Below are 144,179 nucleotides of genomic sequence, written 5' to 3' on the forward strand. Positions count from 1 at the left end.
CACTTTAGCAAGTAATTGTCCATATAAAAAAATGGCTTATTAAATTATCCATGTGGTCTATATTAAAGGGCCTTTCAATTAATATAAAATTCAATATTGGTGCACAATTTTCACCCTACTTAAAATATCAAACGGAAGCAAATGGCACTCACTTCGTGGAATGACCCAACTGCTGGAAGAAGTAAATCGTCAACCTTGGCTTTATACCTGTTCAGATAATACACTCCAGGTGGCAGTGTGCACCCTTTCAGTTTGTTTACCAACTCAAAGTAGTAGTAGAAGAAGAAAATGGGCTACTTCAAAATGGAGATGAGATAGCCTCAATGGTGCCACAATGTTGTGTCACAGAGGGAACAAAGAGCCAGATGTTTCACCATAAAATCTTAAGCATCTGGTTGGAATTTCCGCTTGGTGGGGAGAGGAGGCCAAGTGGCCGGCAGTGGGAGCGAGATGGAACTGGGCCGACATTTGGCTGATTTTCTCATCAAATAAAAGCCCGATCTCAATACAGTTTTCTGTTCCCAAAACGATGATCTGTTATGAACAGAGTACACTACGTTTTGTAGATGTGACCCTTTGCCAAAGTTTTAAAAAATTACATTGTTTACATTGAATTTAGTTATCGCACACTTCACAGAGTGGGCGCATTCTTCTTCTTTGTCTTCTTCGGTGGGGTTTGTTATCCAATATGTTGCATTACCGCCCCCAACTGGCGGTAGAAGAAAAATAATATATAGAAATAGTGGCATGAGGTATAAATGCACAGTGAATAACAATAACGAGTAAAAATAACATGAGTTTATACAGGGAGTACCAGTACCTAATCGATGTGCAGGGGTACGAGGTATGTACAGTTGAAGTCAGAAGTTTACAAATACCTTAGCCAAATACATTTAAACTCGGTTTCTCACAAATTCCTGACATTTAATCCTTGTAAAAATGCCATGTTAAGTCAGTCAGGAACAACACTTAATTTTAAGAATGTGAAATATAAGAATAATAGCAGAGAGAATGATTCATTTCAGATTTGATTTCTTTCATCACATTCCCAGTGGGTCAGAAGTTTACATACAGAAGTTTTTTCCTCCAAACGTAACCATGGTCATTATGGACAAACAGTTCTGTTTTTGTTTCATCAGACCAGAGGACATTTCTCCAAAAAGTACGATCTTTGTCCCCATGTGCAGTTGCAAACCGTAGTCTGTCTTTTTTTATGGCAGTTTTGGAGCAGTGGCTTCTTCCTTGCTGTCGATATAGGACTTGTTTTTACTGTGGATATAGGTAATTTTGTACCCGTTTCCTCCAGCATCTTCACAGGGTCCTTTTCTGTTGTTCTGTGATTGATTTGCACTTTTCGCACCAAAGTACATTCATCTCTAGGAGACAACGCGTCTCCTTCCTGAGCGGTGTGACGGCTATGTGGTCCCATGGTGTTTATACTTGCGTACTATTGTTTGTACCTTCAGGTGTTTGGAAATTGCTCCCAAGGATGAATCAGACTTGTGGAGGTCTACAGTTTTCTTCTGAGGTCTTGGATGATTTCTTTTGATTTTCCCATGATGTCAAGCAAAGAGGCACTGAGTTTGAAGGTAGGCCTCCAATTGACTCAAATGATGACAATTAGCCTATCAGAAGCTTCTAAAGCCATGACATCATTTTCTGGAATTGTCCATTCTTTTTAAAGGCACAGTCAACTTAGTATATGTAAACTTCTGACCCACTGGAATTGTGACACAATGAAATTATAAGTGAAATAATCTGTCTCTAAACAATTGTTTAAAAAATTACTTGTGTCAAGAACAAAGTAGATATCCTAACCGACTTTCCAAAACTATAGTTTCTTAACAAGAAATGTGTGGAGTGGTTGAAAAATGAGTTTTAATGACTCCAACCTAAGTGTATGTAAACTTCCGACTTCAACTGTATATATAGATAGGGGTAAAGTGACTAGGCAACATAATAGATAATAGACAGCAGCAGCATATGTGGTTGTGTAAAAGTGTGTGTGTGTGTGTGTGTGTGTGTGTGTGTGTGTGTGTGTGTGTGTGTGTGTGTGTGTGTGTGTGTGTGTGTGTGTGCGTGCGTGCGTGCGTGCGTGCGTGCGTGCGTGCGTGCGTGTGTGTAGCGTCAATATGCATTTGTGTATGTGTTTTGTGTGTGTGTCCGGTTAGCCAATTGATTAGCTATTTAGCCGTCTTGATTAGCAGTTTTATGGCTTGGGGTAGAAGCTGTTCAGGGTCCTGTTGGTTCCAGACTTGGCACCCTGGTACCGCTTGTCGTGCAGTAGCAGAGAGAACAGTCTATGGCTTTGTCAAGCGGTGATGCAGGAGTGAAGTCGGCGGAGGTGCATCTGCAACAGTTTCTGAAGTTCAGTTGCACCCCCTTTGCCCTCAGAACAGCCTCAATTGTCGGGGCGTGGACTCTACGAGGTGTCAAAAGCGTTTCACAAGGATGCTGGCCCATGTTGACTCCAATGCTTCCCATAGTTGTGTCAAGTTGGCTGGATGTTTTCGTGACCTGATTTGTATTGCAATGGTGATCAATGGCACGGCTAAAGTGGAGGGAATGTCCAGGAGGATGGACATTATTGTGGATGCTGGGACTAAAACATTTCTCAGGGAAGGCCGGAGCAGGGCCGGATTAATGAGGGGTTTACTGGGGCTGAATTACCAACATTTAACATTTTTGTAATTTAGCAGATGCTCTTTTCCAGAGCGACTTACAGTTAGTGCATTCATCTTGTTAACATACAGTGACAAGAAAAAGTATGTGAACCCTTTGGAATTACCTGGATTTCTGCATAAATTGATCATCAAATTTGAAGTGACCTTAATCACTTCTCTAAATCACAACAATAGACAAACATAGTTTGCAAACACAGTTTGCTTAAACTAATAACACATATCTATATTGAATACATAATTTAAACATTCACAGTGTAGGTTGGAAAAAGTATGTGAACCCCATAGGTTAATGGCTTCTCTAAAAGCTATTTCGGGTCAGGAGTCAGCTAACCTGGAGTCCAATCAATGAGATGAGATTGGAGATGTTGGTTAGAGCTGCCTTGCCCTAGAAAAAAACACTCATAAAAAGTGAGTTTGCTATTCACAAGAAGCATGGCCTGATGTGAGCCATGCCTCGAACAAAATAGATCTCAGACGACCTAAGATTAAGAATAGTTGACTTGCATAAATCTGGAAAGGTTTAACCTTGATGTTCATCAGTCCACTGTAAGACAAATCGTCTATAAATGGAGAATGTTCAGCACTGTTGCTACTCTCCCTAGGAATGGCCGTCCTGCAAAGATGACTGCAAGAGCACAGTGCAGAATGCTCAATGAGGTTAAGAAGAATCGTAGAGTGTCAGCTAAAGACTTACAGAAATCTCTGGAACATACTAATATCAGTCTAAACCTTTGCACATACACTGCTGCCATCTTGTGGCCAAAACCGAAATAGCAACTTAACTGGAATAATACATTATGGCCTTTTTTTTGCATTTCAAAGATGACGGTACAAAAAAAATACAAAAGAATGGTTGTTTTATTCTTTGTATTATCTTTTACCAGATCTATTGCGTTGTATTCTCCTACATTCATCTCACATTTCCACAAACTTCAAAGTGTTTCCTTTCAAATGGTATCAAGAATATGCATATCCTTGCTTCAGGACCTGAGCTACAGGCAGTTAGATTTGGGTATGTCATTTTAGGTGAACGTTTTTAAAAAAGGGGTGGATCCTTTTAAGATACTGTTTGAAGAGGTAGGGTTTCAGATGTTTTCAGGAGATGGGTAGGGACTCTGCTGTCCGAGCTTTAGTTGGTTCCACTATTCGGGGGTCAGGAAAAAAAGAGCTTGGACTGGTCTGAGCGTATACAGTGTATTCAGAAAGTATTCAGACCCCTTCACTTTTTCCACATTTTGTTACGTTACAGCCTTATTCTAAAATTGATTAAATTGTATTTTTGTCCTCATCAATCTACACACAATACCCCATAATAACAATTTTTGCTAATTTATGAAAATGTTTAAAACTGAAATATCACATTTACAGTAGTATTCAGACCCTTTATTCAGTACTTTATTGAAGCACCTTTGGCAGTGATTACAGCCTTCAATTTTCTTGGGTATGACGTTATAAGCTTGGCACACCTGTATTTGGGGAGTTTCTCCTATTCTTCTCTGCAGATCCTCTCAAGCTCTGTCAGGTTGGATGGGGAGCGTTGCTGCACAGCTATTTTCAGGTCTCTCCAGAGAGTTTCGATCGGGTTCAAGTCCGGGCACTGGCTGGGCCACTCAAGGACATTCAGAGACTTGTCCTGAAGCCACTCCTGTATTGTCTTGGCTGTGTGCTTAGGGACATTGTCCTGTTGGAAGCTAAACCTTTGCCCCAGTCTGAGGTCCTGAGCGCTCTGGAGCAGGTTTTCATCAAGGTTCTCTGTATTTTGCTCCATTCATCTTTCCCTCTATCCTGACTAGTCTCCCAGTCCTTGCCACTGAAAAACATCCCCACAGCATGATGCTGCCACCACCATGCTTCACCATAAGGATGGTCCAGATGTGACGCTTGGCACTCATGCCAAATAGTTAAATCTTGATTTCATCTGACCAGAGAATCTTGTTTCTCGTGGTCAGAGTCTTTAGGTGCCTTTTGGCAAACTCCAAGCGGGTTTTGTGCCTTTTACTGAGGAGTGGCTTCTGTCTGGCTACTCTACCATAAAGGCCTGATTGGTGGAGAGCTGCAGAGATGATTGTCCTTCTGGAAGGTTCTCCCATCTCCACAGAGGAACTCTGGAGCTATATCCTTCCCCAGATCTGTGCCTCAACACGATCCTGTCTCGGAGCTCTATGGACAACTCCTTCGACCTTATGGCTTAGTTTTTGCTATGACATGCACTGTCAACTATGGGACCTTATATCGACAGGTGTGTGCCTTTCCAAATCATGTCCAATCAACTGAGTTTACCACAGGTGGACTCCAATCAAGTTGTAGAAACATCTCAAGAATGATCAATGGAAACAGGATGCAACTGAGCTCAATTTCGAGTCTCATAGCAAAGGGTCTGAATACTTATGTAAATAAGGTATTTCAGTTTTTAAATGTTTTATAAATTGGCAAAAATGGCAAAAAAAAAAGTTTTTGCTTTATAATTATGGGGTATTGTGTGTAAATTGTTGAGGGGGGGAAATAATTTGATCAATTTTAGAATAAGACTGTAACGTAACAAAATGTGGAAAAAGTCAAGGGGTCTGAAAACTTTCAGAATGCACTGTATACGGCTTGTTGCATCGGGGCTATAGACATATAATCCATAGAAGGGTTATGGAACCTCTTACCCTGGCAACTTGACTATTCATCTCATGGGTACACTAGCAATGGCTGCCAGTCCTGACTTGAATGGGAACTACCATCTGGATTATATTTCTATGGTTGGGTATAGCTGTTTGCCTTTTGCAAATTTAAAAATAGAAAATACGTACTGTTTGGAAAGCAAATTCCTACTTTTGACAAGAGAAGACTAACCTGTCTGTAGAACCAATAGTAAAACATGTTTCTCAACAACTCCCATTGTTTTGCAAACAGCAGCACTGGTTTTCAAAGTAGGTGACCTCATCTTAAGACAGGCTATTGCTAAGACTCGTGCATCTGCTATCACCGTGAGTAGTAGCATATGGCTTCATCTTCATTATTACGTGAGTCAGTGTGCCATTGGAAATGTTATTTAGTAGCCTACTGTAGCCTATAATGTTCCTCATGTGTGAAAATCCTAAAAACACCTCAGCTCAACTGTAGCCTACGCCACATCGCAAATGTTGTTATAGTTTTATTATAAAGGGGATATTTCTTCAACAGTAATTGTACTGCGCATCGAAATGCATCTTGGTGCATGGATTTGTATACAGTACGAGAAGAAGAAGAAGTCTTAGCCAAAGCATCCATGGAATTGTTGCATGAATTTGAAAGTGCGGCAAGTGAAGTGTGTGACAATGAGTGGAACATGGTGAAATCAAAGAATGGAAACAAAACTAGCTATTCAAATAAACGTGTATCTGTCGCATACACATATTTAGCAGTTGTTATTGTGGGTGTAGCGAAATGATTGTGTTCCTAGCTCCAACAGTGCAGTAATATCTTACAATACAAATACACGACAATAAACACAAATCTAAAAAGTTAAAGAATGGAATTAAGAAATATATAAATATTAGGACTGCCAATAAATATATGATGGGATGTATAAATATTATGGACAGTATATGAATAGAATATGTAGTATACCTGGGATAGAATAGTATATGTACAATAGTTGAATAGGATAGAAAAACAGGGTGATTTTGTTTAGTAAAAAAAAAAAAAGATTGTTTGTATGTTTTTTTTCACCCCACTTTGTTTCCTTTTAAGGGATCCTTATTATCCACCCGCACAGAATGTAGCTTTATGCAAATCAAATAGTTGCGAACGCCATTATACCAGAGAAGAAGAAGGGAAAAAAAGAAAAAGAAGAAGAAGAAAACCGGCAAACTGGATGTAAGGATATATAAGTTATCCTGTAGGAACTTTTGTGCCGAATACATTACATTGTTACAGGTGTCAAGCATATGTGCATGTGGCAGCAGTGTGTAGGAGGGAGGTTCCTAGGTGTGAGAAGTGACCAGAAGGGCATGAGACAAAGGAATGTGTAGCATTGGAGAATGTAGTGGTACACTTGAAGTAGGAAGTTGACATACACTTAGGTTGGAGTAATTAAAACTTGTTTTTCAACCACTCCACAAATTTCTTGTTAACAAACTATAATTTTGGAAAGTCGGTTAGGACATCTACTTTGTGCATGACATAAGTCTTTTTTCCAACAATTATTTACCAACAATTGTTTACAGTTATTTCAAAACTCACTGTATCACAATTCCAGTGGGTCAGAAGTTTACATACACTAAATTGACTGTGCCTTTAAACAACTTGGAAAATTCCAGAAAATTATGTCATGGCTTTAGAAGCTTCTGATTGGCGAATTGACATAATTTTATTCAATAGGAGGTGTACCTGTGGATGAATTTCAAGGCCTACCTTCAAAACCAACATATTGTGGGAAGCTCCTGGAAGGCAACCCGAAACATTTGACCCAAATTAAACAATTTAAAGGCAATGCTACCAAATTCTAATTGAGTGTATGTAAACTTCTGACCCACTGGAATTGTGATGAAATAAATAAACACTGAAATAAATAATTCTCTCAACTCTTATTCTGACATTTCACATTCTTAAAATAAAGTGGTGATCCTAACTGACCTATGGATTTTTTTCCAAGGATTAAATGTCAGCAATTGTGAGAAACTGAGTTTAAATGTATTTGGCTAAGTTGTATGTAAACTTCCGACTTCAAATGTATGTGTTAATTGTAGGGGTGCCCATGGGGCTGGGGAGTTGTCATATGCTGAGCTAGTGAAGAAAGTAGAGGAAGATGGGTCAAGAGGAAGGGATCCTGAGAGGAGTGCTGAGAGCAGTAGATCTGTACCAGTACAGAGGGATAGGCCAACAAGTGATATATGTTTCAGTAAGATTGGATCTTTATCATTTATAGCAATGGTTATCAACTGTTCTGCAGGGATGGAACGTAAAGTCGCAGAAACATTTGGTTGTTGTGGCAGCTACAGAGAAGTATTTGGGTGTGCGAGACTTGACATCTGAAGAGTTACAGAGTGTGTTAAGTGGTGGTGTCCCATCCTTTCAGGTTGTTGGCCTGAGGTAGGACTAAATATATTTAAATAGTGGAGTAGGGTGGTGTCATGGCTAGGGCCATTCGCCCCAGAAATGTCTGGGAACTTGCAGGTGCCTTGGTGGAAGAGTGGGGTAACATCTCACAGCAACAACTGGCAAATCTGGTGCAGTCCATGAGGAGGAGATGCGCTGCAGTACTTAATGTAGCTGGTGGCCACACCAGATACTGACTGTTACTTTTGATTTTTACCCTCCCTTTGTTCAAGGACACATTATTCCATTAATGTTAGTCACATGTCTGTGGAACTTGTTCGGTTTATGTCTCAGTTGTTGAATATTGTTATGTTCATACAAATATTTATTAAGTTTGCTGAAAATAAACGCAGTTGACAGTGAGAGGATGCTTCTTTTTTTGCTGGAGTTGAATTCAGGTGGCGGTAATGCAACATATATTGGATGCCAACCGCTATTAAACTCATCGAAGAAGAAGAGGCACCGGCAAACCGGATGTTGATGCTGGCAAAAGCAAAATCTTGCGTGATGTTATTTGCATTGCTTAGCTACTGACGCGCACACGAAGGCAACTAATTGTTATTTATGGACTCTTAAATTAAGTACAATTTTCGTTTTGAATTAACATTTCAAAAACAATGTTTTACCTCGTAGAGGACATTTGGTTTTGGAGGCAGAATGGCCCAGATTAATTGATGTTTTCGTAACCAAGTTTAGGTAGCTAACGTTAGCATGGGGTATTTTTCTTTCACATAAGTTACTAACGTTAGGTAATAGATTTTCAAAGAAAACATGATGGAATTGGAGCTCAACGCTCATTGTATATTTTGTAGCTAGTTGTGTGCGACACTGCTAGTTTAGTAACCTTCATTTCTCTGTGGCTAACAGTATCTTTAGCTAGTAAACAACGTCGTTCGCCCTTAAGTATTCGACAAGGCATTCCACACACAACTTCTCCCACCCGCAGTCGAGGATCTCCAAAACTCGGTCTTAACTTGATACCAATGCGTGGGATGATGGCTACACAGGGCAGCCCTGTCAAGAGTTACGACTACCTCCTGAAATTCTTGCTGGTTGGAGACAGTGATGTGGGGAAAGGAGAGATCCTAGACAGTCTGCAGGACGGATCAGGAGAGTCTCCCTATCCCTACAGCAGTGGTGAGTGTATGTAACTAGTTAGAATACATCAATTGTTTACATTATATGAAGTATAAACATACTAGTCAGTGTTTATTTTTACTCTGGAATCAAACTGACCATTTGCCATTGTACTCTCCATCCTAAGCTATCAATCTTGTTGATGAAAAATCAATCCCATGTAGTTTGAGGTTAAGGTTGGGCTGGCTGTCTGCTATAATCATGTTTGTTTTCTCAGGGATTGACTACAAGACTACCACAATCCTGTTGGATGGGAGAAGAGTCAAGTTAGAGTTGTGGTACATGTAGAAAATACTTGTCTAATACTTGTAGAAAACTCATTGACAGAAAGCTAAATGGAATCTAACAGGGTCATTCTTTGTTCAACAGGGATACGTCTGGACAGGGACGATTCTGCACAATCTTCCGGTCATATTCACGTGGGGCACAGGTGGGTTAGACCCCTTAATTCCAAATGCTTCAGGTTCTAGGCTATATCATCTGTGTATTCAGGGATAAGCGGACTGTTTACTGATTAAAGATGTATTGCTTGTTCATGTCCCCCCACTCCCCCAACCCACAGGGAATCCTGCTAGTTTATGATATCACAAATGGCTGGTCATTTGATGGCATTGACCGCTGGATCCGGGAGATCGATGAGGTAAGCTAGTTTGCTGACTGATCATTTAACACTGCACGTCTGACGATGTGACTCAAGTCTTCATTCTAAACAGCATATCTGCCTCATCATGCTGCAGTAATAGCTCAACTGAAATCCACCATACCGGTTTGTAGATGGTAGAAACACTAGCCATGTAGAGCTATTGCCAAGCAGGCAGGCTGTAGTCTGAGGATCTGCTGTTGTTATCAAAAGACCCCCCTCTGGTAAACGGTTTAGGTCAGTCACGACCACAACCTCCCACAACCTGAATAGCTTTTCCCTCTGTGCTGTGGCCTTCACCAACTGGCCACTGGTACACATTTTATCTTCCCGCTCATCGACTTTACACTCTGCACTATTGTGGCAGCAGGTAGCCTAGTGGTTGGAGCGTTAGGCCAGTAACTGAAAGGTTGCCAGATCGAACCCCCGAGCTGACAAGGTAAAAATCTGTCGTTCTGCTCCTTAACAAGGCAGTTAACCCACTGTTCCTAGGCCGTCATTGTAAATAAGAATTTGTTCTTAACTGACTTGCCTAGTTAAATAAAGGATAAATACAAAAAAACTAAAAAAATCTGCAAGGATGCAAACTCATCACTTTTTGGAGATATTCGCCATTTTCACTTCAAAATAGGTTGTCCACGTGAATCGTGTAGATCCGGGGAAAAAATGGAGGAGAGGCCGAAAATATCTTCTCCCTGTGTGATCAGTAAATGATGGTGCGTTTCTCATTTAGAAATGAATGACTGAGCACAGAATGCTTCCCTACGCCTCCTACAAATAGAATATTAAACAGAGTTAAGAGTGTGATGTCATATCAGAATGACTACTTCACCCATAGTCACGTGTGACAGCTGTGAGCAGTTAGCCACATCCCCTAACCAGCCATTAGCCTACCTCAGCTGCTCCTCTCCATCTGTTCTCCATCAGTTTATAAATGTTATTAAGCTGTGATAGCGAGCTGGGGTGTGCAGACAGTGATGAGGTTTGTTGTTACATTTGTTTAGTTATTGGAGCGGCATGGTTTCATTTCTCCAGTAAGAACAAGCAGGGCCAGTCTGACTAGGCTTCTCTGTCACGCAGCCTCTTGAGTGCCACTGCCAGAGAGGAAAAACAGAGCAAAGTGACAGTCATGCTTGCGTCTTTACAACACTGAAAGCCACTCAAAAGTTATGCCCCATGTTACCGGAGCTACCTTCTCCCCTCTCTCCCGTGAATTGGTGCACATTTTTATGTAATATTTTCAACCATTGTAGCCGGCCGTTTTAAACTACTCGCGGCCGCAAGTTTTTGGTTTGATAACAAACAACCTTGTTTAGCCATGCTACCTGGCTGGCTAGCTAGCATCATGGTACTTTGTATGTGCACACATTTGGATGGCACCGGAAAAAGGGATAGATAGTCCTCTCAAAGAGATGTTTCAAAGGTAGGATGCATATGCCTGATAAATGTATTCTAAGCTAAATCAGAATCTAAAATCTATTTTTTCTTCTTCTGGTTTTTCTGTTCCTTAAATTCTGTTTGGTGCCTAACTTTTGGTGTGTGTGTGTGTGTGTGTGTGTGTGTGTGTGTGTGTGTGTGTGTGAAGATTAGTCTAAAGATGGTTTCATATAGGCCTAGTAGCTGCACCATTTCACCAAGAGAAATTCCTGGACAGGCAAATGTATTGACAGAATACATGCAGAATACAATACAGAATTCTGCTCTTCCTGTTTCCTTTCCTGCTTTGAGAAGGCCGGTGTGTTTCCCCTTCTCTCAATATCCTCCTCCTATTGCTTTCTCTCCTTTCCCCCAGCATGCCCCGGGGGTGCCCCGCATCCTAGTAGGCAACCGGCTCCACCTGGCCTATAAGAGGCAGGTGCCCACGGAGCAGGCCCGCGCCTACGCCGAGAAGAACGGCATGACCTTCTTTGAGGTCAGCCCTCTGTGCAACTTCAACGTCATCGAGTCGTTCACGGAGCTGTCGCGCATCGTGCTGATGAGGCACGGCATGGAGAAGTTCTGGAGACCAAACCGAGGTGAGGAGACCAGGGAAGACTAAAGTTACAACCACTGTAGGGTCTTGGGTTGGGAAGTCTTAGGGTGCATTAAAACAATGGGAAAGGTCAAAGGTTATTGTTGGTGTGAGGAAACTTGGGCTTGTTTGTTATTTTATGTTGCTACCCTTCAATTCTTTGATTTGATTGATATATGGAATATATCTAAACTCAGCAAAAAAAGAAACATCCCTTTTTCAGGACCCTGTCTTTCAAAGATAATTTGTAAAAATCAAAATAACTTCACAGATATTCATTGTAAAGGGTTTAAACACTGTTTCCCATGCTTGTTCAATGAACCATAAACAATTAATGGTTCAACATCACACCTGCGGGACAGGTACAGGATGGCAACAACTGCCCGAGGTACACCAGGAGCACACAATCCCTCCATCAGGGCTCAGACTGTCCGTAGTAGCGTGAGAGAGGTAGGACTGAGGGCTTGTAGGCCTGTTGTAAGGCAGTTCCTCACCAGACATCACCGACAACAACGTCGCTTATGGACACACCCGTCGTCACTGGACCAGACAGGACTGGCAAAAAGTGCTCTTCACTGAGGAATCGCGGTTTTGTCTCACCAGGGGTGATGATCAGATTCGCGTTTAGTCGAAGGAATGAGCATTACACCGAAACCTGTACTCTGGAGTGGGATCAATTTGGAGGTGGAGGGTCCGTCATGGACTGGGGTGGTGTGTCACAGCATCATCGGACTGAGCTTGTGCGTTTCAGGGAAACATCCTCCTCCCTCATGTCGTACCCTTCCTGCAGGCTCATCCTGACATGACCCTCCAGCATGACAATGTCACCAGCCATACTGCTCGTTCTGTGCGTGAATCCTTGCAAGACAGGAATGTCAGTGTTCTGCCATTGCCAGCGAAGAGCCCGGATCTCAATCTCATTGAGCATGTCTGGGACCTGTTGGATCAGAGGGTGAGGGCTAGGGCCATTCCCCCCAGAAATGTCAGGGAACTGGCAGGTGCCTTGGTGGAAGAGTTGGGTAACATCTCACAGCAAGAAGCACATCTGGTGCAGTCCATGAGGAGGAGATGCACTGCAGTACTTAATGCAGTTGGTGGCCACACCAGATACTGACTGTTACTTTTGATTTTGACCCCCCCCCCCCCTTTGTTCAGGGACACATTATTCAATTTCTGTTAGTCACATATCTGTGGAACTTGTTCAGTTTGCATGTCAGCTCTTGAATCTTATGTTCATACAAATATTTACACATGTTAACTTTGCTGAAAATAAACGCAGTTGACAGTGAGAGGACGTTTCTTTTTTTGCTGAGTTTATTTGGAATAATGAAAGGGGGTTGTCTCTTGCTTGCTGGGTTCTCATTTGATGGGTCAAAGCCAACTGGGCTCTCCTCGTCATTGATGCAACAGCAGCTGTCCCACCTGCAAAATAAACCAGCAACACAACTACATTGTTGTCATGTCCTCTACTATACAGTTATAGCATGTAATACAACATGACTATGTCCTTCCCTGTCCATCCCCCTCCCCACCAGTGTTCAGCCTCCAGGACCTGTGTTGCCGCTCCATCGTCTCATGCACCCCCGTCCACCTCATTGACAAGCTGCCTCTCCCCGTGGCCATCAAGTCCCACCTCAAGTCCTTCTCCATGGCCAACGGAATGAATGCTGTCATGATGCATGGACGCTCCTACTCCGTGGCCACCAATGCGGCGGGCGGCAGCGTGAGCGGCAACAACAACAGCAGCAGCAGCAGCAAGGGAAACAGTCTCAAACGCTCCAAGTCCTTTAAACCGCCGTCGAGCCCCCCCAAGACTAGTAGCAGCAAAAGTAACTGTAACATCACCTAGTGAGGGAGGAACTTCTGAGGCCTCCCATTGGGCCTAATGCTACCGCTGTATGGGGCGCTCAGGGTTCCCAATTTGGAGATGCATAAACGCACAACAGGAACTGTAAGAGCTGTGAGGGAGTCCAATATGGCTTTCACTCTTTCATAGCCCCCTATCGCCATCTTGTGGGTCGCCGTTAAAACCCACAGCTACCACCCACTGTGACCAGTAGAGCTCGCTAGCTTGTAGTCCTAAAACCCGGAAGTGAGTTACCTCTGGTTCGTTTCAGCGTAAACACTGAAAATAAGGTCAGAGGTTAGGTGATCTTATACAGTACACTTTGTTCTATGAGATAATATCAGTCAGTTAACATGACCTTTATTCATGTGCTTTTTTTATTACATAAATGCTTCAAAATTCACAAAGTGACGTTAACTGATGAACATTATCTCCTAGAACAAAACATACAAGATCTCCTAACCCTGTGTTTACCACAGACCTTATTTTCAGTGTTTATCTAAAAACGACAGTCATTTTCCCCATAGGCTTTGTTCATCGAACTGTGGCGGAGTTAGTGCCTACAAAAAGACATGACTATTTCTCTCCATACAGCCTGTTGGACTTCAAGCTGTGACTTCATCACTCACCTTCCTGTCAACACTACAAGAGAGTATGAGGACTCTGAACAGATTCACTGGGTATATTTAAGTCAAGACTTATTGTACATACGTGGTAATCGGTCGGCTTGTTTTCCAGCGGATTTGTTTTGCACTGACCTCTTACGTGATTTGTCTTTAATGTTTTGGGAGTTTGGGATTGTGTTATGCCTGTCCGTTGACTTTGTCGCTCTTCAATACTTATAGCCGATGTCTGGGTTGTGTTCATTAGGGCATGCGATGGAAAACGTTTTGCAGCGGAAACTGAAAATGTGAGTTTTTTTTCTTGAACAAGCTCATGTTGTCCTTTCTTGTTTCTTTTTTCTTTTTTTTTTGCTGCTTACTGAACATGACCCTGGTTTGATATGGCTCAGAAACACATTGAGTGATTATTCTTTCCAGATCTCACACAGATTTGCCAACAAATAGATCATGTAAAATATTGAAACTGCAGCTAATTTTTTACATTTTATTATTAGCTCTCTGCACTCTGGCAAAGTATTTGTGTGTCTGTTTTTAATGTTTTTTATTAGGAAGGTTAGTTAAGAACAAATTCTTATTTTCAATGACAGCCTAGGAACAGTGGGTTAACTGCCTTGTTCAGGGGTCGAACGACAGATTTGAACTTGTCAGCTCGGGGATTCGATCTTGCAACCTTTCGGTTACTAGTCCAACGCTCTAACCACTAGGCTACCTGCCGATCATCCATCTGTTGGTCTTCTTCTGTGTGTTGCTCTGTCTGACTTGGGTCCTTGTCCTGTTTGGCACCAGAATGTACAACACCAGTCTGGTCAGTGCTCATATGATTGATTTAAAAGCAAATGGGGTCAAGCTGTTATAGCAAAGAGTCATTGTAGATTTCACTGGTTTCATTTCAGAATAATGGGTGCAATATCAGACTGCTCTCCCTCACTTTGCAGTTTAAATGTATACTCAGCAATATGACGTAGATGCAGAAAGTAAACCGCATGGGGGGGGGACTTCCATAACAACGAAGCGTGAGGCTCTACTTCTATGCTGTTATTGTCCCGTGGCTACCAGGCTGTGGACAGTGTGAAGTGAACACAGATACTGTGTGAGAGTGAAGTCTTGCATCTTGATCATCTCCATATCTGCCGTGCTGCTCGTGGCAATGTCATTGAGCTGAGTCTACCTTTTAATGCTGATCAGAGAGCCAATGGTGTGTTGATCCAAGTCTGTTTGCTCATTCATGGCCCTTTGCCCTGAGTGACCCTGTGAGTAACCAATATGTGCCTGGCTTTTTACCGGTATCATGATTTATCTTGAAGTATCAGTAGGATTTTGGGGGGAATGCCGCAAAGGGCTAAAATATCTTTCATCTGAATCACTTTGAGGAGTGGTTGTTAACTTGTGACTTACTAACTTTGGACTCCAGTAAACTTAAATGTATCCACATAAAGCAAATTCCATACAGGCTTAATAAAAAAATAGTTCATATTCACAATTTTATTTATACCAATTTGTTTGTAAATAATATTCTGTTTTTTTGTTGTCTTATATTTTTGTAAAGGACAAAATTCTTAGAATGTATTTACACTGAGACATTCCCTATGCTCACTGCAAGAGAGATGAAAACCAATGCATGACATTTCTCTCTGTTTCTACGCCCTTTTATGAAATAAAAGGTCAAGGAAAATAATCATTATTCAGGGTATTATAAGCACTACCTGTATGTGGTATAAGCTGCTGAGTTGATTGTAAGGAGGATGAACGGTTTTGCAAATAAATGTGGCTGCATAGTTGCCATGGAAATTAATCTGGTGTACCTTTTTATTCAAAATGATTTATTACTGAATAACTGTATTGTATACTTTTGATTAGTTGATTAAGTTGTGTATATTTAGTACTTACCCTACCTACTCTTCCTGGGAACCAAACAGGAAACAAACACAAAACACAACTAATAATATACACTGCTCAAAAAAATAAAGGGAACACTAAAATAACACATCCTAGTTCTGAATGAATGACATTCTTATTAAATACTTTTCTTTACATAGTTGAATGTGCTGACAACAAAATCACACAAATTATCAATGGAAATCAAATTTATCAACCCATGGAGGTCTGGATTTGGAGTCGCACTCAAAATGAAAGTGGAAAACCACACTACAGGCTGATCCAACTTTGATGTAATGTCCTTAAAACAAGTCAAAATGAGGCTCAGTAGTGTGTGTGTGGCCTCCACGTGCCTGTATGACCTCCCTACAATGCCTGGGCATTGATGAGGTGGCGGGTGGTCTCCTGAGGGATCTCCTCCCAGACCTGGACTAAAGCATCCGCCAACTCCTGGACAGTCTGTGGTGCAACGTGGCATTGGTGGATGGAGCGAGACATGATGTCCCAGATGTGCTCAATTGGATTCAGTTCTGGGGAATGGGCGGGCCAGTCCGTAGCATCAATGCCTTCCTCTTGCAGGAACTGCTGACACACTCCAGCCACATAAGGTCTAGCATTGTCTTGCATTAGGAGGAACCCAGGGCCAACCGCACCAGCATATGGTCTCACAAGGGGTCTGAGGATCTCATCTCGGTACCTAATGGCAGTCAGGCTACCTCTGGCGAGCACATGGAGGGCTGTGCGGCCCCCCAAAGAAATGCCACTCCACACCATGACTGACCCACCGCCAAACCAGTCATGCTGGAGGATGTTGCAGGCAGCAGAATGTTCTCCACGGCGTCTCCAGACTGTCACGTCTGTCACGTGCTCAGTGTGAACCTACTTTCATCTGTGAAGAGCACAGGGCGCCAGTGGCAAATTTGTCAATCTTGGTGTTCTCTGGCAAATGCCAAACGTCCTGCACTGTGTTGGGCTGTAAGCACAACCCCCACCTGTGGACGTCGGGCCCTCATACCACCCTCATGGAGTCTGTTTCTGACCGTTTGAGCAGACACATGCACATTTGTGGCCTGCTGGAGGTCATTTTGCAGGGCTCTGGCAGTGCTCCTCCTGTTCCTCCTTGCATGCACAAAGGCGGAGGTAGCGGTCCTGCTGCTGGGTTGTTGCCCTCCTACGGCATCCTCCACGTCTCCTGATGTACTGGCCTGTCTACTGGTAGCGCCTCCATGCTCTGGGCACTACGCTAACAGACACAGCAAATCTTCTTGCCACAGCTCGCATTGATGTCCCATCCTCTATAAGCTGCACTACCTGAGCCACTTGTGTGGGTTGTATACTCCGTCTCATGCTACCACTAGAGTGAAAGCACCGCCAGCATTCAAAAGTGACCAAAATATCAGCCAGGAAGCATAGGAACTGAGAAGTGGTCTGTGGTCACCACCTGCAGAACCACTCCTTTACTGGGGGTGTCTTGCTAAATGCATATCATTTCCACCTGTTGTCTAATCAATTTGCACAATAGCATGTGAAATTTGTCAATCAGTGTTGCTTCCTAAGTGGACAGTTTGATTTCACAGAAGTGTGACTTGGAGTTACATTGTGTTGTTTAAGTGTTCCCTTTATTTTTTTGAGCAATGTACATAATACCATGTCACCTGTTTCTGCCTCATGCTTCAGTAAACAGGAGATGGCTCCTGCCCTATGAGCGGTTCTGGCTCCTGCCCCATGAGCGGTTCTGGCTCCTGCCCCATGAGCGGTTCTGGCTCCTGCCCCATGAGCGGTTCTGGCTCCTGCCCCATGAGCGGTTCTGGCTCCTGCCCCATGAGCGGTTCTGGCTCCTGCCCCATGAGCGGTTCTGGCTCCTGCCCCATGAGCGGTTCTGGCTCCTGCCCCATGAGCGGTTCTGGCTCCTGCCCCATGAGCGGTTCTGGCTCCTGCCCCATGAGCGGTTCTGGCTCCTGCCCCATGAGCGGTTCTGACTCCTGCCCCATGAGCCGTTCTGGCTCCTGCCCCATGAGCCGTTCTGGCTCCTGCACCATGAGCCGTTCTGGCTCCTGCCCCATGAGCCGTTCTGGCTCCTGCCCCGTGAGCCGTTCTGACTCCTGCCCCGTGAGCCGTTCTGGCTCCTGCCCCATGAGCCGTTCTGGCTCGCGCCTACATAATACCTACATAATACTGTGCAAATTACAATACAAAATATATTAAAAATATGTCTCTCTTCACAGTCCCCGTTGTGCCATTATCTGGTTTTATTGCTAGCTTGAGTTTTGTGGTGATATTATTGGCTATTCAAAGCTTTGGCAATGTCAGTGCACGAGCGGTGGGAATTTTTTGTTTGTCTTTGTCCTCTCCAACCCCTTGGCTGTCGGTATCAAGCTCAAGTGAAGTAAAACGGTGGGGGGTCTGAATTGATTAGTCGCCCCGGGGTTATTGGCTCCGCAGGCCCTGGCTCGCGGCCTCTCGGCAGCGGCTCTGAATGCCTGCGGTCAAAAGTCACGCGAAGGTTGAAGGGTCACGTTCAATGAAAGCGAAGGGAGTTTGCTTCTCATAGCCCTTTGAGCCGTGTGGAGACAAAGATGAGTCACACACCATTGAAAATGTGTCGCTTTACGTCTTGCCACCTGACCGTGGCATCTCTGAGCTTTGTGTGAATTATGGGTGTAAACTGACCGACGCGTCTAGACTTCGACTTGAACACAACCAAACGTAAACAACATGTTTCTATGCATGCACAATCAGTGTCAAGTTGCGCATATTTATTGCCAGTTCTGCTGTGCGCGCCTCCTCAAAATGTTTGATTATTTCTCATTCAAATAGCCTATCTAGTCTTATTAATCCCACATTTAAAAAGTTGTCTATGTTCATGACATATTCAATATTTAATATCAACATTTTACATGTTCTAGATAAACTAGAATTACACCATAGTCTAATAATTGCGTAAAAAACGGAATTAGACACTTATGTCAACTTATGTATCCGTGTGCATTTATTTTATTTGTTTTATTTCACCTTTATTTAACCAGGTAGGCCAGTTGAGAACAAGTTCTGATTTACAACTGCGACCTGGCCAAGATAAAGCCAGTGCATGGGTTCACTAGCAAACAAAAAGTACCTCCTGTTAGGAAATGCCCATCTATTTGAGCATTATGAGCAACACTTCTAGAGTTTTTGCCAGGACGCATGAAACGTTGATGAATTTCTCACCGGAATGTTTGGCCCAGTGCGTACTGTTGTTGGTACAGCTTGACAACACCGCCCTATCAAGATTCCTTTGATGTCTTTACAATGTTTGTCCAGTTGCTTTGCGCATGGTGCTGCTTCATAAAAGTTTCAGACACTGGACAAGCATGGGGGCGGTCAGAGGCGCTGCCCTTCCTACCTCTAGTCACACCAAAACCGATATTGCGACTCTCTCTCTATCTCTTTGTGTAGTGAGTTGACTCCGCAGGCATTGGAAGTCAGCGTAGATATAGCCTGATTTTTTTGTTGTTGCAGTTTTCTGTTTTAGTCTAACGGTTTTGCGATTTTTATCAAACCAGAGTGGATTCACAGATGTTATTTTTGTCCTCTTATTCGAGGCTACTTGTTGAATCAATGTACAGCGCAGAGGGAGATCTTTTTGTTGGAAAATGGTTTATTCATCTGAAATTTGAGAACCGTTTCTCTTGCGTGGCGAGCGACAAATTGGCACTTGTACCCAGATTGGTTACGCACAAACTGGATGGTTGCATTTGAACAAAATGGACGTATTTTCCTGAGGGGCTGCACGGAAGCTATGGAACTTGTTGATGGATGACTTTCATGAAAGTTCCTTTTAAAATGAATATATCTTCCCTCAGCTGTCGAGGGGTTGGAGGTGGAAAGAACGTGGACACAAACCAGCCAAAAGTACTTATATACCCAAAAGGACTCTTATCAGGACGCGTTGGTTGGTCCTCTCTTGTGTTTTTGGTTTGCCTCTGCGTCTTCCCACAACAGACCCGGAGTGCAAGTCTAGCTGGTTCCAAAGTGGAACATCCAGGAGTTTGTCCCAACAAGCTGAATGCTAACCTTTGGGTTGATGCACAAAGCACCTGCGAACGGGAATGTGAAGTTGACGAGGTGAGGCATTTATATGTATTCAATATTTAATTTCACAATCCATTGTCATTTGTTTATGACAAACTTAAACAGTTGTAAGGAAATGCATTATACTGTATGACTACACATCCATTACATTTTCCTACCACTTGATGTTTGTTGTTTTTAAATATACTATGTATTTTTACCTCAGTAAATGCCTGTTGTTATTCTCCAGGACTGTGCTGGCTTTGAGAAATGCTGCACCAATGTGTGTGGACTCTTCAGCTGTGTGGCCGCCCGTTTCTCTGATGGCACCCCTGCTCAGCCGGATGGCCAGGGCGGAGGAGAGAAGGGCTCTGGGGGCCAGGGCTCCATCGCCACCTGCCAGGGCTTCATCTGCAGCCAACAGGGGGCCACCTGCGACATCTGGGAGGGCCAGCCCATCTGCAAGTGCCAGGACCACTGCGAGAAGGACCCCAGCTTCACCTGTGCCTCCGACGGACTCACCTACTTCAACAAGTGTTACATGGATGCTGAGGCGTGTACACAGGGTGTGACGCTAACTGTGGTGACCTGCCGGTTTCATCTATCTGGGCCTCAAACAAGTCCACTCCCTCAGGACACAACAGCCAATCCAACGCTGACGTCCTTCCTGGAAGACCCCATTCCCCCAACGCTCTTCTCCAACCCCAGCCACCAGTCGGTCTACATAGGCGGCACGGTGAGCTTCCACTGCGATGTAATGGGTGTTCCGCGGCCCGTCGTGACCTGGGAGAAGCAGAGCGAGCGCCATGAGAGCCTGGTAATGCGGCCCGACCGGATGTACGGCAACGTGGTCATCACCAACATCGGCCAGCTAGTCGTCTACAACGCCCAGGTGTGGGACACAGGCATCTACACTTGCGTCGCCCGAAATGCAGCTGGTGTCCTCCGCGCCGACTACCCTCTCTCTGTCATCCGTCGGACCGAGGACGACATCTTCTCAGAGGACCCCGAGATGGCGGGAATGCCCATGGGGCCCCCGTTTTCACCCGCCGACTGCCTGGCGGAGCTGGACCGGCGGGAGTGCTCTGCCGAGCGCTACGTTGACTGGTACTTCGACGCCGAGCAAGGTACCTGCCTGGCCTTCTCCAATGGGGGCTGCGATGACAGCCGCAACCGCTTCGAGACCTACGAGGAGTGCCAGGCATCCTGCCAGAGGGAGGGGATGGGGATCTGTTCCTTACCTGCGGTCCAGGGCCCCTGCAAGAGCTGGGAGGCCCACTGGGCCTGGAACTCCCTCTTGAAACAATGCCAGGCCTTTGCTTATGGCGGTTGCCAGGGCAACAGCAATCGCTTTCGATCCAAGAAGGAGTGCGAGGCAAACTGTCCGCAGTCCAAACGACGAGCCTGCAAAACATGCCGGGTCAAAGGTAAAATCGTCCCGAGCCTGTGCCGGAGCGATTTTGCCATTGTCGGTCGATTGACGGAACTGATCGAGGACCTCGATTCTGGGATCGCCCGTTTCAGACTAGAGAAGATCCTCCGCGACGAGAAGATGGGCTTGGCATTCTTTAACACCCGCCACCTGGAGGTGACCCTGGCTAAGATGGACTGGAGCTGCCCCTGCCCCAACATCACCATGGAGGAGGGCCCCCTATTGGTCATGGGGGACGTACAGGACGGCATGGCCGTGATACACCCCGACAGCTACGTCAGACCCATCTCCGATAAGAGGCTGAAGAGGATTCATGAAGTCTTGGAGAAGAGGACCTGTGAGATGCTGCAGAGGTTCCGGGACTAGGGGCTCTATTCAATTCGTATCTCGGAAGCTCAGCGTTGCAGTGCGATTTAAAGGCAATTCTCCCGCATTAGAGGAGACTGCATTCACGGTAAACACTGCAAATGTCGGCTCAATAGGAAATGACCTTCACATTTCTATCACGCAATCTAACGCTTCAGCGAGACAGATTGAATAGAGCCCTAGAACTGATCACCTCAACTTGGGCTGTCATAGCAAGACTAAGATACAATGGCATAGCCCTACAATGACATTTTCTGAAATGGAACGCACCCTACAGGTTGTGAGTAACTCTTCGGTGGAGTTTGTGCCATGATGTCCTGTATCAAATTACAGTGCCTTTTTTTCATTGCCCAGAAAAATCAAGCGCTGACTTTTCAAACAATGCCAATGTTGTACATAAACACAATCAAATCGAGATGTGTAAATACCATTATTCAAATAGGTTTATTCAAATGTAATGTTTCAAGTGTAAGATCATTTGTATTCAGTGTAACGTGCCGTACTGTTTTCTAGTGATAATTCTATGCTGAAGTGGTGTAATGTTTCTCCTTTTTTTGAAATCCCATAACTTCAATGCATACTTTTCAAAGGTAAATTAATACTCCAAGTTGATTGAAAAAAATGTAATACTTTTTTCCTACACTTTTCTGATGTGGGTGTCATGCAAAAGCACCTTCCTGCAACAATCCTATTCATTTTAATCAATAAAAGCGAGTGCCATACATTTTGAAGTTACCAAACAAATCACATATGAGGAAATGACTTGTGTAGATCAGAGTTGGAAGGTGAGGGAATTATTGGATTTGGCATCGATTCAAATAAGGTATCAGTTCAGGTTCATTTTCAACCAAGTGTTAAATATCCATTACTGGTCATGTTATACCCTGTACAGACAGGAGCGCAATGGTGCATTTGTGATGTTGGAATGGAACCCCAGAGAGGGCAGTAGACTTCACACCAGACTCTCCTTCCGGAACAGAAGGCACTTGTTGTTAGCTGGCATGTCAACCTAACGTTACAATGACAAGAGAAAGTGGTTATAAGCCAACATCAAAGTATTTCACACATTTTGAAGTAAGAAATGGGTCATGGCTGTTTCAATGTGGCATCTTTTGCTATTAGAATATATTTGGTCTGACAGTTAATTTAACATGTTTGTGTTACTTACGCAGATCATTGGGTTTCATTCACATCGTTACGAAAATCCTAAATGACTGATATTTGGAGTATCGCTTCTTACCATTTTCTCCAGGAACAAGCCACTCCTCTCTGCCACAGACCTGAGCAGGGTGACGTCCCTTAGGCCCCACTCTGGATTTCTATAAGACATCAACAGTTTGAGTTATTTGCTTTGATAATGTGTGGTCAAATTGCAGATATATTCAGATTCTGGCATTATTGTAGTTCTCACTTACCTCGACCTTAGACTGAGGTCAAAGTCGATGTTGCTTTGTGGAGTGATCTGTCCATTTAACGCATAGGGCTAGAGAGACAATATTCGAAGACGTAAGACAAGTTCATGAGGGCAATTTTTCACAGTGAGTTCGAAATTGGACTCCCTAAAAACACAGCACTTTGATACAAGTGGCTTTTAGTAGCAGTTTAGGAGAACATTTTCCCTAATCCTTTCCCTAACCTTAACCTAATTCTCCTCACTTGCTACGTACATGTTTGAAACCTGCTGCGTAAGTTCTGCTAACCTGCAATGAAAAGGTATATCAAAGTTGCATATTTTTAGGGAGTCCCAGTTCTAAATATGGGAAATACACAAATATTGCTTCCAATATCCTTTCTTCTACATGCTTATTTACTGCCAACATCAGGTTGAGGATATAGTCAACACTGTCCTTGTAACACCATTATAAAATACCCCGTATGTCAGCAGTACTCCTTGTGGTTTCAGGATGGTTCCCGCTCCTTTGAACAAACCCTGTGGGCAAAAACATAACATCACACGATAATGAGTAGTGTAATAATGACTAGTTTGCAATAAAAGTATCATGTATCATTGGTTAGTGGACCATTAACTGTGTATTTATAAGAGCATCTCTATAGACAATATGTAGGCCAAGACAGTATTCACCTCAGTGCAGGCCATTGGGGAGATATGGATCATGTTGATGTTGAGTACCAGGTCCAAGGACTCGGGCTGGATCCCACCCCAGTTTTCACAGGGTAGAGAGGCGTCGAGGTGGATGGCAGGCTTCACGTTCGGCAAGTTGTGATGCGCTCTGTATGCGTCTATACTGGTGGCGGGGACAAAATAGATCATTCTCATTGTAAGCATCAACAACAAATATTAGCTGCTGATATAGGCCTAAAGAAAGAGTTAGGCCTACTATTATTATCAACGTGAATTCCTAGTAACCTATTTTGAATAACAGTCAGCTTTGGATTTTGGGAAAAACAACTCAGATCTGGACTCACTGAACCGTTATGCCTAACGTTACCACATAATGTATTCATTTGCAAGCTAAAAAAAAACTCTTTAAACTCACCTGGCTAAAGATTGTCGGTCAAATTCTGACGGCTGCCAGGTAATATTTCGTAAACCCTGTGCGAAGTGGGTGACATGTTGCCCCGTACCAGACGATATCTCCAGTGCATTCAACGGTTTCGCCGTATCCACACTCTCACGGAGCACCGCAAGTATGGGTTCCTTATTTCTCTCGGCGGCAGGTGCATTGAGCATTTGGGCAACTCCTGGATACACTCTCTGCGCTAAAAGATGCAATTGTTTCCACCACTCCAGTTGAACCAGTAGGCTGTGCAAGTTTGTCACAACAGAGCTCTGAACAATATCGCCTCAGGACTATAACAATAGAAATCGACTTCCGCGTTGTGTCACGTGATTAACACGTCACCCGGCTTAGTGTAATAACTGCAACGTTATAAAAAGCTGCACAATGTGCATTTTTCCTGAGATTGCAGTTCCTTAGGATGGAGTAGCAGAGTGATTCTTCAACTACAGGGCACTTCTATGTCCTCTTGGTACATTTTGTGAATTTTATTTAAAAAAATATACATATATATATTGTTGTTCTTTAAGTATTATATTAAGTTCACACTACAATCACTCCAGATTTTTTAAACACCTCTCTGTCAAGTATTTTAGCTTCTTTTCATATGCAATTTATACCTCAATTTCACTGTTTTGCCCTTGTCCCTGACGCAGATTTTTGTGCTTCTACTATGTTTTGCTATTAGAAATCATTAATAATTACACATTATAAGGTTATCTAATCGAGAAAGAGTAAATAAAATAAAATATATATCAATATTTATTGTGAGTATGCCTTTATATTGTTTTTTTTACACAAAAATGTCCACCACTGGGGGCAAATTCCTCATTAATAATGTTTTTTCAAGAGAATGTTAATTTAGTTACCATGGAAGGCTGCAGCAGACAGTTGTTCCTGATGTGATGTCCAGAAGTTGAAGAAAATCTAGGTAAATATTGCTTGTGTAGAGAATATTATTTATTGTCAGCTATTTCCAAACAAGCTATAATTTATTTAATTTGGGGTAGAATTTAGATGTTTTTTGTATATTTGATGTATTTAGTGTAAACTATATGTTAGCTGTAATACTAGCCAAAGCATGCTGAGCAGCCTGTCATTTTTCTCCAATAACTGTAGAAGCTCATTTCCATCACAGTCATTTCGATCACAAACTTAACTGTGGTGGAAATGACTAAAGTCCATTGTTATTAATTGTATTTTTTTTTAAACTTTAGGCTTATTTAATAATGTTATAAATGAGTTTATTCTAGACAAACCTCTAAGGTGTGCACAAGTTGAGAACTTAAGTAGTTAGCCATTAAAATAATAGATATATGAATTGTTTTTAGAAGATGCCACATAAAACAGCACAGAGGTCACAGACATAGAAACAAAATAAAACATGATCCTATACGATACCAGTAACACCTACAAAAAGACAGGGAGAGATACTGGAAGAAAAAAGAGAAGGGAGAAGTGAAATCTCTCTCTGAGCTTACAAAGTGACAACAAAGAAGTAAGAGATGACAATGGAAATGCAACCAATGGAATAGAAGACAGACTTTAAAGAGAACAGTTAAATGGAGAACAGCCAACACACCACCTCAGTCACCAGATGACCTGCAGCAGAACATGGAGACCTACCTATCAGCCAACACACCACCTCAGTCACCAGATGACCTGCAGCCAGAACATGAGACCTACCTATCAGCCAACACACCACCTCAGTCACCAGATGACCTGCAGCCAGAACATGAGACCTACCTATCAGCCAACACACCACCTCAGTCACCAGATGACCTGCAGCCAGAACATGAGACCAACCTATCAGCCACCACCTCAGTCACCAGATGACCTCAGAACATGAGACCACCCAGCCAACACACCACCTCAGTGACTTGCAGCCAGAACATGAGACCTACCTATCAGCCAACACACCACCTCAGTCACCAGATGACTTGCAGCCAGAACATGAGACCTACCTATCAGCCAACACACCACCTCAGTCACCAGATGACCTGCAGCCAGAACATGAGACCTACCTATCAGCCAACACACCACCTCAGTCACCAGATGACTTGCAGCCAGAACATGAGACCTACCTATCAGCCAACACACCACCTCAGTCACCAGATGACTTGCAGCCAGAACATGAGACCTACCCAGCCAACACACCACCTCAACAGATGAGACAGAACATGAGAACCTATCAGCCAACACACCACCTCAGTCACCAGATCACCAGATGACCTATCAGCCAACACACCACCTCAGTCACCAGATGACTTGCAGCCAGAACATGAGACCTACCTATCAGCCAACACACCACCTCAGTCACCAGATGACTTGCAGCCAGAACATGAGACCAACCTATCAGCCAACACACCACCTCAGTCACCAGATGACTTGCAGCCAGAACATGAGACCAACCTATCAGCCAACACACCACCTCAGTCACCAGATGACTTGCAGCCAGAACATGAGACCAACCTATCAGCCAACACACCACCTCAGTCACCAGATGACTTGCAGCCAGAACATGAGACCAACCTATCAGCCAACACACCACCTCAGTCACCAGATGACTTGCAGCCAGAACATGAGACCAACTTATCAGCCAACACACCACCTCAGTCACCAGATGACTTGCAGTCAGAACATGAAGCCAACATACCTGCCCTTGCCTTATCTGCCCCTGATGCATGCCCTGATACCCCTTCCTCATTGTCTGCAACAGGAATGAGAAGTCGAACAATTGCTGCAAGGAAAAAGGTTGGAAAAGGTTGCTCAAAAACATACAAAGATCTTTGCATGGCAAATGTCAAACTTGATAAAGCTTTAAGGAAAGCTGAGAAATAGCAAAAAGGGAATGATCAACTGATGAAGAAAATGGAGAGACAAGATTCCCCAAAGACAAAGACAAAACAGCTAATGGCGGGAACTCCGAAGAACTTGAGAAGGATTTTATTGTTTCAAAATGCCATCATTGCAGAGTTAAAACAAAAGTATAAAAAAACATGCAGTGCCAAGGACAAACAAGTGGCTTCAAAAATGCTCAGAGGCAACATCCTGCGACAGTATGGCCTGGTCAAAGCCTCAAACAGACAATTTTGATTTTCAGCAAAAGCAATGAGGCCAAATGAAAATAGGCCAACAAGTCTTCAAAACTCCAAGAAAAAGTAGTGGAACAGAATTAACACAGCCACAGAAGAGAAAACCACTCGATTCTATCAATGGGATGACAACAGCAGAGCAACAACAGGGGAGAAGGACACACTAACGAGGAACAAGTTAAAAAAGCAGATGCGCTTCTTTGCAGACATTTAAGAGGGAATATTCAGAGATTAAAATGTCCTACTATGAATTCTGCAAAATATGTCCTCTTTTGGGTTGTCAAGCCAACAGTCCAAGATGGGGACACATGCCTCTGCAAAACCACACTCCAACCTCCAGTTCATGTCAGACAAACTACAGCATCACAAAGGGATCAGCTGCAGCAACATTGAGAATGTTATTGAGTCTTTGTGCTGTGAGAACCTGAAGAAAGAGCGCATGTACACAGAGTGCTCCCTTTGTCAAGCCAAAGAGCGTAAAACATCTGACTTTGATGCTGTTGAGCAGACAATGGTGGCTTGGTTGGGAAAACAAAGCTGAAGAGAGAAGAAGAACAACAACTAGGGGAAACATGGAGAAGTTCACAGTACATTTGACAGTAAAAGAAAGGGAGTGTGGCACTGCAGATTCTACTGGAGGACTTCTTCAAAGGATTGAAAGAGAAGTTGGGGAAACAGGTGTACAACATTCGACACCAATACTCCAAGCTGAGAGAATTAAAAGAGAATCTGCAGAAAGAGGGGATTATCGTGCAGATTGATTTGGCAGAGAACTACCTGTGTAAATACACCAGTGAAATCCAGGCAGTTCACTTTGGTGATTCTCACAATCAGGTGACCCTCCACACCTGTGTTGGATATACTACAAATGATTACAGTTCCCCTTTGCTCACTGAGCTGTTCACTGAGCTTTTCTAACCCTCTGCTATCTAGGGCCATCTCATAAAAACACAAGCCTACTTCCTTCAGCTATGCCCATCGGCTACTTTTGGAATCTTACTTTTCTCTTATATTAAATAAATGTTTAACAACGGTGGTTGTTTGCAATAAAAAATATATATTTTCATGCTTTTTTTGGACATAGATGTCATTTGTTTTAGATAGGGAAATCATATATGGTTGTTATCATAATCTCACAAAAATGTTGAGTGGAAATATCTTATTTTTCATATAAATATATGTTTCATGATAAATATATGTTTGTAGCTGTCACAAAGGAAAGTTTATACATTCAGGCGTTGCATTGCGTTATTAATATTAGGATAATCTACATAAAATCACTTAAATAATATTCCATACAAGTTCATGTACAAATGTATAATAAATGTGTTATAAATGCATTGTAATGACATTTAATTTATTGACATTTCAACTAAAATGGATGTTTAATGATGGAAATGGCTGTCTGAGAAAAATGTCAAAAATATATAAATTCCTGAATAGTAGGATCGCAGCCATGATCAAATATGGTTTCTAGACAAATCAAAGACAATTATAATACTGGTAAAATGGTGTTTCATGAAGTTTTCATTTCTGAAAGCTTGCAGGGACAAAATGCCCGAAGTCGCAGAATCATCCAGCATGCACAGTTAGGAGCACTTATGATAATTATTTTATTTTCAGCTGTTGAATTCGAATCCCTGTATGAATTCCTACCCCATTTCATGAATAATCATTTGATATTTCATGTGTAGGCGTCTACGGCAAAGTAGGTCTACCATCTAATTTAAATTACTTACTTGGCGCTAGGAGCACAAGCATTTCGCACAAGCATTTCGCTACACCCACAGTAACATCTGCTAAATATGTGTATGTGAACAATACAATTGGATTTGATTTAAATGTGGGTTATGAAATAGTGAGATGGTGATTATTGTACTTGCCTTTGAGTCATGGTATTGAAATTAAGACTTGAAAACGTCAAAAGCACCTACAAGTAGAAGAACAGTTATTGCATTAACAAAATAGGAAATCATTCTGATGTTTGCTTCACTTTTAAACAATGTTGGTACTACGTTGGTAATGGTTAGTTCTACGTTGGTAATGGTTGGTACTACGTTGGTATTGAAATTCACAACTCCCTGTTTATATTGCAGAACTCAATACAGGACTCTATACATGTAACTACAAACTGCTTGTCATCAGCACTGAGTGATTTCCACAGTATTACTCTCACAGTCTTCATGTCCTCCGTTTTGGCTCTCTACATTGTCCATGTGTCCCAGTGCCGTGCCGTTAGTGGACCCCTGCCTCAGTGGCGGGAAACTGACGTTACGCTCCAGTTCTGGGTTCAGACAGAGGAAAGTCTGGTTCTTATCGTTATTATTGCTGCTGTTACTAGTAGTGGTGGTGACTACCGACTCGCTAAAGATAGCGTCTGAGAAGACAGAGTCTAGGTTGAACGGGGTGCCACCGAAGAGGGATTCCTGGCAGGTGGATTTGGGTCGATCGGTGGCTACCGCTGGGTCTCTGGGGGGTTTGCTCGGTGGTGGTGGTTGATTATCAGTGTCTGGTTCTTCTGTATTGTTCTGCTTGTTCTGCTGGCTCATTGCGGTGATCTCCTTTGAGACATGACTGAGTCATGGTATTGAAATTGAAACCTGAAACCTGAAATGTTGTGCTGGCTACATCATGTAGATGCTCTGTTACATCATCAGCAGTGAGTGGACAACTCGGGAAAAACGACTGGCTCCACACTGCAGCCTCTCTAATGTTCATATATATCACAGTTCAATGTTACCTGAACAAATACTCTACTACATGTGTGTGGAGCCTCAGTCATATACCATTGAATTGGCAGAAACTATTGAGCCTTCGTCAAAAATACTAGTATTTTCTGATTGTTCTTGGTGAATGTCAGTTTTGTTTGATAAATAACAGACAATAGGACTCAAGCGTATATCAAATTGTCCTTCTGTTTGTCTAACCAACATATAATGCCGAAAGCCAGAGCCGTGTATTGTAATAGAAGACTGCCTGTACAGTTCTTTAAATTCTCTATTCGTAGCATCCTTTTCTGAGAGCTCTATTTCACTCAATAGTCGAATATGGTGATTTAAAAAAATGTATTGTTTTCTGAATGCTTTGTACACATGTTATGTGCAAGTGTGTGTACAAGGCACTGAACTGGAGAGATAGGGCAAAATGACTATAGGCGCGGGTACGCCGACACTGCCCAGGTGAGGAAAAGTGCAGGGCTGAGGACACTCATTTCTGTGACAGTGCGCACGTTCCGCGCTTTTACGTACGCACGGTCTCTTTGCAGTAATGCATAAACGTTGTGATGGTGTTATGACACTAGCTTACTCTATATTTTCTAATCAATTAAAAATAAGAAATGAAACCTGTTTACATTTTGTTTATGGCTATAGCTTGTGGTAAAGCGAATTAGAATTCCATTCTGATTCGAAACAATGTGCAATGACGTGTCCCATCTCTATGCGACCGAGAGGGTCACAATGCCGACGCTTCACATGGAACTCCAGAACCCAAGAGATATGTCCAGAACTCTCAATAAATCGTCAGTTCTTGATCGACAGACAACGAGAGAGACAGCATTATTATGGCAAGCTTTTCATTAATCTTCCCTGAAGACAGACGTTGTTCCATTAAGGACAACGAAGTCAATTCAGGTATGAACAATAACATACATTTCCGTCTTTAAATACAAATATTAATTGAAGGTGTAATTCCTACTGGAAAGGAAATAAAAACAACATAGAAGATACGGCTTTAGGGGTTTGTTGTTAGTTACCAAACAATGTAACCATGCGAAATTTACATTACATTTCATTTAATGAAGTTTTCCAGCTGACAATGGTTTTATTTTGGCCAATGAAAATACTTTATGTCCCAATTATCTCTCCTTCCACCCAAAATGTGCACTTGTTCACCTCCCTTTACTGATTTGAAAGGAAATGACTGGTATATTAAATATGGCTAAAACTCTACCTAGCCCCTACTAGCCGAATGTTTTTAGATTTGTGGGAAGTGGTGAATGAGTGCACACTTCAGCATGTGTGAGATGTTATTGGGATGCATGAAGAATATGAAGAATGCAAATGAAGAATATCCCTTGCTTGTAATGCTGAAATCAGTTTAGTTAACCCTGTGTTGGTGTTTCTTTCAGGGTGGATGTCAACGGTGACCCAACTCAACACCCTTGGTGGTCCAGAGTCAGAGAGTCAGAACATTGTTCAGAGCTTTGCAGAGGTACTTGGTGACAAATACCACTACGAGAATGCAATCGACAGCTCTCTGCACTGGACTGTTGGGTACACCCCCTACATTCCCCCAGCTCTGAAAGGAAGAAGCTTCCCTTCTGCCGAGAGCTTCTTCCTGGATGAGTGGGAGCCACTGACACTCCTGCAGACTCCTCAGGTTCTGTCCACCAGTGTTTCCATCGAGGAAGGAAGACAACCTAGTGTGTTATCCAGTCTGATGCAGTCTGCTGGCCTAGTGTCTCAGGTTCTGTCCACCAGTGTTTCCATTGTGGAGAATGACTTGATCCAGTCTGCTGCAGGCCTAGTGTCTCAGGTTCTGTCCACCAGTGTTGTCATCGTAGAGAATGACCTGATCCAGTCTGCTGCAGGCCTAGTGTCTCAGGTTCTGTCCACCAGTGTTGTCATCGTGGAGAATGACCTGATCCAGTCTGCTGCAGGCCTAGTATCTCAGGTTCTGTCCACCAATGTTACCATCGTGGATAATTACCTGATCCAGTCTGCTGCAGGCCTAGTGTCTCAGGTTCTGTCCACCAGTGTTACCATCGTGGAGAATTACCTGATCCAGTCTGCTGCAGGCCTAGTGTCTCAGGTTCTGTCCAGCAGTGATGCGAGAGTGAAGGATCATGATGATTCCACACTGAGAGACTCCAACCAACCTGAGGTCCATGTGGCTGATGTCTCAACCAAGAGAAGTAGACTAGTCATCACTATTTCTATGTTTTCAACCGTGAGTTGCAATGCTTCGGTCCATGAAGTTGATGCTATTGCTACCAGCCTGGAGCACTCTGCTGAGAAAATGTCTACCTCTACCGCTGATGGCCACATTGTTTCATCCACTACTGTAGCCAATCAGAAGAAAACAAGGGGTGGATTCGTCTCATCTCTACGGACACTGTTCACAAGAAAGAACAGGATGCCTGTCAGTAATACTTATATAGTCTTTTGTACTGTAATATGTTATCATTTATTAACTATTGTTATACTAATATCCTTTGTTAATGGTTGTCTTTAAAATATGTTTCTCTATTGTCTACTTGTCTGTTTTTCAGGCTAAAGTGGCTTCCAAGAAGGAGTACATTCACTTGGTTGACCGCCTCAATGCTGAAGTCACCCACTGAGGACACTCACTCACTGCTGAAAGCATCCAGAATGATGCTTGTGTTTCTCCTCAACGCCACCTACACCCCTGCCCCTCTCCCCCACACCAAACCCTACCAGGGTTGAGGTGAATTCCATATCAATTCAGTCCATTCAGCAAGTCAACTGAAATACCAATTCCAATTGTTTCTCATAGGAGGCAATGAGGTACATTTGAATTGCTATCGGAATTTCAGTTTACTTACTGAATTGACTGAATTTAAAATGAATTGACCCCAACCCTGATCCCTAAGCCCCCACCCCATCCATTTATATCTTCAGTAAATTTTGTAGAATTTTATTTGAAGTTGTTTTGGATCTTCATTAAAACCACAATACATCTCTAATGAGGGTCACTCGTGTTACACATCTAGATTTATCATCAAATATCGTAGAATTCAACAACAAATGCAGTGGTTTAGCAGTTCAACTTCAGTACTTGTCAATGAGTCACTGCACTGTGACCTTCAGAAACATGTAACATTGTGGAAAAACTGTAAACTTTTGCTGACATTCGGTTACAATGTAACTACACTGAACAAAAATATTAGCGCAACATGTAAAGTGTTGGTGCCATGTTTCATGAGCTGAAATAAAATCCCAGAAGTGTTCCATATGTACAAAAAGGTTATTTCTCTCAAATGTTGTGTTTACATCCCTTTTAGTGAGCATTTCTCCTTTGCCAAGATAATCCATAATAATCCATGGCATATCAAGAAGCCGATTAAACTGCATGATCATTACACAGGTGCATCTTGTACTGGGGAAAAGAAGAGGCCACTTTAAAATGAGCAGTTTTGTCGCACAACACAATGCCACAGATGTCGGAAGTTTTGAGGGAGCAATTGGCATGCTGACTGCGGAAATGTTCACCAGAGCCGTTGCTAGAGAATTCAATGTTCATTTCTTTACCATAAACTGTTTCCAATGTCGTTTTAGCGAATTTGGCAGACCACACTAGGGGCTGAGGAGTATTTCTGTCTGTAATAAAGCCCATTTGTAGGGGAAAACTCATTCTGATTGGCTGGACCTAGCTCCCCAGTGGGTGGGTCTGGCTGCCAGGTGGGTGGGCCTATGCCATCCAAGGCCCTCCCATGGCAGCACCCCTGCCCAGGACCTAATTAATTGATTTCAATTGTTTGATTTCCTTATGTGAACTGCACCTCAGTAAAATCTTTCAAATGGTTGCATGTTGCGTTTATATTTTTGTCTGCACATTTTCTTGAGAATGACATGCATTCTCACTCATTACTTCTGGAATCAGAAATGAAAACAGACTCAACGTAATATATTAAAGGAATGAAAAGGGCTTTATTCAACGGTGGCTCCTGAAGTCCCTGCACACATTTACAAGGTTCCATCTTCACTGAGGACAATCTCAGTATCTGATTTTAGCAGAGACAATGAAGCAGAGACAATGAAGCAGAGACAATGAAGCAGAGACAATGAAGCAGAGACAATGAAGCAGAGACAATGAAAAGCACACAAATAAACAAACTGAACAAACCAAACAAAAACTCAAGTCTCCACATGACACTGATGACACATGACACTGATGACACATGACACTGATGACACGTGATATGATATGTGACATGACACACGACCGAAGAACCATATTGGTGCGTTTTTCCTAATCAGGTGATTACTGATTGTGTTTGTTCACTGTAATGTCCAACATTCTGAACTAACAAGGTAATGTAATGTACATGCTGTCTACTAGTCTGTATGTGATATCAACACTCTGGACAGAGAGCTATGGGTTTTCGGTTGAAGGATTTATGTGTATAACTAGATCTACTGTATGGGACAACAAAAAGTACATATGAATAGGGAGTTTAAGCATTTGTAGATTGACACGGCCTATTAACACAAATGAAAACACAAATATCAACACAGGCTTATAAATACTAATAAAAACATAATACTGAAAACTTTTGTCAAACAACAAAGGAAGATTGTCAATGTGCTTTTTTGAAAACAACAACTTATTCCCTAAAAGTACATTCTATTTACATCTTCATTTGGACTAAATATAAAAAATCTGTACATTAGAGAAACAAGTATAGTATGTGAATGTGTCTTTGTATGTTTTCAGTTCATCTTATCATTATATACAGTCTATAATCTCAGCCCAAAAACAGAGATCTTATAATACTGTATAACACAGAGTTATAATGACTTGTGAAAAGTGCCTAAAACCAAAACATCACTACTTCAAAAACACCTATAAGGAGAAGAACAGTTATTGCATCAACACAATAGGAAATAATTATGTTTGCATCTCTTTTAAACAATGTTGGTACTACATTGGTAATGATTAGTTTCACGTTGGTAATGGTTGGTACTATGTTGGTACTGACATCCACAACTCCCTGTTTCTATTGCAGAACTCAATACAGGACCGTATACATGCAACTACAAACTGCTTGTCATCAGCAATCAGCACTGAGTGATTTCCACAGTATTACTCTCACAGTCTTCATGTCCTCCATTTTGGCTCTGTACATTGTCCATGTGTCCCAGTGCCGTGCCGTTAGTGGACCCCTGCCTCAGGGGCGGGAAACTGACGTTACGCTCCAGTTCTGGGTTCAGACAGAGGAAAGTCTGGTTCTTATCGTTATTATTGCTGCTGTTACTAGTAGTGGTGGTGACTACCGACTCGCTAAAGATAGTGTCTGAGAAGACAGAGTCTAGATTGAACGGGGTGCCACCGAAGAGGGATTCCTGGCAGGTGGATTTGGGTCGATCGGTGGCTACCGCTGGGTATCTGGGGGGTTTGCTCGGTGGTGGTGGTTGATTATCAGTGTCTGGTTCTTCTGGATTGTTCTGCTTGTTCTGATTCTGATTAACCGTGTCTGTCTCCTGATTCGGGCTCCCATCAGATTCCATGATAGGTAAGGGATCTACCTTCGCCATCACCCTAGAGTCACTGTTGACACTGGATCGTCGCGAGGAACCCTCGGCTGTTGAGATGACGCTACTGGCCCGGGGTAGAGAGGCAGGAGACCATGGTTCTCTCAGACGCGCCTCCTTCCCCAACGGGGTGGAGAAACAGTTGAGACACCCAGACACAGAGGAAGATTCAACCTGGACGTAGAGCACCGTGGTCGGGGACATGGCTGAGGCTCGGGTGGTGGTGGTCTCCGGAGCTTTGTTCAGACCTAATCCAGATCGACGTAGTACGGCTGTTTTGGGGACATTCCCATCGGAAGGGCGCTGGGGGGCTCTGCTGCCGCTGGCGCACCTCCTGAGGAGACTCTTTCTGGGCCAGGGGTCCTGGGTGCTACCCACCTCCCTCCCCCTACAGGGAACTGAACCCTGGGTGTTTGCTATGGCAATAGGTGAGGAGTTCTTTACTCCTACCCTCTCTCTGTGTTTGTTGCTGCTGGTGTGTGTTAAGGAAGTGGATCGCTGCTGTGTGTGTGTGGTCGGCGAGGGGTTCTGCCGTGTGTGTCGGGGGGTGGAGGTATCGCTAGGCGGAAGGCAGGAGGAAGAGGAGCGGCGGGATGATGGAGGCGGCTGGACCGGGCTACTGCCGTTGGACCAGGGTTCGTTGTCTAGGCTGAGGCTGAACTCTCCACTGCTCTGGCTCTGGGCACGGCTCGGCACACCATTCAGACCTGGGGGAACCGCAGATGGAGCTTTAGGTTACACCAATAGCAGGCTACACTCTTGATTACAACTGTCTGGAAAATGTATGCATTTTCATGTCAAATAAACATAGCATAAGTGACAATACAAGCTAGTAAATGCATGTATCATTATTTCTGCCTATAGAGGGCAGTATTATCAAGCTGTTCAGACTAATGCCTACTTTGAGCAAAATAAGAGATTCACTTGAAAAAAGGCCATGGTAACAGATATTGATTTATTCTTCATGTGAACTCCTTATACACCTGCATACATTAGTCTGCATCCCAAATGGCACCCTATTCTCTTTATAGGGCTCTGGTCAAAAGTAGTGCACTGTGTATTGAACAGGGTGCCATTTGGGAACCCTCAAATAATGAGTTAGCGGGATGTTGTTTACCGCGGTTTTGTAGTTCGTCCCCGTCGTCAAAGTCAGCCGCCACAGCACTGTCATTACAATCCTTGTCTGTGCAACACAAAATGGCAGGGGACAGAAAACGAGACAACACTGTATGGGGTATCCAGGAGCAAAGGGGGTGTTGCGCTCAAACTGGTCAGGTTAAAAGCAAGAGAAGCATATGAGAAGTGGTAGTGTTCATTCAAACAAACGGAATTGCAGATGTATGAAGCAACACAATCCCTATAGAGACGTATAGAGACGCTCAAACCCCTTGGCAAATGTACCCTTGTAGCACGATTCTTAAAACTAGCAGATAGCTGATGAAGATGTCAAATGGAAGGAGGTAATATGGATGGTGGAATCACTCTACCTGTCAAACATCGCTCATTGCCATCAGTGGCAGCGGCAGCAGCAGTGGTGGTGGGATAAAACAAAGGAGTGGTGGTGGGCTAAAACAAAGGAGTGGTGGTGGGCTGGTGTTGATGGTTGATGATGGACAAGATGGAGTCGCTCATGGATGAGGTCATAGACTCCTTCCTGGATCTGTCATTTGTGACCCCTGACCCCTCTAGCTGCTCAGGGTCCTCAGACAGGGTTGAGGGGTACACCAAGTCATTCAGTTTGTCCAGGTCATTCAGGGCTGGGGGTGGAGGTGGAGAGAGATGACTTGAGTTGCCTCTGGTTAATGGGGAAGTCCTATATTTTCTTTCCCTTCCTGTCTTTCATTCAAAGGAGAGAAGATTCTACACGCTTCACTTGAAAAGTATGACATTGATCAATAACTATGGTTTTAGCCTCACAACCTCCGTCAGAGTCTTCCTGCCTTCCAGCAATGTGGTCCTGAGAAACTAAAACATTCTGCAGTAGCAGTGTTCTGCAATGCAGCATTCCCCTGACCTCGTGGGAAACTCTGCAGAATGGCATGGAGAACAGAAGAGTGGCGGATGCTTATGCTAACAGTGAGAAAGAGTGGGTATGGGTATCAAAATTGCAATATATAGCAATATTATGGCTGAACTCAAATCATAGGAAGGATGCCAAGCTGCACACTTTGCAGAACTCTACACCTAATTCCAAGAGTATTGTCTCGGAGGATTTCTGCTGCATTCATTAAAACAATGGTAGACTAAAGAATAAGGTAAAAGCATTGTTCACTAGCCTGGGTCCCAGATCTGTTTGTGCTGTCTTGCCAACTTCGTATGGAATTGTCAATCCTAAGAAGTTGGGAAGACGGCACAAACAGATCTGGGACCCAGGCTAATAGTTCGCTAATGATGAGAAAATAGGCAGGTCGCAGCCAAGATGAGGTAGTCACGAGACATCGACCCATCATGTTTCTTACACACGGAACGACGAAAGAGGGACTTGACTTTGTCCTTATCCTTCAGTCTGTTCCTCATAAGGGGGAAGATTTTCAGAGTGGACACTTTACAGTGTGGGACAACAAGGGACAGGGGAGGGAGAAACAGGGGAGGATGAGGGGGGGGGGCGGAGAGAACACGTTAACACACACAAAACAGACATGGGGATAGACAGAAATAGACAAAACACAAGTTTGGCCTTATTGAGGGAAGGATCCACATACAGAAGCATGCAGACACATCCGTAGTGCAACACTAAGTAACAAGTGTTTCTCCATGCACTGTCTGTCATAGAAACCCACGTATACTACACAGCCCTCAAACTACACTCTGGCCCTCCAAGCCAGTTCCACTGCATTTTTTAATTGTTCCCCTCTAATCAGGGACTGATTTAGACCTGGGACACCAGGTGTGTGCAATTAATTACTATGTTGAACAGAAAACCAGCAGGCTCCGGACCTCGTAGGGTCAGAGGAGAGTTATCCTGCTATACAGGGTAGATACAGACAGAGCGGCCCTACATCTTACCACTTCAGAAGTCAAGTGTGTATGATGATTTCCTACCCAGGAGACTCCTATACATTGGCACAGCAACACATGAGCTTCCAACAGATTATTTTTATTCCTTTACTCTGTGTAAAGAGCCTGGGAGGCGGTTCTATCTTGATACAAATAGGAAGAGTCTGTCTTGTAGGGCCGTCAAATAAAGATGTAGCAATTGAGTGACTTCTGTCTCCCTGTCCAATCAGTGGTGGCTGGGGGAGGTTCCCTGCAGTAACTGGCTCCGCCCAAATCTTTCTGTTCTATCCCTGATGGCCGTGGCTGCGGGGTCGGCCGTGGCGGGGGAAGGGGCCTAGCTGTCGCTCTCTCTTCTTGGCCTATAGCTCGTAGCAGGGTGGGTGGGCCTGCGGTGATGGCGGAGCGTGATTGGACAGCCCGTTTCTGACTGGCCTATCAGGGCTCTCAGACGGGACCAATGGGAGGGGATAAGGAGGTCATACTCACTGCTGCTCCTCCTGGGGGAAGTGGTGGACCCACCCGAGCCGTCCGAACCCACGAAGGAGCCGTTGTCCTGGCAACAGGAAGCAGAGGGGGAGGTGGGCGGGAGGGCCTCGAAGGAGCAGGAGCGTGTGGGGGTGAGAGAGCGATGGTGGTCAGAAGAGGAGGCGGGGCCACAACGCTCCCTGCTCCTCGGCTTCATCAGCTTCCTCATCTTCAGGGCGATCCAGTTCCCACGCCTCGGGAAATAGAATATATATGTTAAAATCGATATAGAATAGGATAAACTTAGTCCCTGATGGGAAAATTGTCTTAAAAATAAACAGGTAAAACTAACTAATACTGTATCCAAACTAATACATTTTGTCACTGTCAAAGTGAATTGATTTCCTCTCCAAACGGCACTGTACCTCCGTGGGGGTGAGGGGTCATAGAACTTGTACTGGTCCATGATCTTCTCCTCCAACTTCTCCTTCTGTCTCCTCAGCTCATTCAGCTTGTCTCTGAGAGAGAGGAGAGAGAGAAAAACACTGTGTTTCACACAGAGAGGTAACATCAACAGAAGAGGTGTCGCTGCTGCAAAGATGGCTGGTGTGTTTACGTCTCAGAATAAACTCTGACTGAACTGTCTCAACCATCACACTGTCGCACCTGGCACCTTTAAACACCATCAAACCCCAAGGTCGTATTTATTAGGCAGAAAACGGACAGAAAATGGACTGAAACAGTGAGGGACTACATGTACTCGTCCAATAAGGAACTCTCATTTCAATTTCCTGTTGCAAAGCGTTTTCCGTTGCATGCCGCAATGAATACGACCCAAGTTAAAAGAATGTGAATGTTATATTTCCATACTTTCATACATATTACACATAGCTTAGTATGCCCCATATGTCCAGAAGATAAACTCAAAATGGGGGAGATTTATTCCATGTAGGCCAACGTTGACACTAGCAGAGAGAGAGGATTTTTTTTTAGGTCAGCCAACCTGTTTTCTAAACTGGCACTACAGATGACAGACGACATCAATAATCCATGCTCTGTCAAACTCAGAGGCCCAGTGGTTTTGGTGCTCTAAATATGATGGGATGCACTGTGTTTTTGGTGCAACGGTGCTCTATAGCGGAATCAATGCCTTTTGTTTTGTGCTGCTCTGGAATGCCTTGTGTCCTATGTGAAGCCCTTTGTTTTAGCATAATGTGAATACGTCGATCATTATGAGAAGAACTATACTGTTGCTGCAGCTACTATTGTACAAACTATGCTCTTATATCCTGTAGATATACTGTACAGAGTCTGCTGCTGGTGGTGGAACATCTATTTCACTTGGTTCAATTAACTTCTAATTCAGTCCATTAACCGCAAGTTGGAATGCAAGGGGTTAAAGCTCTACGACTCGGCCTTCAGCCAGATAGACGGGTCCCTTACATGTGCTGTCTCTGTTCTACGTGGAACAGGTCCTTGCTCTCCATGGTCTGTTCTAGCAGGGTGCGGTTCTGCAGCATCAGGGTCTGGATCTGGTCCAGCAGGTGCCGGTTCTCCTCCTCCAGGTTCCCCTTCAACTGACTCAGCAGCTAGACACAAGAGCACATAGTATATGTCAATGACTTCTTTAATGATAGAATCACTACAACACATCAATCTGGCACTAAAACTGCTTTGAGAGCAAATGCGAATGCGTATATCCTCACATAGCCTCTTCGTATAGTGCTTGGGGAATACAGAATCCAATTACTTTGCCAGCAATGCTGTAACAACCCTGGGTTAATAAGGGGGGAGAATCGACTTTGCCACACAAGCATTCTTCTGTGGCACAGTCGATGGCGCACTGGGCTTCGGGTCAGAAGGTGGAGGGTTCGAGCCGCACTCCCCGACTGTTTCATTACAATACGATCAACAACACCTTCAACTGTACAGAATATTGGATTTTTTTTAGTTTTGATTGATTAAAATGGATGCTTTTAGGTAAATATATTTTTAATTATAACTCAAATTAACCTGGATGGTGAAAGTATTATTAGAAACTGGGTGGTTCGAGCCCAGAATTTTGATTGACTGACAGCTGTGGTATATCAGACCGCATACCACGGGTATTTCAAATCAAATCAAATTTATTTATATAGCCCTTCGTACATCAGCTGATATCTCAAAGTGCTGTACAGAAACCCAGCCTAAAACCCCAAACAGCAAGCTATGCAGGTGTAGAAGCACCTGGTCTAATTATGTTTTTAACCAGTTTATAATAGTAATAAGGCCAATATTTCACTGCTAAGGGCTGTATCAAGGCACTCCACGTTGTGTCATGCATTGAAAGAGTCCTTAGCCGTGGGTATATTGGTAATTTACCACACCCCCCCGAGCCTTATTGCTTAAATATATCCTTCATACCTCACACTGGTTGGTGAGCTTGGTGTTGGTGATGTCTAGCTGTTGGTACTGCTCTCTGAGCTTGTTGAAGTCGGACTCGAGCTTGGTCTGCTCCAGCTTGGTGCTGTTCAGCAGGGTCTTCATGTTCTTATGGTCCGCCTGGAGCTCCTCCTGATCCTTCAACAGCTGACGGTACGTCTGGTTCAGCCTGGGGGCACATAGAAATATACATAGAAGAAACACTCTGACAAAGTAAGGCTTTCGCCTTACTGATAATATTGCCTTACTGACATATTGATAAGAACAAGTTAGACAAGCAAAGTTCTCTGAATTCTATGTAAAAGCTATCAGCCTGTAACTATCTTTATTGTGAGCTTATGTGTGTGGTGAGCTATGCTGTGTGTAGAGGGAGTCTTTGTCATCTTTAGGAGATGCTGTGTGTGTGTGTGTGTTATGCTATGTGCGCCCCTCACCAGTCCTTCTCATCCCGGAGCTGTCGACACTCTGAGGCGGTGGTCCTGTGCTGCTCCTTCTCCACAGACATCTTGTCCTGCTCCTCTCTCAGAGCCTTCTCCAGACCCTCTAGTTTGGCCTTCTGCTGCAGCAGGGATTTGTACCTACAGCAACACACCATTGTGGTTATTTAGAGAGCTTTCCTCTCAGTTGCTGTTTTCGTTGTTGTTGCATGGATGGGAAATGAGTGTCACAGCCATTGATGAATGTCTTTGATAAAATATGAATGGGTAGAACCTATATACTGTAGTTCTAAAATCCACATGATTTTTCAAGATCCATTTGACTTGGTGGCACAACAGATATCCTCATTGTTGCACGAGAACATAACTACACACAAAAAAAAGTACTTTTATGTTGAGAGGTGGAATTTAAGCAACCATTACTCAAGCATTCAAAGGTATATTATGAACCATGACAGAATCAGAATGGTCTCTGGTCCCCTTCCTCTACCTGTCCTCCAGCGTTCTATGCTCCAGCTCCAGAGTGCGGTGGACGTTCTTCAGACAGCCGTGTTTCCCCATCAGGGCCTCGTAGTCCATGGCTTGTCTCTCGTGCAGCGCCGCCAGCCTCTCGTGGTCCCTCAGGAGCTGGTCGTGCACGCCGCGCAGCTCCTCGCGCTCACGCATGGCCACCTCCTTATCCCCCTCGGTGCTGGATTGTTGGCATTGGAGCTGAGCGTTCTGGGCCAGGAGTGATGCACTCTGGGAGTTCAGAGTGGACTTCTCCACCTGTGGATGGATAGGCGTGGAGATGATTATTATGCATGAAAAGGTTGTAATTCAAAGGTATGAGTTTATACTGTATAAGATGAAATACTACTCATACCATGTATGAAAGGTCTCTATAGGAAGTGGTTCATATTTAACAAATCAACTAAAGTTGCATTCAAACTGCTTCAAGTAACACCAGCCTTACAGTATCAGGTTCTACTAGAATGGCATTATAGGAGGCAACTTGAGTGGGGTCTCTCCTAGGTATAAAAACAAGATGACTCCAATGCAGAATGGATATCTGCACACAGATTTAACTTCAAAATAAAAGTACTAATTTCAAAATAAAAGTTCATATTTTGGAAGCATTAAATCAGTGAGTGTGTATTTGTGTATTTTGAGTATCTTATCAGTATAGTAGGAGTATATTAGTATATGAGGAATGTTGCTCCTCTAACCTGCAGGTTAGCGTTGTGTGTCTGGAGAGCCGTGTTGTTCTCCTGCAGGGAGGCTGTCTGTCTCTGCAGGGCCAGGATCTGAGCCTGCAGGCCATCTGACTGGGTCTCCAGCTGTCTGAGCTGGACCTGCAGTGCCTGACGCTCTGCCTGCAGTGTGGCATTCTGCAGTAGGGGAGGAAAAGAGGGACAAGTCAATAATACATAGAAAAAATGTGAAGCTGGTGTTGATCCATAGTAACAGTATGGTTGAGATGGATAACATTTGTATTAACGTGGCAATGTAATGTAATGAAATAATGAAGCGTCTGCTAAATGACTAAAATGTAAAGTAGGTTTGATTTCTATCATCCCACAGTCATTACTGGGAGGCCTTTAAACAAAGTCAGATGCATTTCAGAAAATATAAAAATTGAAATAAGAGCATCAAATTTTGTGCTTTGTCACAACATGATGACAAAGTTCTCCACTCACGTTCCTCTCCACCTCGATGAGGCGGTCCTTGACCCTCAGCAGCTCCCTGGTGGCCTCCTGGCTCTCCCACTGCCATTCGCTTACCGCCCTGTCACTCTCCCTCTGAGGGGTGGGGCTACGGGCCGCATTCTCCTCCTCCTCCCTCTGCAGCAGGGCTTCGTAGTTCAGACGTACCTGTAGGGGTTCAAGATCGAGGCCATTTTTCAACTTCAGACTTCAATATGCTTTGACAATTCCAATGTAAAAGTGAATGAATGAAGACAAGGTATAGTTTCCCTTTGAAACCGAGGAACTTTAGGCCAGACTCACAGTCTTGAGCTCTTGACGTAGCTGCTGGTTGAGGGTGGAGGACTCCTGCAGACGAGCCTCAACGGCAGCCATCTTGTCTTCTTTGATCTGCAGGGACCTCTTCAGAGACGACTCCAGCTCAGACTCCAACATCTTGAACCTACTGGGGAGAGGGAAATAAAATAAATGGGGATTTAGAACAACACGTGGGGGAGGGAAAAGTAGACATATTTTTCTGGATTTTGTCACTAATTGTAATGGATTTCCTTGAGAAATAACTCACCAATCTATTGTTATGTGTATAAAACAGCTATTCACAAACTTGATTGAAGATTTGTGTAACTATCACCGAACCTGGTTTGTGGGGGGTAGACTAAATCAGTTGCATGAACCTCGCTGTGTCCAGTGTTTTACCTGTTGTCTGGAGTTTCCTCATCACTCTGTGTTGATGTGTCCTGGTTGAGGACTCTCATCTCCAGCTCGTGGGCCAGCCTCTCCAGCTCATTCTCCCTCTGCTGGGTCTTCAGCTTGTCACTCACCAACTCCTACAGAGGAACGGCGGCCAGACATATCCGCTTTTTGTATCATCACACATTTCAGTTCGGTGACTCCTCTTGCTGCCATGTAAAGCTCTTGTGACCAATGACTTATTTATCAATTACCTCTTTATCAGAGAGCTGTTAAATCAAACACAATTGATATATATTCATGACATGTGATCTAAACCTCCACGACTTCAAGCTCGCTTAACTTGATCTTTCCATAAGAAAACGTACAAATCTGTCATGTCAGGCTCACTGAAATACATGAGTATCACACATAAGAAGCTAATGCTGATCTGAGTGGCTTCACCTCTCTCAGGGTGACCAGGGCCCTCTGGTTGATCGCTCCCTGCTTGGCCAGCTCTCTGTTATCCCTCTCCAGCCCCTTGACCCTCTCCTCCACCTCCTTCAGCCTCTCCACCTCCTTCCCCATCCCCCTGTTATCATTTCATAGAAATATAAACCATTTATCAGATGCTTTAATCCAAAGCAATTTACAGTACAGTCAGGGAACACATTTGTGTATATTGTATTGTATATGAGATACATTTGTATACGAGTGCATACTTTTTTATACAGTTGACGTTGGAAGTTGACATACACTTAGGTTGGAGTCATTAAAACTTGTTTTTCAACCACTCCACCAATTTCTTGTTAACAAACTCTTGTTTTGGCAAGTCGGTAAGGACATTTACTTTGAGCATGACAAAATTAATTTTTCCAAAAATGTTTTACAAACAGATTATTTCACTTATAATTCACTGTATCACAATTCCAGTGGGTCAGAGGTTTACATACAAGTTGACTGTGCCTTTAAACAGCTTGGAAAATTCCAGAAAATTATGTCATGGCTTTAGTAGCTTCTGATAGGCTATTTGTCATCATTTGAGTCAATTGGAAGTGTACCTGTGGATGTATTTCAAGGCCTACCGTCAAAGTCAGTGCCTCTTTGCTTGACATCATGGGAAAATCAAAAGAAATCAGCCAAGACCTGCACAAATCTGGTTCATCCTTGGGAGCAATTTCCAAACGCCTGAAGGTACCACGTTCATCTGTACAAACAATAGTACGTAAGTATAAACACCATGGGTCCACGCAGCCGTCATACCGCTCAGGAAGGAGATGCGTTCTGTCTCCTAGAGATGAACATACTTTGGTGTGAAAAGTGCAAATCAATCCCAGAACAACAGCAAAGGACCTTGTGAAGATGCTGGAGGAAACAGGTAAAAAAGTATCTATATCCACAGTAAAACAAGTCTGAAATCGACGTAACCTGAAAGGCCACTGAGCAAGGAAGAAGCCACTGCTCTAAAACTGCCATAAAAAAGCAAGACTACGTTTTGCAACTGCACATGTGGACAAAGATCGTACTTTTTGGAGAAATGTCCTCTGGTCTGATGAAACAAAAATGGAACTGTTTGGCTATAATGACCATCATTATATTTGGAGGAAAAAGGGGGAGGCTTGCAAGCCGAAGAACACCATCCCAACCGTGAAGCACGTGGGTGGCAGCATCAACTTGTTGTGGGGGTGCTTTGTTGCAGGAGGGACTGGTGCACTTCACAAAATAGATGGAATCATGAGGCAGGACAATTCTGTGGATATATTGAAGACATCAGTCAGGAAGTTATAGCTTTGTTGCAAATGGGTCTTCCAAATGGACAATGACCCCAAGCATACTTCCAAAGTTATGGCAAAATGGCTGAGTACAACAAAGTCAAGGTATTGGAGTGGCCATCACAAAGCCCTGACCTCAATCCTATAGAAAATGTGTGTGTGTGCGAGCAAGGAGGCCTACAAACCTGACTCAGTTATATCAGGAGGAATGGGCCAAAATTCACCCAACTTATTGTGGGAAGCTTGTGGAAGGCTACCTGAAACATTTGACCCAAGTTAAACAATTTAAAGGCAATGCTACCAAATACTAATTGAGTGTATGCAAACTTCTGACCCACTGGGAATGTGATGAAAGAAATAAAAGCTGAAATAAATAATTCTTTCAACTATTATTCTGACATTTCACATTCTTAAAATAAAGTGGTGATCCTAACTGACCTAAGACAGGGAATTTTTACTCTGATTAAATGTCAGGAATTGTGAAAAACTGAGTTTAAAAGTATTTGGTGTATGTAAACTTCCGACTTCAACTGTACATGTGATCCTAGCGGGAATCAAACCCACAACCCTGACGTTGCTAGCACCCCGATCATACCATGGTGATCATTAGCATCATACCTGTTCTCTCTCTCCAGACTAGCCACCCTCAGGTTGCTCCCGTCCAGGGTAGAGTCCTGGATCTCTGCCTGTTGCCTCAGCCTGCGGTTCTCCTTCTCCAGCCTCCTCTTGTCTCTCTCCAGGCAAGAAGCCTCCTGCTCCAGGGTCTGCTTCTCCTGACCTAGCTGCTCCATGCGCCGCGAGGAGATCCTCAGCTCCTCCAGCCCAGCCTGCAGGATCTGGTTCTCAGCCTCCAGCTCGTGGACTTCGGCCTCCAGCCGATGGAGCTTCCGGCCTGGAGGTGAGTGGATGTATGGATGGAAGGGTGTGGGGGTGGGGTGGATGGATAGGTGGTTGGATGGATGGATGGATAGGTAAGTGCGTGAGTAGGTGGATGAAAAAAATAAAAAAAATAAGTCTGAATTAATATAGGCTACTTCATTAATCCCCAATCATCAATTATTAGGTTAGCAGGCATACAGAGCAAAAAAATCAACAAGCATATGGATCCCTGAACAAATAAAGCGCATCACATTGCCCATTCAATGCCCCTGTATCTAACGCAACAGAGCCAAACGCTACAAAGAGACAGCAGGTCCACAACATTCTCCCAGAAGACCAACCTGTGTTGTCCAGGGCAGCCTGAAGCCGCTGGTTCTCTGTGTCCAGGGCTCTACACTTCGCTTCCAGACGCTCTGTGTGCTTCGTGGATGAAGAGGAAGCCCTCGCCTGCAGCCCCGTGCTACTGTTCTCCCGACGTGGACTCTTGTTCTTAGAGCAGGGTGAGGTATCACGCGTCAGAGACACTGAAGCGCCTGGTTGAAGGAGATTGCGGGTGTTGTCTTTAGCTTCTGCTTCCAGGTCAGCCATGGGGTCACTCAGATCGCAAGACTCTCCGTCTTCGAGTTGGCCTTTCTCTTGCTTCTGAAGGTCCATCTTCTCCTTGAGGGTCTCGCTCTCTTTCTCCAGTCGGTCAATCTCTCCCTCTAGGTCAACCGACACTCCGTTGCACTTTGGGTCCCTGTGATGTGATGTGTCTATGTCAATGTCACAATCCTCTTTGATGACCAATTGAGACTGCTCCCAGGAGGCGTTGTTTAAACTGCCAAGGTACTCTCTAACCACCTCAGCCTAATAAACAAGGAAACACAAACAACATTTTCACATGGAAATAGCCCCGTTCACTGCTATAGTTCAATAGAGTCGCCGGAATCGGAATGTGTGGGTTGATGGTTGTATGTGCGCTCCCTGAGCAGCTGTGTGTGGCTATTGTGTTCATGTTTGTGTCGTGGTCCCTGGCTCGTTACCGTGTTTGTGGGTCGCTGGCCGTCCCTCCACATGTGCTCATGGTTATGGTTGTGCTGCGGTCCCAGGCTGAGGTCAGCAGCTTTCAGTTCCTCTATGGTCCTGAGCAGGCTTTGGTTCTCTCTCTCCAGCCTCAGCAGACGACTCCTGGTCCCCTCAACCACCTCCTCACCCAGAGACTTCTGACCTGAACACAGCCATCAGACCGAAAGGATGACAGGAATACGAACTAGCTGTTACATAACCTCCACTATGAACAGACAGGTGAGATAATGACTGACTGACTGAATTATCTTATTGAAGTTATCCTTTTGTGCCATATAGAATAGCCCATAACGTTAGAATGATATTTCACATGTCACTTCTCTTCCCATAAGTACCACAGCTCCCACAGGGCAAATGAAGTGGGTAGAAAGAGTCTGTCAGCCTTTACCCTGTGAGTTGTCGGGGCTCCTGGACAGCTGCTCCAGCTCCCATCCCAAGTGCTGTGACTCCTCCATGCTCCTCCTCTGGGCCAGCTCCAGGGCCAGGTTCTCCTCCTGCAGCTCCTCCATGCGCCTCCTGTCCACCTCCTTCTCCTGGGAAGGGCCGAGAGAGACAGAGAGAGAGAGGACGAGGGGGAGATGACGTTGCTATTCTAAAGATATTCAAGTTCCTATTTCTCGATCTGATCTTCGTTGAACATATGACCTTTTGACCACGGCACACACATGTCCCCAACATAATCCAAGCATGTATGATCCTCTTTGTCCATCAACCTGTTCCATCGCATGTATCTTCCAATACACATCCTCCCCTGCACTAAGACCAGTCCCTTTCCCATCCTTCCCTTAACCTTGAGCCTGTTTCCCCTCAATGTTGATATTGACCACCGTTTACATACATGTAATCCACTGCATAATACTCCATGTTTTCTACCTGTTCCATGACGTGGACCCTGGCGTTGAGCAGCAGACTGTGTTTCTCTAGCTGGTGTAGTTTATCAGAGCGGGCCCTCCACCCCTCCAGCTGCTGCTGCAGTACAGCCTTGGTCTCTAGCAACACAGAGTTATCCTCCTTCAGCTCCTACAAGATGAGACACAAATCAAGGCTGTTACAAACAAAGAAACCCCTGTCGGGTACATGATAACAGCAGATTAATGTTAATTGTTAAATGATGAAATACGTGAAGTATTGTTTGAGATCTAGCTAAGTTTTTTTGCAAAGTGCGATAACAGTCATTTGTAAAACCTTAACAATTGATTTGAAATATTAGTAGCTGTGGTGCTTTGCATTCTGAAACGTTCTGATATAAATTTAACAGTGGACAAAATTCACATTTGAAGGTAAAACCGCATTTTGTTTTCAATGTGGCTGTTTATCATGCTATAGTCTGAGTATTGAATGTGTTTCTCCGTGCGCTACCGTACCTCCACTTTGGCCTTGTAGAACTCCATGTTGTGCAGCTTCTCGCGGTATCGTCCCACCTCGCTCTCCAGCTTGTCAGCCCTGATGGCCCTCTCTCTCAGGGCATCCAGCTCGTCACGGTACGTACGGGCTGACCGGGCCTCCGCTAGCAACACAGAGTTCTGATACGGACACCGACACAGGAAAGAGTTTTGCATCCATGGGACACCGTCGTGAGGTAAATATACGGCAAATGTTCTCTCAAGTGGGGAGAGGAAAATGCTGGGAAGTAGCTCCTGTCTTAAAATAAATCTACAGTTTAAACAAAACTATCTACACTGTATTTATCTTTTGAAGATTAAAGTCTTTGAATTTCATTGAATTTATGAGAGGTTTCCCTGACCATGTGACCCAGTTGATGTAGAATCATGTTTTAGGCATGAAAATAAAAAGGAAATCTCTCTTTCTCCTTTCAGGAAAACAGATTTAGGAACTCAGGAGATCAAGCTGCAGCTTTCGTACTGTTGTAGAAAACGGTGTTGAGGTGTAGCCACTGTCACTAGCTTTACCTACACTAAAGCATAGTGTACATTCATCTGAATAATCTCTGATAGGAGTAAGGATACTGTGTGTCATGTTACTGAGGGTTAGAGAGGAGGTCCGTGTGTGTGTGTGTGTGTGTGTGTGTGTGTGTGTGTGTGTGTGTGTGTGTGTGTGTGTGTGTGCGTGTGTGTGCGTCACTCTCTACCTCCTGTTGAATCCTCTTGAACTCAGCCTCCATGTTCTCCAGCTCCTGTCTACAGTCCAGTACCTGCTCACTCTTCTCCTCTCTGAGTGGGATGGAGGGAGGGAGGGGAGAGAAAGAGATGGAGAGGGATGGTGTAAGTATGCAGAGCTTTTCTTAATGATGCCGCACAAACGCATGCACGCCACACGCACAGTCCCGACTTCTACCCCCCCATCCACTCAGACAGATACAGTAGGTCAAGTCATACAGCCATTATATACAGCTTTTGGAGAAGACATTTAACATGTTCAATTTAATATTATATAAGAGAACCCTTTGAAGAACCCCTTTTGGTTCCATGTAGAACCCTTTTGGGTCCTTTTTTTTTTAAGAGTGCAGATATGGGATGCCTGGCTCCTGCTTGCTTGGCCACATTCCACCACACACTGCAGCACCCAGACCATCACTTCCTCCACCCCCAGTTTCTCTGGGAAGTAGCAACATACTGGCCAGTACTACGGCATCCCATGCATGACTATTTTTTAGAACCCTAGGAGAAAAGCTTCTCTCGAACATGTTTTCTCACAAACCTATCACTTTGTTGAAATCAAGTGTGCACTACAACCTAAAGCATTTCTAGGGACAGAACAGATAGTGTTGGGTTGCATTATGAGGATACTGTACTGCTGTACAGTCCGGGGGCTTGAGTCAGCATATCCCAGTTAGACAATGAAAGCGATAAAAGAGAGAAGAGGAGGAGAGATGGAGGCCTGAATCAGGTCTGGGGGGTGGCAGAGGGCAAATGTGGGACAATGGCGATGCAAGGCCCTGGAGGTTCATGCCAAGGCAGGCCAGGGAGAGAATCTGGGCCAAACTATCCCCAGACACCTTCTCCTGTATCCGTTCAGGAAGACTATTTCAAATGTCGTACAGAATATAAAACAAGGAATTAAGGTGCCCTAGGGTTCTTTTGAGTTCTTTAAAGAAGGCTTACATACAGTATATCCTCTAACGCTGGGTTAGGGTAATGAGACATGTATCCTCTAAACACAATGACCAGTTGGGTGGAAGATGACTCAGAAAGTCCTCAAGCAGTACTGCATTACTGTTAAAATGACAGATTGTTCCTTTCAAATACATTTATGCTTAGCCTGCATTCGAGATCTGTTTATGTCGTCTTTGCAACCCCATGGCTGTCATTGTCATGCCCAGGTTACTTTATGACCACTGAGTGGGAGGGTTGGGACTGGGAGTGTCCTTATCTGACTACTCACAGCTCCTGGCGCAGCCGTCTGACCTTGGCCTTGGAGTCGGCCAGCTCCACAGACAGGTGCTGGTGGGAGGCCGCCTGCTGTTGCATGCTGGGACAGTCACTGGGGGACTGGGCGCTGGGCGGAGAAGGTGACGGGGTGGACTCTCTCTCCTGCATTAGCTCTAAAATAGTCTGGGGTGGGGAGGAGAAAAGAACGGAAGAGGGAAAGTGCAACTTCCTCCATTTCAACTTCCTCCATTTCATCACAGATCAATATTAAAAGTAAATCAGTAACTACTGCTATAAAAGCCTAGTAAGACAATGCTCAAAGATATTCCATTGAAATACATTATTGTCAAATTACAGAATATTTTATGGCACAGCAATATCTTGTATGACTCAGCAAGGTCAAACCTGTAAACACTGTACAGTGTGTCAACAGTGGCCCCTTACCTTCAGCTGTGTGTCTCTCTGGCCAACCAGGCCTACATAAAGATAACATAACACATTCATAACCCTTCATAACCCCTCCATAACCCATTTATAACCCCCTACCTTCAGCTGTGTGTCTCTCTGGCCAACCAGGCCTACATAAAGATAACATAACACATTCATAACCCTTCATAACCCCTCCATAACCCATTTATAACCCCCTACCTCCAGCTGTGTGTCTCTCTGGCCAACCAGGCCTACATAAAGATAACATAACACATTCATAACCCTTCATAACCACTCCATAACCCATTTATAACCCCCTACCTCCAGCTGTGTGTCTCTCTGGCCCACCAGGCCTACATAAGGATAACATAACACATTCATAACCCTTCATAACCCCTCCATAACCCATTTATAACCCCCTACCTCCAGCTGTGTGTCTCTCTGGCCCACCAGGCCTACATAAGGATAACATAACACATTCATAACCCTTCATAACCCCTCCATAACCCATTTATAACCCCCTACCTTCAGCTGTGTGTCTCTCTGGCCAACCAGGCCTACATAAAGATAACATAACACATTCATAACCCTTCATAACCCCTCCATAACCCATTTATAACCCCCTACCTCCAGCTGTGTGTCTCTCTGGCCAACCAGGCCTACATAAAGATAACATAACACATTCATAACCCTTCATAACCTCCTCCATAACCCATTTATAACCCCCTACCTCCAGCTGTGTGTCTCTCTGGCCCACCAGGCCTACATAAGTTTTCATTTTTCATTGCACACTGTTCCCAATAAGCGCTTGATGATCGTGCTGTGTAACAGATGACAGAACACTGTGGTATTCGTTCCTGGGGAATCCGAAAGTTCAACATAACACATTCATAACCCTTCATAACCCCTCCATAACCCATTTATAACCCCCTACCTCCAGCTGTGTGTCTCTCTGGTCCACCAGGCGCCTGAACAGGGTCTCCAGGTCCTCAGCACAGAGCTCGCTGGCCTCCAGCCAATGGAGGTCCAGTACACTGTCCTGACTGTGGGTAACCTGACCAATCACAGGGAGGAACAGAGAGTTGCAGTCACAATGATTTACAGCACCGTAGGTTGGTGAGGACGGGCTCGTGGTAAAGGCTGCAGCAGAACGAGTGGAATTTGATCAAATAAATCAAACACATGGTTTGACGCCATTCCCTTCACTCCGTTCTCCCTATATATGTACCTCAAAGCAGTACGTGGAATGATACTGTACATAGGTACCACTCCATGATAAATTACCCTAAAAACATGTTAGTGTGTGTAGTCAAGTATAGTGAAATATTGTGCAGGTCTTTTAGCAGCATCTATGTGTGTTATTAGACACATCCTCTAATGTTGCGAAACACCCAGCACATGTGTTTCAAATGACAATGTTTGGGCCATGTTATTGGCAACCAAGTAGGAGTGCCTCTGTGACTGGATTGGCTACAATGGAAGACTGGCAATGCAATGACAGTTTTTCATTTTTCATTGCACACTGTTCCCAATAAGCGCTTGATGATCGTGCTGTGTAACAGTGACAGAACACTGTGTATTGTTGTCACGCAGACAAGACAACACGTGCTAGAACGTTCCTTTGGTATTCGTTCCTGGGGAATCCGAAAGCCTTTTCATTTAGTTTGTATTGCTCGTGACCTGTTCAGAGTATGTAACATCTTGCACACTGAATCACGTGATTCAATCCCTGGTCCTATCACACTTAGTGTACTGTCCAGTTATATGGTCAATCCCTGGTCCTATCACACTTAGTGTACTGTCCAGTTATATGGTCAATCCCTGATCCTATCACACTTAGTGTACTGTCCAGTTATATGGTCAATCCCTGGCCCTATCACACTTAGTGTACTGTCCAGTTATATGGTCAATCCCTGGTCCTATCACACTTAGTGTACTGTCCAGTTATATGGTCAATCCCTGGTCCTATCACACTTAGAGTACTGTCCAGTTATATGGTCAATCCCTGGTCCTATCACACTTAGAGTACTGTCTAGTTATATGGTCAATCCCTGGTCCTATCACACTTAGAGTACTGTCCAGTTATATGGTCAATCCCTGGTCCTATCACACTTAGAGTACTGTCCAGTTATATGGTCAATCCCTGGTCCTATCACACTTAGAGTACTGTCCAGTTATATGGTCAATCCCTGGTCCTATCACACTTAGAGTACTGTCCAGTTATATGGTCAATCCCTGGTCCTATCACACTTAGAGTACTGTCCAGTTATATGGTCAATCCCTGGTCCTATCACACTTAGAGTACTGTCCAGTTATATGGTCAATCCCTGGTCCTATCACACTTAGAGTACTGTCCAGTTATATGGTCAATCCCTGGTCCTATCACACTTAGAGTACTGTCCAGTTATATGGTCAATCCCTGGTCCTATCACACTTAGAGTACTGTCTGGTTATATGGTCAATCCCTGGTCCTATCACACTTAGAGTACTGTCCAGTTATATGGTCAATCCCTGGTCCTATCACACTTAGAGTACTGTCCAGTTATATGGTCAATCCCTGGTCCTATCACACTTAGTGTACTGTCCAGTTATATGGTCAATCCCTGGTCCTATCACACTTAGAGTACTGTCCAGTTATATGGTCAATCCCTGGTCCTATCACACTTAGTGTACTGTCCAGTTATATGGTCAATCCCTGGTCCTATCACACTTAGAGTACTGTCCAGTTATATGGTCAATCCCTGGTCCTATCACACTTAGTGTACTGTCCAGTTATATGGTCAATCCCTGGTCCTATCACACAGTTTAGTCAATCCCTGGTACTGTCTGTCCAGTTATATGGTCAATCCCTGGTCCTATCACACTTAGTGTACTGTCCAGTTATATGGTCAATCCCTGGTCCTATCACACTTAGAGTACTGTCCAGTTATATGGTCAATCCCTGGTCCTATCACACTTAGTGTACTGTCCAGTTATATGGTCAATCCCTGGTCCTATCACACTTAGAGTACTGTCCAGTTATATGGTCAATCCCTGGTCCTATCACACTTAGAGTACTGTCCAGTTATATGGTCAATCCCTGGTCCTATCACACTTAGAGTACTGTCCAGTTATATGGTCAATCCCTGGTCCTATCACACTTAGTGTACTGTCCAGTTATATGGTCAATCCCTGGTCCTATCACACTTAGAGTACTGTCCGGTTATATGGTCAATCCCTGGTCCTATCACACTTAGAGTACTGTCCAGTTATATGGTCGATCCCTGGTCCTATCACACTTAGTGTACTGTCCAGTTATATGGTCAATCCCTGGTCCTATCACACTTAGAGTACTGTCTGGTTATATGGTCAATCCCTGGTCCTATCACACTTAGAGTACTGTCCAGTTATATGGTCAATCCCTGGTCCTATCACACTTAGAGTACTGTCCAGTTATATGGTCAATCCCTGGTCCTATCACACTTAGAGTACTGTCCAGTTATATGGTCAATCCCTGGTCCTATCACACTTAGAGTACTGTCCAGTTATATGGTCAATCCCTGGTCCTATCACACTTAGAGTACTGTCCAGTTATATGGTCAATCCCTGGTCCTATCACACTTAGAGTACTGTCCAGTTATATGGTCAATCCCTGGTCCTATCACACTTAGAGTACTGTCCAGTTATATGGTCAATCCCTGGTCCTATCACACTTAGTGTACTGTCCAGTTATATGGTCAATCCCTGGTCCTATCACACTTAGAGTACTGTCCAGTTATATGGTCAATCCCTGGTCCTATCACACTTAGAGTACTGTCCAGTTATATGGTCAATCCCTGGTCCTATCACACTTAGAGTACTGTCCAGTTATATGGTCAATCCCTGGTCCTATCACACTTAGTGTACTGTCCAGTTATATGGTCAATCCCTGGTCCTATCACACTTAGTGTACTGTCCAGTTATATGGTCAATCCCTGGTCCTATCACACTTAGTGTACTGTCCAGTTATATGGTCAATCCCTGGTCCTATCACACTTAGTGTACTGTCCAGTTATATGGTCAATCCCTGGTCCTATCACACTTAGAGTACTGTCCAGTTATATGGTCAATCCCTGGTCCTATCACACTTAGAGTACTGTCCAGTTATATGGTCAATCCCTGGTCCTATCACACTTAGAGTACTGTCCAGTTATATGGTCAATCCCTGGTCCTATCACACTTAGAGTACTGTCCAGTTATATGGTCAATCCCTGGTCCTATCACACTTAGAGTACTGTCCAGTTATATGGTCAATCCCTGGTCCTATCACACTTAGTGTACTGTCCAGTTATATGGTCAATCCCTGGTCCTATCACACTTAGAGTACTGTCCAGTTATATGGTCAATCCCTGGTCCTATCACACTTAGTTATATGGTACTAGAGTACTGTCAGTTATATGGTCAATCCCTGGTCCTATCACACTTAGGGTACTGTCCAGTTATATGGTCAATCCCTGGTCCTATCACACTTAGAGTACTGTCCAGTTATATGGTCAATCCCTGGTCCTATCACACTTAGAGTACTGTCCAGTTATATGGTCAATCCCTGGTCCTATCACACTTAGAGTACTGTCCAGTTATATGGTCAATCCCTGGTCCTATCACACTTAGTGTACTGTCCAGTTATATGGTCAATCCCTGGTCCTATCACACTTAGTGTACTGTCCAGTTATATGGTCAATCCCTGGTCCTATCACACTTAGTGTACTGTCCAGTTATATGGTCAATCCCTGGTCCTATCACACTTAGTGTACTGTCCAGTTATATGGTCAATCCCTGGTCCTATCACACTTAGAGTACTGTCTGGTTATATGGTCAATCCCTTGTCCTATCACACTTAGAGTACTGTCTGGTTATATGGTCAATCCCTGGTCCTATCACACTTAGTGTACTGTCCAGTTATATGGTCAATCCCTGGTCCTATCACACTTAGAGTACTGTCCAGTTATATGGTCAATCCCTGGTCCTATCACACTTAGAGTACTGTCCAGTTATATGGTCAATCCCTGGTCCTATCACACTTAGAGTACTGTCCAGTTATATGGTCAATCCCTGGTCCTATCACACTTAGAGTACTGTCCAGTTATATGGTCAATCCCTGGTCCTATCACACTTAGAGTACTGTCCAGTTATATGGTCATCTGCAGCAAAGAAAGATCTAAAGATTCTCCAAATGGCTCCTAACAGGGCAACCAGATTCTCTTCATTGATCTAACCGTATGAATATTATCCAAATGCATCAGAATCTCTCATGGCTTCACGATCAAAACAAACTACTATCCAGTCTTCTGATTTTCTTTAGGGATGTTCTATTTTTTTTTAAACACACTGCATTTTTCAGTCCAGTTATTACATAAACACGCATAACCACCAAACCAGACAGGCAAATTCAGTGCAGCTAAAACAACCTAACCCAAGGACAAATCGCCTTAAATCTACAGTTTTATATAGAGCCATAGCTGAATGGAACTCTTTAACAATCCATATTTCTCAGGCAAAAAGTAAATGCACCTTCATGAATAAAATAAAATAACATATAATGTGATAGACCATATGACTGGACAGGAAATAGAACGCATCAATTGAATGTTAAATGTGTTTCCTGTCAGGTATTTGAATCGTCTGTATGGTCTACATGTTGAATGTTTGTGAATTCTTGATTGTGGTTGTTTGTAATGTCTTGTTAATTGGTGTTGGACCCCAGGAAGATTAGCTAGCGTTACAGTGTTAGCTAATGGGGATCCTAATAAAAATTACAAAATGACCTATGACCTTAAGTTCCATGTGAACCTCTATTACTTGGGGGAAATAATAACGTAATTTCTAATATGAACTAAATACAATGAAAGGTATTATTGTTCTCCTAAATAAATACATGTGGGATAAATGTGATATAAAAGCTAACCATGTAGTCCTTTGTAGCTCAATTGGTAGAGTGTGGTGCTTGTAATGCCAGGGTATTGAATTCGATTCCAAAGACCACCCACATGTAAAATGTATCTACACATGCCAAATGCATTTATTATGTTGTTGTTAATTACTAAAAGCCCGGTGGTTATACAGGACCTTTAACAGATTATTGTAAAATGAATGTTTCTAATGCTTTTTGAAAAAAGATAATGATTTAAATCACAACACAGTTTGGTGCATGTTGTTAAAAACAGTTTGCAAATCGCTAGCCTGCCCTTATCATGTTCTCAATCACTAATACTTCCACATAAGAGAAACATGCATGTTACTGAATGTGGAAAAAGCTAGCCTGAGTCCCAGATCTGTCTTGCCGACTCTACTGCTGTCATTGTCACGCACAGACCAGGGACAAGTGCAACGTGGAACGAGATACTGTACCTCTTGGATATGAGCAGCTATTGCTGCTTTCGTGTCAAAGTCGAGAGTCTGGATGCGTTCAACGTACTCCTCTTTCTTCTCACACTGAAAACACACAGTGGGTACAGTAGATTAGGGTCTTAATGAGTGTGTGTAGCCTAGCCTGGGGGACGGACATCCTGTTGGTGAGGTGAAACAGGGGTCCCCTCAAATCCTCAATTATGAGCCAGCTAAAACAACATCTTTCCATTTGAATTTCAGACAAATAAAAGCAAGCAAACACACACAGTGACACACAACTACACACACAGTGACACACAACTACACACACCCCTCCAACTCCTCCTACCTGGACAGCACATCCCAATAAGAGAAGAAGTAATTTCTTCATTTCCTCCAAACTTTGCTCTGAGGAGAAAACCCCCAAAATACAACCCCCACATTAAATTCAGATTAAAGGAGATTCAGATGTAGTCTAACAGGCTGCTGTGTGAATTTGGGTCACTCATCAGGCCAGAGCCTGTCACCAAGGCTAAGCACATCTATCAGACTGATGGTGTGCATTTGAATTACACATCTGCTGAAGACACAGACAGCGAAGGCCCTCAAAGTCTGTCTTATAGGAGTTTTGAGGTCAATTTATAGGGCAGCATTGCAAATTAACTGGTCTGGTTTGAGTTCAGTTTACTCATATGAATAATTATATTATGTCACGGTATGTCAGGGACAACAAATGGAAGGATGATACTGCAAACGCTAAGATGGTGTCAATCATCTTACAAACTGTACTTAACTATGCAGCACAGATACAGTTGGTATTTCTAGTCTCTCAACAGACATGTGTGACTGGCAAACCAAGTCTACAGGTAGGATCTTCATTTGACCACTTTCTCATAGAAGGAAAATAATCCTGCAGCAACAGGAAATGTGAATTATTGTGTGGATTATAATTTATGAACATTTTTGTAATGGTTGATAAAAATGTTGTTGGGGCAAATCAAGTCGGACATTTTTGAGTGGATATGACCAACTTTAAAAGCCCTTTTAAACATGGAATACAATAGAAGTTCGACATTTCCGGCAACAACAGGGTGATCAAATGAAGATGCTACATATGTGGAACTAAAGTAGTACTGTACTTCACATAGAATTAAATGGGCACCGGTAGAATTCAAAGGGTGTACTGCTCTCTCTCTTTGGGTTTCTCAACAGAATGTAAAACGGTGTGGGCATGGTGGGCAAACACACCACAGTGAGGAGTCCTGCCAAGCAGCAACACGCTGGGTAAGGGCATCATGATCAGCTGCCTCAGAGTCTCCTAGGAAAGAGAGAAAAGGGGGGATGAAAGAGGGAGAATGGGTACAGAAAAGGACAACGAAAAAGTGAGACAGGAGGACAAAAAAAAACACTATTGGGATCTGGCCAATGCTATCTGAATGAGTAGGGTTGGGATTGTATAGTCAGGCATTTAAATGTGTTGACTTGGTGCCAACAGACGGAGAGGGACCAGAATGGCTGTAAGAAATGGGCAGTTTCTTTGGTGCTTCTTTATGCATAACCCTTTCAGTCTATAATGCCAGTGGTGCCAAGGCACTTTTCAGTCTGGGGAATTGTTGACCAGACCGGAGTTCAAATAAAATATTTGTATTTTCTTTCAAATATGTAGCACATTTTATTGAGCCTGCGTTGAGTGCCAGGTGGGAGGGGTTTGCACTTTAGGGACTATTCCATTGGTTCCAGGGTAAGCTCAATCGAGCACAGCGAAAGTATTGGAAAGAGACTAAATACTATTTGAACCCATGTCTGTTTGTTGGTCGCTACAGTGGCTAGCTAGGCTAATGTGGTGTGAATGTGTAATGCAGTGTTTAATTTCCCATTGGGAAAACCAGGACCCCTCTTCAGTTCAGGAAACAATTAGTAAAGTCCCTAGTAAGAGAGTTCCAGTCTGGCGATCCATGCAGCTGTGATGCAGTAAAATCAACCACTGCCATCCAACCAACCAGTACATTTTTCCAGTGACCGCGACCCATTTCCAGTGAGGAATGTTCAAGGGACTGGGTTCTGGGGTCACTTTGATTTCCCCCTCGAGCTAAAATCGGATTATGAAGTGAAGTCATTTTTTTTGGACTGCGGTTTATAGCAGAGTTGAGATAAAATCATCTCTTCAACCAGTGATTGGTGCACTACACACAAAATAAGACTTGGATACATTTGACAGAGATTACAGCTGCAACATTGCAGCTGACTATGACAAAAATAATATATCTTTGAAAATCCTGTCACAAAATGCACAAATCTAAGACTAACACAAACTAGGCCAATTCCATCCCAAAATAATTATGTTTAAATATGACAGAATTTGAATCTGTCCTGAAATGAGAGTGTCTGGGAAACAGAATCCATTTCATCTCTTGATCAAGCATTGTAGCCTACATTACTGCAGAGAGAGGAGAGCTGCCGTCTTCATTTGCCATCTTAGCATACCTCCCAAATTGCAATCCACTCCTTTTTGACCGGGGCCCATAAGGAATTCTGAGGGGAATTCATTAGATATCTTGATTGTTCTTGGTGTTTCTTTCCTGTTCTTTTTTGTTTTTTTTGCTGAGCAAGAATCCAAATCAAACCCTTGGGAAAGTAGATTGCTGGTAAACACACCACAGACCCTTTACGTATAAACTACGACAATATCATTTCAAAAGACTATCATTCTTCATGGATTTTTCTAGATGATATACTGTAATGACACACTGTGTGTGCTGTATGATGAGGGTTTGTACAAATGCATGCCCTGTATATAAATACAGACACTAGAATAATTGTGTTTCATACAAACAAACTAGCTAAATACATTCGGTTTCTGATCTTATGTCTGTATAATTGCTCTGTTTTACATCCAAACCGCAGCATTAGACAGATAGACAGTCGTGACTGAGAGGGACTCTCTCGCTCTCTGTCGTGATCCCACCCAAATGGGTCATTCCAAAGCCTTGTAGGTCTGGCACAGGCATTACTGTAGCCTGCCTAACGACACACACTGATGGCACAGGCATTACTGTAGCCTGCCTAACGACACACACTGATGGCACAGGCATTACTGTAGCCTGCCTAACGACACACACTGATGACACAGGCATTACTGTAGCCTACCTAACGACACACACTGATGGCACAGGCATTACTGTAGCCTGCCTAACGACACACACTGATGGCACAGGCATTACTGTAGCCTGCCTAACGACACACACTGATGGCACAGGCATTACTGTAGCCTACCTAACGACACACACTGATGGCACAGGCATTACTGTAGCCTGCCTAACGACACACACTGATGGCACAGGCATTACTGTAGCCTGCCTAACGACACACACTGATGACACAGGCATTACTGTAGCCTACATAACGACACACACTGATGACACAGGCATTACTGTAGACTGCCTAACGACACACACTGATGACACAGGCATTACTGTAGCCTGCCTAACGACACACACTGATGGCACAGGCATTACTGTAGCCTGCCTAACGACACACACTGATGGCACAGGCATTACTGTAGCCTGCCTAACGACACACACTGATGGCACAGGCATTACTGTAGCCTGCCTAACGACACACACTGATGGCACAGGCATTACTGTAGACTGCCTAACGACACACACTGATGGCACAGGCATTACTGTAGCCTGCCTAACGACACACACTGATGGCACAGGCATTACTGTAGACTGCCTAACGACACACACTGATGGCACAGGCATTACTGTAGCCTGCCTAACGACACACACTGATGGCACAGGCATTACTGTAGACTGCCTAACGACACACACTGATGGCACAGGCATTACTGTAGACTGCCTAACGACACACACTGATGGCACAGGCATTACTGTAGCCTGCCTAACGACACACACTGATGGCACAGGCATTACTGTAGACTGCCTAACGACACACACTGATGGCACAGGCATTACTGTAGACTGCCTAACGACACACACTGATGGCACAGGCATTACTGTAGCCTGCCTAACGACACACACTGATGGCACAGGCATTACTGTAGCCTGCCTAACGACACACACTGATGGCACAGGCATTACTGTAGCCTGCCTAACGACACACACTGATGGCACAGGCATTACTGTAGACTGCCTAACGACACACACTGATGGCACAGGCATTACTGTAGACTGCCTAACGACACACACTGATGGCACAGGCATTACTGTAGACTGCCTAACGACACACTGATGGCACAGGCATTACTGTAGCCTGCCTAACGACACACACTGATGGCACAGGCATTACTGTAGACTGCCTAACGACACACACTGATGGCACAGGCATTACTGTAGCCTACCTAACGACACACACTGATGGCACAGGCATTACTGTAGCCTGCCTAACGACACACACTGATGGCACAGGCATTACTGTAGACTGCCTAACGACACACACTGATGGCACAGGCATTACTGTAGCCTACCTAACGACACACACTGATGGCACAGGCATTACTGTAGACTGCCTAACGACACACACTGATGGCACAGGCATTACTGTAGCCTGCCTAACGACACACACTGATGGCACAGGCATTACTGTAGACTGCCTAACGACACACACTGATGACACAGGCATTACAGGACACACACTGATGGCACAGGCATTACTGTAGCCTGCCTAACGACACACACTGATGGCACAGGCATTACTGTAGCCTGCCTAACGACACACACTGATGGCACAGGCATTACTGTAGCCTACCTAACGACACACACTGATGGCACAGGCATTACTGTAGACTGCCTAACGACACACACTGATGGCACAGGCATTACTGTAGCCTGCCTAACGACACACACTGATGGCACAGGCATTACTGTAGCCTGCCTAACGACACACACTGATGACACAGGCATTACTGTAGCCTACATAACGACACACACTGATGACACAGGCATTACTGTAGACTGCCTAACGACACACACTGATGACACAGGCATTACTGTAGCCTGCCTAACGACACACACTGATGGCACAGGCATTACTGTAGCCTGCCTAACGACACACACTGATGGCACAGGCATTACTGTAGCCTGCCTAACGACACACACTGATGGCACAGGCATTACTGTAGCCTGCCTAACGACACACACTGATGGCACAGGCATTACTGTAGACTAACGACACACACTGATGGCACAGGCATTACTGTAGCCTGCCTAACGACACACACTGATGGCATTACTGTAGACTGCCTAACGACACACACTGATGGCACAGGCATTACTGTAGCCTGCCTAAACACACTGATGGCACAGGCATTACTGTAGACTGCCTAACGACACACTGATGGCACAGGCATTACTGTAGACTGCCTAACGACACACACTGATGGCACAGGCATTACTGTAGCCTGCCTAACGACACACACTGATGGCACAGGCATTACTGTAGACTGCCTAACGACACACTGATGGCACAGGCATTACTGTAGACTGCCTAACGACACACACTGATGGCACAGGCATTACTGTAGCCTGCCTAACGACACACACTGATGGCACAGGCATTACTGTAGCCTGCCTAACGACACACACTGATGGCACAGGCATTACTGTAGCCTGCCTAACGACACACACTGATGGCACAGGCATTACTGTAGACTGCCTAACGACACACACTGATGGCACAGGCATTACTGTAGCCTGCCTAACGACACACTGATGGCACAGGCATTACTGTAGACTGCCTAACGACACACACTGATGGCACAGGCATTACTGTAGCCTGCCTAACGACACACACTGATGGCACAGGCATTACTGTAGACTGCCAGGACACACACTTGGCACAGGCATTACTGTAGCCTCCCGACACACACTGATGGCACAGGCATTACTGTAGCCTGCCTAACGACACACTGATGGCACAGGCATTACTGTAGACTGCCTAACGACACACACTGATGGCACAGGCATTACTGTAGCCTACCTAACGACACACACTGATGGCACAGGCATTACTGTAGACTGCCTAACGACACACACTGATGGCACAGGCATTACTGTAGCCTGCCTAACGACACACACTGATGGCACAGGCATTACTGTAGACTGCCTAACGACACACACTGATGACACAGGCATTACTGTAGACTGCCTAACGACACACTGATGGCACAGGCATTACTGTAGCCTGCCTAACGACACACACTGATGGCACAGGCATTACTGTAGCCTGCCTAACGACACACACTGATGGCACAGGCATTACTGTAGCCTACATAACGACACACACTGATGGCACAGGCATTACTGTAGACTGCCTAACGACACACACTGATGGCACAGGCATTACTGTAGCCTGCCTAACGACACACACTGATGGCACAGGCATTAATGTAGCCTGCCTAACGACACACACTGATGGCACAGGCATTACTGTAGCCTACCTAACGACACACACTGATGGCACAGATGTTTACATGGTGGATGTGGTGATATTTAGGGCAGCCGTCTTAAGAAGAGGCTGGTTGACAGTCTGGTGGGTGGCCTGGTGGCCGACCAGATCAGGCCAGGGCCGTGGGCCAGATGTGCAGAGAGATGCTCTCCTCACTTCGAGGGTATTAACCCTTCCCATCATGCATTTCTTGAGACTGTGAGTGTGTGTTTGCGTGTCCCTTCCCTAGAACGAATTTGGTTTGACTTGCCAATCTTTCAAACTCAAATGTTCCACACAGTATAAAAGGGAGGAATGTTTAATGGTGGAAACTTAACTAAGAGGGAACATCCATAGCTGTAACTCACTAGGTAATAGGTTTTGATTTGACGGATGAGAACGGTCAGGTTCAGAATCCTCTGACTGGGGTCGTCGTTCACTTTGTTGACGCTCGGAAGAGTCGCTTTGGGATTTCTGAGGAGAATGAAAACATTATAATAACGTTATAGCAACTTAATTACAACAACGTATTTTAGCTACAGCCACAAAGATGGTAAAAGTGTTACCCGTGTGATTTCTGAAGGAAATGAAATTACATTCAATTTAAATGCTATTTCTAAGACGTATTAGATGCTATTTCTACAGCCACAGAGGTGGTGAGTTATGTGGTAAGCCAGGTGCTATAAATATATTGTACATCTGACTAAACTTGGCTTTAACTCCCATCAAACCTGCTTCTAGCTCTCTCTCTCTGTTTCTCCCTCTTTTTCTGCCCCATTACACCATTCCCTCTGTCAGGCTCATGGCATGATGAACTCACAGCCAAATGGTAGCTGCTCTCTAGCCATAGCATCAGCCTGCTCCACTCGAGCCTGGTCCCAGATCTGTTTGCTCAGTTTTTCTAACTCCTATGGTCCTTGACACGTGTGAGTTGGGAAGACAGCACAAACAGATCTGGGACCAGGTTAGCAACACTCCACTCAAGCACCTAAAAGAGCCCTCCCTTCAGTCATCCACTCCCTTCCCAGCCATTTCAATTTCCCTAACGACTGGCAATCTGACTGACACAGTGACCTAAACCTATTTGGCAGGATGTACCCTGGTATCTGTCCATGGCTGTATTCATTAGGCAGCAAATGGAAGCAAACATTCCAAAACAGGAAGGGACTACCTGAACTGGTCCAATAAGAAACACATATGTTCGATTCCCGTTGCAAAATGTTTCACTACTGTGAGCCCTAATGAGGATGACCCCATAGTCTCTTGTAGGTCTCTGAGCCACTACTGTCTCCCTCCCTGCCATCTGTCTCGCTCTCCACATAAAACTAAACACTATCAACAAGCCCCTGATCCAGAGGGTCTCCATGCAATCCAAGGGATTATCCTAAACCTAACCCACCGGCAGGCCCCAGCATCGTGTGTGTGTGTGTGTGTGAGTGTGTGTAATTAATGCGTGTGGTGTGTGTGTGTATGTATGTATGTGTGTGTGTGTGTGTGGGGGGGGGTGTATTGTTTTTTAGCCAGACTGTGACAGACGCTCTTATCCCCAAGAAGACAGGATATGTATATTTGGGTCCCTTCAAACATAACACATTAGTCCTAGAAATTGATATTACACACCCAAAAAGGCATGTACCTCGGGTTCAGAGCTAGGCTATGTCTACCCATAATAAAAGTTATTCTATGGGGTTATAGTGCCTTTTCATTGGACAGCCTGGGTCTAACAAACCCCCAGCCACACTAATGACTGTCTATCAGAGGGGACATCAGTTTGTGATGATGATAATTCTCCCAGCCATAAGGTACCCCAACAATAAGCTACTCAGTAAGCTCTTGAAGACTTCCTTTAAGACTTTGATGGCTATGGACTTCACACAAAAACCTATTTTGTCCCAGATCTGTTTTGTAATGTCTTGTCAACTCCATCACAGACAGACAGACAGACAGACAGACAGACAGACAGACAGACAGACAGACAGACAGACAGACAGACAGACAGACAGACAGACAGACAGACAGACAGACAGACAGACAGACAGACAGACAGACAGACAGACAGACAGACAGACAGACAGACAGACAGACAGACAGACAGACAGACAGACAGACAGACAGACAGACAGACAGACAGACAGACAGACAGACAGACAGACAGACAGACAGACAGACAGACAGACAGACAGACAGACAGACAGACAGACAGACAGACAGACAGACAGACAGACAGACAGACAGACAGACAGACAGACAGACAGACAGACAGACAGACAGACAACAATGAACACCTTCAGGGCAAGTGAGTGACAAAGCACACACTGTTGTGCTGCATCGACTAGTTAGAGGAACTTCAGCAGCTCTGTGCTGTATTAGTAACAGCTGTATCCACTAACCGACACGCAGAAACAGACAAGAACACAACTTCATTCTGAAAACACTAAATATCAGGCAGAATGACCCTGACCGAACCAGCACAACTTAGAGCTCTAAAAATAGCATTCCTAAAATGCGCTAAATTCTGAGAGGACTGGAGTACAAACAGGTTAAGTGTTATATCACTTTGTACATACATTTTGTTTTGCATGAAGTTGGCAGCAGAACTCACTCTAATTATAGCATGCCCAAATGGAGTCAAAATGGAGTCAAAACAGCCTGGTCCCAGATCTGTTGGTGCTCCTCTTAACTCCACTGATGTCATTGTCACACCAAACATGACAACGACTGACAAGGAGTTAGCATGTTAGCAGAGAGACTGGCCCTAAGACTATAGTCAAAATTACAACCAAGTTAAATAGCCTATTATTATGTAACTTCTCTCGTTATTAGCATGGATGATCACAGCAACATTATGAGCAACACTGTAGCTTGCTGTCAGATGAGCAGAAGCGGTTGATAAGCCAATCATTGACATGGGCTACTGGGTCAAAATGTGTCAAATTCCAGCTACATTAACTGTTTTATCTGGACAGTGCTGCTCATTGGCTTGGATTAGGTTACACCAGGCCGGCATAGAGCCAACTTCCTTATTGGCTGCAGTGCACAGGGCAAAATGTGCAACTAAACAAAACAAAAACAGACTAAACTTACATTTGAATCATGATTTTGTTCAAAAAGACCCCATCCAGTAACTCGGGATAATCCAATGTCATGTTCCCATCGTTTTGCCCAAATGTCTTCACCTAAACAAAACAAAAAAATAAAAACATCATTATTTGCTTATTAATAAGAAAATCAACGCCAAGAACATTTATCATAGCTACATTTTTAACATGCAGAAAGGTACTTACCCAAATGACAAGCGGGCTGAGCATAAATTGCTCCAGATGGGGAAGAAAAACCTCGCTTTCCATCTTGATCGATGTCCTTGATGATTGATCGATCCTTTATCAGCAAAACATATTGGATTTGATGATGACTTATGTAGGCGTCAAAAGATAAATCGTTTGCTTGATAAACAGAGAACACTCTTTATTCAAACATTCGTCCTATCCCTAGAGGTGAATGAAACGCAGGACACAGCCACTGTCATTGTGCGAAAGCCTGCAGCATTTCTTGTGGTCGGCAAAGATCCCGTCGCTTTAGTAAAACTATTTGAGAATTCAAGTAGCTCCCTGCTGCAGCCGCAGTGAGACTGCATAATAGCCCCGTACGCACTTGTGTCGCTAGTACACAAACTAACATGCTACATCATTTGTTTTGAAAATATGTCGATATGTAGCCGTGGACACGCATTGTTCAAAAAAGATTCCATTGGCATTTCCCCCGCAAATGTATTCTGTCACCTACATCCTTTGGAAGGTCCATTCCCTGCTGCTGCAAAGGCATCTGCAGGCAGTCAGGTGGCACACACCTAACGTTACCTCCCTCTTTCTCTCCACTCCTCACTCTCTTTCCCGTACAAAAACACATGCACGCGCGTATCAGTATCCACCACCTACAATTCGACGTTCTGTTGCAGGACACTCAACCCACGAGTGACGCAGTGCCGGGAAAGTAGCCACACTAAGTGTGCAAAAAAAGTTACAACGATCTCTCACTCTGAATAAATCGTATCTGTGTACCGGTCCGTATCTTTGTCATGACAAAACGATAACACACTAACCTCAGTCAAACCATCGCACATCCCTGATGCCACCACCCAAATCAAATAATCCCGAGTTGGTGCTAATCCGCAGGAGCAAAAAGTGCTAATAGAGCTGTCTAAAATATTTTTTTGACCTTAATCTGTTGCCATGACAACGGCACCCACCCACCCCACCCTCTCCATCTCCTCATCGCTGGGAGGAGGCAGGTCCTTTTTCATCCCAAAGCGACAATAAGCAACACAGGGATAATGCTAAAACCACGCAACTCTTCACTAGAAGAAGCAGGAATGGAAAGCACGTTTCCCATTCCATATCACCACCATAGGCTACATAAAGGCTATTCCTTATAACAAAATACAATTTGGACAGAAAAAGTGCAAAACATGGTATCATACAAGTTGAGGAGATACATAAACCGCAATCCAAATCCCCCCCAAAAAACTATCAAACGATAAGCCCCATTACATGTTTATAACGATTTACAACACGAGTAAGCCTAGGCTGTAATTTCAACATGAATAGTCTATAATAAAACTTACTAAAAATGTTGATATCAAACTTTGCGGTGAACATACAACTAACTGAACATGAAAAAGTAATTCTCATCTCTCATTGAATCCATTTTACACAGTGATAACCCAGAGCCATTTGATATCCAATATAATACTATAGCACCATCATGTGTTCAAAATAAGTACTACCACACTCCTGATGTTGCTTCATGTGGTGGCCGGCACGAACGCAAGGCACGTGCCCTGGGCCCGGATCTCTAGGGGGCCGCCAACCAAATTATTATAACACAACTTTTTCTTGTTGGGCGGGAGGAGCGTATGATAGCAAAATCTAAGAATTGCAGGAAATTATCTAAAAACTGCTAAATTCTTTCTCAGCCTCATGGCAAAATGTGTAAATAGTAGGCAATTTACTTTAAAACTGCAACATTTTCTCATAGTCTCATGACAAAATGTGTAGAATAGCATTATAAAACATAGATTTTAGGCATGAAGTTAACTGTCACCCCCCCAATTTTTTTTTAAATATTTTTTTATTAAAAAAATAAATACAGCCCTGATGGGAATAACAGCCCTGATGGGAATAACAGCCCTGATGGGAATAACAGCCCTGATGGGAATAACAGCCCTGATGGGAAAAGTAAGCCCCATGATACATTTTCCTACACTTCTCCCATTTACTAGGCCGAAGTGGTGGCCATTATATCCTTTGTTTTTCTGCTACTTACAGTTGGAATTGTTTCAGAACAGTGGAAATAAGAACGAGGTATCGTTTTTATTACAGTCAAGTATAAAATAAGTTCACATTATATTATGGATCAACAAGGCGAAACTGTATCATAAATATATCATAAATATAGTGTACATTCCATGTATGTTAATGAATCATTCCTACTTACATAGGCCTACTGGCTTCTGTATAATGATATTCTTCTGTTCTAGGTTAAATGATCCTCTTGTCCTTGAGCGTGTGTGTACTGAGAAGGAAGGGGGGCAGTTCCCCCAAAAGGCATGCCATGCAATTGCACACAGGTAACATCCTACCAGTTATATTGTCATTTGTTTATACGACAATAAGTCTAGAAAGAGAGGTCGTCTCCAAGTAAGCATATGAAATATAATTAAGGCAAAGCATTTTATGTTTACTATGATTTTTTTAGTGGTTATATAGATTATTAATAGAAAAGGTTAAAATACTGAGGTATTCTTGTCAAACTGAATGCACAATCAAACAATACAAAATGCATATATACTTCAGTGTGTGTAAATGTAGCTTGTCCTGAAAGAAATGACACCATTAGAATAGTCTTTTATGTTCGACCTCCATGCCGCTCATGCGTATAACAGTGCATATAATGGTCCACATAACCAGATTTGTGCATCTTCGGGGTAATCCATACTTGGCCGTCATCAAACATGGGGTGCATTCATTAGTACGCACCACAGCAAACCGCAGGAAAACGTTTTGCAACAGAAACATTTTTGCTACGAAAACGAGAGTTTCATATTCGACAATTTTAACTCGGTCCCACCCCCTTTCGGGCCTGTTTGCGTCCGTTTACTTCCTAGTGAATACACCCTTGTTTCATGACAAGTTAAAGGGAAAGTTGTGCTGATAGTTTATTAATAGGGGTCGTTAGACTCATTCCAGGTCTCTTTGCCCTCCTTGTTATCCATCAGACTCTGGCCCTCTGGTTGTTGTGGAGGTTGCTGTATTTGCTACCCTCTGGAGTCCTATTACTGGCCTGTAGGGTTTTAGCGTAGTGCGAATGCCAGTCTCTCTCGAATACAGCCTTCACCTGTTCCAGGATTGTGGCGCCCCTCTCCTTGAGAGTTTGTGTTGGTTTGATGACGAGTCCGGTCCCAGCATTATAGACAAACTCACTCCCCACCCAGTCGTGATTACCTGAGGAAATAGAGGCAACGCACATCAGATATCATACCATTGTGCCCTGAGCAAGGTACTGCATTCCAAACTAGCTCTAGGGAGTGCTGAATTGTGGTTGACCCTTTGCTCATCTCCAAAATATGTGTGTGTGTATGTGTGTGTGTGTGTGTGGGGGGGGGTTAAGAGTAAAGGATAATATGTATTCTCCGTATAAATAATTGTATAATCAATGATACAGTAGATTCCCAGTGACTGGATCTGGATCACTGACCTATGTACACAGCACTGTCGGTCACCATGTACTTATTGTGGTTGACTCCTGGTTGACTATTAGCCATCTGCTCCCTCCTGCTAAAAAACTTCTGCAGGAATAGAAGATGAAAGTCATAAAACCAAATTGATATCCACCGTAATAGAGGCAATGCTAGTGCACTGTACGACCTCAAGTTGCTTTAAAACTCTATGAGCCATCATACATCTGAATTCCTGAGCCACTTTATTCTGAAAGGAATATTACAGTCCAACATCAATGTTTTTAGAAGTAGATAAAAGTACTTTAATGTCGAGATGAAGTCACCCACACCCTTGATTGTGTAAAACCAGCTACAGTACGTGGTATTTTGGAGTGTAATATACAGTACATCTCTTTAATAGGCATTTCACAGTCTTTCTTTTCATTCACTCACCACTTCTAGGGAGCAGTTGGTCAGCTCCATGCACAGTGACTCGAGGGACATCACGAAGTTAAAGGTGAGCGGGTGGGTCTGCTTCCAGAAACTAATGAGCATGCGAACTTTGACCCCTCGCAGGACCACAGCCTCACGTATCATCTCATCGATAGGAGACCAGTATCTGTGTCGATGGAAGGGTCACAAAGTCACAGGAAATGTCACAGATGCACAGCAGAGGACCACTGGGTGTTAGAAGAACACTTTGAGCCACAATCCTTCATGTGTGTTTCAGCCAATGGCATCCCTGCCACATGGTTTGCTACAAAGCGGAGGGTTTGGGCTCTCAAATTCAGAAATCAAGGCACTGATGCAAACTACGGCTGCACTCAGATTGCAGATTGCAGAAGGTATAGCTACAGCTTGTATGACATATACGTGGTATGTCATTGGTCCGACTATAATGAGCACATTGTGAAAAGATGAATAGGCTCATTATCAGACATTGGGAAGCATCACCTTGAAAATAAAGACCCTCCAGACCTTCTGGTGAGTAGGGGAAGGTAGTCTGTGACAGAGATGTAGATGAACAACTTGGCCTCCTGCATCACATGCTGTATGACATCTATGTCCTTGGCCCGATCCTTAGGACAGAAGAGGTCAGGAGAGGTCTGAGGAGGGAAGGAGGGAACCAAGAAAGGAATCATAATTAAGATGAGAACACACATTCAAATGATTCAATTTGACTTGTTTTGATTGCAGGTTATATTAAAGACGGTCAACTATTTCAATAAGTAGAGCTTCAGCATTTTATAGCTTCACTTTATTACTGCCTTCTATGTGACAGCCAAAGCCCCCTTTTAGCCCATATTTCACACTTTCAAAACAAAGGTTATTTTCCAATTTCCCATTTCCTACATTTTAAGCAGTCTCAATACTTAATATAGTCTGAGACGTAGGGGGGGAGTAGCGGGGCGAAACGAGGGCGGACATAACCCCAACATGCGTCATTGTCAGAAGTGAGCTGAGGGGAGCGGAGGCAGAGGAGGAGGGCAAGGTTTTGCCAACAGCAGCATCACAGTAGGACGCCGTACCATCATTACTTCCTGTTATGATGATGAATGTGTTCTCTGTAGCTGATCAACACATCATCCCTAGGGGGGTGGAGAGATTCATTACTGTCAAATTAGACGCTGGCGCATCAAACGGAGACGTTTCATTTGTTTCTCTGCGTAACATTTACATGATTAATCACCCGGATGGGTGTCGGTTTAATAATTGATAAAGCAATCTGTTATGGGTGTCATAATGTTTTGTAAAGATTTTGTCCATCTAGTTCAGGACATTCTAGGGTACAAGAACATTTTGTAAATATCAGCTGCATGGTCAAGTAATAATATGTCTAGTAAAACTACTTAGGGGTAGTTATGGTTCGGGTTAGGGTTAGTTAGGGTTATTTAGGCTTAGTTAGCGTTATTTAAAGTTAGTTAGGGTTAGGGTTAGTTTGGGTTGGTTAGGGTTAGGGTAAATTAGGATTAGTTAGCATCTGGGTACGTTAGGATTGGTTAGGGTTGGTTAGGGTTAGTTAGGGCTATGGTTAGGGTAAATTAGGATTAGTTAGCATCTGGGTACGTTAGGATTGGTTAGGGTTGGTTAGGGTTAGTTAGGGCTATGGTTAGGGTAAATTAGGATTAGTTAGCATCTGGGTACGTTAGGATTGGTTAGGGTTGGTTAGGGTTAGTTAGGGCTATGGTTAGGGTAAATTAGGATTAGTTAGCATCTGGGTACGTTAGGATTGGTTAGGGTTGGTTAGGGTTAGTTAGGGCTATGGTTAGGGTAAATTAGGATTAGTTAGCATCTGGGTACGTTAGGATTGGTTAGGGTTGGTTAGGGTTAGTTCGGGCTATGGTTATGGTAAATTAGGATTAGTTAGCATCTGGGTACGTTAGGGTTGGTTAGGGTTAGTTAGGGCTATGGTTAGGGTAAATTAGGATTAGGGTTAGTAAGGGTTATTCTACTCCATTTCAACAAGAGTGAAAAACATAACTCCAAAACTCCTATAGCAAGACAATGTTATGGTTTGTAGACCAGTGGTGGCTGGTGTCACTATACATCGTAGGACAGGCTCATTGTAATGCCTGGGATGGAAGAAATGGAACGCAGCCCGTCCTCCGATTCCTCCCTCCACCAGCCTCCCCTAATCTGCTCTATGTAATACACAGTACATAACAAAGAATCCTCACCGACACATAAGCGGTAACCTCTGTATCATTGAGGTACAGCGTTACGGGGCTGTCCTTGCCGTAGAGGGCCGTGACTCTCTTAGACCAGATAGAAGGGATGTAGTCTCTGTACTGGAGCTGCCAGTAAAAGGAGAAGACCCTATGGAGGTCTATAGCCAGACAGCTGCAGTTATAAACCACCACCCCCAACTCCTTCCTCTGTGGAGAGATGCAGGGAAGAGACGGAGGGAGAGGAGGAGGCAATGTGGTTGACAGTCTGGTTATTAAAGAGAGAATGAGTGTGTTGACTGGGCGGCTGAGAGACTCCTCAAACAGACTAGTTATATGCACTATAAGTGAATACTTGTCTGATGAACACATTGTTTGTTTCAGTGTTTGTGGACTATATACCTGTTTATTTCAGCTGACAAAGACTGCTGACAGCTCATTATTGCATGTACAGGACCTTGAGAAATGTCTGTTCTCTGCTGACATTTTTGCTAGAGTGTGTAGATTTCTGTTGTCTTGCACTGTCTGTGTGTGTGTGTGTGTGTGTGTGTGTGTGTGTGTGTGTGTGTGTGTGTGTGTGTGTGTGGACACCTCATTGGCCAATATGTTAATTACATTCAATGGGAGTTCTACCACCAGCTGGCATTACGGCATGAAAGTGCCAGGTAATCACTTCTCTAATCACTAGTGGACTAGATCAGGGTTTGCCAAACCTGGTCCTGGGGCCCACCCTGGGTGCACGTTTTGGTATTTGCCCTAACACCACACAGCTGATTCAAATAATCAAAGGTTGATGATGAGTTGGCTATTTGAATCAGCTGTGTAGTGCTAGGGAAAAAACCTAAACATGCACCCAGGGGGGACCCAGGACCGAGTTTGGGAAACCCTAGTCTAGAACTGGTACCTTGGACAGTGATCTCCAGTCCATGCTGGCACTGCCAATGAACACATGCCTCCTATCAACAACCCAGAAATTGGAGTGCAGTCCGCCTCTGGTCAGAGCTGACATATTCACAAAGCGAACCTCTGCACCTGCAGGGGGAAAATGAAGTCAGGGAAGAAGAATACTTTATTGTCCATTTTCTTGGAGAGAATGGGAATGGGTCTTTTTTGCTTAATCAGCCCAACTTCAAGGGATTGGAAGCACAGAGACGGCCTCAGTGTAGAACCCCAGGAGCAGTTTAGAAGGGAGCAGTAAAGTGCCTTGCTGAAGGGCACAACCTCCAGACAAACATTTAGTCTTCTAAAGCCCTGTCTCTATTGGACCTTTAAATCACGGCCACATTCAAGAAGAAAGGCCAATGTGGCCTGTGGCTGACAGAAAGACGTACAGGCAGCCTTGGAGCCCAATTTGACAAGGAAGCAGTTAAGTTGGATCCATTTGCACATTCATGTTGTTTGACCTTGTGGACTCAAGTTTGCCGGAGAGCTCAGGGAGTGAGAGTGGAGCTCATACTGTGATGGATGTTGTATAAAATGTTGTATAAACTGGGTGGTTCGAGCCCTAAATGCTGATTGGCTGACAGCGGTAGTATACCACGGGCATGACAAAATGTTATATAAAGTGCTGTATCTGCTGTCCTTAAGATAAATATGAGACACTGTAGCCTACAGATGAGGACGTTTGCTACAGCAGGAAAATAATCCTGCATTAAGAGGACATTTGAATTATTATGTGGATTATAATTAATTGACATTTTTGTAGGGGTTGATATTTTTTTTTAGGGCAAATCAAGTCTGAATTTTCAATGTGGAAATGATCAATTTTAGAAGCCTTTTAAAAACTAAAATGCACTGCAACTTTGCATTTCTGCTCTGCAGGAAAATGCTCAACAACAAAATAGTTATTCAATTAAGCTCTTACATCTGTATGCATAATTGGGCACACACAGTACTATAGGCCATCAATGAATAATACATTGCTGTTTTTGTATATTATGTGGAGTGATATGAAGGAAGTGTCACTTACCATGCTCTGTTAGTTTCTGCAGTTCAGCAGAGTCTGTGAGACTGCTGGCAATCTTCAATTTAACCTCCCGAGTCTTGAGGTTGAGCAGTCTCTGGAACAGAAGCTGGCCCTGAGACATAAAAGGATATGTACAGTATGACTGTTATTGTACCCTCTGCTCTGTGAATGTCCTTATCCAAAGACTGTTGCAGGTTTTGTGTGGCTTACTATCAATTTCTGCTGCTGAGCGCAATGCTGATATAATGGAATAGCACTTGGCCAAAGTAGAACATTTGTAGAACGGTCTATAGTTTTATACTTTGCGATATATTATGATGAAGAAGAAGAAGTAGAATAAGATGAAGAAGTGGCATTATTGTTACAAGATACCTGTTTGCCAGAGTTGGGCCATGTCCCTTGATCCCATGAGTTGAGGTTCCAGACGGGAGATACCACCTCCACTGAGTGCTTGGCCTGGTCCAACAGGCTGTTGAGGCCTGTGGAGAGGGGCACGTGGGTTGTACCATCTACGGACAGGGGGAGGTCCTCAGGAATGTTCTCCACAAGGACAATGCTGATAAGAAAGCATACAGTTTTAATCAGAAAAATCATGTACATCATTTCAGATCTCTGAAATCGATGATGCAGACATCTAAGACCTATGTTTATGATAGCATCTTAGGGCCTTGGAAGATTTTGACTCCTGTCAATTCTAACAATGTTGTAGGCATGTAGATTTACTTGTTACAGATAGGTAGCCCTGCTGACTGTTTTAGACCTTTGTAATGACTTTCATTTAGCTAGCGCAAGTATTTGGTTCTGGGTTCCTCTATTATAGTTCCTGTACCTCTTACCGACAGTGTCTGTTACAGTTCTCTTCTGTGATTCCGTCCTCGTCCTCCCCCCAGACGTCTACCGCGGAGAAGGTGAGAGCCACCAGCACAGCGAAGCAGCACAGCAGAGCAAAGATGGCTATGCACTTCTGCTGAGACTGGAAGACAGGGAGGAACACACATCATGATCAGTAGACACCAAACGGAAGAAAATAGAATGAAATATGGATGACTAAAGTGGACTTCTGTCGGGACCGAAAGACAGAGAGACAAACACAACACATCAAATCAGGGTTGTGTTCATTAGGCAGCAAACAGACTGAAACATGGATGGACAGCCTGGACTTGTCCAATGAGAAAGGGTAATGTTTGTTTTCTGTTGCAAATACTTAGATATGGTGTGCCCTAGTGAATACGACCCTGGAGGTATCCAATAGCTAACACAAATACTTGTTTTCCATTGTAAAATCATTTAAAACGTATGCCCTAAAGAACATGATCCACATCAACCCATAAATGCACCTCTCAATCTGTCCCATTGTCATTTGTTTACATCCCAGATTATGACTAATAGAAATGCAGCCAAGGGAGCAAAACTGACAACGAACCGTTTTTGAAAGGAACCTCAATGGATTTATTAAATGCACCTCAATCTCTTCTTTCCTGACTAGGACTAATCTCTGCCAAGAAGCAAAAGTGACTTGATGAACTATTGACAAGTCCATTAGGTCTCAGGTGTTACACAACAAGAAAATCATCCTTCATTAGATTTGTATATCAATCATCAATACATTTGAATAGCAGTCAGGATTTAACGAATCGATAACCCAAATAGAACGTCATTGGACTGTGTAGTCAGACACCAGATGTGACAGAGGAAGGTATGGTCCATATTTAAAACAGGCATTGAGTGCGTCTGAGCCGGACAGTGGAAGTAATCAATTCTCATTGGAGGCAGCGAAGCACATTTCCTCGGCTGCAATCCTCCGGTGGCTAGCTCCAGGCATTCCAAATGAATGTGCTGAGAATGGATGATGCTAGCTTACGGTCTAATGGTAATATATTGAATATTGATGGCGGATGTCCTATTCTAGAGATCCTGCCATCCTCCAACACACAATACAGTATTATGCTGCAGTGGAACACTTGAGTTTAGGTTGGAGAGGCTGTTATAACGCTCCATTGCATGGCATTTAAAAACAAACTATTCACATTTTTATATAGTGTCACATTTTGACTTGAGGACAGCTGAACCAAGCCCCATTTCTTTGATAGTCACGACACTTGACAAATTGGTTCCTCTTGAGTTGAAATCATTTCAAATACTTGACCTGTGTCTGATGGAGCTTGCCTTGCTAAATGGAACTTATACAGTAGTCCTAAAAATTCTCAGCCACAAACGGTGATCAAATGAAGATCCTACATCTGTAGGGGTCTTGTACTATATGGTCAGTTTTGAATGAGGATGGAGGGATCACAAGTCATTGATGAAATGTGCATTTGGTCCATGGATTCCTTTTCCCTGGGGATCAACACACATACGGCCAATATCTCTCAAATCCTACTTTATGCTAAGAAGAAACTGAGGGGACAAGTGAAGTGGAACAGTCTTCCTGTAATGAATACTCAGGGAGAAAAAGGTGTAGATTCCCGCACAGAGCACGGCAGGTGTTTATTTTGCCTTCGTAGAAGGCAGGAATCGTGGTCAAAGGCAGGCAATGGTCATAAAAAGGCAGGAGCAACAAAAATAGGACTGAAGGCTATAACTGGTTCTCACAAACGAGCTAGGAACACACTTAGTAGAGTCAGAACAAACAATACCTCACAAAGGCACAAACAGAATGAACTGAACTAAATAAGGAGCTGATGAGACCAGGTGAGAAACAAACACAGGTGACATCAATGAACAAAAATTAAAGACAGGGCTACGTTCAAGAACACGAAGAAACAGGGCTACGTTCAAGAACACAATGAAACAGAACACGAGGTTGACTAAGAAAATAAATACAGAACCTTACACTTCCAAACCAAAATGAAGGCAAATTTGATTCACAGTAAAACTATGTTTAAAGGAAAGAAAGAAGGAAAACACTGTTCTATTGAAGTAAAAGAACAGGGGCTTAGGTATGTAGGGCTTTTCAACAGCTGCCCTACGCCCGCCTGAATTGTTCAGGCGCATCCAAGCTGAAAGGATTTTGTTCAACCTTAAACCGGCTACTTTGCTGTATTGAGACCGTGTGCTACTTTTGGTGGTCTTTTGTTGTCTGTTAGTAGATGTAGTAGATGTAAATTATATGTTTAATAGTATAAGGGGTGCAACTTTGGTTTCAGAAGTGGGGGGGACATCATTATTATAATTTATTTTGTATCATCTTTTTTTTTAACCCAATCCAATAAACACTCTAAACAGCCTACTCGGAGGCGTCCGCATGGTCCTAAAGTACGCCGCTGCCTCATTTTGTATCACATTCCAATGATAAAACTGGGAGGACAAAAATGCAAACGCAGAATGTTGGGGGGGGGGGACATGCCCCAGTGAAAGTTGCGCCCCTGAGTGTAAGTGTCTATTTTATACAACAGTATTGTGAAGACACATCCCCTTGGGGGACAGTAAAGATGAACATGTTCTTCACCCAGTGGGTTGGATGTATGTAGCTTTAATTGAGGGCCAATCTGATTCTCTCGGTTGTTTGGCCCTTTGGCACGACTGTCGACGGCGCCTGTATCAGTGTTGCGCTGTGTGTGGCTGTCACCATCACATTATCTATTCTCTTTCTCTCTTTTCTTCTCCCATTTTGTATTTGAATCAACATCCTCCCTTGGCCCCTGCCAGCTTGTCTACTGTCTTTGGGTGAGGGAGCTTTGCCCTCAACCCTTCTTCCACGACTGTAGTTTTTTAAGATTCTATGTAGTCAAGAATTTGCCACCATTACAACCAATAACACTTCTGACAGCTAGATTTAGTATTTTCATCACCATCCCTCTCTGGCCACTTGTCAGCTTGTTCAGTGCCTTTGGGTGAAGGAGCAATGCAAATTTCCCCCTTTTTCCAGCAGCTTTTTAAAACTTCAAGTAGTCAGACATTTACCATCATTCACAACCTATGAAACTTTTGCCAGTGAAGCAAAACAAAGACTGGTCGAAGTCAGAAAAAACAATACAACTTTTGACAGCTAGTGAAACAAAAAGTGTCACTCCTCAGCTATAACATGTTGAGAATGGCCAGTCCACATAGAAAAATATTGTCAAGTCGATTTCAAACCCGGGCCATCATCTACACTCCTCTCTGTCTGTCTCGGGCGCTCATGCGGAACGAAGGAGAAACAGCCCGGATGCACTTTGCACTCGTCTGTCGCGCCAAGGGAACGAGGGAACTGCTCTTCCTTCAATTAATTTAGCGGAGTCAAGGACCTCGCCACGTTTCACTGGTGTTAATACCCATGGGGAAATTCATCCGCAATAAATACAAGCCAGACCTGTCAGACACTATCCCGGCATAAACCCAGAATGACATTTTCTGGTATCATTTTTAATTCCACAGCAAAATGTTATTTAATTATATAATTTAAAAAACACTATTCTCGGTGACCAATTGTATCTGTATGCAACTAATTACAAGTAAAGCCTACTCTTCTGGATATTATAATCAACCAATCAAATCTCATTATGATCAAGCATTAAATCTCAGCGAGAAAAGTTACTCAGCCAAAATGAGCCAGTATGTTCTGTAAGGACATTAACACCCAATTCTGTACAATATAATGAATAATAATGTACATAAATCATTCTAAAGAATAAAAAAGGAAGGTGATGAACAAATACATCATTGGTAAATCTCAAACTCACCTTCATAGGCTCCTGTGGCTGTGTAGTTGGTGCTGCCATGAGTCCTTTAAACTTCACACACCTGGTCAACTAACGGTCAACTAATGGTTAATCACATTAGACATTATCCAGTCTCAGTGACCTAGTAAACCATGACCCTGTCCTCGTAAACCATAACCATGACCCTGTCCTCGTAAACCATAACCATGACCCTGTCCTCGTAAACCATAACTATGACCCTGTCCTCACAGTGTCCCCTTGTCCTCATAATGCTGTTGCTCTGGTCCCGACAGTGTGTGTGATGCGTGGTGTAGTCCAAGGTCTGTCCTGGTAAGCACTGACATGGTTTCTCCACTTCCTCTCTGGCTCTTCCTTTGTGCGTTCTTCTACTCTGTCCACGGTGATAGTGTGAAAGTGTGTGTTTTTCGATGTGTGTGTGTGCTCTCTCTATTCCCCTCCACACTGACAGAAGCAGAGGGAGAGATAGAGTAGGAACAGGACTGTGCCCACCCCTTCAGTCCAAACATCCAATGTGAAAGCTCTCTCCAAGCTGAGCCTCATCCCTCCCTCCCTCCCTCCCTCCCCTCTTCTTCCTTCCAACCCGCTCCTCTCTCTAAATGTATTCCTTCCTCCCTGCCCTGTGAAGCAAAACTCAACCGGCAGAAAGCAAATGGACCTTGCTAGGGACTAGAATGAAATCCCCAAACATTCCCACTGGGTACATACCCACATACCCACTGGGCAGAAACTAAAGAAACATACCCACTGGGCAGAAACTAAAGAAACATACCCATTGGGTATAGGTGCAGAAACTTAAGAAACATACCCACTGGGTATAGGTGCAGAAACTTAAGAATCATACCCACTGGGTATAGGTGCAGAAACTTAAGAAACATACCCACTGGGTATAGGTGCAGAAACTTAAGAAACATACCCACTGGGCAGAAACTAAAGAAACATACCCACTGGGTATAGGGCAGAAACTTAAGAAACATACCCACTGGGTATAGGGCAGAAACTAAAGAAACATACCCACTGGGTATAGGTGCAGAAACTTAAGAAACATACCCACTGGGTATAGGGCAGAAACTTAAGAAACATACCCACTGGGTATAGGTGCAGAAACTTAAGAAACATACCCACTGGGTATAGGGCACAAACTAAAGAAACATACCCACTGGGTATAGGTGCAGAAACTTAAGAAACATACACACTGGGTATAGGGCAGAAACTTAAGAAACATACCCACTGGGTATAGGTGCATAAACTTAAGAAACATACCCACTGGGTATAGGTGCAGAAACTTAAGAAACATACCCACTGGGTATAGGTGCAGAAACTTAAGAAACATACCCACTGGGTATAGGGCAGAAACTAAAGAAACATACCCACTGGGCAGAAACTAAAGAAACATACCCACTGGGTATAGGGCAGAAACTAAAGAAACATACCCACTGGGTATAGGGCAGAAACTTAAGAAACATACCCACTGGGTATAGGGCAGAAACTTAAGAAACATACCCACTGGGTATAGGGCAGAAACTTAAGAAACATACCCACTGGGTATAGGTGCAGAAACTTAAGAAACATACCCACTGGGTATAGGGCAGAAACTTAAGAAACATACCCACTGGGCAGAAACTTAAGAAACATAACCACTGGGCAGAAACTTAAGAAACATACCCACTGGGTATAGGGCAGAAACTAAAGAAACATACCCACTGGGTATAGGGCAGAAACTAAAGAAACATACCCACTGGGTATAGGGCAGAAACTTAAGAAACATACCTACTGGGTAGAGGGCAGAAACTAAAGAAACATACCCACTGGGTATAGGGCAGAAACTAAAGAAACATACCCACTGGGTATAGGGCAGAAACTTAAGAAACATACCTACTGGGTAGAGGGCAGAAACTAAAGAAACATACCCACTGGGTATAGGGCACAAACTAAAGAAACATACCCACTGGGGATAGGGCACAAACTAAAGAAACATACCCACTGGGTATAGGGCAGAAACTAAAGGAACATACCCACTGGGTATAAGGCAGAAACTAAAGAAACATACCCACTGGGCAGAAACTAAAGAAACATACCCACTGGGGATAGGGCACAAACTAAAGAAACATACCCACTGGGTATAAGGCAGAAACTAAAGAAACATAGCCACTGGGTATAGGGCACAAACTAAAGTAGTTGCAGAACTAACAGAATGTTTATGGTATTGATTCAACTGCACCTCCATCCACCCAACATAATCATGTGATGGATATAGGTATACAGTGTGTGTATCAAGCATATCATGTAGAGTCAGAACAAACAATACCTCACAAAGGCACAAACAGAATGAACTGAACTAAATAAGGAGCTGATGAGACCAGGTGAGAAACAAACACAGGTGAAATCAATGAACAAAAATTAAAGACAGGGCTACGTTCAAGAACACGAAGAAACAGGGCTACGTTCAAGAACACAACGAAACAGAACACGAGGTTGACTAAGAAAATAAATACAGAACCTTACACTTCCAAACCAAAATGAAGGCAAATTTGATTCACAGTAAAACTATGTTTAAAGGAAAGAAAGAAGGAAAACACTGTTCTATTGAAGTAAAAGAACAGGGGCTTAGGTATGTAGGGATTTTCAACAGCTGCCCTACGCCCGCCTGAATTGTTCAGGCGCATCCAAGCTGAAAGGATTTTGTTCAACCTTAAACCGGCTACTTTGCTGTATTGAGACCGTGTGCTACTTTTGGTGGTCTTTTGTTGTCTGTTAGTAGATGTAGTAGATGTAAATTATATGTTTAATAGTATAAGGGGTGCAACTTTGGTTTCAGAAGTGGGGGGGGACATCATTATTATAATTTATTTTGTATCATCTTTTTTTTTTACTCAATCCGATAAACACTCTAAACAGCCTACTCGGAGGCGTCCGCATGGTCCTAAAGTACGCCGCTGCCTCGTTTTGTATCACATTCCAATGATAAAACTGGGAGGACAAAAATGCAAACGCAGAATGTTGGGGGGGACATGCCCCAGTGAAAGTTGCGCCCCTGAGTGTAAGTATCTATTTTATACAACAGTATTGTGAAGACACATCCCCTTGGGGGACAGTAAAGATGAACATTTTCTTCTCCCAGTGGGTTGGATGTATGTAGCTTTAATTGAGGGCCAATCTGATTCTCTCGGTTGTTTGGCCCTTTGGCACGACTGTCGACGGCGCCTGTATCAGTGTTGCGCTGTGTGTGGCTGTCACCATCACATTATCTATTCTCTTTCTCTCTTTTCTTCTCCCATTTTGTATTTGAATCAACATCCTCCCTTGGCCCCTGCCAGCTTGTCTACTGTCTTTGGGTGAGGGAGCTTTTCCCTCAACCCTTCTTCCACAACTGTAGTTTTTTAAGATTCTATGTAGTCAAGAATTTGCCACCATTACAACCAATAACACTTCTGACAGCTAGATTTAGTATTTTCATCACCATCCCTCTCTGGCCACTTGTCAGCTTGTTCAGTGCCTTTGGGTGAAGGAGCAATGCAAATTTCCCCCTTTTTCCAGCAGCTTTTTAAAACTTCAAGTAGTCAGACATTTACCATCATTCACAACCTATGAAACTTTTGCCAGTGAAGCAAAACAAAGAAGTCAGAAAAAACAATACAACTTTTGACAGCTAGTGAAACAAAAAGTGTCACTCCTCAGCTATAACATGTTGAGAATGGCCAGTCCACATAGAAAAATATCGATTTCAAACCCGGGCCATCATCTACTCTCCTCTCTGTCTGTCTCGGGCGCTCATGCGGAACGAAGGAGAAACAGCCCGGATGCACTTTGCACTCGTCTGTTGCGCCAAGGGAACGAGGGAACCGCACCTCCGTAATTTAGCGGAGTCAAAGACCTCGGCACGTTTCGCTGGTGTTAATACCCATGGGGAAATTCATCCGCAATAAATACAAGCCAGACACTATCCCGGCATAAACCCAGAATGACATTTTCTGGTATCATTTTTAATTCCACAGCAAAATGTTATTTAATTATATAATTTAAAAAACACTATGCTCGGTGACCAATTGTATCTGTATGCAACTAATTACAAGTAAAGCCTACTCTTCTGGATATTATAATCAACCAATCAAATCTCATTATGATCAAGCATTAAATCTCAGTGAGAAAAGTTACTCAGCCAAAATGAGCCAGTATGTTCTGTAAGGACATTAACACCCAATTCTGTACAATATAATGAATAATAATGTACATAAATCATTCTAAAGAATAAAAAAGGAAGGTGATGAACAAATACATCATTGGTAAATCTCAAACTCACCTTCATAGGCTCCTGTGGCTGTGTAGTTGGTGCTGCCATGAGTCCTTTAAACTTCACACACCTGGTCAACTAACGGTCAACTAATGGTTAATCACATTAGACATTATCCAGTCTCAGTGACCTAGTAAACCATGACCCTGTCCTTGTAAACCATAACTATGACCCTGTCCTCACAGTGTCCCCTTGTCCACATAATGCTGTTGCTCTGGTCCCGACAGTGTGTGTGATGCGTGGTGTAGTCCGAGGTCTGTCCCGGTAAGCCCTGACATGGTTTCTCCACTTCCTCTCTGGCTCTTCCTTTGTGCGTTCTTCTACTCTGTCCACAGTGACAGTGTGAAAGTGTGTGTGTTTGGATGTGTGTGTGTGCTCTCTCTATTCCCCTCCACACTGACAGAAGCAGAGGGAGAGATAGAGTAGGAACAGGACTGTGCCCACCCCTTCAGTCCAAACATCCAATGTGAAAGCTCTCTCCAAGCTGAGCCTCATCCCTCCCTCCCTCCCTCCCTCCCCCTCCCTCCCTCCCTCCCTCTCCCTCCCTCCCTCCCTCCCTCCCTCCCTCCCTCCCTCCCTCCCTCCCTCCCTCCCTCCCTCCCTCCCTCCCTCCCCTCTTCTTCCTTCCAACCCGCTCCTCTCTCTTAATTTATTCCTTCCTACCTGCCCTGTGAAGCAAAACTCAACCGGCAGAAAGCAAATGGACCTTGCTAGGGACTAGAATTAAATCCCCAAACATCCCCACTGGGTACATACCCACATACCCACTGGGCAGAAACTAAAGAAACATACCCACTGGGTATAGGGCAGAAACTAAAGAAACATACCCACTGGGTATAGGGCAGAAACTAAAGAAACATACACACTGGGTATAGGGCAGAAACTTAAGAAACATACCCACTGGGTATAGGGCAGAAACTAAAGAAACATACCCACTGGGCAGAAACTAAAGAAACATACCCACTGGGTATAGGGCAGAAACTAAAGAAACATACCCACTGGGTATAGGGCAGAAACTAAAGAAACATACACACTGGGTATAGGGCAGAAACTTAAGAAACATACCCACTGGGTATAGGGCAGAAACTAAAGAAACATACCCACTGGGCAGAAACTAAAGAAACATACCCACTGGGTATAGGGCAGAAACTTAAGAAACATACCCACTGGGTATAGGGCAGAAACTTAAGAAACATACCCACTGGGTATAGGGCAGAAACTAAAGAAACATACCCACTGGGCAGAAACTAAAGAAACATACCCACTGGGTATAGGGCAGAAACTTAAGAAACATACCCACTGGGTATAGGGCAGAAACTAAAGAAACATACCCACTGGGCAGAAACTAAAGAAACATACCCACTGGGTATAGGGCAGAAACTTAAGAAACATACCCACTGGGTATAGGGCAGAAACTAAAGAAACATACCCACTGGGTATAGGGCAGAAACTTAAGAAACATACCCACTGGGTATAGGGCAGAAACTAAAGAAACATACCCACTGGATATAGGGCAGAAACTAAAGAAACATACCCACTGGGCAGAAACTAAAGAAACATACCCACTGGGTATAGGGCAGAAACTAAAGAAACATACCCACTGGGCAGAAACTAAAGAAACATACCCACTGGGTATAGGGCACAAACTAAAGAAACATACCCACTGGGCAGAAACTAAAGAAACATACCCACTGGGTATAGGGCAGAAACTTAAGAAACATACCCACTGGGTATAGGGCAGAAACTTAAGAAACATACCCACTGGGTATAGGGCAGAAACTAAAGAAACATACCCACTGGGCAGAAACTAAAGAAACATACCCACTGGGTATAGGGCAGAAACTAAAGAAACATACCCACTGGGTATAGGGCAGAAACTAAAGAAACATACCCACTGGGCAGAAACTAAAGAAACATACCCACTGGGTATAGGGCAGAAACTAAAGAAACATACCCACTGGGCAGAAACTAAAGAAACATACCCACTGGGTATAGGGCACAAACTAAAGAAACATACCCACTGGGCAGAAACTAAAGAAACATACCCACTGGGTATAGGGCAGAAACTAAAGAAACATACCCACTGGGCAGAAACTAAAGAAACATACCCACTGGGTATAGGGCAGAAACTAAAGAAACATACCCACTGGGTATAGGGCACAAACTAAAGAAACATACCCACTGGGTATAGGGCACAAACTAAAGAAACATACCCACTGGGTATAGGGCAGAAACTTAAGAAGCATACCCACTGGGTATAGGGCACAAACTAAATTAGCTGCAGAATTAACAGAATGTTTATGGTATTGATTCAACTGCACCTCCATCCACCCAACATAATCATGTGATGGATATAGGTATACAGTGTACACAAATACATTCTCACACACACACACACACACACACACACACACACACACACACACACACACACACACACACACACACACACACACACACACACACACACACACACACACACACACACACACACACACACACACACACACACACACACACACAGCATATCAAATGATGTCATAATATTATGTTTGTTTTCTACACCCTATAATTCAAGTTTCCTGCGTCATAATAATTGAAATTCAATCACTGCACTTAAGGCCATAACATCCATAACATCTCTCCACCAGCCCAGTCCCCTTTCTGCTCTCATCTACAGAGGAAGATAAAACACTCTTGCACTCGGCAGTGCACAAAAGTGCATTCAAGGCTGCAGTGAGGAAGTGAGGAAGAATCAAGCATGCATGAAACTAAACCACTTCCATCTTTCTCCTCACCTCTGTCTCTTTTTTTTATTCACAGGGAAACTTGGCATGGTTTAACACTAGCGAAGACAGAAGAGCATATGCTACCTACTGCAGGAGGCATAGGGGGTTGGAGCCCATAGGGGGAGAGAGAGAGAGAGAGAGAGAGAGAGAGAGAGAGAGAGAGAGAGAGAGAGAGAGAGAGCTGGTGCGGAGTGGAGAAGTCAATTTACCTCAAACAACCTTGGGAGTCTGAGTAAAACTACTTTCACATCCATCTCCCCATCTTGACCCATCTATCTCTGCTAAGCGTCTGAGATCTCCTCCATAAAGTGGAGACACTTGTCAGACTGACACTATACCAGCCACTTCAGGGATGTTCAAATACACTAACCCAGCCTGAAGTATAAACAGCTGCATCCTCAAAAGTCTCAGTTATAGGAAGGTACAAGAGGAGGCCAGGAATCCAGGCTACATCCTCAATGACATAGAATATGAGAACAGCGCTTGACTCATGTTTTAATACAAGGTGAGGAATTGTATCTTCTACTCTACTGCCAATGAAGTGTGTATAATGGTAGTTACAGGATATGTGCTGGTTTCTCATGCTGAATTAGAGCATGCTGGAGGGATAATGTGATGAGGAACCCCACTGGGCTCTATGACAGAGAGAGAGGTAGCTAAGCTACGCTTCATCTCTTCTCCGGCCTGGGTCTGGCCACAATACTTCGTCCACATCACAAGATACGTTTTCTCTTGCCAAACATGGAGGGAAGTATCTCCTAGCATGGCGTATCCAACCTTGGACAGAGGCAACCTCTATGTCCCCACATGCGTCCTACATTGCCTGGAGAAACGGCATGCGGGCATAGGGTTGGCGATCATACACTTTCCAGTGCCAGGCTGAGAAGAATTTCTCTATGGGATTTAGAAAAGGTGTATACGGGGGTAGGTACAAAACTACAAATTGTGGATGGGTGGCAAACCAGTTTTGGACCAGAACAGCCCGGTGAACAACTAACATTGTCCCATGAAACCACAAATCTAGCAGGCTCCTGATCTGGATCAGGGACAAACATTGTGTAAACTACATCCAGAAAAGTGAGCATATGGCCGGTGTTGTACGGACCCAGTGTGGCATTGTGATGGAGGACCCCGTTTTGAGTGATGGCAGCACACATAGTTATATTACCCCCACGCTGTCCAGGGACGTTGGTAATTGCCCTCTGTCCTATTACATTTCTTCCTCTGCGCCTGGTTTTGGTGAGGTTGAAGCCAACCTCATCCACATGAATAAATTAATGGCGAATTATATGGGCATCCAGCTCCAATACTATCTGTAACAGACAAAAGGATATCCTGATGAGTAAATAGTTTATGTCTGAAGTACTGGAAGTAGTGTTGCATACATACCTCTACAAAGTCATGTTGCATATTTTTGACTCTGTCAGAGTTTCTCTCAAATGGCACCTTGTAAAGTTGTTTCATCGTCACTCGGTGCCATTGGAGGATGCGTTGTATGGTCGACAGGCTTACAGCATTGATGTTGTTACAGTAAACAGTACCAACAGCCTGTGTGTGTGTGTGTGTGTGTGTGTGTGTGTGTGTGTGTGTGTGTGTGTGTGTGTGTGTGTGTGTGTGTGTGTGTGTGTGTGTGTGTGTGTGTGTGTGTGTGTGTGTGTGTGTGTGTGTGTGTGTGTGTGTGTGTGTGTGTGTGTGTGTGTGTGTGTGTGTGTGTGTGTGTGTGTGTGTGTGTGTGTGTTGGTAGAGTCTAGTGAGTGTGCATGGAGCCTGTCAAGGGAGTCAGTGCAAAACAATTAAGGTAAATAAATAGTAAAGGGGATCAATGTAACTAGTCCGGGTAGCCAGTTGATTAGCTGTTCAGCAGTCTTATGGCTTGAGGGTTGAAGCTGTTCAGCAGTCTTATGGCTTGAGGGTTGAAGCTGTTCAGCAGTCTTATGGCTTGAGGGTTGAAGCTGTTCAGCAGTCTTATGGCTTGAGGGTTGAAGCTGTTCAGCAGTCTTATGGCTTGAGGGTTGAAGCTGTTCAACAGTCTTATGGCTTGAGGGTTGAAGCTGTTCAGCAGTCTTATGGCTTGAGGGTTGAAGCTGTTCAGCAGTCTTATGGCTTGAGGGTTGAAGCTGTTCGGCAGTCTTATGGCTTGAGGGTTGAAGCTGTTCAGCAGTCTTATGGCTTGAGGGTTGAAGCTGTTCAGCAGTCTTATGGCTTGAGGGTTGAAGCTGTTCAGCAGTCTTATGGCTTGAGGGTTGAAGCTGTTCAACAGTCTTATGGCTTGAGGGTTGAAGCTGTTCAGCAGTCTTATGGCTTGAGGGTTGAAGCTGTTCAGCAGTCTTATGGCTTGAGGGTTGAAGCTGTTCAGCAGTCTTATGGCTTGAGGGTTGAAGCTGTTCAGCAGTCGTATGGCTTGAGGGTTGAAGCTGTTCCAGCAACCTTGTGGCTTGAGGGTTGAAGCTGTTCAGCAGTCTTATGGCTTGAGGGTTGAAGCTGTTCAGCAGTCTTATGGCTTGAGGGTTGAAGCTGTTCAGCAGTCTTATGGCTTGAGGGTTGAAGCTGTTCAGCAGTCTTATGGCTTGAGGGTTGAAGCTGTTCAGCAGTCTTATGGGTTGAGGGTTGAAGCTGTTCAGCAGTCTTATGGCTTGAGGGTTGAAGCTGTTCAGCAGTCTTATGGCTTGAGGGTTGAAGCTGTTCATATATCTTTTGGTCACAGACTTGGCGCTTGGTTACTCATTGTGATGCAGTAGCAGAGAGAGTAGTCTATGACTTGGGTGGCTGCAGTCTTTGACAATTTTTCGGACCTTCCTCTGACACCGCCTGGTATAGAAGTCCTGGGTGGAAGGGAGTTCGGCCCCAGTGAAGTACTGGGCCATGCGCACAACCCTCTGTCGGATACCGTGCAGTTGCTCTACCAAGAGGTGATGCAGCCAGTCAAGATTCTCTCAGTGGTGCAGCTGTAGAACATTTTGAGAATCTGAGGGCCCATGCCAAACCTTTTCAATCCAATTCCAGCACTGATTCATTGCACTGGCTCAGAGCAGCCTGTTCAGACTGTAATTCTCCAACAGGGACGTCATTATCTTCTATGCGCTGTCTTTGGCCCACTCACCCACACGAGAGACTGATTAAGACTACCTCAGCTGTACAAGATGCTACTATTGCAGAGGTCTCATACTGTATACAGTGGAGCTCCCCTCAACCACAGAGAGACATGTCTGTTGTGCTACAGTGGTTACAGTGTGTGGGAGTCTGATTTCTCTGTGGAATGGGGAGATACAGATGTAGGATCTCAATTTGAGCCAGTTTGCTACAGCAGGAAAAAAAAAACATAAGTTTGGCATTTCACTTTTTTTTTGCTTAAAAGAGAGAAGTTCAACAAAGTTTGGAGCATTTAAAGCAGGCATGGAGTGTGTGTGAGGTGGACAGTGGAAGTAATCCATTCTAATTGGAGGCAGCGAAGCACATTTCCTCGGCTGCAATCCTCCGGTGGCTAGCTCCAGGCATTCCAAATGAATGGGCTGAGAATTGACGATGCCAGCTTACGGTCTAATGGTAATATATTGAATATTGATGGTGGATGTCCTATTCTAGGGATCCTGCCGTCCTCCCACACACGATACAGTATTATGCTGTAGTGGAACACTTGAGTTGAAGTATTTCAAATACTTGACCTGTGTCTGATGGAGCTTGCCTTGCTAAATGGAATTTATACAATAGTCTTAAAAACTCTCAGGCACAAAAGGGTGATCAAATGAAGTTCCTACATCTGCAGGGGTCTTGTACTATATGGTCAGTTTTGAATGACGATGGAGGGATCACAAGTCATTGATGAAATGTGCATTTTTGACAACAGGGAATCTCTCTCCCTTGTACAGAGGTGATCCAGGAGAGAGAGAGAGAGAGAGATGGTTTCAGAGGGTCAATGTCTGTGAGAGAGAAAGAGAGGGAGAGAGTGAGAGAGAGAGAGAGAGAGAGAGAGAGAGAGTGAGAGAGAGATAGAGAAGAGAGAGAGGAGAGAGAGAGTGAGAGAGAGAGAGAGAGTGAGAGAGAGAGAGAGAGAGTGAGAGAGAGAGAGAGAGAGAGAGAGTGAGAGAGAGAGAGAGAGAAGAGAGAGAGATAGAGAGAGAGGGAGAGAGAGAGAGAGAGAGAGAGAGAGAGAGAGAGAGAGAGAGAGAGAGAGAGAGAGAGAGAGAGAGAGGGAGAGCAGACAGTGGAGCTGGACTGAGCTGACGGTGAAGAATGACCAAAGTTTTAATATTGGCAGGAAGTTAAAGTGGGTTGAAAATATAGATGAATTACAGATGCAGGATCTTAATTTGATCACTCTTTTGTTGTTGAGAGTTTTCCCGGGCAGCAAAAAAGGCTAACTTGTAATGTATTCAAGGTTTAAAAAGGCTTGTAGTAAAAGTTTGTAATTTACACTTTAAAATGTCAGACTTCCCCTAAAGACAAATGTATCAACCCCTACAAAACATTTACATGAATTACAATCCACATAATAATTCACATTTCCGGTTGCTGTAGGATTATTTTCCTGCTGTAGCAAACTGGCTCAAATGTAGATCCTACATCTGTAGAAGCTGCTGGTCCACAAAGTCTCTTGTCTATAGCTGGAGACTCTATCTTACTCTGTAGCTGCTCGGCTTTCCCAATAATTAATTTATTGTAATGCAGCACTGCGTGATCCATACACCAGCCCAATGGATTAGTGTGTGGGGTTGAGTTGGGTCTGGTCTGCATAAAGGAACAGTAGAGTGTATAGTGTAACAGACAGACCTCGGGGCTTCTGAGGACAGACTGTACATAACAGTACTAGAGTAGCATGTCTCCCTGTTCCGACATGAGATTTCAGGGCAGGTCTCCACTCACCAGAACTGGGTTCAAATACTATTTGAAATCATGTCAAATACTTGACCTGTGTCTGAATGAGCTTGCCTAGCTTAAATTGAACTAATACAATAGTCCTAAAAATGTAAACCCTTCCCATCTGGCACTGCAGGCAGGCTCAAGCAAACACCGAAACTATATTAAAACAAACATCATTATTTGAACCCAGGTCAAGTACATAACAGTTACTATTGTGGCACATCTGTCACTTCCCTTCAGACATGAGATGTCAAGGCAGGTGTCTGCTGTACTCAGTATACTTAAAGCAGGCAGATCTCCCAGTCCCATTCCACCCCCAACCATTAAATATTTACACTCAGTTTCAGCTAAAAAGCTCACTGCCTCTGAGAGGGCAGGCTCAGAGGGAGAGGAAGTCTCTAGCCTACGGCGGAGGAGTTGAGCCTAAGTCTGTGTAACCCTAACGCAAGGTAAAAACACATGACTCCCTTAACTTAAACACTAACGTAGAAAATAGAAACCGAAGCAGAAACCCAACACTTAAGTTAGTTTGAGTTTTGGCAGTGGGCATTTCAAATGAAAAGAGAGATGAAGTTGAAACAAAGTTTGGAGCTCGATCGGCACTATTTAAAGCAGGCATTGTGTGAGGTGGACAGTGGAAGTAATCAATTCTCATTGGAGGCAGCGAAGCACATTTCCTCGGCTGCAATCCTCCGGTGGCTAGCTCCAGGCATTCCAAATGAATGGGCTGAGAATGGACGATGCTAGCTTACACTCCGTTATACCATTTCATATTCTAATCCCTTCCCGTTCGGGTCATTTCCCCTCTCAAGTAGTTCTTAATACTTTTCTATAGACCCATCAAACTCACCAACAACTTTATTGAATCTTATTATTATTTTATTTTTTACAGTAGCCTCCTCCTCATCTTTAAATAAAATAGTATCGGTCACATACACATGGTTAGCAGATGTTAATGCGAGTGTAGCGAAATGCTAATATATTGAATATTGATGGTGGATGTCCTATTCTAGAGATCCGGCCATCCTCCAACACACGATACAGTATTATGCTGCAGTGGAACACTTGAGTTTAGGTTGGAGAGGCTGTTATAACGCTCCATTGCATGGCATTTAAAAACAAACTATTCACATGTTTATATAGTGTCACATTTTGACTTGAGGACAGCTGAACTAGGCCCCATCTCTTTGATAGTCACGACACTTTGCAAACTCGTTCCTGCATGAATATTTCAATCTGCTTACATTCATCTGAATGTATTCCCTGTGGATATCCTGTCCCAAATCAATTACATTTCATCCAAGTTGAGTGGATTGAATCCTTGGGTTAGACAAGAGATCGAAGTCAACTGTCCCTCAAATCATTCTCAGCCAGTAGCCCAGCCAAACCTGTCTTCAGCCTCTATCCCCTACCAACACTACTGTAAATTCCTCTGGAATCTCCCCAACAACTTCCCCCAGTGTGTATAAGGTGTGTTTAAGTGTGCGTTCAGGGTACTCACATGTTCCAGCTTCTCTTTGCTGCGGAGCCAGATGGTTGCAGAATAGTCCTGCTGCTGGACAGCACTGTTGGCGTAGATGTCAGAGAGGTGGGGTGCGTGGAGGGGTTCCCCTCTACCCCTCATCCCATGGCCTCCTGATGCCATGATGCACACGCACGCACGCACGCACACAACACAACACACTCTTCTGGCCTCTTTCCTCCTCTAGACTCTATCACTGTCTATAGCTAGTTATTGAATGAGCCAAGCCCTTCTGAACCACCGTGGATCTGTAAGTGGGTGACTGTCTATAGCTCTTCGTACCCACCGAGGTTCTCTTCTCTCACTAGCTGTCTCACTGTCTGGCGTGGGTCTAACTGTCTGGGCAGTGGGTGGGCTGGTTCCTCGTGGGAGGTGGGGCTCAACAGGGAGTGCTGCAGCAGAATGAGGTGGGAGAGTGCCAGACCCACTTAAAGGCACTGAGTGAGTGAGAGTGAGCGTGTCTGTGTGTGTGTGTGTGTGTGTGTGTGTGTGTGTGTGTGTGTGTGTGTGTGTGTGTGTGTGTGTGTGTGTGTGTGTGTGTGTGTGTGTGTGTGTGTGTGTGTGTGTGCTGTGTGTGTGTGTGTGTGTGTGTGTGTGTGTGTGTGTGTGTGTGTGTGTGCGCGCGTGGGCGTGTCTGTGTGTGTGTGTGTGTGTGTGTGTGTGTGTGTGTGTGTGTGTGTGCGCGCATGGGCGTGTGTGTGTGTGTGTGTGTGTGTGTGTGTGTGTGTGTGTGTGTGTGTGTGTGTGTGTGTGTGTGTGTGTGTGTGTGTGTGTGTGTGTGTGCGTGTGCGTGTGTGTGTGTGTGTGTGTGTGTGTGTGTGTGTGTGTGCACTACATTGAAATTAAAACAAAGGTTCTTACATCAGTGAGGAAATGTATTTATCAGATGATAAATATAGTATGCTGCTCATGTCAGAGTGTATCGTTATATTACACTGCACCAGAGTGGGACACTAGTGGGTTAGCTAATAAAGTATTGATTTGACACTGCCTCGACTACATATAGACTGCTGTGATATTGCCTCTGCCTCCAACTGCATTTCATCGGTATATACAGTACGCCTTTTAGGTCATTATGCAGTTTCACAGTGCCGATATGGCCACATACTGTAAGTCTTGAATGAATGGAGGTTGTGTAAATACTGAAGCTAAGAGAAAGGAAAGTGTTCAGTGGCCCTTGAAGGATTTATGTCACGGCTAGAGAACCTTTCCCCCACCAGAATGGATTTTGCACTGATTGTTCTAGTTTCATTACCTAAATTATGCAGCCATCATTGCATCAATACTGCACAGCTAACCTGATTCTTAATCGGTGAATTCTCCTATGGCAGTAGTTCCTATATAGCCTGTCAAAATGTACTTACTCACAAGCCTCCATCTCTCCACCCCAGGATGGAAATTGCAATATTTATGCCCTTACTTTTCCTCCAGTGTTTAGTGAACAGCATACTAATTCCTCCTCCTTCCCCACAGCCAGGTCTGCATTGGCAGACTTGCTGACACAGGACTTTTGTTTCTTTTTTTTGTCCTCCTCAAACCTTCATCAGTCGACCACAAGCAATAATAGTTCATTGATGGAAAGTATAGACTATGTAAATATAAACACCCTATTGCACAGACCAGCTTGTTCGGTGTCGTACATCTTCGCCTAGTCAATGTGAGGAGACCAAGTGCCAAGTCATCATCGACTGACAGCTTCACTTTTTGATATCCATGTTATGCAAGATGAACCAAAGGCTTTGATACAGTATTCTACTGTGAGAAGTGTGTGTCAGTAACAGACAGAACGCAGCATAAAGGTCCAGGAATATCATAGAAAACCCATTTGAACGTTATACTTTATATAAACCAATATCCGTCGGATATGTAGAAGTATTGAGGTGCTGCCCAGGTCCCAAAGTCATCACATTTGTCAAAACAAATCAAAAACTAGTCCAGTCTCTCTATGCACACTGACACTCCAACACACTCATAACATACACACACATTTACACTGACTCTACACACTCATAACATACACACACATTTATACTGACTCTACACACTCATAACATACACACACATTTATACTGACTCTACACACTCATAACATACACACACATTTATACTGACTCTACACACTCATAACATACACACACATTTATACTGACTCTACACACTCATAACATACACACACATTTATACTGACTCTACACACTCATAACATACACACACATTTATACTGACTCTACACACTCATAACATACACACACATTTATACTGACGCTACACACTCATAACATACACACACATTTATACTGACTCTACACACTCATAACATACACACACATTTACACTGACTCTACACACTCATAACATACACACACATTTATACTGACTCTACACACTCATAACATACACACACATTTATACTGACTCTACACACTCATAACATACACACACATTTATACTGACTCTACACACTCATAACATACACACACATTTATACTGACTCTACACACTCATAACATACACACACATTTATACTGACTCTACACACTCATAACATACACACACATTTATACTGACTCTACACACTCATAACATACACACACATTTATACTGACTCTACACACTCATAACATACACACACATTTATACTGACTCTACACACTCATAACATACACACACATTTATACTGACTCTACACACTCATAACATACACACACATTTATACTGACTCTACACACTCATAACATACACACACATTTATACTGACGCTACACACTCATAACATACACACACATTTATACTGACTCTACACACTCATAACATACACACACATTTACACTGACTCTACACACTCATAACATACACACACATTTATACTGACTCTACACACTCATAACATACACACACATTTATACTGACTCTACACACTCATAACATACACACACATTTATACTGACTCTACACACTCATAACATACACACACATTTATACTGACTCTACACACTCATAACATACACACACATTTATACTGACTCTACACACTCATAACATACACACACATTTATACTGACTCTACACACACATTTATACTGACTCTACACACTCATAACATACACACACATTTATACTGACGCTACACACTCATAACATACACACACATTTATACTGACTCTACACACTCATAACATACACACACATTTATACTGACTCTACACACTCATAACATACACACACATTTACACTGACTCTACACACTCATAACATACACACACATTTATACTGACTCTACACACTCATAACATACACACACATTTATACTGACTCTACACACTCATAACATACACACACATTATTTATACTGACTCTACACACTCATAACATACACACACATTTATACTGACTCTACACACTCATAACATACACACACATTTATACTGACTCTACACACTCATAACATACACACACATTTACACTGACTCTACACACACATTTATACTGACTCTACACACTCATAACATACACACATTTATACTGACTCTACACACTCATAACATACACACACATTTATACTGACTCTACACACTCATAACATACACACACATTTACACTGACTCTACACACACATTTATACTGACTCTACACACTCATAACATACACACACATTTACACTGACGCTACACACTCATAACATACACACACATTTACACTGACTCTACACACACATTTATACTGACTCTACACACTCATAACATACACACACATTTACACTGACGCTACACACTCATAACATACACACACATTTACACTGACTCTACACACACATTTATACTGACTCTACACACTCACGCACACTCAAATACAATCATTATTTATGCTGCTGCTACTCTGTTTATTATATATCCTGATGCCCAGTCACCTTAAGCCTTTACATATCTACCTCTATCACTCCAGTATACCTGCACATTGTTAATATGTTACTGGAACTGACCCTGTATATAGTCACCTTTAACCCTTTACATATCTACCTCTATCACTCCAGTATACCTGCACATTGTTAATATGGTACTGGAACTGACCCTGTATATAGTCACCTTTAACCCTATACATATCTACCTCTATCACACCAGTATACCTGCACATTGTTAATATGGTACTGGAACTGACCCTGTATATAGTCACCTTTAACCCTATACATATCTACCTCTATCACTCCAGTATACCTGCACATTGTTAATATGGTACTGGAACTGACCCTGTATATAGTCACCTTTAACCCTTTACATATCTACCTCTATCACTCCAGTATATCTGCACATTGTTAATATGGTACTGGAACTGACCCTGTATATAGTCACCTTTAACCCTATACATATCTACCTCTATCACTCCAGTATACCTGCACATTGTTAATATGGTACTGGAACTGACCCTGTATATAGTCACCTTTAACCCTATACATATCTACCTCTATCACTCCAGTATACCTGCACATTGTTAATATGGTACTGGAACTGACTCTGTATATAGTCACCTTTAACCCTATACATATCTACCTCTATCACTCCAGTATATCTGCACATTGTTAATATGGTACTGGAACTGACCCTGTATATAGTCACCTTTAACCCTATACATATCTACCTCTATCACTCCAGTATACCTGCACATTGTTAATATGGTACTGGAACTGACTCTGTATATAGTCACCTTTAACCCTATACATATCTACCTCTATCACTCCAGTATATCTGCACATTGTTAATATGGTACTGGAACTGACTCTGTATATAGTCACCTTTAACCCTATACATATCTACCTCTATCACTCCAGTATATCTGCACATTGTTAATATGGTACTGGAACTGACTCTGTATATAGTCACCTTTAACCCTATACATATCTACCTCTATCACTCCAGTATACCTGCACATTGTTAATATGTTACTGGAACTGACCCTGTATATAGTCACCTTTAACCCTTTACATATCTACCTCTATCACTCCAGTATACCTGCACATTGTTAATATGGTACTGGAACTGACCCTGTATATAGTCACCTTTAACCCTATACATATCTACCTCTATCACTCCAGTATACCTGCACATTGTTAATATGGTACTGGAACTGACCCTGTATATAGTCACCTTTAACCCTATACATATCTACCTCTATCACACCAGTATACCTGCACATTGTTAATATGGTACTGGAACTGACCCTGTATATAGTCACCTTTAACCCTATACATATCTACCTCTATCACTCCAGTATACCTGCACATTGTTAATATGGTACTGGAACTGACCCTGTATATAGTCACCTTTAACCCTATACATATCTACCTCTATCACTCCAGTATATCTGCACATTGTTAATATGGTACTGGAACTGACCCTGTATATAGTCACCTTTAACCCTATACATATCTACCTCTATCACTCCAGTATACCTGCACATTGTTAATATGGTACTGGAACTGACCCTGTATATAGTCACCTTTAACCCTATACATATCTACCTCTATCACTCCAGTATATCTGCACATTGTTAATATGGTACTGGAACTGACCCTGTATATAGTCACCTTTAACCCTATACATATCTACCTCTATCACTCCAGTATACCTGCACATTGTTAATATGGTACTGGAACTGACTCTGTATATAGTCACCTTTAACCCTATACATATCTACCTCTATCACTCCAGTATACCTGCACATTGTAAACATGGTACTGGAACTGACCCTGAATAAAGCTTCTTCCTTTCTTGTGTTCTTCTTATTTATGTTTATTGTGTGTTTTTGTTCTACCTTGTTATTTTTAGTACTACATTGATATTGATTACTGCATTGTTAGATTTGGATCTAGCAAGAAAGGCATGTCACTGCACTTGTGCGAGCGACATTAAAACTTGAATCAGTACAGAATAATATCCTACCCAGACAAAAGGAAAACGAGGCCAGCGCACTTTTAATCTTTCATTTCCATGTAAAACCCCAAAGACATTCAAAACCACAGTTCGGTAACAAGCCTCAACTTAATTCTGAAAACCCACGATTCTCCCAGTGGAATCAGAGCTCCAAAAGCACATGCTGTGCAGCAGCAGCACCAGTAGCCCAGTATGACAAAAGGGGAGCAGCTTTTTACACTGCAGGGGGATTTAAACAAGTGGAACAGAATATCTTAAGCAACTGTAATTAACAGAGCACCGCAGACGGCCCTTCTGAGCCATAGAAATAGAATTTACAGAATGGAAATGGTTTTGATTTGAATGGGGCGGTCCATTCTAATAATTCTATTTCTATGTTCTGTGTGTCCTCTGAAAGAGGTCGGACAATAGGGTTGGGTTGAGTGTGTCGCTGACGGAGAAAAGCAGGGAGGTTTAGGGAAACAGGGAACCTTTATAGTAGCAGCTGACTGACTCAAATATTTAGAATTAGAGTTATTGTCCCAACGTGTTTAGAAATATATACAGCCTGGATATCTGGATATGAAATTCACGTGAAAAAAACTGTCAATGATAATCATGCATTTTATTAAAACCAGTGGAAAGTAGACAAACAAAAAAATCATGTAACCATTATCTTACAAAGATAACAAATACATCATGACAATTAGAAAACCTATCCGTACAAAATATACAAGCAGAAACATGTCAAAGGTTTGAAATGACATAAAGACAATAAAGACCTTACTAATAAGACACAAAATGATATTTTCTTTATTAATAATCAAGCTGTTTTGGCTGAGAAACATCAACATTTACGATCAGGTTACATTCATGTGTAAACATTGGTATGAGGCAGGACATACAGATACAGTATGGGTATATCATAGAGGTAGATAGAGGACTCTAGTGTCTAAAAGCCATTTTAGCATGGGCAGCACCATTGAGGACTTACACCATTTTTAAGTAGAACTGGGTGGGACTTCTTATGGGTTAAGAAAGGATCACATCATTCAAACCAGCTCATCAGGAGGGATCAGCCAATGAATTACACTTGTGAACAAACATTCCATAACTGCAGGTGGCAGTAAATCATAAACCTTGGATTTATACCTGTTCAAACAACACACTCCAGGTGGCAGTGTGCATCCTTTCAGTTTGTTTACCAACTCATAGTAGTAGAATAAGAAAAGTAACCACTTCAAAATGGAGATGGCCTCAATGGTGCTGTATGCTCTCACAGACGCCATAAAGGGACAGATACAATGTTGTGTCCTCTATCTAGCTCTATGGGGTATATAGAGCTACTTCCCGGTTTCTCTCAGCATTTGGTCATGTTCAGTAGGGCACATTGTAGCAAACTGTTTTGCAACGGATAATGAAAATGAGTGGTTACCTACCCGCTTAACTCCATTTCAAAACGTTTTCTCCCGACAACATGATCCTGGTCTCCCGACTATCCCTTTCTATGCTGGTTTTTACTCAGATCTCTTCGCTTCATAAGGGTTCTTCAAGTACGTTAACCAGAACACTCGTGTGTGTTTCATGACGCAATCACAGATGGCTGGTGGTGCCTTAATTGGGGAGGAGGGGCTCTTAGTAATGGCTGGAATGGAATGGTATTGACACGTCAAACACATGCTTTCCTTGTGTTTGATACCATTCCATTCACTTCATTCCAGTCCTTATTATGAGCCGTCCTCCCCTCACCAGCCTCCTGTGGACTCAATCATAATGGATCATCAAAACCAGTTCTCAATAAAAAAACAAGTTCCAATGAAACCCATCATCCACAAGGAGTACACCCAGGCCTGTTCTGGGTATCCTTACTAACACCACCACTCTGTGGTGAATCACCACAGCTTTAACATGTGCAAATCAACAAACGTTAGCTTAGCTACACCTCCTAGCCTGCTTCTGCACTCTTTCCAACTCCTTACGCATTTGTCATGCCAGACATGTGGCACCCAGGCTATTTCCATCTTATCGTTTCATCAACAATGGTTTAGACAATGGGCACTTTGTGACGTAATACACTTGGATATGGGGACTACTTTCAGGAACACATTTTTCAGGAAGCTACTTTACCACCGTGCCTACAGTAGTTAGTTATTAGTAACATATGGTACAGCTATCTTTGATCCATCATTCTTAAGATACTGTATCACTCCACACAGGAAGGCATGGATAGTAGAATTATACACATTATACACATTTAAATGGATACATAACACTGTACATACCCTATGTCTTTTCATCTGAATAAATGAAGAATAATATTGGTCTCTCTTTCGTGGAAAAATCGTAATATTAGAACAAGCGCAGCAAGCTGCAAGTGCTACAAGTCAGCTAACAGACACAGAATGCTATATGGTCATATTCACAATATTTGCTGAGCTATGCTATGCATAATGGTGGGATATTCTGAAAAGTATTTTCAGAAAGACACTGAATTCTATTCTCCAATGCTGAACCATGGTGTCCATTTAGTTTTTGTTGTAATTTGGGTTCTATATAGCCCCCAAAGAGGGGTTGTAACCACAAAGCAGACTGTCAATCAAGCAACAGTCAAATGCAAGCTTATCAGTCAAAGCAGTGACTTCATCGCTTGTTAATAGTAGCCTGCACAGTAAGAAAAGAGGGTTCCTCAAGGGTTCTTTGGGAAGGGTGATAATTCTATGTGGAACCATACTGACCCAAAATAACCATTTGGGCCCCTCAATGGTTCTTTACTTTTAGTGATCATTAAAATGGGGGCTCATTTGAATAGTTTGGGGCGTGGTTTGCTAACAGCTCTTTTTGTCCAACCGTAAGTGAGAGTGTAATTTCAGTTGATCTAATCTGTTGGGTTATGCGGTTACATGCTATACAATATGTGACTATAGCCAGTGACAAACTCATGTATGGCCTTGGGTCAATCGAGAATGGTTGACACCTGATTCAACAATAATAAAATCTATGGAATTTTAACAATATAACATGTATATTAAATCTGAATTAAAACCCCTCTATGGTTTTACAAAAAACCCTTTGAGATTGAGAAGGTTCTTTACATCTTTACAGAACCATTCTCCATAAAAAAAGGGTTCTATTTTGCCCCCCAAAAGGGTTGTAACCTCAGCGGAACCCTTTTTGGCTCTATATATAACCTTTTTAAAAGGATAAGGTTCTTTATAGCACCATACAGGTTCCATTTAGAACCTCATGAGTATGGTTAAAGAACCAAAAATCCAAAGAACCCTTATTTGCCACTATATAGAAGCACTTGTTTTTAGTGTGTAAAGTTACACGGTGTTACACAACACTGTCGAACACAAACAGAATCATATGAAATGTCTTCTGAAAAGTCATCAATCAACCAGAAGCAGGTCCAGTTAGCAGACCATAATGCAAAAGAACTCTTGATACTTTTCAAACGTGTTCCAAGAATATTGATATAGTAGTGTTGATAACGGACAGTAGGACATGTGCTGGTACATAGATTGTATTGACAGTACATAATCCTTTCACAACCCTTCGATATACATGTTATAGCTACAGAACAAGCTCACTGTTGGCTCCCATTCTTATGAACAAACGGATTGGTATGTCATAGACAAAGATTAAAAAGTGTTTATTTACTTCTCTTTTGGTCAGGTCTGATGTTCAGGAGGTTTGTCCAGACATTGAAGGAAATATCAACCCACTGGGCGTACACTAGTTGAGTCAACGTAGTTTCCACGTCATTTCAATGGAATTACGTTGAACCAATGTGGAATAGACATTGAATTGACATCTGTGCCCAGTGGGAGTCCCATCTCTCCAAGTCTTTTACCATCCTCCCTAGTAGTGAGCCTCAATCAGGGCCCCCTCCACGCGAGTGTTTAGGTAGTTGTACTTTAGTAGTGTGTTCTAGATCCAGGATCCTCCTCATTTATGAACCACACAGTTCTGTTCTCCACCACTAGAGGGCAGATTATTATCCACATGGAGTCCCAGGTCTCTCTCTGCCACCTGGGTAGAGGTGCATGAGGCCCCCGAGGAGGGTCCACCGCTGGGGGCCGACAGGGTGCTGCTAGAAGGGCCTTCTCCACTACTACCTCCAGGGGGGTGACCGACAGAGGAGGGCCCCGCTACCCCGGGACTGACCCTCTGCAGGTCGGTTAGAGGGCTGGTCAGTCCCAGGCTGGTCAGGGCATCCAGGGTGCCGTCCGGATCCACCATCACATCAATCACTGTGGAGCAAAGAGGAGAAGGAGAAGGTCTAAGTCAATGAAAGAGGAGGTCTGTCTATCAGTCAATCAAAGAGGAGAAGGTCTGCTAATCAGTCAATCAAAGAGGAGAAGGTCTGCTAATCAGTCAATCAAAGAGGAGAAGGTCTGCTAATCAGTCAATCAAAGAGGAGAAGGTCTGCTAATCAGTCAATCAAAGAGGAGAAGGTCTGCTAATCAGTCAATCAAAGAGGAGAAGGTCTGACAATCAGTCAATCAAAGAGGAGAAGGTCTGACAATCAGTCAGTCAAAGAGGAGGTATGTCAATCAGTCAGTCAAAGAGTAGGTCTGTCAATCAGTCAATCGAAGAGGAGAAGGTCTGTTAATCAGTCAGTCAAAGAGGAGGTTGGTCAGTCATAGAGGAGGAGGTCTGTCATTCAATCAAGCAAGCAAACAATCAATCAATCAGAGAATGGAAGATTTATTTATATAAAAATGTGATGATTGATATGATGAAATGAGTTTGAATATAGATGCTCTGTGCAGATGCTAACTGTATATCTCTATAACTTGTACTATATACAGCTGCAATCAAATCACGTCTGACTCTTTCAGGACTCATACCTAGTAACTGTCTCTCCACTCTCTTCAGATCCTGGAGGATGGTGGTAATCTCCTGGTAAACAACCACACAACAAACAAAATGGTCAACAAAACACACAAAAATGGTTTAGGGAATTGAAGAAGGGATACCGTTCACGATAAGACATTGATATCCTCACCTGTTACCTTCCTTAAACAACAACAACAACAACAACAACATCAGATTGACCCTTGTTGTCTTCCTCCTTTCAAGCAATTAAAATGTGGCATAATCAGCCCCTCCATTTGGACTCTAGTGAACAGACACATCACTGAGAGGTAGCCTAAGGCCAGTTACTGTGTTCAGTCTGAATTTACAACCTTGTTCCTGAGCAAGGCAGTATTTTTTGGACCGCCCACGACAACAGACTATAAGTCAAGTCATTTGACTAATCAAACTGCTCCTCTCCTCCAGCTTGAATAGAAGTTCTGATTTAGGATCAGTTTAGCCTTTTAGATCATAATTAATAAAATTATATGAACATGTGGGACCTGATCCTAGATCAGCACTCCTACTCTGAGACACTTTTTAATACGGGAGGACAGTGAGGAGGGATAGCTGCTATAGGGAGGTGGGACTGAAAGGTTGTCGGTTCAAATCCCAGGACGGACATATTATCGCCGTTCACCCGAGAGTGGCACTTGATTCTGATGTTGATACTGTTGTCGTATGTTATGTTATACTCTCAGAGAGAGAGAAAGACAGGTAGTGAGAGAGTGGCAAGAGAGGGAGGGAGACAGAGGTAGGGAGGGAGGGAGAGAGAGAGGGGGGTGAGAGAGAGAGAGAGAGAGTGAGAGAGAAATAGAGAGAGGGAGGAGGGGGTCAAACCTCATCAATTAAAGTGGATATTAAAATACTTTATTACAATCAAGAAACATCATAACTTATACTTTCAGAATTGAGAGGAAGTGACTTATTATCTTGATTCAGAAAGTGATGCCAACTCACATCTCAATTAAACAAATGTGACTGTGCAGACCGGGGGGCAGGTTTGACAAACACGTCCTTACCTCACCCCCTGTTCACCTTCTGTTTAGGTCGTCCTACTACATCTGGGTGTATGTCAGGCTTAGCAGACATGATTAATGCAACAGCACCATCAGCCAACGACGGCCTTTAAAACTACTCCGAGCTTCCCAGATGGTGGTAGAAGACATCAATTATTTACCGTCCCAAAGTTATGTTGCATCATCACCTCAAATAAGCACTCTCTGGTTTGTGTTTATATTTTTACCAGGCACTTCTCTTGCACCATCGAGAGCCGGTTGCACCACGACCTGGTATGGGAATTGCTCCATCTATGACCGCAAGGCCCTCCAGCAGGTGGTGAAGATGGCCCAGTACATCACTGGGACCGTGCTCCCACCCATCCAGGGCATCTACTCGAAACGGCGCCTGAGGAAGGCCCGCAGCATCATCAAGGACCCCACACACCCCAGCCATGAGTTGTTCACCTCCTTACCGTCGGGCTGACGTTATTGGAGCACGAGGTCTGATACCAACAGGCTCAGAGACAGTTTCTATCTACAATCCATCAGACTGCTGATCACATGAACTGGACTGACCACCTGCTCTGATTCTCCACACCCTAGCACACATGCACTCCCTGACGCAAGCATTCACACACCCACACAGACACATATACATTCATGCTACACACACATCACAACTGCCTCTACCAGAATGTTATTATTGTTCCTAAATACTGCACAACTTAAACACTTGCCCCCAACTCCCATTCCCCAAAAACACGTGTAAATATTGGACTATACATTGTGCCTTCCTTCATTATACTTATGCTAAAATGTTTGTTCTGTTCTACCGAACCATTAACTTTATGTTTCTATTGTTATCTTGTATTACGTTTTATTGTGGTTACACCGTCCAGAAGGAACCTGCGAGTACACATTTGGTTGGGCGGTGTACACCATGTGTATCCGGTACCTACGACTAATACAACTTGAAACCTGAACTTGAAACTAGGTCCACCTGCCCGCTGCAGTCATTTATCACAGCAGCTGGGTGGTATGGCAAGAGACAAGGGGTCTGGCACCTTACCGTGCTGGAAGTCTTGAGGAGTAGAGAGTCATGCTCGGCTTGGAGTCTATTCTCAATCTCGTCCCATTTCCGGTCCTTATCTTTGAATAATATCCTGGAGAAGTTTTCAAGAATAAATTGAGAAAAAAAAAAAAATCTGTTGTATGATCACGTTGAGTGATTTAATTCGTGTGAAATGGGTTGAGGGGGAACATGAAAGTGGTTTCTGATGTTTAAAAAGTGAGGATGGATGTTTCAAGTTGTCACCTTAACCTTTATGAAGTGCCATTCATAATATCCAAATTAGGATACAGTATTTTCTAGGATACAAGCCATCATATCTTACACAACACTACTGATTCCTCCTTGCCGTTATCCGGATTTGATCCAGTTCAAAGCACAGCATGTAACTGCACGTATTCAGAAAGAAATGTATTCAAAGTCAAAAACGAGCCTATTATTTCACACTGCTTGGGTTCACTTGCAACTCATAAAGCACTCCTAACGCCTCATCATCAAAATCAGGGAATTCATTATTATACACATTCCTTTTCTTTGAATGAATCGTGATGAAAGGTGATGCCTACCTGATTTTGCCTGCTGTTTTGTCCACAGAATGGCGTATCCGTGCAGAGAGCTGGGTCACAGATGCTAATAGTAAACTATCTAACACCGCCTGAGGGGAAACAACAAGGAAAAGAGGAGGACTTATGTAAGATGTGTTTCAGTAAACACCTAAAATAGCATAATAACTAGGACAGGCAGGGATACCAAGGCTATATGCAGTCACAAAACCAGAAGGATATTAGATATAGAATAGCTTATTTTTGCTCAAATCTCCCAGAAACCAGCATCATCCATCATTAATATAGTAATAAATGTGTTATTAAGGACCGGACCCCTTTTTTCAATTTTTGCCTAAAATGAAATACCCAAATTTGACTGCCTGTAGCTCAGGACCTGAGGCAAGGATATGCATATTCTTAATACCATTTGAAAGGAAACACTTTGAAGTTTGTGGAAATGTGAAATGAATGTAGGAGAATACAACACATTAGATCTGGTAAAAGAAAATACAAAGAAAAAAACAACCGTTTTTTTTGTACCATCATCTTTGAAATTCAAGAGAAAGGCCATAATGTATTATTCCAGCCCAGGCGCAGTGTATGTGCACAGTTTTAGACTGATACAATGAACCATTGCATCTCTGTTCAAAATGTTATATCAGGACTGCTCAAATGTGCCTAATTGGTTTATTAATAACTTTTCAAGTTACACACTGTTTCATCAATAATACAGTAGGTTTCTGATGGGGTAGGGTCAATTCACTCTGACATCAAGTCCTTTTGGTTTTTGGGTTGTGTTTTGTCTCTCTCTCTAACGACTGTTTTTCAAACTTCTTCATCTCAAACTGGTAATGATGCCATTGTCCTTATAAACACACATGGGATAAAGACAAGTTGAAACAGATTAGAAACCAGGCTAAACCAGAGTACAATCAAATACTTTCAGTTATTATTATTTTTAGTTCGGATTCCAAGCGGCAATAACTCACGTCCTCTCTGTTCCAAGTCTGGCGGCGAATGGCGCGGGGACCCTGTCTGTTAGAGTTGCGTGGCCGGAGCTCCACGGGGCGGATGTTATTACCCAGAATGCTCTCTGTTGACGGGCCGCTCCCAAGATCCAAGCCATCGTCAAAAACTAGCTCCTCCATCTGGGCAAAGCACCCAATACAAAGTAATTTATTTTCTGATATATATTCTACAATGTAGGAAATAGTACAAACCTAGAAAAACTCTTGAATGAGTAGGTGTGTCCAAACTTTTGACAGGTACTGTAAATCCATAACGTTCACAAGGGGCAGGCTTTAGGGCCCGTATTTATGTAGCTTCTGATAGGAGTACTGATCTATGCTCAGTTTTTAGAATTTAGATCATATTCCTAGATCAGCACTCCTACTCTGAGACACTTTATGAATATGGGCCCTGATATATACATGTAGCTCAGACTTTTGGGGAAATCATGACTGATGTCAACAGCTACATAAAGTGGGATTATTGCATCGTGGGATGTGTAGTACCATGGCTCCTGGGTCAGTGGCAGCACTCGCGGCTGGGCTGACTGAGTCGATCTCTCCGGCCACGTCATGGATCTCCCTGGCCAGCATGGCCAGGTCTTTGGCTAGGTCCTGACTGATCCTGTCAACATACAGGGAATGAATCAGTTAAATACCCTTGATTTGACTTCTATTGTGTATTATTGTGGGTATATAGTACATGAAGTGAAATAATGAATGTTGCAAAATGGATACTTTTGAGGTTATACTGGTTCTCAAAGTAATTATAGAATTGACCCTATTATATTGTATAGGCCTAGTGAGATTGCTCCCCTCTAGAATTGACCCTATTATATTGTATAGGCCTAGTGAGATTGCTCCACTATAGAATTGACCCTATTATATTGTATAGGCCTAGTGAGATTGCTCCCCTCTAGAATTGACCCTACTGTTTATCTGTATATGTACAGTACAGACTGCTCCTCCATACCTGGCGATCTCTTCACTGTGAGTGGTCCAGTCCTTCATGTACTCCTCCTGTTCCTGTTCTCTGCCTGCTGACTGCTGCCTCAGAGCCGCTATACCTCCCGGACTGGGCGTGGCAGGGGCGGAGCCACCCAGCTGGGTCAGCCGCGGCGACGCAAACTGCCGGGCGGGACCGCCGTGCTTGGAAGGGTGGCGGTTGGAGCCGAACTCGTCCTCCGAGGTGGAGGCGTAGTCCATGGGCATCCGGCGCCACCGGCCACCAGCTGGAATCAAGGGAAGATGTTTTGTCAGTAGACGTAGTAGTGATTGAGGGCTTCACCACTACTAGATACACACAACTGTCCATAGAGAAGAGATTTTACTCATAAACCCAGTAAAAAAAGAAACGGCCCTTTTCCAGCACCCTGGAGGAGATGCACTGCAGTACTTAATGCAGCTGGTGGCCACACCAGATACGGACTGTTACTTTTGATTTTGACCCTCCCCCCTTTGTTCAGGGACACATTATTCCATTTCTGTTAGCCACATGTCTGTGGAACTTGTTCAGTTTATTATGTCTGTTGTTGAATCTTGTTATGTTCACACAAATATTTACACATGCTAAGTTTGCTGAAAATAAACGCAGTTGACAGTGAGATGACATTTTTTTGCTGAGTTTACATGTAAATGTACATAAAGATGCTCAATAATGACAGCACCTACAAAAAGATTATAGCACAAACATGATACCAAATCAAACATTGCGGTGGATAAGTTACTGGAGAACAGTCACTCAGAAACACTACTGCTGTATCAGACAATACAGTATGTTACCTGTGGGGGTGATGTAGCCCTTAGACTTGTCAGGTAGTTTGGAGGCGCTGTTAGCCCTGGCCCTGGGTATTATCCCTCCCATGTTGCTGACTCCTCTGAGTCCCTGTCGGACAGCGTAGTCGGTAGCAATGCTACGAGCCCCTATCCCCCGGCTACGGCCCCCTGTGGCCTCTGAGTCACTCTGGGCAGACGGAGATCCCATCCTGGGCTTCCTGGGCTGGGCTAGGGCGTCAATGCGGGACAGGCCTCTCCGGAACCCTGGTCCGGGAGCCGCAGACCTGGAGCTAGCGGTGCTAGCCTCGGAGGCTACGGACATCCGGTCCATGTCGGCTGGTTCGGTATCGGACGAGTCCCCCAAACGGGCACGTCTGAGTATCGAGGCCCGGGTGGGCCGCACCTTGGGCAAGGTGGTGGTAGGTTTACTGAGGGTGTTTGTGGTGGTGCTGGATGCCTGGGTGTTTTTAGCCCGGCTAGCCTTGGTGCTAGCCTCCACTCTGGTGCTTCCGGCCTGGGTTCTGGCGTGGGAACTGTGGGAGCTAACCTCCTGTAAGGAAGGTTGGGAGTCGGAGAGGAGGGAGTTGGAGTTGACGTCGTCATCTGTTAGGTCCAGGGAGGTCCAGGCACGACCAGCTTGGCGGGTACCTTGTCCTCCAGACGGTCTGGATTTGGGTTTCCTATCCTGGGTATCTCTGGCTCTGGTAGGCCCCTTGGTGGAGGAACACAGCACCGTCTTCTCCCTCTCTTTCTGCTGGGCAGTTAGGGTACGTCTCTTCTGGTGGACCACCTTCCGCCCTCCGACGCCCGCTGCCTGGCTAACGGTGCTGGTGGTGTCCACATCCGACTCGGGTGACAAAGAACCCTCGATGGACTGGCTAATTGGTTCACCCAGGTCTGATACCGTTGTCTCCAGAAACGCAGCCACCGCTTCTGAGTCCTTCTGCCGGGTGGTAGCATCCTCCCTGCCCTCCTTTGTCAGTATTCGTGCCCCAGTTTGCGTGTCAATCCGTGGGATGAGCTCCTGGGGGACGTTGGTGCTGGGTCTCTCCACCGTAAAGCTCTCTTGTCTAAGAAGCGGCTTCCCAGCACTCTCCCTTTCTTTAGCCTTCTCCTCCATCTCCTTCTTCCTCCTCGGTGCCTCCTCCAGTCTCTTCCCCCCACTACTCCCTGGCCGAGGAGGCAGTTTCACCAACACAGTTTCTTTCCGGCTTCCCACATCTTGGTTCTTCGCCGGAGAGCCTTTTTTCGGACTTCCTCTGGTGCTTCCACCCACACTACCAGCCTGGCTACCCCCACCACCTCCACCACCAGGCTTGGTCCTCCCTCCTCTCCCCGTCTCCTGGTTCTCCTTCTCCTGGAGCTCAGTGTCCTGTTTCTCCCCCACATCGGAGGGGCGGTGAGCTGGACCAGGGGATCTCCTCCCCCCTGGGGTTGCCTCCTCGGTGGAGGGGAGCTGGGGCAGGGTTCTCCTCTTGCGCTCTGTATAGCTGGTGGAGGCCATGGAGGCAGAGTGACTGGACTCACTGATCTCAGCTATAGAGAGACAGGGTATAAAAAAATCATAATCATTTCTACAGTGTCTAACTAACTCTCATATATTGCCAATATAAATACCCAACACTCTTTTCTTTATTCTAGTTATTTTCTACTTTATACTGAAATAAGTGGTATGACTAATAAATGAAAAACAACTGAAAAACAGCAAAGCACTTCAATTTCAGAACAGGTCTAAACCCAGCAGTAGCACCTCTGTCCTCGGTGTGGTAGTGGACATGGGACTCAGCTCCAGAGCCCTCAGGGTCAGTCCTGATGTGGCTGGCTGCCAGAGTAGCCCATTGGGAGACCCACCTGGGACCACCCACAACCAGCTCCTCTGGGAGAGACTGGAGGACAAACAGGGGAGAAACCAAAATTGAACAACACTCAGTCCCCAACATAAAGGGGAGAGACTAGAGCACAGGGGAAGACGAGGACAAATTCTACTAGTCAGAGTGTCACAGTGGCATGTACACATCTATTATTTACAGGTAAAATGCTTAGGACTACTTCAAACACAACCGCACTTTTGAGAGCACATATCCTTTCTTTCTAAAAAATCATATTTGTTCCACAAGGAATGGCATCAAACTGAAAGCTTTCTTTACGTGTGAAGTCTGTCTTAATCTTGGGAGTATAAAAAAAGCTAATCTACAGTAGTGTCTGACTTGGAGTTGAACTCCTTCACTCCTCTGCAATGGAGAGTCTCTGTGTAGACCGACAGAAATGCTGTTACCTCTGGTTCGATACGTCCAGGCTTGCCTCTGTCTCCTGAGCCTGGCCTCTGAGTGGTCAGTCTCTCTCTCTGGATGTCAGGATAGCCCGCCACCCTGGACAGAGTCTGGTAGTCCTCCACACCAAATACCTGGGCCAGAACATGGACTTCAATAAATATTCAACCAAACATTCAATCGAGAGGTCAACACAAAGATGGGATCAGTGCACTTGCACAGTACCACTTGCAGTAAATACGAGGCCATGCCCTTGACAAAAAAGACACCAATTCTGGGACTAGTGACTGTGTAAAAGAGTTATTCAGATGAAACAGGATTCAAATGACAGTTTAAGCTCATTAAAGTCCTATTTACCATCCCCACCTTGTCAATCATTCTCCTGGCCTCCTCCTCTTGGTTATCTTCGTTCTCTATCTCTATGGTATAGGTCCCCCGGTCGCTATAGTCGTCTCCACAGCGATTCTGAAACCCCTCCCCAAGTCCTATCGGTTGGTGTTGGTCGCGGTGGTAAGGAACGGAATCCTTGGTCCTCTCTCTTAACTCTCCTCCGATGGGTGCCATTTTGGAAGCTGAGGACCTGTGTCGTCGGGCTGGGCTATCTTCCTCGGCAAAGAGTCCCTCTGGGACGTTGGCGCGCCCCTCTCGTATCTTGACCCCTGACCCCTCTATTCGGCCGCCCCACAGCCCCCTGGAGTGGTCCTCGAGGGCGGCCCGGCGTTGCTCTCCCAGCGCGGCTGCATTCTCTGAGTCGCTCTGGGTACCGTCCTCGTGTTTACTACCTGAAACGAGAGGGAAGGAGGTTGGACGTTTGGTGTGTGCAGTTATAATCCTGTGAACCTATTGGGTTGGTTTCCCAGACACCGATTAAGCATAGTCCTAGACTATGAAGTGCTTTCGATGGAGATTATCCAGTGCGTATGCTTTCAAATCTAGGACTAATCTTAATCTGTGTTTGGGAAACTGTCTCATAGTGTAATAACTGTGTAGTGCTATGTAATGCAATGGCAAGAGGACTTGTTGAAAAATCTCTATTCTATTCTTATGGTGATTGGTTGGTTGGTCTTACCTTTAAGACTCTTCAGCTGAACCGGCACATCACTCTTCACGCTCTCCCCGTCGTCGTCCTCCACCACTCTGTCAACCGACTCCGTACGGGCCAATGGGATCTCGTTCTGGGCCAGCCAATCAGCTACTTTCACCTCCGCCGCCACCATGGCCGTTTGCAGGGCGCTCAGCTCCTCTCCCGCACCCTTCTTTGGGGGCCGTGGCCTCACCTCCGGCACCACCTTCGCCACCCGGTCCTTAACCGTCACCTTATTGGACGCCTGCAGGTCAAACGCGATGGTGAAGGAGGCGTGGCCCTGTGGGACGGCTTCAGGGCCGGAGGCGGGGTTAGTGGCGGTGGCGCCTTCCGTGTCTTGGGAGGGGGGTTCATTGGTATAGGAGGGGATCTCGAAGTAACTGGGCTCCTGGCTTGAGGTGTACAGGCCATTCTCCTGGGCCACGGCTGTTGTCTCCTTGGGGTCTTTACAATCTGTCGTTTGAAGCAGATATCAAGATGGCGTAATTCAAGGACTTAGACTTTGAGATTCAATTGCTGTCATATGCTACCAGAAAGGCAAAAGTCTACTGTTATCTGGTAGGGTGTTTGATGTATAAACAGACACACAGACAGACAGGCAGAAGACAAAGTGAAACACAGCTAAAACTTCAGTCTGTATTCCAGACTAGACAGCATCTACCTGACTCAGATCTCTCCTGCTTCCTGTCAGTTGTCGTCCCATCCTGCTTCCCAGAGTTCTCATCATCTGCGTCCCCATCCCCCCACCAGGAAGGCTGGCCGTACAGAGGGGTGCCCCTTTTTAGTACTGCAATGTCCCCTGGGAAAGAAACGACACCAAGGGGTGAGACCAACAGTGAGAAAGACACAGATTTTGTTTTGAACTGAAATTGTGTTTCCTCACAGTTCTCCAAAAGACTATTGTGACAGAACAAGTTTAATCTCCTAGTTTGTCTACCGTAGGTATCCCCACGCGCTTTGCCTTCGGGGGTACGCCAAATAAAAATGTGATTCACATACATTTAAAAAACATCTATATATATTTTATTTAAAACAAATAATTATTCACATTTTCAAAGAGTCCATTTATATTTTTCAACGGGGCTAAACATTTGGGTGAGTTTTTTTTCTTGCCTGAGTAGCCTCGTTTCACTGCCACAAATAGCGTTCAGTGAAATAACAACACAATGTCAAATACAGGTATCCTAGTCAAATAATTAACATCCAATCACATTAACCGTTACTCTCGCGGGAATTCCATTAACGGTCCGTATGTAGCCAAACATAGCTGCTGCTTATTCCGTTATTCCGTGCGCGAAAATTGATAAATTGTTTAAAAAAAGTTAGGCCCGCGTCCATAGAGACACATACCAGCTCTACTGGTATACTAGCAGTACTAAACCTGCACCTGTCGACGACACAAGTTGTTCTGCTTCCACGAGCACATCCAATGCTAGCATCAGTTATTATACATTTGTTGTTAGCCCAGCTAGCATGGACACTGACAGTTGTGAATCTGATGCAGCCGAAGAGCTACTACCTCCTTACCGGGAATGCACCGAACAGACATGGACGTTGGACCATCGAAGAGGCGCAAATATGATGATAACTACATTGATTTGGAGTTCATTTATATTGGGAGTAGTGCCTTTCCTCAGCCACAGTGTGTTATATGTGCAAAAGTACTATCTCACAACTCGATGAATGGTCTGAATCTAGGATTACAGGGATTCTCCGCAACTATATTCAATATGTGGGACAAAAGTGAGGCTATGATTAAGAAGTTGGAGCTCTTCTCTGTCTGCATTAACAAGGACAACATACATGTCTTTCCATCATTATAGGATTTTTTTGTGTGCAAATTAACTCAAATTTATGGACAATGTCAAATGTGATATAGCAAAGCACCTGAGTGAGTTGGGTGCGCATTTACGCAGGTACTTTCCTGAAACGGATGACACAGACAACTTGATTTGTTATCCCTTTCATGCCCTGCCTCCAGTCCACTTACCCATATCTGAACAAGATAGCCTCATCGAAATTGCTACAAGTGAAAATTAAATTGAATCAGAAGCCACTGACATATTTCTGGATTGAGCTACGCCAAGAGTATCCTGCCTTGGCAAATTGCACTGTAAATGATGCCCTTTGCAACCACGTAGTACCTATGTGAGAATGGATTCTTGGCCCTCACTAGCATGAAAACTAAATACAGGCACAGACTGCGGAAAATGATTTAAGACTGAGACTCAACCCAACATTGCAGAGTTATGTGCATCCTTTCAAGCACACCCTTCTCATTAACCTGTGGCGAGTTATTCACAATTTTCTATTAACAAATAAGGTTTTATATGTAAGATGGTTAAATAAAGAGCAAAATGACTGATGATTATTATATTATTATTTGTGCCCTGGTCCTATAACAGCTCTTTGTCATTTCTCACTTGTGACAAAATCTCACGCACATTATGTTTAATACATGTATTGTATAGTGTGTGTGTGGCAGGCTTACAATGATGGTAAAAAACAACATTTGAGAGTGAGCTGACCCTGGTTCTAGAGGGGGTATGCAGCTGACCCTGGTGCTAGAGGGGGTATGCAGCTGGAGGTTGAATGTTTGAAGGGGTACGGGACTATAAAACGTTTGAGAACCACTGGTCTACCGCAATGTCCCCTGAGAAACAAACTCGAACTACCACTTTGTACCCACACAAGTCCCCAAAAGACATATTGTGGCAGAACAGTTTGACCTCCAAATTTGTCTCCAAGTCAGAGCACTCTAGAATCACATTTAGGTGACAGCCTAGCGTAGGAAACTAAAAATACAGGACACACGGTTGTCACAGCACAGACTGTGTGGGTGTGTGGCATCGCCAAAATCCTGTCACCTCTGTTATCTAGTCCTGTCATCTCTGTTAACCTAATCCTGTCACCTGTGTCACCCTCCAAGGTCCATGCAGAGTGCAGACCCTCTCACCTGCCAGCTTGTCGTCCCCGGCCCCCTCTCTGCTGGTCTCAGGGGGTTTACTACCCACTGCCACCGCCCCGTCGGAGCCACCCTCGGAACCACCCTCGGCTGCAGCCTTGACCTCTACTGCAGGTCTGGATGGTACCGGAGCAGCTTCTGGCGGCTTTACCGTCTGCAGCAGGAGCTGACTATTAAACTTCTCATGCTGATAGACGAGGACACAGGACAACACAGAGAGGAGATGAGCTCACACCATTAGAGATATGATTACAAGGGTAAGTCTAATAAGGAGCTCTTCTATGTTTGCACCAACATACATGGGACAATCGATCCGTGCATCAGTGAAATTATACAGTAGTCACGGTCTTGGTTATAAGCATAGAATTTTGTTGTTGTTGTGCAAATCTCATTTGGCATCAGTTCATGATTCACGCAAAATCTGAGTAATTTATGCATGTAGAAGTCAAGTTAGGATTCAGACAGACCTAACTGAACAATGTACCGCCAAGTTCCTTTTTGTCATTCAAACAAAGCAGTGAGGTTTTGCCACATGCAGCAGAAACTGCCGCCATTCATGACTGAACATACTCTCCATTAAACATGCATCAATCTCAATCAACGTAGTAGGAAAAGGTATTTCTCAGAGCTTTTCTTTCATAATACTTTGTAAGCTTATTTTAGTGAGGCTCTTTCTCAATTCATATTTCCTCGAGTCCTCGCATCCTCTCTCCTTCCCTCCTTCTCAAAATGGATTAGAGAAGAAAGTCAGAGGGGAGGGACCTTGGAACCTCTTCCTCCAATATGGTTGAGAAAAAGGCGAGGAGATAGGATGATAGGAAACACAGAAAGAGAACTATCTATTTCTTTAGCCTACTGTCCAACCAACCTTTAGTGCTTCCTCGGGGACATGGAGCTCTCCTCGCACCACAGTGAACAGGTTGGTATGTGAGACAGGTTAAGGAAAGGTGATTGTACAGCACAGGCTTAGCTCTTTACAGGAGATAGCACAGATATTTAACATTTTAGTCGTTTAACGGCATACATTCTTATTCAGAGCGACGTACAGTCCAGAAACAGATATGCTAATCTATTATGCATTAGTCACAGCGGTAAGTTTGAAAGGTTAGATGATTTTTCAGGCAGCATATTAAGAGTGATTATGTTACAGTTTTATATACCCGTATTCTGGTCTTGAATTCCTTTTTTTGTCGCTCTCATTCCTTTGGTATTGATGACATTTCAATGATCTACTGTAGGCTAAGCTTCAAAGACAAAAAGGCACCATGACAGGATATCATATCCAAACCTCAACTTGTCGTCAATTTTCAAAGTGATATACACCTGCTCCTGTATTCTGACATCATTCACAAATGTCTGGAAGGAAAGGAATTTCATTATTAGCCGTTTAGAACAGTTTATGAAGCACATGAACCATTTCATATTCATATTTATTAAAATCTTACTTACCCCATTCAGGCTTCCCAGGTCCTTGACTTTATGTTCGTCCGTGGTTGGCTCATAGTTGATAACGGCATGCTGTTTGTCCACACTGCGGGACTAAAGACACAATAATCTAGTCAATCAATATAATCCTGCTAATCTCTTTATAATCCAGATTACATAGATTACATTCGGTCCTGCAGTCACCTGCAGCAGTGTGACCCACTAGATTCCAACCCAGGTCTCTTAACAAGACTAAAGCCTAGAGATCAGCTCTGGGAGCTACCGCACGTCTTCAGGTTACTCATCATGCCAGAGTGGTTCATCGACCCACCTCCGTAACATTAGCAGTGGTAGTACAGTTTAGGCATAACGGCTACAGTGTTGGACTGACATTCTCCAGTAACCGGGTTCATGTTCCCTTCTGGACTTGCTACAAAACTAAATATGATTTACCTGTAACATGAGTTCACAGTCGTCTCGACCAACAAAGATCATCTCCCAGGGGAGGCGGTGCCTCATGCCCCCGCCACTCACCAGGAACCAGGAAGAGACACTCATCTCTGCCACGCCCACTGCCACACCTGCTCACCTTTAACCCCTATGACACACTGTGTAAGAAGACAAGGGGCTCCATTCAATCAGTATTGCGGAAGTTCAACGGTACAGCGTGAATGAATGTTTAAAGGCCACGTTCCCCGCGTTGGAGGAGACTGCAGTCACGGTGACCGCTACATATCTCGGCTCAATAGGAAATGACCTTTAAAGTTTCGATCAAGTGTATTGTAACACTTCAGCAATCCAGATTGAATAGAGCCCACGGTCAGCATCAGTTAGAACAACCAGTCATAACAGCCAACTGTAAATGGAGGGAACACAATCATTACCCTTTTTATTAAAGCATTTGATATGGCTGGCTCACAATGTAAAGAGCTTTGTCTTTTTTGTCTGTAAATAAAAAGCTCTCTACCAATCATGTGTAGGCCTACTGTTATAATGTATTATTGTCACAACATTCTAACGACTTTTGACCAAGTCGAATGGAGAGGAAGGATACGAACCTAAAAACAAACAGGGATAAAGTGAACAACTTTGTCACACCTAAACTCAGCAAAGAGGTTTCTTTAAACTAAATGCCCAGCACACTAACCTGCTGGTATGACTGGACCTCGTTGCTAACAATGAGGCCTTAGAATAGACTACATTGCAACCATTCCAGAAGAAATGAGATAATATACCACTGACTGTTTGACATCCTGCTTAACGGCTAAATTACTGAGTGTTTTGCCGGGTCACCAAACCAAAGTCGCACTGAACCAATGTCACTGAACTGAGAGTGGCCGTCCAGTGATGATGGATATGTTGTGTCACAGCAGGCTGGAATACAGGCTACCCGTACAGGATCTAAACAACGACCATCACTGTTGGATAGTTGATCAGATGGCTTAGATAGACCAGACAGACCAACCTGAGAGATGTGAAGATACTGTATAACATGAGTATGACTCAGGACAGGCACAGAGATCACAGCAGGTACACAGATAGAGAGAGAAGGACACACACACTGACAGAGTCATCTCGTTTCCGCTCAGAAGAAACATACCATCTGGTGCTCATTTTTGGGTCATAATTCCTACAGTAGCCTACATAAAAACGCACTACGCCTATATGGCCTAGCTAGCCTACCATTCAGTGGCACAGGCCTCCATAGGCAATGCTTGAACGGGCATGCTACTGGTAGGCCATGCTGACTCACGATGCCCCATCAGTGAAAAAGTGATTTAGCGAGATTTAATCTAATCAGGCACCTTGTCATATCTAGGCCCCGAATGAGCGTAGATGGTTCATATGTGAATGCGACCAGACAGTCCTGATTCCCCATTGTGGAATTGGATTGGTTAACCCTCTATGCGGCCTCGGTCTCGCAATTTTGCCCGACGTTTTTGCATTGGTTTCGTTGCCGTCTCTCTCTCGTTCTCCCTCCTCTCAATTACAGAGCTATATCGTAAATGACAGCTCATCATTTCGCTCTGGAAGCTACTGTCGATGGCCCTGCCTGAGCATAAAAAACAACCCACCCTGCGTTAGCGACCGTTCAGTTCTTTATTATTACATTTACCATGTGTCCAATAATCATGATTTGTTTTATTAACATAGGCTGTTTTGGATGTACTAGACACCATACTGACGTATGGCAACGGATGCTGCTGTTTTTCAGTCTGGTCGGTAACCTTTTGCGGTTGAAAGCTTACATGATATCTTTATCATAATCGATAGCTTACATGTGTGGTGTTACGAGAGTCATTTGGAGCAACGCGTAACACCGAATTACACATATAGGTTCATTTGAAAGGTTTACAATAATAACCCATCACGTGTTGTTTAGGTCGCCAATTTGATGTACAGTCTGGGCTGTACCGTTATGGACGACATAGCCTGGTACCCTCGGACACAAATAGCCTAGAATTTTCATTTTGCGGGCCTTTTTTTAAGGCAGGTGGCTGGCAAATGCATTGTCTGGGTGTGGTCGGATACGGCGGAGTAATAAAACGTGCATCTCACTCACCCTTTGTCAGGTACGGAGTATTCAGCATCCGATTTGTATCCTGTCAACCTTTGAATGTACGGTGCGGTGACATACAGTGAGGGAGCCTGATGCCTGCCCAGCCCTGGTCCTCGAGCGCTTCTCTTCCTTCGCCTCGAGGTGGCGCTGCGCTGATGTACAACACAACAAGCCAAGAAACCAAAGGCAGTCCATCCATTGATGCTACGCAATGACAACAACGGCGCAATGAGCGCATCTTCTTGCGTATGACGTTGAGATGTAAACTGTAGTCCAGTGGTTCCCAACCTTTTCCCGTTACTGTACCACCAGTTTAATTAGGCTCTGCTCAGAGTACCCCTGAGGTACCCCCTCATGTGCATTTGACCACGACCATGGTCTCATTAGTATTCTCATGTACCGCCAGGTCCTGTACCCCTGGCTGAGAACACCTGTTGTAGGCTACTGGGTTCATTAAGGTTGGTCAATGTTGTCCCATGAATATGATCCAGTTGTTTTGATGTAGCCAGATGCTGCTAATTCGTGATGGTTGCAGTAAATACAAGTGTTCTTTATTTCTTTATGCTGGAGGCTACTGCATGTGCTGGACCGAAGGATCACTGTCACGTCATGTGGTCTGTTATGGGTGTAGTGACATTGTTTTAAGTAGGCTACTGGAATTAGTCCTAAAATGTAGAACTTGTGGAAAATAGTATTTATTTTTATTTTTAGAGTGCATTGCCTTACATAGCATCCTGTGAAACAAACCTTTATAGACTGTAGGACTTCACTTTTATTTGATAATAGGCTATGTCAATAATCCCTCATGGACAGATTTTAGTTCTGTGTTACCGAGATTACTTGATAAATTACATCTGTTAATTTTAGTTTACAACCAGCAGAGGGCAGCCCAACTCTATGTTGGCAGTGAACCAATGGAGCATGGTTCAGTGCCATGGTGGGTGACTTCCAGGTACCAGTACAGTGTGTGTGTGTGTGTGTGTGTGTGTGTGTGTGTGTGTGTGTCTGCCAGTAGTCAGGGGCTAACATTGCTGCCAGCAGACTCTCACCCCCTCCTCTCTTCTACTTCCTTAATGGAGTTGTCAGTGCTGAAAGATGCTTCTGGTCGACTCTGTGGATCGGAATCTGATAGTGAAGCCAAGAGCAACTGAACCATGAACCGTAGGCTACCTGTGCCATTTTTAAATGTGTATTGCGCTGTCCTTGTGATGTACTTGTTCTGTATTATGTCATGTTTGATGTTCTGCGTGGACCCCAGGAGGAGCAGCTGCTGCTTTCCCAACAGCTAATGGGGATCCTAATACATACCAATACCAAGCTGCTTATTATGACCATACGACAGTCCTGATAGGTAGACAGACATACAGTTACTGTAACCTGAAGTTGCTCCTAGGTACAGAGCTAGGATCAGTTTGCTCTCCCCAAATTCTATCCTGAACCATTAGGGAGAGAAATACAAAACTGACCCAAGATCAGTGTAGAGGGGCGACTTCACCCTAATCCGCTGTCTTCCTTTTAGGCTGGACTGAGATGTCTGCTCTTGGCATTAATCAACCAGGCTTTACGCTCTGTGGTAGACTTGTTCAAAATAATATACCGTAAAATAAATGCAACTGTCAGAAGAAAACAACAGTGTCAATGATAGCTTCAAAGATCCTTATAATGGCCAGGATATGACATCACATGGCGTTAGTGTATCTTGGCTGTACAAATGGAGGGAGAGAGAGAGGGGGGCAGCACGGTCACAGGTGACTGTCATGTTTAATAATAATTATCACCACGCACCTGCGCCCCCACACTAATTAACTGGCGCATATGCAAATGAGGCAGGAGAGCACAGTGAAGGCCCAATGGAGAACAGCTAGCTTGTTCAGCTGTAGGACTTGACTAGGATAACGAATGGTAAGGCAGGGCCAGGGAGGAGAGGTGGACGATAGGAGGAGGAGGAGACGGGGAGAGAGTGGGAGGAAGAGGAGTGATCACCAGGGAAACCGTGATAAGAACAGGTGGATGTGTGTGTGTGTGTGTGTGTGTGTGTGTGTGTGTGTGTGTGTGTGTGTGTGTGTGTGTGTGTGTGTGTGTGTGTGTGTGTGTGTGTGTGTGTGTGTGTGTGTGTGTGTGTGTGTGTGTGTGTGTGTGTGTGTGTGTGTGTGTGTGTGTGTGTTGGACTGGCATCTGGTGGTAGTGGCCACATAACATGAGCCATAACATAAGGTTGCAGTGTTGGTGGCAACCGTAGAACATGTGGTCATCAAAGTCCCTGTCACTACAGTATGTCTAACCTCAGCAGGTGGACATGGAGGGAACTGACAAACAAGCCAGTAGATCGGAACATTTTAATATTTTTCTGTTGGACACTGACTTTGATTTAGAAATAGAGTCCCTAATGGAATTTGCACGGTAATTCAGAGAAAGCTTTGGATTCATTGTCATTGCTCACATTCCAAACACGAATTCAAAGAAATTCAGAGAGACCTTTCTTCCTCATACATAGAGCGTTCGTCTGAAGAGCTTTGAGTTCATTCTCATGCACCTCATTCTAAACACGAGTCGCCATAGTCCTCATTGTGAGCTCGTCTGGGCATGCCTCTGGAACAAAGCAAATTATAGTTCAGTAAACTCCACGCCCCCAATCTCAGCACACAGGGGCAGCTAGCCTCCACACAGATAAGGGGTGAATTAGGGTTTTACATTTCAATTTAGCCCCAGGCTTCAGTCCTATTAGAGGACCATAATCCAAAGCCTGGTCAGTGGGTTCCCTCTCTCTCTCTCTCTCTCTCTCTCTCTCTCTCTCTCACTCTCCATCTCTTCTCCCTTTTCTCCCTCTCTCTCTCTCTCCCTCTCCCTCTCTCTCTCTCTCTCTCCATCTCTTCCCCCCCCCCTCTCTCTCTTCCCCTTTTCTCTCTCTCTCTCTCTCTCCCTCCCCACAATGTGGTAATATTACCTTGTCAGAACGAGGAGGCACCCATCCAGACTCATTACGGGCCATTATATTCCTATTATGTATAATATATGATAGGAACACATCTTATTGTCCGTAAATGGCCCAGCATGTTGTAATGCTGTGCTGTGGTGTTACCAGCTGTTTCATTATCCTAGAGCACAGAACACTAGGTAGTGGAATTGCAACAGGGATTGTCTCGGTTGGTGTGTGTAATGAATAAACCGATGCACTGAGCCACGTGCGTGTGTGTGTGTGTGTGTGTGTGTGTGTGTGTGTGTGTGTGTGTGTGTGTGTGTGTAAAAGCATGGAGGAAGGAGGAGACACTCAGCAGGTGTAGAGTCAGAGGCTGACAGGTAATTGTCAGAAGATCATACCAAGATGACCAAGACAGCATGAAATCTAAATAAACACACCTAGAATAAAGCATCAACCATGGGTTCAGTGATTACAGGTGCTGGCGATAATACAGATTTTTGCCACTGAACGTGACCAAGGTAAACACTAGATGGCAGCTGTTGATCTACACTGCCCTAACCTCCTCCTCCCCCTTTCTCCCCTTCCTCCTTTACCTGCTCCCTCCTCTCCTAGCAGAGAGAGAGAGGGAAACAGAGGGAGAGAGAGCGGTCTGGGTCATGTAGCTCCATATATGTCTGTATCTCTCTAACCTTGGCCTTTTCCCACTCAGTTGAGCCAAGGTGTTGTAACCCACTCCCTCCCACACTTCCAGCTGAGGAGAGAGAGAAGAGAGAGAGAAGAAGAGAGAGAGAAGAGAGAGAGGTCTGGGTCATTCAACCCTGCCTGCTCCATTTCTTCTCTGCCAGCTGAGAGAGAGAAGGAAAGAGAGAAAGAGAGAGAGAGGGAGAGAAATCAAGTGGAAAACAGAGTGAAAATTCTGCCCCGGCACCACTCTGCTCTGCTCTGTAACCCTGCCCTGGCACCACTCTGCTCTGCATGCTCTGTTCTGCTCTTGGGGTCTTTGGCCTGGGCCAGAGGCTGTGGGTGGAGGGTTGTGGCTGGGCTGGGAACATGTGGTAGTAATCTGGTTGTTTAACTGTCTGGCTCTGGCGGTGAAAGTGTTGGGCAGGGGCTACGGGCGGTCTGGATTGTGTCAGAAGCCGCCGCGATCAGGTTACCCTGACAGGGCCAAACAGGACTGGGAGGAGAAGGCCAGCCCTGGGGGCTTCTGGCTGCAGGAGAGGAGGAGAGGGGGAGTGAGCAGTAGAGGAGGAGTGAGAGAGAGGGGGGAGAGGCGTTGAGTGAGCAGACCCAATCTTTTTACTCTTTCGGGCCTACCCCCTCGACGAAAGCTATTTTCATAAAGCTGTGTGTGCTTGTGTGTGTGTGCTTGTGTGAACCCAAGCCAGAGGGCTGCTTGAGATCCAGGTCCACTAGAACCAGACCCAGCTGAGAAAACAAATGGCCTCCCTCCCTCCGTTCATTCAATTTTATTTGTCCTTTTTTTTCCCCAGAATGGTTATTTCATCAGGTAGGAGAGCTAATCAGAACCAGAACACAGCTACTGACCCCTCCGCTATCCCCTCGTAATCCTCAAACTCTGCTTCTCATTTTCTTCGACCTGGAGGAGGTGAGCTGGGGCTGTCTGCCTCTCCACTAACCATAGAGAAATGCCAGATGAGTACTGCGATAGAGTGGAGGTTAATGTTAAACCAACATAAGATCCATCTGAATATACCTTTATAAAACACCAGTCATGTTTTATATTATCCATTGAATTAGTTCAAGTTCAAGTTCTGTTTCACCTGTCTTTGTGATTGCCTCCATCCACCTCCAGGTGTCACCGGTTTCCCCATTAGTCCCTGGGTAATTATTCCGGTGTTCACTGTTTGTTGCCAGTTCGTCTTGTCAAGTCAACCAGCGTGTTTTTCCGTGCTCCTGCTTTTTCTTATCTCTCTTTTGCTAGTTTTGACCCTTGCCTGCCTTGACTCTGAACCCGCCTGCCTGACCATACTGCCTGCCCTGACCTCGAGTCTGCCTGCCACTCTGACCTTGTTATGATGTTTTGCCTGTCCACGACCATTCTCTTGCCTGCCCCTTATATTACAATAAATATCAGAGACTCTAACCATCTGCCTCCCGTGTCTGCATCTGGGTCTCGCCCTGTGCCCAGGAGTTAGCTCATAGTACGAGAACCCCCAACCACTGGCCATGACAGATTCAGAGGAATGCTCCCTTATTTTTAAGCTGCAGCCATCTTCGTTCCCTTCGGATCGGTCGTAAGATAGCGTATATTATTACGCTAATGTCGGGAAGGGCGCACTCCTGGGAAGTTTGGAAGCAACAATCTGCTATTTGTCATGCTCTGGAAGACTTCACAGCAGAGGTGAGGAAGGTGTTAGATTCTCCGGCATCCGGGAGAGAGGCAGCCCGAAAACTACTTGAACAACGTCAAGACTCACGTAGTGTGGACTGTAGACTTTTGCATGTTGGCCGCCGAAAGTGCCTGGAATCTGGAGTCCCTATTCTATGCCTTCCTTCACGGATGATCAGAGGTGATAAAAGATGAGCTAGCGTCTCGGGAGTTACCGTGGGACCTCGATTCCCTGATTGCCCTCACCATTAGGATTGATAGACGTCTACGGGAACGCAGGAGTGAGAGGAGGTCTGGCCTGGGTCACACTCGTCCATCTGCTGCGGCTCGCTCACCTCCGAAGGAATCCGGAAGTCCCCGAAGGCTGTTTTTCCGAGAGGATTCGAGGCCACCCGAGCTCCCTTGAGAATCATCGACGACGGGTGAGTCAGATACACCAAAACCTATGCAACTGGGAAGAGCTAGATTATCGCCTAGGGAACGTTCACGCAGGCTAAACTCCAATAGTTGTCTGTATTGTGGTGCTGTAGGGCATTACATAGCCACCTGCCCAGTGAAGAGACTTAAATCCTTAGTAGGTACAAGAACACTGATGTGCCTGACTGGGAACTCTCTAATTCCCATTACCCAAGCTCCTTTTTATGTGATCTTTCTGTGGGGAGAACAGTCTAAGTCTCTCCAGGTGCTCATGGACTCTGGGGCAGATGAGAGTTTCATGGATGCTACCCTGGTATCAGAACTAAGTATCCCTACTCAACTACTCTCCGTTCCCATGGTTGCCAGGGCACTGGATGGCTGCTCCATTGTAAGAGTCACGCACAGCACAGTTTCCATCAATATGCGGGTTCTGGAAACCACAGTGAGTCAATACAGCTGTACCTCATTGAGTCTCCCCACATCCCTATTGTTTTGGGATTTTCTTGGCTCCAGAAGCACAAACCCAATATTGACTGGACCACAAGCTCAATCCTGGGTTGGTTCCCGTTCTGCCATTCACATTGCCTCTTCCTCGGAAGGTCTGCCTCCAGGGTTGAGTACGGCCGTTCCCGCAGAGTACCATGACCTCCTGGAGGTTTTCAGCAAGGCTCGTGCTACCTCCCTTTCTCCACATCGTCCTTACGTTTGTGATATTGACCTCCTTCCGGGCACCACACTGCCTTGAGGTCGGCTATATTTGCTGTCTGGTCCTGAGACCAAGGCCATGGAGGACATGGAGGACTCTCTGGACATTGGGAGCTTTCATCCTTCTTCCTCTCCTGCTGGCGCAGGATTCTTCTTTGTGGGGAAGAAGGACAAGACCCTGCATTCATGTATTGATTACCGGGGCCTCAATGACGTTACAATCAAAAATTGGTACCCTCTACCACTCCCCTACTCGGCTTTCGAACATCTCCAGGGGGCTACCGTATTTTCTAAACTGGACCATCGGAATGCCTATCACCTGGTGCGGATATGTGAAGGAGACGCGTGGATGACGGCTTTCAAAACTGCCAGTGGACACTGAGTATGAGTACCTAGTCATGCTGTTTGGGCTCACCAACGTGCCCGTTGTCTTCCAGATCCTGGTCAATGATGTGCTCCGGGACATGTTGAATGGCATTTGTCTACCTCGAAGACATCCTGGTTTTCTTTCCTTCTGCCCAGGAACACATTCTCCATGTTCGACAGGCCCTTCAGTGCCTCCTGGAAAATCAGTTGTTTGTAAAAGCTGAGAAGTCTGAATTCCACCACTCCACTATCTCCTTTCTGGGACACATCATCGCTGAATGGAGTGTTCAGATGGATCCGGAAAAGGTGAGAGCGGTGGTGGATTGGCCCCAGCCCATGTCCAGGGTGCAGCTACAATAGTTTCTGGGGTTTGCTAATTTCTACTGCCATTTTGTTCGGGGCTACAGCAACCTGGCAGCTCCCCTCTCTGGACTCACCTCTCCCTAGGTACCATCCACATGGTCGCCAGCAGTGGACAAGGCTTTTGGGGATCTAAAGCAGTGATTCACTACAGCCTCCATCCTCATCCATCAGGACCTGACTTGTCAGTTTGTGGTTGAGGTTGACGCTTCCGACGTGGGAGTAGGGGCCATCCTTTCCCAGCGATCCATCCAGGACCAAAATCTTCATCCCTGTGCCTTCATGTCCCATCGTCTCAACCCTGCGGAGAGGAACTATGACGTTGGGAACCGGGAACTCCTAGCGGTTAAGATGGCTCTGAAGAAACATCCATTTTTGGGGGCGGAACATCCATTTTTGTTTATAGACGGACCATAAAAATGTTGAATACCTCCGCACTGCCAAGCGCCTCAACCCAAGGCAAGCTTATTGGGCCTTGTTATTTACCAGGTTCAATTTCACCATCTCCTACCGCCCATGGTCCAAAAACGTGAAGCTGGAAGCTCTTGTCCCGTCTGTACAGTTCCACTACCACCCCCTCTGAATCTGAGACCATCATCCCTGCCTCAGAGGGGGGCAGCTAACTGGATGTTCGTTCCTGATTCGGCCCAGCCTCAGGTCCTGAAATGGACTCACTCCTCCAGGCTTACCTGTCATCCTGGTGCTTGTCGTACCCTGGCTTTCAGGGAATTTCTACTAGGATGAAACTTTTTTCACATTTCCTGACATTTAATCAGGTAAAAATTCCCTGTCTTAGGTCAGTTAGGATCACCACTTTATTTTAAGAATGTGAAATGTCAAAATAATAGTGTAAATAATTATTTCTTTCAGCCTTTATTTCTTTCATCACATTCCTAGTCAGAAGTTTAGATACACTCAATTAGTGTTTGGTATTATTGCCTTTAAATTGTTTAACTTGGATCAAACGTTTCGGGTAGACTTCCACAAGCTTCCCACAATAAGTTGGGTGAATTTTGTCCCATTTCTCCTGACAGAGCTGGTGTAACTGAGTCAGGTTTGTAGGCCTCCTTGCTTGCACACGCTTTTTCAGTTTTGTCTGCAAAATTTTCAATAGGACTGAGGCCAGGGCTTTGTGATGGCCACTCCAATACCTTGACTTTTTTGTCCTTAAGCCATTTTGCCACAACTTTGGAAGTATGCTTGGGGTCATTGTCCATTTGGTTTCCAAGAACACAAGGCTGCCACAGACCTGATGAAACCAGCCACCTGTCAGAAGATGCTTGCCCTCGTTCACCTTGTTATGACTCTATACTTGTGATGAAAGGTCAAGTTTTGGTCAAACCCACTTGAGATTTTAATTGCTGATAAGATGGTTGCTGCTGTCAGGGGGAGGTTAGATTTATTAAAATGTTGTTGCCAGGGAAACTCACGTAATGAGGACTGGGAGAGGCTATATGAGTTACAGGATGTCTTAGACCTTTTGCAAAACTTGGGGAGAGCTATCATAAACTGTTATACTGTACTCTGTACCAACTTCTGCTTACAAATGTATTGCCAAAGGAGTATTTTAATACTTAAACAAAGAGTCTGTGTTTCCTTTCCATTACTAATGTACAGTTGAATTCGGAAGTTTACATACACTTAGGTTGGAGTCATTAAAACTCGTTTTTCAACCACTCCACAAATGTCTTGTTAATAAACTATAGTTTTGGCAAGTCGGTTAGGACATCTACTTTGTGCATGACACAAGTAATTTTTCCAATAATTGTTTACAGACAGATTATTTCACTTATAATGCACTGTATCACAATTCCAATGGGTCAGAAGTTTACATATACTAAGTTGACTGTTCCTTTAAACAGCTAGGAAAAGTCCAGAAAATTATGTCATGGCTTTAGAAGCTTCTGATAGGCTCATTGGCATCATTTAGCACAGTTGGTAGAGCATGGCGCTTGTAACGCCAGGATAGTGGGTTCGATTCCCGGGACCACCCATACGTAGAATGTATGCACACATGACTGTAAGTCGCTTTGGATAAAAGCGTCTGCTAAATGGCATATATTATTATTATATTAACCTGCATCTGTACCTGTGGATATATTTCAAGGCCTACCTTCAACCTCAGTGCCGCTTTGCTTGACATCATGGGAAAATCAAAAGAAATCAGCCAAGACCTCAGAAAAAAGATTGTAGACCTCCACAAGTCTGGTTTCATCCTTGGGAGCAGTTTCCAAACCCATGAATGTACCACATTCATCTGTACAAACAATAGTACGCAAGTATAAACACCATGGGACCACGCAGCCGTCATACCGCTCAGGAAGGAGACGCGTTCTGTCTCCTAGAGATGAACGTACTTTGGTGCGAAAAGTGCAAATCAATCCCAGAACAACAGCAAAGGACCTTGTGAAGATGCTGGAGGAAACGGGCACAAAAGTATATGTATCCACAGTAAAACGAGTCAGGACAGGAGGGACACTCTGGCATATCCGGACAGGAGGGTGACTCTGGCAGCTCCGGACAGGAGGGAGACTCTGGCAGCTCCGGACAGGAGGGAGACTCTGGCAGCTCCGGACAGGAGGGAGACTCTGGCAGATCCGGACAGGAGGGAGACTCTGGCAGATCCGGACAGGAGGGAGACTCTGGCAGATCCGGACAGGAGGGAGACTCTGGCAGATCCGGACAGGAGGGAGACTCTGGCAGATCCGGACTGGAGCGAGACTCTGGCAGATCCGGACTGGAGGGAGACTCTGGCAGATCCGGACAGGAGGGAGACTCTGGCAGATCCGGACAGGAGGGAGACTCTGGCAGATCCGGACAGGAGGGAGACTCTGGCAGATCCGGACAGGAGGGAGACTCTGGCAGATCCGGACTGGAGGCAGACTCTGGCAGATCCGGACAGGAGGGAGACTCTGGCAGCTCCGGACAGGAGGGAGACTTTGGCAGCTCCGGACAGGAGGGAGGCACAGGACTCACCGGGCTGGGGAGACACACAGGTGACCTGGCTCTGGGAGCAGGCACAGGACTCACCGGGCTGGGGAGACATCCAGGAGGCCTCTTCCTTGGCCGGGGCACCAGATACACTGGGCGGTTGAGGCGCACTGGTGGTCTCGAGCGCAGTGCTGGCCCCACCTGTTCTGGCTTGATGCTAGCTTCCACTCGGCAAATGCGGGACGCTGGCACCGAGCACACCGGCCTGTGAATGCTCCGCCTCAAAACCGTGAGCAACACCCCATAGCACGTGGCCTGACCAGTCCCATGCTCTCCACAGAAAGCACGGGGAGTTGGCTCAGGTCTGCTTCCTGACTCTGCCACACTCCCCGTGTGCCCCCTCCCCAAATTCTTATTTTGGGGCTGCCTCTCGGGCTTCCTTGCCAGCCGTGTTCCCACATACCGCTGGTTCCTCGCTCCGGTGGCCTCTGCTCTCCTAGCTGCCTCCACCTGTTCCCATGGAAGGCGATCCCTTCCCGCCAGGATCTCCTCCTATGTGTAGACTGTCTTGCCGTCCAGAACGTCCTCCCATGTCCAGGAGTCCACCTTACCATGCTGCTTGGTCCGTTGGTGGTGGGAAGTTCTGTCACAGCTGGCTGAAGGACTGGACCAAGCGTACATTTCCTCTTTATTTAAAAAATGACGCCGACAAAATGAAGAACAAAAAAACAACCGTGAAGCTTTGGGCTATGTGCCCTGAACAACTACAAAGTTAACTTCCCACAAACCAGGTAGGGGAAAAGGGTACCTAAGTATGATTCTCAATCAGAGACAACGATAGACAGCTGCCTCTGATTGAGAACCACACCCGGCCAAACACATAGACGTAGAAATTCATAGAACATAGACTGCCCACCCAAATCACACCCTGACCAAACCAAAATGGAGACATAAACCGCTCTCTACGGTCAGGGCGTGACAACATTTCACATTCTTAAAATAAAGTGGTGATCCTAACTGACCTAAGACAGGGAATTCTTACTCTGATTAAATGTCAGGTATTGTGAAAAACTGAGTTCATATGTATTTGGCTAAGGTGTACGTAAACTTCCGACTTCAACTGTATATGTAATTTTGTATGTATTGTTTATCATTCACTGAGCAAAAACAGACGTCAACATGCTCTTCACTCTGCCTCACCAAACTCCTCTATTTCTTTTATCGAAACTATAGAGAGATGAAGTGATACCTTGGGTCCAGTATCGAGGGAGTGGCGATCTCTGGTGATCCCACGTATGCACACACATACAGGGAGAGAGAGAGCAAGGAGACACACAGGGGTCATCGAGGGTCAGGGTGATAAGTCGTCTGCTTGTGAATTAATAGGAACCAGATGGGGCTACCTTTACTAGATGGAGGAGTGTGTGTGTGTGTGTGTGTGTGTGTGTGTGTGTGTGTGTGTGTGTGTGTGTGTGTGTGTGTGTGTGTGTGTGTGTGTGTGTGTGTGTGTGTGTGTGTGTGTGTGTGTGTGTGTGTGTGTGTGTGTGTGTGTGTGTGTGTGTGTGTTGGGGTATGCAGAGAGGTGCTGGTCCTCAGAATAGATTTATCCGTCTATGTGATGTGAGCACAGGGAGCAATGTCTGCTGACTCCCCTGCTCTGGGAGGATTTAGTACATTCCTTCATCACGGTGAACTAGGAGGTGTCTGTGGACTGGCAGAACCTTACAGTTGGAGAGGGGGAGATTTAGAACTATTAGGATTGTAAATAATATGATTCATATAAAATGGTGATAAGTTACAAAGTTGTACGAATGTTTCCTACCGTGGTCCTTAGAATACCCAGCTCATAATTAGGGCACTGAGTTTCTCCAATACCATATGACTTGTACCCTAGTTACTTGAATCTAAAGATGAAAGATTGCCATTTTGAATAGGGCCCTGAGTTTTCCATGACCAAGTTGTAACCTGACATGGAAAAAAAAACTCAGGACCCTATTCATCATTTGTTATCTGTAGAGCCCATTCTCATTAAATCACATAATTGTAACAAAAGATACTCGAGAGATCAAAAATACTCTGTACATGGCGAATTTAACATCCTCCAACAAAAAGCCTCTCGCCAACAAAAGACCTAGTTCCTGATCCGTGCACGCCGTGAGATGTCAACCCCGTTTGACCCAATCACAGGCCCTCGTTGGGGGAAGCAGAGTGCATGGAGTGGGCCACTCTCATTCTTATCACTTTAGTGATAATGGCCACAGCATAAAAGATGACCTGGCGAACCTCCATAAATGCCACCGCTGCCCAATTAGCCACTATGCATTTCATACAATTTGCGAAAGGGCCAAATGTTCCTCAGCTGTAATTATGTACTCTGCACAACCAGGCTGTCGTTGGGATGGTTGGGTTGTGAGGTATAGAGAATGCTGTATGTGAGGTGACTGAATGCTGTATGCTGACTCTAAAACAATAGAAATGATTGCTTGCTATTGGTCAGGTTTGGCGTGGCATCGTAGCAGGGTGTTGTGATGTGTGTGTATTGATTTTGATATTGATATTCAAAGTGTTTATTAGTCACATGTACAGGGTTACAGGTGTGATTGCAGGGAACAGTGAAAACCTTAGGGTTCGAGCTCCAACATGACTAAGTGAAATAACACCCTGGAAATGGTAACAAACAACAACAGCAATAGAAATAGACACACCGCTATATACATAATAACAACTGTAGCAGTGATGAATAAATACATGTCCATTGAGGCAGAATAAAGACTGTTGAGGGGGTGGAGGATGAACAGGGGGAGCAGCAGACTGACTAAAGACTGTTGAGGGGGTGGAGGATGAACAGGGGAGCAGCAGACTGACTAAAGACTGTTGAGGGGTGGAGGATGAACAGGGGGAGCAGCAGACTGACTAAAGACTGTTGAGGGGGTGGAGGATGAACAGGGGGAGCAGCAGACTGACTAAAGACTGTTGAGGGGTGGAGGATGAACAGGGGAGCAGCAGACTGACTAAAGACTGTTGAGGGGTGGAGGATGAACAGGGGGAGCAGCAGACTGACTAAAGACTGTTGAGGGGGTGGAGGATGAACATAGGGGAGCAGCAGGCTGACTAAAGACTGTTGAGGGGTGGAGGATGAACATAGGGGAGCAGCAGGCTGACTAAAGACTGTTGAGGGGGTGGAGGATGAAGATAGGGGAGCAGCAGGCTGACTAAAGACTGTTGAGGGGGTGGAGGATGAAGATAGGGGAGCAGCAGGCTGACTAAAGACTGTTGAGGGGTGGAGGATGAACATAGGGGAGCAGCAGGCTGACTAAAGACTGTTGAGGGGGTGGAGGATGAACATAGGGGAGCAGCAGGCTAACTAAAGACTGTTGAGGGGGTGGAGGATGAACATAGGGGAGCAGCAGGCTAACTAAAGACTGTTGAGGGGGTGAACATAGGGGAGCAGCAGGCTGACTAAAGACTGTTGAGGGGGTGAACATATGGGGAGTAGCAGGCTAACTAAAGACTGTTGAGGGAGGTGAACATATGGGGAGCAGCAGGCTAACTAAAGACTGTTGAGGGGGTGGAGGATGAACATGAGGGGGGGGGGAGCAGCAGGCTGACTAAAGACTGTTGAGGGGGTGAACATAGGGGGAGTAGCAGGCTGACTAAAGACTGTTGAGGGGGTGAACATAGGGGAGCAGCAGGCTGACTAAAGACTGTTGAGTGGGTGAACATAGGGGAGTAGCAGACTGACTAAAGACTGTTGAGGGGGTGAACATAGGTGGAGCAGCAGACTGACTAAAGACTGTTGAGGGGGTGAACATAGGTGGAGCAGCAGGCTGACTAAAGACTGTTGAAGGGGTGAACATAGGGGGAGCAGCAGGCTGACTAAAGACTGTTGAGGGGGTGGAGGATGAACACAAGGGGAGCAGCAGGTTTACTAAAGACTGTTGAGGGGGTGGAGGATGAACATAAGGGGAGCAGCAGGCTGACCAAAGACTGTTTAGGGGGTGAACATAGGGAGAGTAGCAGACTGACTAAAGACTCATGAGGGGGTGAACATCGGGAGAGCAGCTCCCTCGGGACTCACTCAGTCTTCCAATCCTTTGTAAACAAGATTTTCAGGGACCTGCACGGGCAGGGTGCAGTGGTGTATATAGATTGCATTCTAATATACTCCACTACACGCACCGAGCATGTGTCCCTGGTGCGCAAGGTGCTTGGTCGACTGTTGGAGCATTACCTGTACGTCAAGGCTGAGAAATGTCTGTTCTTCCAACAGTCCCGGCTCCTTCCTAGGGTACCGCCTGTCAGTGTCAAGGGTGGAGATGGAAAATGACCGATTTTCAGCCGTGTGTAATTGGCCGACTCCAACCACGGTAAAGGAGGTGCAGCGGTTCTTAGGGTTTGCCAACTACTACCGGAGGTTTAGCTTTGGTCAGGTAGCGGCTCCCATTACCACCTTGCTGAAGGGGGGACCAGTGCGACTGCAGTGGTCAGCTGGGGCGGACAGGGCTTTTGGTCACCTGAATGCTCTGTTTACCTCGGCTCCCGTGCTGGCTCATCCTGATCCCTCCTTGGAATATATAGTAGAGGTGGACGCTTCCGAGGCTGGGATAGGAGCTGTGCTGTCTCAGCGCTCGGGTACGCCACCAAAGCGGCGCCCCTGTGCTTTATTTTCGAAGAAGCTCAGCCGGGTGGAACGAAACTATGATGTGGGGGACCGTGAGCTGTTGGCTGTTGTCAAGGCTCTGAAGGCATGGAGGCATTGGCTTGAGGAGGCTAAACCCCCTTTCCTCTAAACTGGCTAGTGGTGCTCAGGCCCTCTCTAACCTAGCTAGCGGTGCTCAGACCCTCTCTAACCTGGCTAGTGGTGTTCAGACCTTCTCTAACCTTGCTAGTGGTGCTCAGACCCTTTCTAACCTAGCTAGTGGTGCTCAGACCCTCTCTAAACCTAGCTAGCGGTGCTCAGACCCTCTCTAACCTAACTAGTGGTGTTCAGACCTTCTCTAACCTGGCTAGTGGTGCTCAGACCCTCTCTAACCTGGCTAGTGGTGTTCAGACCTTCTCTAACCTGGCTAGTGGTGTTCAGACCTTCTCTAAACTGGCTAGTGGTGCTCAGACCGTCTCTAACCTGGCTAGTGGTGCTCAGACCCTCTCTAACCTGGCTAGTGGTGCTCAGACCGTCTCTAACCTGGCTAGCGGTGCTCAGACCCTCTCTAACCTAGCTAGCGGTGCTCAGACCCTCTCTAACCTGGCTAGTGGTGTTCAGACCTTCTCTAACCTGGCTAGTGGTGCTCAGACCCTCTCTAACCTGGCTAGTGGTATTCAGACCTTCTCTAACCTGGCTAGTGGTGTTCAGACCTTCTCTAAACTGGCTAGTGGTGCTCAGACCGTCTCTAACCTGGCTAGTGGTGCTCAGACCCTCTCTAACCTGGTTAGCGGTGCTCAGACCCTCTCTAACCTGGCTAGTGGTGTTCAGACCTTCTCTAACCTGGCTAGTGGTGCTCAGACCCTGTCTAACCTAGCTAGCGGTGCTCAGACCCTCTCTAATCTGGCTAGTGGTGTTCAGATCCTCTCTAACCTGGCTAGTGGTGTTCAGACCCTCTCTAACCTGGCTAGCAGTGCTCAGGCCCTCTCTAACCTAACTAGTGGTGCTCAGGCCCTCCATAATGTCTCCATTGCCTGCACCTGACCCTGGGAGCGCTCAGTGGCCAAATTGAGTTTGGAGGCGTGCCACCGTGGGAGAGCCGACAGGCACATTAATCAGCAGGAGTTTCCCCCCTCTCAGCCACCAGGTCAGACACAGAGCAGGACACACACACATCCGTGTGCACACACACTCACATGCCTGTACACACACACACACACACACACACACGCACGCACGCACGCACACACACACACACACACACACACACACACACACACACACACACACACACACACACACACACACACACACACACACACACACACACACACACACACACACACACACACACAAATGCTCTGTCAAAGCAAACACACAGACAGACACATCACCTCCACCACCCCTCCTGCACCCATCCCCGCCTCTCACGCACACCTGGTCCTCCCGTCCCATCAGTCACACTCACTATCTCTCAGTTTAATCCACAGTCATCCCTCTCTCTGGTCTGTCTGTCTGCTCTGGAGGTTTTCATCAGCCTGCTGTCTGTCTCCTCAGCCTCAGAGGTTAACCACAGACCACTAGTCCCGAGTCACCCCATCCTGTGGGGTGGGGTCCAGACACACACGCACACACACACACACACACACACACACACACACACACACACACACACACACACACACACACACACACACACACACACACACACACACACACACACACACACACACACACAGCATTATGGATGGTGGATTGATAGAGCTGGATCTAAATCTGCATGAGAATCCCATAGTGGATGAGCAGAAGGATAAAAGGGGGAAAATATATGACATGTGTTATTGTCTCTGAAAGGAGTACGGAGCGCTGTATGGCTGAATGCTCTCAGAATGTTGATTGGTTACACAGGGATTTGGTGCAATATTTCATAGACTGTACAGTGTTATGGAATGTGACAGCTACATCATTCATATATTTATTACATGTTAATTCAGTTGTAATCTGTAATTATTAAATTGTAATTAACACTCTGGAAGTGAAGGATTAGCTAGATAAGATACAGACTGAAAGCATTTGTTTAAGAAATATAGAACTGAGCGATATAGCGATATAAGCGATATAGAACTGAGATGAAGCCAAAAGTGTGTTGTCTCAACCATATATGCACTGTCATTGGGCTCATCGTCTATAACGCCGGAAAACAGAGAGAGAGATAAATCGTACGATTCCGTTAGATTAATGAAGGTTACTAAAAACCCCAGATGTTTTCAGGTAATTAGAGCGTTTTTTTTTACCAGGGATACAAGTCTCATCAAGAGCAAAACATTCCTCGTAATTATTCATCAGCTTAATCATTTGAGGGTAGCCACTTCATTTACCACCCAATTCATCATGCTAATGTTATGCATAAATCTACATAATTACTTATTAAAATGATGCCTATTGGAATGGTGTTCGACACTAAGTTTAGGAGTACCAAAACATCCTATTTATTGATTTACAGATATGCTAGAAGTTACGTTGAGATTATATGAAAAATATCATGCCTACAATACTGTATATGATCTTAATCTTGATGTTTTAAATCTAATGCATCCTCTATAAGTAGATTCAAGCGAAATTCTGGCAGGAAAAAGTGGCAGGATTTTCATGCAGTGTTGAAATGACCTCTTGAATGACATTATCATGATAGTGAGTAGATTACATCAGAAAACTCTGGCTTCACCCTGTGTGCAGACTTCTACAGTAAGGAAGCTCCATTATCTTATTTAAAAAGATGGGTTGATCATACTATCATACCCACCACCCTCGCCCTGCGCCACGCACCCATGTTTATCCAATATCATCCCAAATTAGCTCTCAACGCCGGTCTGCGACCTACAAGAGTTTGAATTTACAAAGAGTCCGTCTATGATTCATTTTCATGGAAATTAATTTAGGTAAGGTTGCTGACCACGTTTCAATGAAAGTGAAGAGCTTGCAAGGGTCAGTATTCAAACCGTTTCAGCCAGTAATGAAGGCTGGACCGAGTGAATCCAAAATGGCACCCCATTCCCCTAGATAGAGAACTACTTTTAACCTGGGCTCTGGTCAAAAGTAGTGCACTATCTAGGGAATAGCTTTCCATTTGAGACACACCCTAGCCTGGGCAGCATCTTGTCAGCGTAGGCTAGCAGGTCTAACTGGACAGCAGGCAGCAGAGTGTGGTTTTTGTCTCGCCCCAGTTCATTTCTTTGTCAGAAATCAATTGAAGACCATAAAGTAGGGTTTCCAGCTAGAGGTCATTCATAGCAGTGGTGTAAATATTTTATTTACACGCCACATCAGTAGCTCTTACAGATGTGTGCTGGACCATGCTCTCTCTGTATGTGTGTGTGTGTGTGTGTGCGCGCGCGTGTGCGTGCGTGCGTGTGTGCGTGCGTACGTGCGTGCGTGTGTGTGTGCAGCCAGGTCACCCGTGATATAAGTCAGAATTCGTCGCCCATCCATGCCTGAGGACGTCAGGAGATGACGTGGAAACTGACCACTAGGGGGAAACAGCGAGCGCTGCAGGGTTCAGTTTTACGAGGGCGTTGTGGACGGGGATGGTGGATGAACCTAAGCAAGTTCAAATTCAGCGATAGATAGTTGTTTTTGAGATTTTTGTTTTAACCCTTACCGTAACCATTTTGACTTAATGCCTAAGCTTAACCCTAACCTGGAACATTCAGAGTTCATGCCTAAATTTAACCCTAACCTGGAACATTCAGAGTTCATGCCTAAACTTAACCCTAACCTGGAACATTCAGAGTTCATGCCTAAACTTAACCCTAACCTGGAACATTCAGAGTTCATGCCTAAACTTAACCCTAACCTGGAACATTCAGAGTTCATGCCTAAACTTAACCCTAACCTGGAACATTCAGAGTTCATGCCTTAACCCTAACCTGGAACATTCAGAACCTAAATAACCTTGAACATTCAGAGTTCATGCCTAAACTTAACCCTAACCTGGAACATTCAGAGTTCATGCCTAAACTTAACCCTAACCTGGAACATTCAGAGTTCATGCCTAAACTTAACCCTAACCTGGAACATTCAGAGATTAATGCCTAAACTAGACCTTAAACACTTCCAAATTTGACGTTGACAACAACTTTGAAATTTTGACCCTTAAGAAACATGGATGAAGGTCTATTTCTGACGTGGGACTGTGAGAGCTAGTTGGTGTGTGTGTGCGCTGTGTGCACCTCTCCTCCCTGGAAGTGACAGGGTCAGCGTTTTAGCCCACTTCTGGCCCAGGTTAAATCAATTAAAATCTATTATTAATAAGACAGCCATGTTGACCTCCTTAAAAGCCTTCAGGAGTTTTAGAACCAGAGAGAGAGGGAACACGCGTTGAACTTTGGCCCCTGGAGTTTTAGTGTGAAGAAAAGGGAGAGAGATAAAAGTGACCTCATTTTTAGAACTTCAGAAGAGGCTTAGTGTAGTGATACTGACCACTTGTGTATGTTCACTTTGAGGTCTTTTCAGTTTTCATCAGGTTTTCACCATCAATACAATATTATTCAAACCTGGACACTGGTTTACTTTTCTATTCTAAACAAATCAAATCAAATCAAATTTATTTATATAGCCCTTCGTACATCAGCTGATATCTCAAAGTGCTGTACAGAAAGCCAGCCTAAAACACCAAACAGCAAGCAATGCAGGTGTAGAAGCACGTAGTTAATTTATCGATTAATGTAATTGATTAATCAGACACTCCACCCACCTGGTGTCCCAGGTCTGAATCAGACCCTGATTAGAGGAGTAGGATGAAAACCAGCAGTGTTGTGGCCCTCCAGGGCCACAGTCTAATATAACCTCTACAGAAACTGTAGCTGGAGGATGACAGTAGTAAGATTATGAGCACTCTGAAAGTTCAGACATTTGTCCTCTAAAGCAAGAACATACAGTATATATTTGATATACAGTACATATTGAGAGTGCATCAGAAAGAGAAAAGGGCATACCGTATCCTTATACAATACAAACATACAGTACCTGCAAATATTCCGTTTACCACCACACTTGCAAATCATACCCACTCATACTCACTCATACCCACTCGTACTCACTCATACCCACTCATACTCACTCATACCCCCTCATACTCACTCATACCCACTCATACCCACTCATACTCACTCATACCCACTCATACCCACTCATACCCACTCATACTCACTCATACCCACTCATACCCACTCATACCCACTCATACTCACTCATACCCACTCATACTCACTCATACCCACTCATACCCACTCATACTCACTCATACCCACTCATACCCACTCATACCCACTCATATTATTATTACCCATTATACCCACTCATACCCACTCATACTCACTCATACCCATTATTATTATTATACCCACTCATACCCACTCATACTCACTCATACCCACTCATACCCACTCATACCCACTCATACTCACTCATACCCACTCATACTCACTCATACCCACTCATACTCACTCATACCCACTCATACCCACTCATACCCACTCATACTCACTCATACCCACTCATACTCACTCATACCCACTCATACTCACTCATACCCACTCATACCACTCATACCCACTCATACCCACTCATACCCACTCATACCCACTCATACCCACTCATACTCACTCATACCCACTCATACTCACTCATACCCACTCATACTCACTCATACCCACTCATACTCACTCATCCCACAGTACCCACTCATACCCACTCATACCCACTCATACTCACTCAAAAGGCTTCCAATTATCCCGACAGTTCTGAACCATACAACACAAAAGGACCTGTTTGGTGTGTTGAGTTCTCAGTCCTGCTTCAGAAGGACAGTGTGTTTCAGATAGATAATAGACTGAGTGAGAGAGAGAGAGAGAGAGAGAGAGAGAGAGAGAGAGAGAGAGAGAGAGAGAGAGAGAGAGAGAGAGAGAGAGAGAGACAGAGAGACAGAGAGAGAGAGAGAGAGAGAGAAAGAGAGGGAGAGAGAGGTAGAGAGAGAGGGATATATATATATATATATATATATATATATATATATATACAGAGAGAGAGAGAGGGAGAGAGAGAGAGAGAGATATATATATATATATATATATATATATATATATATATAGAGAGAGAGAGAGAGGTGGGGGGAGTGAGGGAGGGAAGGGAGTCGTTAAGACCTGCTCAAACATAATCACTTCGCCCTGCCATCTCTCTGTCTCCCTCCATTCCTTCATCTCTCCATCCCCCCTGCACCAGATGAAAGACAGAGCCTTCTCAGGGACCAGCAGCATGCAGAAAGAAAATGATGGAGAGGCTGATAAAAAGAAAAAGGGAAAGGGGGAAGATGAAAAGTGGTTTTGAAGTGGTTCTCCAGCATGAACCACCTCCCCCCTGCTGACCCTCCAATTTAAGCAAACAATACCTTGACTCTGAGACCCACCGTATTAAATGGCCCCCTATTCCTTATGTAGTGCACTATTCTGATAGGCCTCTGTTCAAATGAAGTCCACTATATTGGGAATAGGGTGCCATTTGGAACACAGCCTCAAAAGACACAGAATGCTACTAAGGGTACATGGAGAGGAGAGAAGGAAAATAGGATAAATGAGATGGGTGAGTGGAGGGATGGTTGGAAGAGGGAATATAATGTACATTCATTTAAATAAGATATGTCTTTTTTGTCTCTGTGTGTTCTCTCTTTAAGGAATGGTACAGTATGTGCACATCTGTCTATGGGTTGGCAACAGTCATGGTTTTAGATAGAAAACAGGACGTCGTCAATGGCTTACTCTGTGTGTGTGTGTGTGTGTGTGTGTGTGTGTGTGTGTGTGTGTGTGTGTGTGTGTGTGTGTGTGTGTGTGTGTGTGTGTGTGTGTGTGTGTGTGTGTGTGTGTGTGTGTGTGTGTGTGTGCATTCTGAGTGCACCTTCAGGGCAGTGTGATTCCTGTAAATGGACTCTGCTATCTTTTATGATGGCATAACATAACATGCACCCAATCACATGTCCACACACACGTCCCCCACCGCCCTTAAGACATGGCTGGTACAGTACACACACGCAAGCATGCACACACACACACACACACACACACACACACACACACACACACACACACACACACACACACACACACACACACACACACACACACACACACACACACACACACACACACACACACACACACACACACACACACACACACACACACACCAGGGTGACCATTCATCCCAAGCCATTTTATGGCTTCAGGGTTCTATTCCAAGAATGTCAGATGTTTTTACCCTCTGTATCTCTAGCCTTTCAGAGACGTGTACGATGGCTCCCCTGGCCCGGCGTAGTTAGGAATTGTGTGTGGGTGTGTTTGTGTAAATGTATATGTTTGTGTGTACAGTGCGAGTCTGTATGTGTGTGCAGTGTGTGTGTGTATGTGTGTCAGTATGCGAAGGAATTGTCACGGCCATTCCTGACAGACTGAAGTGTAACAAGGCCACAAACTGAGGAAGTAACAGTGAGGCATTGTCATCAGGCAGCATTGTGTTAAGAGTTTGATTTTAGCTGTAGGTCTATTAACATCGTGCTGCGGGCCAGGGTTTCCCTAACTCAGTCCTGGCAACCCCCCCTTGGAGCACTTTCTGTTTTTTCAAAGTTTGATGATTCGTTGGTTACTTGAATAAGCTGTGTAGTGTTAGGTGGAATAAACTAAACATGCACCCAGGGGGGCCCCCAGGACCGAGTTTGGAAAACCCTGCAGCAGTCTGTTAGTAGTTTGATTACCTTGCATATATAGAGAGAGCGATTTAGGTTTACACGTGTATTATTTTCTAAAAACGTGTGTTTTCTTAGACACTTATATTAGACACTTCTATTAATTTCCAGTAGACAGAATGTTTGAATTGAAATGACCTCATAATATCATCACTGAATCTTTTTTTGGGTCAGCTGTGCTTAAAAAGCCCTCTCCACTTCCCTTCAGTAGAGTGAGCATGTTGTTCCTGTCTAATTGACACTAAGCCTACGGTTATTACCATGTCAACGCTGGATTACAGCAGTCTTTGAGCTCACAGAGTATGGTTGACTTAATTGGCTCCCTTCTACAGACCCTGTTTTCTTTTCCACTCTGTCGTTCTTTCGTTCTGTTGTTCTTTGGCCAGCCAGTGTATGTGTGTGTGTGTGTGTGTGTGTGTGTGTGTGTGTGTGTGTGTGTGTGTGTGTGTGTGTGTGTGTGAGTGTTCCAAAGCCAAGTTGAACTGCTGTTAAAATTCCCTCACTCCCAGAAGCCCCTTTGGTTCAGAGGGCTAGACTGCTGGCGATTGGCCGGTCAGAGGGTAACGCTGCTTGGTGATTGGCCAGCAAGGCCCCCTGGCACACGGTGACAGTAATTAGCACACGCCAGCCATTAAGAAACACAAATTAGGCATGAGTCCTGCGTGGCACGCTGCCATCCCAGCCGACGTCGTGTTTGTGTGTAGTTGTATTCCCTTGTGTGTGTATGTGCATGTGTGCTTGATTGCGTGAATGTGTCTAAATACATGTGCGTGCCTGTGTGTGTGTGTGTGTGTGTGTGTGTGTGTGTGTGTGTGTGTGTGTGTGTGTGTGTGTGTGTGTGTGTGTGTGTGTGTGTGTGTGTGTGTGTGTGTGTGTGTGTGTGTGTGTGTGTGTGTGTGTGTGTGTGCTCAGCCTCATTTCCCTCTCTGCCTGCTGGTCAATTTAAGCATTTGTAGAAAAGGGGCTAAGCTTTCCCCATGGATCCAGCCTCCACAGCTTCCAATAGCAGAATTAAAGACGAGTTTTGATATGTGGGAAATTATTTTTTAAACGCAATCTTTTTAGAAGGCGGGGAGCCTGGCACACACACACACACACACACACACACACACACACACACACACACACACACACACACACACACACACACACACACACACACACACACACACACACACACACACACACACACACACACACACACAC

General features: G+C 44.4%; 7 protein-coding genes across 15 annotated transcripts; 3 read left to right on the forward strand and 4 right to left on the reverse strand.

Moving 5' to 3' along the window:
* The first annotated feature begins 8,210 nt into the window (after positions 1-8,210).
* Positions 8,211-15,797, forward strand: LOC118364799 (ras-related protein Rab-40C-like). The gene is made up of 6 exons (XM_035746518.2): positions 8,211-8,885; positions 9,103-9,163; positions 9,255-9,315; positions 9,448-9,525; positions 11,318-11,540; positions 13,072-15,797. The coding sequence occupies exons 1-6, from the start codon at positions 8,732-8,734 to the stop codon at positions 13,383-13,385; spliced, it is 891 nt and encodes a 296-aa protein (XP_035602411.1). The 5' UTR covers positions 8,211-8,731; the 3' UTR covers positions 13,386-15,797.
* A 3,372-nt stretch (positions 15,798-19,169) lies between these two features.
* Positions 19,170-22,041, forward strand: LOC118364797 (WAP, Kazal, immunoglobulin, Kunitz and NTR domain-containing protein-like). Its single transcript, XM_035746516.2, has 2 exons — positions 19,170-19,984; positions 20,181-22,041. The coding sequence occupies exons 1-2, from the start codon at positions 19,676-19,678 to the stop codon at positions 21,726-21,728; spliced, it is 1,857 nt and encodes a 618-aa protein (XP_035602409.2). The 5' UTR covers positions 19,170-19,675; the 3' UTR covers positions 21,729-22,041.
* Positions 22,042-22,153: 112 nt separating this feature from the next.
* On the reverse strand, positions 22,154-24,575 carry LOC118364798 (methyltransferase-like 26). The gene is made up of 6 exons (XM_035746517.2): positions 24,227-24,575; positions 23,812-23,974; positions 23,599-23,658; positions 23,144-23,211; positions 22,969-23,047; positions 22,154-22,737 (listed from the first exon to the last, which is right to left on the reverse strand). The coding sequence occupies exons 1-6, from the start codon at positions 24,418-24,420 to the stop codon at positions 22,681-22,683; spliced, it is 621 nt and encodes a 206-aa protein (XP_035602410.1). The 5' UTR covers positions 24,421-24,575; the 3' UTR covers positions 22,154-22,680.
* Positions 24,576-30,640: 6,065 nt separating this feature from the next.
* Positions 30,641-33,314, forward strand: LOC118364695 (uncharacterized). The gene is made up of 3 exons (XM_035746393.2): positions 30,641-30,974; positions 31,472-32,484; positions 32,615-33,314. The coding sequence occupies exons 1-3, from the start codon at positions 30,905-30,907 to the stop codon at positions 32,681-32,683; spliced, it is 1,152 nt and encodes a 383-aa protein (XP_035602286.2). The 5' UTR covers positions 30,641-30,904; the 3' UTR covers positions 32,684-33,314.
* Positions 33,315-33,989: 675 nt separating this feature from the next.
* Positions 33,990-68,712, reverse strand: LOC118364795 (girdin-like). 6 transcript variants are annotated; one of them, XR_008103267.1, is made up of 30 exons: positions 68,345-68,626; positions 67,846-67,939; positions 67,646-67,737; positions 64,930-65,035; positions 59,363-59,432; positions 58,464-58,522; positions 58,136-58,219; positions 52,704-52,823; positions 51,354-51,523; positions 50,101-50,182; positions 49,376-49,534; positions 48,885-49,031; positions 48,400-48,544; positions 47,969-48,153; positions 47,285-47,792; positions 46,683-46,956; positions 44,758-44,884; positions 44,320-44,450; positions 43,927-44,068; positions 43,618-43,791; positions 43,147-43,308; positions 42,429-42,706; positions 41,936-42,079; positions 41,484-41,670; positions 40,524-40,669; positions 39,506-39,598; positions 39,102-39,334; positions 37,106-37,375; positions 36,736-36,801; positions 36,242-36,325 (listed from the first exon to the last, which is right to left on the reverse strand). XR_008103267.1 is itself a non-coding variant. In XM_052503275.1 (29 exons), the coding sequence occupies exons 2-29, from the start codon at positions 67,906-67,908 to the stop codon at positions 35,145-35,147; spliced, it is 5,328 nt and encodes a 1,775-aa protein (XP_052359235.1). In that variant the 5' UTR covers positions 67,909-67,939; positions 68,661-68,712; the 3' UTR covers positions 33,990-35,144. The 6 variants fall into 6 exon arrangements, 5 of the variants coding, with proteins under 5 accessions (XP_052359235.1, XP_052359233.1, XP_052359232.1 ...); XM_052503275.1 differs by lacking the exons at positions 37,106-37,375; positions 68,345-68,626 and adding an exon at positions 68,661-68,712 and having other exon boundaries at positions 33,990-36,325; XM_052503273.1 differs by lacking the exon at positions 37,106-37,375 and having other exon boundaries at positions 33,990-36,325; positions 43,927-44,065.
* A 1,203-nt stretch (positions 68,713-69,915) lies between these two features.
* LOC118364693 (inactive phospholipase D5-like) lies at positions 69,916-94,177 on the reverse strand. Of its 3 annotated transcripts, none has more exons than XM_052503277.1 (10): positions 94,005-94,177; positions 76,745-76,881; positions 76,281-76,464; positions 75,912-76,020; positions 74,847-74,974; positions 73,955-74,152; positions 72,231-72,382; positions 71,730-71,895; positions 71,315-71,405; positions 69,916-71,061 (listed from the first exon to the last, which is right to left on the reverse strand). In XM_052503277.1, the coding sequence occupies exons 1-10, from the start codon at positions 94,146-94,148 to the stop codon at positions 70,832-70,834; spliced, it is 1,539 nt and encodes a 512-aa protein (XP_052359237.1). In that variant the 5' UTR covers positions 94,149-94,177; the 3' UTR covers positions 69,916-70,831. The 3 variants fall into 3 exon arrangements, with proteins under 3 accessions (XP_052359237.1, XP_052359239.1, XP_052359238.1); XM_052503279.1 differs by lacking the exon at positions 94,005-94,177 and adding an exon at positions 84,867-85,218; XM_052503278.1 differs by lacking the exon at positions 94,005-94,177 and adding an exon at positions 80,570-80,716.
* Positions 94,178-100,534: 6,357 nt separating this feature from the next.
* LOC118379455 (centrosomal protein of 170 kDa-like) lies at positions 100,535-118,532 on the reverse strand. 2 transcript variants are annotated; one of them, XM_052503282.1, is made up of 18 exons: positions 118,384-118,532; positions 117,955-118,044; positions 117,780-117,861; positions 117,374-117,429; positions 116,497-116,692; positions 114,202-114,339; positions 113,526-113,993; positions 112,823-113,238; positions 112,462-112,590; positions 111,937-112,072; positions 110,193-111,722; positions 109,384-109,642; positions 108,918-109,035; positions 108,393-108,551; positions 107,425-107,513; positions 106,859-106,952; positions 104,782-104,833; positions 100,535-104,181 (listed from the first exon to the last, which is right to left on the reverse strand). In XM_052503282.1, the coding sequence occupies exons 1-18, from the start codon at positions 118,486-118,488 to the stop codon at positions 103,877-103,879; spliced, it is 4,422 nt and encodes a 1,473-aa protein (XP_052359242.1). In that variant the 5' UTR covers positions 118,489-118,532; the 3' UTR covers positions 100,535-103,876. The 2 variants fall into 2 exon arrangements, with proteins under 2 accessions (XP_052359242.1, XP_052359241.1); XM_052503281.1 differs by having other exon boundaries at positions 112,814-113,238.
* Between the last annotated feature and the right edge of the window lie 25,647 nt (positions 118,533-144,179).

Source organism: Oncorhynchus keta, unplaced genomic scaffold, assembly GCF_023373465.1.
Source record: "Oncorhynchus keta strain PuntledgeMale-10-30-2019 unplaced genomic scaffold, Oket_V2 Un_contig_1690_pilon_pilon, whole genome shotgun sequence".
Classification (NCBI taxonomy): Eukaryota; Metazoa; Chordata; class Actinopteri; order Salmoniformes; family Salmonidae; genus Oncorhynchus; species Oncorhynchus keta.

Coding starts and splice junctions, on each gene's coding strand:
- LOC118364695 (XM_035746393.2), top strand. CDS start 30,905: ATGGCAAGCTTTTCATTAATCTTCCCTGAAGACAGACGTTGTTCCATT. Junction 30,975..31,471: donor GGACAACGAAGTCAATTCAG/GTATGAACAATA, acceptor TGTTTCTTTCAG/GGTGGATGTCAACGGTGACC. Junction 32,485..32,614: donor CAAGAAAGAACAGGATGCCT/GTCAGTAATACT, acceptor TCTGTTTTTCAG/GCTAAAGTGGCTTCCAAGAA.
- LOC118364795 (XM_052503272.1), bottom strand. Junction 47,793..47,968: donor GCCAGCGACCCACAAACACG/GTAACGAGCCAG, acceptor CTTGTTTATTAG/GCTGAGGTGGTTAGAGAGTA. Junction 44,069..44,319: donor GAGGAAACTCCAGACAACAG/GTAAAACACTGG, acceptor CCCTCTCCCCAG/TAGGTTCAAGATGTTGGAGT.
- LOC118364693 (XM_052503277.1), bottom strand. CDS start 94,148: ATGGCATCAGGAGGCCATGGGATGAGGGGTAGAGGGGAACCCCTCCAC. Junction 76,882..94,004: donor GCAAAGAGAAGCTGGAACAT/GTGAGTACCCTG, acceptor CCTGTCTTCCAG/TCTCAGCAGAAGTGCATAGC. Junction 71,896..72,230: donor GGAGGGTCTTTATTTTCAAG/GTGATGCTTCCC, acceptor CCATCGACACAG/ATACTGGTCTCCTATCGATG.
- LOC118364799 (XM_035746518.2), top strand. CDS start 8,732: ATGCGTGGGATGATGGCTACACAGGGCAGCCCTGTCAAGAGTTACGAC. Junction 9,164..9,254: donor AGAGTCAAGTTAGAGTTGTG/GTACATGTAGAA, acceptor TTTGTTCAACAG/GGATACGTCTGGACAGGGAC. Junction 9,316..9,447: donor CATATTCACGTGGGGCACAG/GTGGGTTAGACC, acceptor CCCAACCCACAG/GGAATCCTGCTAGTTTATGA.
- LOC118364798 (XM_035746517.2), bottom strand. CDS start 24,420: ATGCTCAATGCACCTGCCGCCGAGAGAAATAAGGAACCCATACTTGCG. Junction 23,975..24,226: donor GACCGACAATCTTTAGCCAG/GTGAGTTTAAAG, acceptor CCCCGCCACCAG/TATAGACGCATACAGAGCGC. Junction 22,738..22,968: donor GCTTGTTCCTGGAGAAAATG/GTAAGAAGCGAT, acceptor TTGTAACGTTAG/GTTGACATGCCAGCTAACAA.
- LOC118364797 (XM_035746516.2), top strand. CDS start 19,676: ATGACTTTCATGAAAGTTCCTTTTAAAATGAATATATCTTCCCTCAGC. Junction 19,985..20,180: donor GGGAATGTGAAGTTGACGAG/GTGAGGCATTTA, acceptor GTTATTCTCCAG/GACTGTGCTGGCTTTGAGAA.
- LOC118379455 (XM_052503281.1), bottom strand. CDS start 118,488: ATGAGTGTCTCTTCCTGGTTCCTGGTGAGTGGCGGGGGCATGAGGCAC. Junction 118,045..118,383: donor ACTGTGAACTCATGTTACAG/GTAAATCATATT, acceptor TTGTGTCTTTAG/TCCCGCAGTGTGGACAAACA. Junction 111,723..111,936: donor CTACCACACCGAGGACAGAG/GTGCTACTGCTG, acceptor GTCTCTCTATAG/CTGAGATCAGTGAGTCCAGT.